The 144,179-nt window shown below is 44.1% G+C and overlaps 3 protein-coding genes across 8 annotated transcripts in view; 1 reads left to right on the plus strand and 2 right to left on the minus strand.

The window, feature by feature from the left end:
* DNAJB2 (DnaJ heat shock protein family (Hsp40) member B2) overlaps positions 1-5,074 on the plus strand; it is a 24,130-nt gene extending 19,056 nt beyond the window's left edge. Inside the window, exons 10-11 of one of the 3 annotated variants that reach the window (XR_013217856.1) lie at positions 2,618-3,365; positions 3,415-5,074. Coding sequence is in view for 1 of the 3 variants with exons in the window: in XM_077273127.1 (XP_077129242.1) it covers positions 2,618-2,836; positions 4,634-4,644 (230 nt within the window). In the remaining 2 variants the exon portion in view is untranslated. The remainder of the gene's footprint in view (positions 1-2,617; positions 3,366-3,414) is intronic. The other 2 variants (XR_013217857.1, XM_077273127.1) reach the window with 2 other exon arrangements.
* A 2,216-nt stretch (positions 5,075-7,290) lies between these two features.
* On the minus strand, positions 7,291-76,046 carry PTPRN (protein tyrosine phosphatase receptor type N). 3 transcript variants are annotated; one of them, XM_077273124.1, is made up of 23 exons: positions 75,820-76,046; positions 56,623-56,673; positions 54,219-54,332; positions 53,609-53,714; positions 53,115-53,358; positions 49,034-49,370; positions 47,494-47,682; positions 47,285-47,319; positions 45,741-46,084; positions 42,613-42,699; positions 37,401-37,480; positions 35,550-35,614; positions 23,043-23,261; positions 17,017-17,226; positions 16,780-16,927; positions 15,997-16,070; positions 14,449-14,526; positions 14,214-14,333; positions 12,928-13,094; positions 12,423-12,476; positions 9,583-9,647; positions 9,295-9,368; positions 7,291-9,098 (listed from the first exon to the last, which is right to left on the minus strand). In XM_077273124.1, the coding sequence occupies exons 1-23, from the start codon at positions 75,902-75,904 to the stop codon at positions 9,027-9,029; spliced, it is 3,018 nt and encodes a 1,005-aa protein (XP_077129239.1). In that variant the 5' UTR covers positions 75,905-76,046; the 3' UTR covers positions 7,291-9,026. The 3 variants fall into 3 exon arrangements, with proteins under 3 accessions (XP_077129239.1, XP_077129240.1, XP_077129241.1); XM_077273125.1 differs by lacking the exon at positions 42,613-42,699; XM_077273126.1 differs by lacking the exons at positions 56,623-56,673; positions 75,820-76,046 and adding an exon at positions 55,736-55,770.
* Positions 76,047-92,990: 16,944 nt separating this feature from the next.
* On the minus strand, positions 92,991-112,362 carry DNPEP (aspartyl aminopeptidase). 2 transcript variants are annotated; one of them, XM_077273128.1, is made up of 15 exons: positions 112,211-112,362; positions 106,839-106,929; positions 104,727-104,815; positions 104,534-104,647; positions 104,337-104,462; positions 103,443-103,567; positions 103,266-103,362; positions 102,960-103,067; positions 99,388-99,465; positions 97,652-97,735; positions 97,223-97,383; positions 96,746-96,785; positions 96,529-96,630; positions 96,282-96,449; positions 92,991-93,183 (listed from the first exon to the last, which is right to left on the minus strand). In XM_077273128.1, the coding sequence occupies exons 1-15, from the start codon at positions 112,286-112,288 to the stop codon at positions 93,133-93,135; spliced, it is 1,512 nt and encodes a 503-aa protein (XP_077129243.1). In that variant the 5' UTR covers positions 112,289-112,362; the 3' UTR covers positions 92,991-93,132. The 2 variants fall into 2 exon arrangements, with proteins under 2 accessions (XP_077129243.1, XP_077129244.1); XM_077273129.1 differs by lacking the exon at positions 112,211-112,362 and adding an exon at positions 108,397-108,523.
* Positions 112,363-144,179: the final 31,817 nt, after the last annotated feature.

Genomic DNA, 144,179 nt, shown 5'->3' on the forward strand with positions numbered 1-144,179 from the left:
GACAGACATGACGTCTGGCCATCCGTCGCGATCCGTTGCTAATACAAGTCTATGGGCAAAAACGCATCCTGCGGGCACATTTGCAGGATCCGGTTTTTGCCCAAAACAACGGATTGCGATGGAGTGCTAAAAACGCAAGTGTGAAAGTAGCCTTACTGGTAGTCGAGCAAGCTCCCTCTAGTGGTGGTTTTTGGTGGGTCGAGTTTTATTCTAACAACGATTTTCTGATTTTTGTTTTTCACTTTATTTATGAAGGATAATAAAACTCCAGAATTCCAACCCTTATAAAGATAAATTCTAATACTAAGCAACAAAGAATATTTGTCCTAACTGGAGAAAAGTGTAGACCATAGCGGATAATACCGTAGCATTAATCACCTGCAGCCTCGACCAGGAATATAAGATATTCACCTCTAATACGCTGAGACCTCTGGGGAAATTATATATTAACCTATAGCCAACCTAATTTACCAAAAATTTTATTGTGAACCCTTCGTCCACCATAATCTAAAAATATAAGGCATTAACCTCTTAATGACCGCTGATACACCTTTTAACAGCGTTGGTTAAGGGTACTTATTCCTCAGCGCCGAGGAATTAAAAAAAAAATATTTATTTCCATTATGGTTGGGGTTAGGGTTGCAGTTAGACCTAGGGTTAGGGTTGGGGCTAGGGTTGGGTTTGAGCCTAGAGCTAGGGCTAGGGTTGGGGCTATGGTTAGGGCGGTGTTGGGGTTTGGGTTGTGGTTAGTGCTGGGGTTAGGGTTGGGAATAGGGTTACGATTAGGGTTAGGGGTGTGTTGGGGTTAGGATTGGAGTTAGAATGGGGGGGTTCCACTGTTTAGGTACATCAAGGGGTCTCCAAACGCGACATGGCGCCGCCATTGATTCCAAACAAATTTGTGTTCAAAAAGTCAAATGGTGCTTGTGGTGAAATGTGTGTGTATGTATGTATGTATGTATGTATGTATGTATGTATGTATGTATGTATGTATACATATATGTGTGCAGTGGGCTATGTATAGATTTATTGTGTCACTGGCAATAATGTCACATCTGTCTTGAGGGGCTGCATGTCGCACCCAGGTGTTAATATGTATTTTCCTGGGACAAGTAGACTTCTGTCCCCAATCTCACCAGGGGGTCCTGCGGGAAGCCAAGAAGAAAGGTAACATTTGACACCTCCTAGCTCTTGGAAGAGAGATGTTAATTACGGCCTGATAGTATCTCTGTGACAGCAGTTACACAAAGGATCTCAATAGAAAATAATATATTCATTGGGGGCGCGGCCATGGTCCAATCAAAACAAGCAGTTATGATATTAACTTGAGGGGCTGGTCTAGAAACCTGACCTCCAGACCAAAGCTATAAAGTAGACCTGATACCTAAAAAACGTGTTCACATAATGGGGGCGGCCGAGCTGTTGTGATCCAATCTACTTTCATCCTACTCTCAGGGAGCAGAAAGCAAACTACCACTTAGTTGATTTCTGTAAGTTTCTCCTGTTTATTTTTATACTGTTTTGCATAAGATGGATGTCTTTTTATTATCATCTTTTTATACCTTTTTCTTACTGTAAGCACTGAGCCTTTTTGTATTAAAGTATAAAACTTTAACAAGTTGAACCTTGAATGTTCTAAAAGAATCCATAGCCTAAGGGGTTTTAGCCTTATGAATGGTAGACATTATTAGTACTAATATTTCCGGGACTCATCGCCCGTGTATTCGGTGAGTGGTGGCAGCGTGTATGAGCGGGTGTGTGGCCAGGGTCAGTGTGTGATTTATGCTCCCATTACAGCATAGAACAGAGGTTGAATGCTGGACTGAGAGAGGGGAGATAGCTTAACCCTTGCAGGCACAACCCAAGTCACGTGCTGAGAGCGGACACGTGACAAATTAGTTACACCACGGAGTAGGGATCCGTGACAGTGCTCCATCCCTTCTGATCCCTGCCATGCGCCCATACAGTGGTTTTCCCCCACATACGGGGTATTGGTGTGCTCAGGTCCATTTTCTCCTGATACCCTTGTGAAAATAAAAAAAAATTGGTTCCAAAGTAAATTTTTTGTGAAAAAAGTAAAATGTTAATTTTTTCCTTCCACATTGCTTTAGTTCTCGTGAAGTACCTGAAAGGTTAATAAACGTCTTGAATGTGGTTTTGAGCACCTTGATGGGTCACTTTTGGGTATTTTCTGTTATATTGACACCCCCCCCCCCTTCCCCCGCCCCCCCAAACTCACTTCAAATGTGGGGTGGTCCCTAAAAAAAAATGGTTTTGTAAATTTTGTTGGAAAAGTTAGAAATCGCTGGTCAACTTTTAAGCCTTATAACGCCCTGTGCATTTGCCGCTCCAGAAACGTGTAATTCTAGTGACCATCGGTGTAGTTCTATTTTATAGCAGCGACGATGTTGAGATTACGGCAGCAGAAGTTGGAAGCCTTTTAGCAATGGAGGTGAAGAAAGATTAGATATTACAGTGAGGAAGACCAGGGGTAACTACATGAGAAATGATATGGCCAGGTTGTGAGTGGTTTCCTGCAGCGTCTGCCCCATACATTCATATATATCATGTCGCAGCCAGCGCTGATCGCTGTCCCTTTTGTGCATTCATTTTGCAGGGGTAGAAGATGAACTCGCTCTTGCAATCGAGATAAGCAAAAGGGATCAGAAAAGTGAGCCAACTCCATCCAGAATCCAGACCAGGGATCCTCCACACAACGTGCAGAGAGCGCCCCCTACCTGCCTGGTGCTGGACAGCGACGATGAAGATGAGGATCTGCAGCTGGCAATGGCCTACAGCCTGTCCGAGATGGAAGCCGCAGGGCCGCACAGAGCAGGTGTGCGAAGTAAAGCGAGAGCAGAGAGACAGCAAAGGGGGCAGAGGAGTGAGGAGCCACCCAGTCACCAGCAGGGGGCAGAGCATCCAAATGAGCACAAAAGGCATCAGGCAAAAGTTATTAGACTGCAAAGAGATGAATCAGAGGAACAGGCGGGACACAAGGAGGAAGTCAAGGAGAGTGGAGGGGGAGAGGGGGACCCCAAAAACAATGAGGAGAAAAAGAAAAGAAGATGCTTCATTTTGTAGCTTTTTTGCTTGTCATTATTTCTCACATAAACTGCATTACTTTTTATGTTAGGCCAACACTCTGGGTGGTAAATCTGAATTTACCCTTACAGCGCCTTTTCTTCCAGCCGCCAGTGATTTTATGCTTGCAGAACATTATAATGCCTTCTCTTCCAGCAGCTATTGCTCCTGCACAGCATTACAATACCTTTTCTTCCAGCAGCTAGCGGGTTAATCCTGCAGAGCATTGCAGTGCCTTCTTTCTCTCAGCTGCTAAAGTGTTAATTCTTCAGAATATTGCAGTGCCTTCTATCCCAGCTGCTAGAGGGTTAATCCTGCAGAGCATTGCAGTGCCTTCTATCCCAGCTGCTAAAGGGTTAATCCTGCAGAGCATTGCAGTGCCTTCTATCCCAGCTGCTAGAGGGTTAATCCTGCAGAACATTGCAGTGCCTTCTATCCCAGCTGCTAGAGGGTTAATCTTGCAGAGCATTGCAGTGCCTTCTATCCCAGCTGCTAGATGGTTAATCCTGCAGAACATTGCAGTGCCTTCTCTCACTTCAAGCTGCTGGAGGGTTATGTTTGCAGAGCATTTGCAGTGCCTTTTGTTCCAGCAGCTAGAAGGCTAAAGTGGTTGTCCGGGCTTGGGGCAAAAGTTTGCAGTCAGACTGTAACTGTAGAATCATGACAGTGTGTTGTGTGCACACAGCACACTGTCACGATTTCCCAGCATTAGCTGTGCTCGCTCGGCGGTCTCATGACTGAAGGTGTGGGGTATGAATACTTTCTGACCCCGGACTCCCTCTCTAAGCTTCCACGCTCTGCGCTGCCTCCTGTGGTTGACCTCTGCCAATACTCCCCACTCTGGTCGGTTCCTGCCACTGCCATTCTGGGGTCGGTTTCTGTTTAAACTGCCAAATGTAAAGTTACATTGTAACAATATTTATTTATGTATCCGGAATCTGTAAAGGATGCCTTCTCAGCCTCTGGTGCCTTCGCTTTAGTTTTGTGCCATTGTTCTTGTTTTGAGCAAGTCCACCACCAATAGTGCTAGTCCTCGGCTTTGCCTTCTTTCCTTCCGCTTCTCACCCTCTGACGACTTGCAGAGTAGTTGAGATTTTCGCTGACATTGGTAGGATTTTGCCTTTGCAGTTGCACTTACATCTTCAGTAACTGTGAGCTATGCCTCCGCACCTGCACAATGCTCATGCACGCTTAATTCGACTGAGTGTGCATGTGTTTTCTGTAGGGAGAGGGGATGAAGCTGCTGTCTGACACCCCTGAGAATAAAAGGAGCAGGACAAGTGAAAGACATTGATAGACTGAATTCACTAATCCCCAGAAGATGAGCGGTACAGTGTAGGAGTGACAGCCGCTTCTCTCCTGTCTGCTCACATGGTCTGTAGTTATTGGGGGCATATGTCTGAGCAGCAGTAGTTATAGTCAGCCATGCCGCGTCTTGTTATCGGCGGTGTTCACACTGAGTTTTCGGTAGCGCCTCTCCCCATCCTGCCGATTATGATGACGTGCAGCCCCATGATTTGCCTACTGAATGTCTTGCTTTTCTCACTAGGTGTGTTCTGAGAATGGATGACTTGCAGGGCTCTTACCATCGCTGGCTGGGGGGTACGAGGGGAGCACAGACAAGCTTAACCCCCGACCGCTGCACCTTTCCTCTGCGCAGGTTTGGCATATGGGCTCTACCATCCTGACAGATTTGGGGACCCCTGTCTCCCGTCTTCCCATATTCTGCACTATACTGGAATGAACCATTCTTTTTTTGTTTTTATGGATGGAAGGTTTCGCGTACGGATGTAAAGAGGGGCTGGACCCAGGGACATTATGTGCTCGGGCTGCGTGTGATGCGTATTTATATTCCGGGCGAGATGGCGAGTGCCGTGTTATTTGCTTTAAGATTTAATATATTAATCACGGACTGAATTCATGTGATGGCGACTTATGAGGGACGAGGATGTGTATAATCGACCATCTCAATTAAACCTGACAACTTTTATTATCGGCTCATGTTTTGTTGATGAGTGTCGGGTGCAGGAACAGCAGCTGGATCCGATCCTTGGTGGCTATGGGAATCCTAAGCTTTCGTTCTTTCACACCGTGGAGACCTGGGATTACCCATGATGCCCCAGGGGATCACGGGATCTTTAGATCCGCTACATACATGGAGAGCTGCTCAGTACTGCCCTCTGGAGGGAGGTTTGATGAAGTTCCATAAAGTTCTGCAGAAATCACAAACCATTGAAAATAAGACTGGGCCTTAGTCCCCACTGAGAGTTCCTCCTCCAAATGTTAAAGAAGTTGTACCGAAATAGAAAGACATGGCTGCACCAAACATGTCTGCTGGTTGTGTTAGGTATTGCAGCTCTCCTCCATTAAAGTGAATTAGGAAGAGCTGCAATACCACACCTAGCCTGTGGTCAGGAGTGGCGCTGTTTCTTGATGAAAGTAGCCGTATACATCAATTGGTATGCAAACCTTTTAATGTACACTGTTTTGATCCTTACTGGAAGGAGATTCATATTGAGAATGAAGGTGGACAGCAGCGTGTCCAGTGCTCTGCTGTGTCCCCCTTCTGGGTTTTTTTTCTATATAGAGGCGACTGTCTTCATGCCATGGATGGAACCACCAGACCCATGCAGGAAAATAAAGTGAGATTACATTCATCCCATATGCCATGAGTTGGGACTACCCATTTAATGTAATAAAATATCTGTACTGAAGAGCCCTGTTTTTGGATTTTACAGTGAGCCACCACTAAGGGTATGTGTCCACGTTTAGCGGAAAACTCGCTCCGCCCAAAGTGCCGCCCCCTTCTGTAGATGCGATGATTCCGGATGTGTTCATTGCATACATCCGGAATCATCGCACCTCACACATAGGGCCCTATGTTTTACCTTGTGGCGGCGCAGTGTTGCCGCAAGGTAAACGGACAGGCTGCGTTCTAAAAAGAAATGCAGGGCCGCCGGGTGCGTGTTCGCACGCATAGTGGAGACAGGATTTCATAAAATCCCCTCCACTATGCTGTAACATCTGGACGCTGCGGGTTGAATGCTGCGGCTCTATCCGCAGCTATTCCGGATATAATACAGCCTGTGGACACAAACCCTAAGGGGAGCTCACTGCATATGGATTTATACAGCTAGTAATTAACTCAATGGCAGCAGTATAAATCCATATGCATCCAGCTCTCCCTATTGGTGGCTGTATAAATCTGTAGGTAATTAGCTCCCTCTAGTGGTTGCTGTATAAATCTGCATGTAGTGAACTCTATTATAAAAATACAGAACTTACAAATCAATAAATAGCAAAAATCAAAACCCCAGCAAAAGCAAACGTCCGAGTTCAACATTACCCCCCAGTCCAAAGCAAAGTCCGAGTCATCTGCATGTAGTGAGTTCCTCCTATTGGTGGTTGCATAAATCTGTATATAGTGAGCTCCCTCTAGTGGTGGTTCTATAAATCTGTATGCAGGAGCTCCCACTAGTAGTGATTGTATAAATGTGTATGTAGTCAGCTTCCCCTAGTGGTGGTTGTATAAATATGTATGTAGTCAGTGAGCTCATCCTAGTGGTGGCTGTATGAAGTGAGCTCCACCGAATGGTGGCTCCCTTGGTGATGGCTGTATAAATCTGTATGTAGTGATCTCCCCATAGTGGTGGCTGTATAAATCTGTATGTAGTGAGCTTCCTCTAGTGGTGGCTGTATTAATCTGTAAGTCGTACCCCCCCCCCCCCTAGTGGTGGCTGTAGACTCCTGTATGTAGTGAGCTCCTCCTAGAGGTGGCTGTATAAATCTGTATGTAGTGAGCTCCCTCTAGTGTTGGCTGTATTAATCTGTAAGTCGTACCCCCCCCTCCTAGTGGTGGCTGTAGACTCCTGTATGTAGTGAGCTCCTCCTAGAGGTGGCTGTATAAATCTGTATGTAGTGAGCTCCCTCTAGTGTTGGCTGTATTAATCTGTAAGTCGTACCCTCCCCCTAGTGGTGGCTGTAGACACCTGTATGTAGTGAGCTGCCTCTAGTGGTGGCTGTGTTTGTCTGTGTATGTCTGCTTTCAGCTCCCCCTAGTGGTAATTGCAGGTGACACTCTGGTGCTCTCATTCCGTAGTTCAGGAAGTTCACTTGTATAACAAGCTTCATGCTTGGTTGGTGCCCATCGATTCCTACAATCTAACCCATTTTTCGGACCAGGTGAAAATGAAGAAAGGCGACAGCTTTTGCATTTGCACAAACGAAACACAATTACTTTATTCACATCAATATACAAAATTAAAGTCTATTATATTTCTCTAGAAATGATTTTTCTTTTCTGTGGTGACGTACGATGCGATATGACATAGAAAACAGATTGAGAGGTGTAAGGCTGGGCAGAGAAAGGGCTACCTCGTCTCTACCGTGCCACCCCCATGCCAGTCCCCAGCAGAGAATGCAGCATATTCAGATACACAGAAGATAGGACGGGACAGAACTGGGGGGATTCGCTGATCACCGCTATGTGCCCCTCCATACACAACAGGGGCTCCTGCCTTCAATTCCTTTGTGTATTAATTCAATATCACTGCTTGCTGTTACGGAGTAGAAACGTTCCTTATTACTGAAGAATAGGCCTGAAACAATAACAGCAGAAATCTCTCTCCTGTCCTGATTGTTACAATGTATCAGGGCAGGTAAAATGTTTAATCTAGAAAACCAGATACTATTGTAACAAACCTTCAGCTGTGAGGAGAAATAAATGGGTTAATCAATTCAGGACAGCAATTAAATAAAAACTCACCTGGATCCTCGGCTCCTGCAGCGCTGCTGTTCCTGCAATGTTGACATTACTATTCCCAGACGTCTGCCCTGATGGAATATTGATGATCTGCGGCCACGTGACACAATAATGTCACCTCACCCGCCGTGAACAGCGGTGCTGACATTGCAGGAAGGGCACGACTGTAGGGGGGAAGATTCTTTGCTTTTCATTGGGGTCCTGAATTGATTAGTTGGGTTCTACCATTTTACCTGCACTGATACACTGTAGCAAACTATCAGCATGAAGGAGAGGTTTGGCTGCTCGTGTTTTTAGCTCCCAGAGATTATCTACACTGGATACAAATGTGAGAAGTATTGGGTCTGTACTGGAGATCGACCTCTGGATCTATAGAATATTTCCATTCACTGACAGCAAGCAGGGAGAGCAGCATATAAACAGAATGTTCATTAGAAAGCTTTCATTATACAATGATTCAGCTTTATGCTGAGAAATCTGGACCCCGCACAAGTATTGGACAATTCATCGGCCATATTTTCATCCGGTGCTAGGTACAATGATTTATTATGACAGCTATTTAGATGCCAATATTTTATTTCTAGTAGATGCCGGAAGTAGGTAGTGATAATGGGCACCTCTACCACCTATCTTACCTATCCCAACAGAATACATAGGCCGGGACCATAATGTGTGACTGTGGTGACCTGAATTTCCCGACACAACACTCATCCACATGTTTCCACCCTGCTTCCCCAAAACTCCATGGCATATGTGCAGAAGTATAGCTTTATAATAAGATCACGGATAACAGAAAGGTGGCTATGACGTGCGCTGGAACGTTGCATTACAGATATGATATAAGGGTTATTCGAGGATTTCACCCGTGGGAGCTTAGGAGACTAAGAACAGATTTGCTCTTGGGAAACGTGAACAGACATGACTACATAATAATGAGGTACTAGCAGCTTAGGAGTGAAGCATGGGGGACGAGGTAGCAATGGGCAAGAAATCTGGCAGTACTGGGATGAAAGCTTGGAAAGGCAGATAGGCAGTAGAGGCATGGAAGGGCAGCCTTGGCCCCCTGGCACGATGAGCAGAGAGAACACCAAATGGGTATTTTGAAGATGGATCAAACTGCCAATTCCAAAATGCAGGTCCAGGTCACGAGACGGGATAGGGAACCTCATTCACCACCTTCTCATTGCGGCAGAGCCTTCAGAATCGCGTTGACTTCCTCGGCCACCGCCGTCAGGGCAAATTCAAACTGATCCTGGAATGGGAGATAAAAGCATTTACATCGGGGATCACAAGCAAAAGCATCAAATGATTCCTGCTGGGAAGAGGCATGTCCTGCCCAATGTGCAGGGTGCCCCCATAGATCTTTACATTGGAGGGTGACTAAGCAGAGAGCACAGCTGATTCGTGCAGAAGTATCAGTCATTTAACCCCTAATAGTAAGTGTATACCTTGGTTCGCACCATCCCTGGCCTCTGGTCCCGGACATGTTCTAGTGATGCAGCGATATCGATCTCCTTAACTCCTGCAAGATGGAGACATGGTTATATCAAGCTCTGCAGCATCTTGGGTCCTGGAGGACTGTGGTTTATTATAGATATACTGCAATTCTAAGTTTTACCTTTAGGGGCGCTGTAGGGAAAACGTACAAGATAAATTGGAGCCAGGGTGCTAGCTACACTGAATATTAATGGGGATACTGGTGATTTCTAATGGAAATTGTGATTATATTTTCTCACCTTTAGCCATGCGATTCAGAACCATATCTACCAGGATGTAGGTTCCTGTCCTCCCAGCTCCGTCACTAGAAGAAAAATACGTATATTATCTATATCGGTGTATCATAGATAGATTGCACTGTAGTGTGTGCACCGGGTGTAGTATAGCGGAGCCGTGCACCTGCAGCATATAGTGTAGTATAGCGGAGCCATGCACCTGCAGCATATAGTGTAGTATAGCGGAGCCGTGCAGCATATAGTGTAGTATAGCGGAGCCGTGCACCTGCAGCATATAGTGTAGTATAGCGGAGCCGTGCACCTGCAGCATATAGTGTAGTATAGCGGAGCCGTGCACCTGCAGCATATACACATTGTAGTATAATGGAGCTGTGTACCTGCAGTGTGTGCACCAGGTGTAGTATAGCGGAGCTGTGCACATGAAGTAAATGTACTGTATGTAGTATAATGGAGCCGTGTACCTGCAGTGTGTGCACCAGGTGTAGTATAGCGGAGCTGTGCACATGAAGTAAATGTACTGTATGTAGTATAATGGAGCCGTGTACCTGCAGTGTGTGCACCAGGTGTAGTATAGCGGAGCGGTGCACTTGAAGTAAATGTACTGTATGTAGTATAATGGAGCTGTGTACCTGCAGTGTGTGCACCAGGTGTAGTATAGCGGAGATGTGCACATGAAGTAAATGTACTGTATGTAGTATAATGGAGCTGTGTACTGGAGCTGTGTACCTGCAGTGTGCACCAGGTGTAGTATAGCGGAGCCGTGAACCTGCAGCATATACAGAGTGTAGTATAATGGAGCTGTGTACCTGCAGTGTGTGCACCAGGTGTAGTATAGCGGAGCTGTGCACTTGAAGTAAATGTACTGTATGTAGTATAATGGAGCTGTGTACCTGCAGTGTGCACCAGGGGTAGTATAGCGGAGCCGTGAACCTGCAGCATATACAGAGTGTAGTATAATGGAGCTGTGTACCTGCAGTGTGTGCACCAGGTGTATAGCGGAGCCGTGAACCTGCAGCATATACAGAGTGTAGTATAATGGAGCCGTGTACCTGCAGTGTGTGCACCAGGTGTAGTATAGCGGAGATGTGCACATGAAGTAAATGTACTGTATGTAGTATAATGGAGCTGTGTACCTGCAGTGTGCACCAGGTGTAGTATAGCGGAGCCGTGCACCTGCAGCATATACAGAGTGTAGTATAATGGAGCTGTGTACCTGCAGTGTGTGCACCAGGTGTATAGCGGAGCCGTGAACCTGCAGCATATACAGAGTGTAGTATAATGGAGCCGTGTACCTGCAGTGTGTGCACCAGGTGTAGTATAGCGGAGATGTGCACATGAAGTAAATGTACTATATGTAGTATAATGGAGCCGTGTACCTGCAGTGTGCACCAGGTGTAGTATAGCGGAGCCGTGCACCTGCAGCATATACAGAGTGTAGTATAATGGAGCTGTGTACCTGCAGTGTGTGCACCAGGTGTAGTATAGCAGAGCCGTGCACCTGCAGCATATACAGAGTGTAGTATAATGGAGCCGTGTACCTGTAGTATATGCACCAGGTGTAGTATAGCAGAGCTGTGCACCTGCAGCATAGGTACTGAATGTAGTATGGCAGAGCTGTGCAATTGCAGTATATGTTCTGTGTGTAGTATAGCCGAGCTGTGCACTTGCAGTATATGTGCAAGCTGGGGTGTGGCCACCCTTTTCTGAGCTAGAGATTGTATATAAGGCTTCCCCAGGCTGGTGTTCTACTGGTTGGGCCCAGTCCTGTTGTCTGCCCTTATTCACACCAAGGTCAACATTGACACATGGTAAGATTTTAATATTAGACAGTGTAGGACCGTCCTGATCAGAGATACCGTGACGTGGTGGGATGGCTTTTATGCTATTTTTGATCAAAAACAGTTTTACTAAAAACTCTGTTATTTAGATGCACTTTTTGCTTTTTACTTATTTACAGCACGGTTTTTGCTCATTTTTTCTCTTGTAGGTTTTATAAGTATATGTACTGTGTGTAGTATAGCGAAGCTGTGCACTTGCAGTATATGTATTGTGTGTAGTATAGCAGAGCGTGTGCAACAGGTGTAGTATATGTACTATGTGTAGCATAGCGAAGCTGTGCACTTGCAGTATATGTACTATGTGTAGCATAGCGAAGCTGTGCACTTGCAGTATATGTACTATGTGTAGCATAGCGAAGCTGTGCACTTGCAGTATATGTACTATGTGTAGCATAGCGAAGCTGTGCACTTGCAGTATATGTACTATGTGTAGCATAGCGAAGCTGTGCACTTGCAGTATATGTACTATGTGTAGCATAGCGAAGCTGTGCACTTGCAGTATATGTACTATGTGTAGCATAGCGAAGCTGTGCACTTGCAGTATATGCACTGTGTGTAGTATAGCGAAGCAGTGCACTTGCAGTATATGTACTGTGTAGTATTGCGGAGCTGTGCACTTGCAGTATATGTACTATGTGTAGTATTGGGGAGCTGTGCACTTGCAGTATATGCACTGTGTGTAGTATAGCGGAGCTGTGCACTTGCAGTATATGCACTGTGTGTAGTATAGCGGAGCTGTGCACTTGCAGTATATGTACTGTGTGTAGTATAGCGGAGCTGTGCACTTGCAGTATATGTACTGTGTGTAGTATAGCGGAGCTGTGCACTTGCAGTATATGCACTGTGTGTAGTATAGCGAAGCTGTGCACTTGCAGTATATGCACTGTGTGTAGTATAGCGAAGCTGTGCACTTGCAATATATGCACTGTGTGTAGTATAGCGGAGCCTGTGCACGTGGTGTAGTATAGCACAGTTGTGTATGTCTTTGGGAGACTATACGGTTACCTGCAGTGCACAATAATGGGGCAGGATCGTCCTCGGAAAGACTTGTTCACCTTCCTGTAACACAGGAGAACACGATCACACCAATATAACCAGTATCACCGTATTACTGTCACCTACGGACCCTCTCCCCTCTCTCCCCTCCACTGTGTAGAGTCCATGCAGGGAATCCCCGAGAGGCCGACGTCCCTGTACTGTGTCACTGACTGCCTACATCCAGCAGTGATATAAGAGGACAGAATGCGCCCCCTGCTGGCGGAGGCACGTCTCATCTGCTCATGATCACTTTTGTGACTATGCAACTGAGACCAAAATTACAAGCTGCAAATCACAAAAATGACAAGGGCAGCCATGAGCTGAGACCTGGGGGGGAGGCTGAAAGCAAGAAATGCAGAACTGTGGATCTGCGAAGAAACAAACACGTGGCCGGACAACAAATGAAAGTTCATCATCTATTAGCCTGTAGGAGATAAATAAGTGAACCCCTTGTTGAGATTGGGAGATTCACCTGCGGAAGTCCAGCAAGGGGCGAGTGCTGCTGGGGATGCCCTCTGCTGGCCAGCTCAGGAAGTGGAACTGTGTAAGAGTTCGAGTCTCCTGGGTTTGGACGTTCTTCAGGTAAAAGCTGCGAACCAGGAAATCTTCACACCAGATATGTTCAGACACAAGATTAACCTGCAGGAGGAAAGCGAACATGCAAGACCTGGGTCAGGGAAATCCACACTGATTTCTAATAATAAGTATGCCTTAAAAGGAATCTCAAACTTTTAGCATTCTTCATTGTTAACAGCAGAATCCCTGACTGATTAATTTCTTAATATACCTTTACAGCGGTTGGAGCTTTTGTTTAATAACAAAGTCCCAAATCCTCTGCGGGGGCATTAAATGATTATCGCTTTCTTTAGTCACCACTAGGGGGAGCTCACTGCTTACTGTTTCATCATTGCTGTCACCACTAGGGGGAGCTCACTGCATATGTGGAAAAAAGGGAATCCAGCTTCAAGAGATAAAATCACTTAACTTTAATAGTATTCATTTAAAATAGAAATAGGCTATAAGACATACAAAAAACGGATATACCGGAGGGAGAGTGCCTGTATAAACTGTACGTGTTTCGAGCTCACTGCATGCTGTTTCATCATTGCAGTCACCACTAGGGGGAGCTCACTGCATACTGTTTCATCATTGCAGTCACCACTAGGGGTAGCTCACTGCATACTGTTTCATCATGGCAGTCACCACTAGGGGGAGCTCACTGCATACTGTTTCATCATGGCAGTCACCACTAGGGGGAGCTCACTGCATACTGTTTCATCATGGCAGTCACCACTAGGGGGAGCTCACTGCATACTGTTTCATCATGGCAGTCACCACTAGGGGGAGCTCACTGCATACTGTTTCATCATGGCAGTCACCACTAGGGGGAGCTCACTGCATACTGTTTCATCATGGCAGTCACCACTAGGGAGAGCTCACTGCATGCTGTTTCATCATGGCAGTCACCACTAGGGGGAGCTCACTGCACACTGACTATACATTGATCTGCATGCATTGAGCTCCTCAGTTACATACAGTGGTAGCATCAGGCAGCAATCTTATGCCCTCTATGTCTATGCGGGGGATTTGTTGCTATGTATCAGAAAAATGGAGCTCAGATGCTTACAAATATATATTATGAAATTGCTCAGTACACAATTTTAGTTAAAAAATAAAAAAGCAGTTTTTTTTTTAACAAAGATGTTCTGCAGCAGCTGATGAATGAGGAAACTGGAATCCACTTGCATCTTCACTAACCTCATAGATGTGGTAGAGAGAGGATCCCTCATCAGGCCAGTAGCGATCACACTGCTTAAGTCCGTCCTCCACCAGGGGGCTCAGCATCACTATCACCGTGCAGCCGTTTTCCCAAACCATCTACAGATAAAGAACCGGTGGGTCCGGCTGATATTACACATCCGCTATTGGGGCAGGGATATATTATAACCCAGGGACGTTCTATAATAATTGTCCCATCATTGTAAGAACTCACCTGCCAGAAATCAGCAATGGTGTGAGAGAGGGGCCCCTGGGTGGCGATGTAAGTGGGCATACGGGGGTCGTGCTCAATCTAATGGAGATTCAGAGTGTTATGGCAGAAATCAACATCTGTAATCATCTCATTCATCTCCAGCCCCTATGCATTTATCAAAAAAAAAAATCAAAGCCGCTCTCAATTGGGACTCAGCAAGACTTGAGAAAGGTTCTCATCAGAACGGAAACGTTACCGAGCCCTAATGAGCTGTTAATTTAGTTTTTACCTAAACTCTGGATGTAGTTCTGCTTTAATTTTGTTGGAGGTTTGGTAAATGCCTGAAAGATTTTGCCCCTTACTGACTTTATAATGCCAGCTAGTGCTGCTTCTTTTTTGCTATCTATCTAGAATAAAAATATCTGAACAGCAACAAATATGCCAATGAAGGGTGCAAGGCCTCCCTCACAACTAACCCGTTGTCCCACAGTCTGTCTTTATATTTATTTTCCTTTCTCTTTATTTCCTGTAGGAAAGCAGGAGGTAAACTCCTGAATGGGACGTATATGTCACCAAGTTGGCTAGCCTTGGTAATGCAAGTCCTGGAGGTGAAGGCTCCAGCAATAGAAGGTTGCTGAGAGGTTTTTATGGGACCAGATTTTTGGTCCGGGTTTTAGGAGCAACCAGAAGAGCTTGGGTGGGAATGGTCAATCCCAGTTAAGGCTACTTTCACACTAGCGTCGTACGACGCACGTTGCAATGCATTGTTTTGGAGAAAAAACGCACCCTGCAAAGTTGCCCGCAGGATGCGTTTTTTCTCCATAGGCTTGCATTAGCGACGCATTGCCACACGTCGCATCCATCGTGCGACAGATGCGTTGTGTTTTGGTGGACCATTGGCACAAAAAACCTTTACATGTAACTTTTTTTGTGCGTCGTGTCCGCCATTTCCGACCGCGCATGCGCGGCCAGAACTCCGCCCCCTCCTCCCCGGACATTACAATGGGGCAGCGGATGCGTTGAAAAACTGCATCCGCTGCCCCCGTTGTGCTTCTATTTCACAGTATGCGTCGGTACGTCGGCCCAACGCACTGCCACGGGCCGATGCTAGTGTGAACGCAGCCTTAGGCAGCTGAACTGTTTCAGCTGTCAGTGTATGGCATAGCCAGAGAACTGGATGGTTATCTGCGCATATTTGCTGTATGGACTGGTTTTTTAAATTTTATTATACCTTTATGTGGTGAAGATGCTGTTTTTAGTCCTCTGAAGTTTATGAGAACAATAAACATCGCATTGTTGGACAATAACCTATTGCTTGTGTGTACGCTAACTGCTGCCAAAGAGTGTGAATCCCCACAATCCATTTATCTCTATATTTATCCATCTCATTAGCTCCATTATCGATCCATCTACCTGCCTATCTACATATGTACAATAGTGAGTGCCATCTGTAAGTGCTTCCTGGGGAACATGACGTCCTGGCAGCCATCGGGGGCTGCCGTATCTGCAGCTGGATAACACCACGAGATGTATCTCTAATTTACGGAACAATCAGTGACTATTACGTACGATGGGGCTGGCGTTGATGTAATCGCTGCGGGACGTGTTGTTATCGCTCCTCAGCTTTATACGTGCATGGTCATCTGCAGGAGAGATACAGAGGTCACATAGACAACACGGAGAATGAATGCACAGAACATAGAGCCGCTGTATGTGATCATGCCCAGATTATAGCGGGAAAGAACGGCACCGCCATGTTTAGCCCACTTCCCACATCTAATCTGTGATGGTTTAGTAAACGATCAGTATTATGAAACCACTGTATTATTCTGATATTTGTTTAGTCTATATATGGTACAGTTATTTGTCACTATGGCACTATGTGGCAGTATTATTAATGGACTATATAATGTGATTATTTGGCACGGTACAGTGATATTATTTTAGCACAGGATGGTGCTTTTATTCCGGGTTACTATTTTCAGTATTTTGCAGGGAATTTATCTAAAGTTGGAAATTGTTGTAATTCTTACATATTGTCACATTTGCCTTAATAATCATGAATAATAAAACAGTCTCCAATCATAAAACTAGGAAATGAAGCCACATAATGTGTGTCCCAAGTACAGGACCTGAGGTGTAAGCTCCTGGCTCCCAGATCCTCTTAAGTAGTGACACAACTGGGCACTCTTAAAGGGATTGTCCACTACATTAAAACACATTCTAAATTGGCCTCGTCTGAAAGTGGCAACATTAAAATTTAATAACAAATAAATAATCCCTTTAAGGCTGACCCTAGCTGCAGTGCAAAGAATGAGGGACTTAGTGGGTAAATATAATGATGGCGCTCACAGGGTAGAAAATCTGGGTTCCTGTTCTTCTTCAGGTTGGTGTCATTCTTAGCAGTGGTGCAAGCGTTTGGCTCAGCCTGGTAAGCGCACAGAGCCTGCCACTCCTTGGCCAGACGGTCTCTATTTCTCAGATGATCTTCCATGTATGCCTGAGCAAGCACAAAACGTGAAGTACAGAACTCACAAAAGATGAGATTTGGAGGAGGTGGTAGAGTCCCTCCTTACACATTTCACTCACCAGGATCATGTGACCGGTGGAAATGTCCATGTTGGACTGCACGGGTTCCTCACACCAGGATGGAGTACTGCTGTGGGAACTGGGGCTTGGCTGTGGGACATCACTAAATTGGGACGACACGCTGCTGACGCGAGAGTTTTCTGCCGCTGCTCCGGTTGCCTCTGTGCGACTGAAAAGAGATTTTCCAGCCATGTGCTGCCTGCAAAGATCCTGAGGAAAGACATGAAGATGAAAATAATCTCAACATATGTGACTATATGGAGAGAAAATACTTCATCAGATTGAATAAGAGCTGTGAAACTTCCCAGGTAGAGCGCTCCCCCTAGTGCTGACTGTATAAATCTGTATGTAGTGATCTCCTCCTAGTGCTGACTGTATAAATCTGTATGTAGTGATCTCCTCCTAGTGCTGACTGTATAAATCTGTATGCAATGATCTCCTCCTAGTGCTGACTGTATAAATCTGTATGTAGTGAGCTCCTCCTAGTGGTGGCTGTATAATCTGTGTGTAGTGATCTCCCCTAGTGGTGACTGTATAAATCTGTATGTAGTGAGCTCCCCCTAGTGGTGGCTGTATAAATCTGTATGTAGTGAGCTCCTCCTAGTGGTGACTGTATAAATCTGTATGCAATGATCTCCCCCTAGTGGTGACTGTATAAATCTGTATGCAGTGAGCTCCCCCTAGTGGTGACTGTATAAATCTGTATGCAGTGAGCTCCCCCTAGTGGTGACTGTATAAATCTGTATGTAGTGAGCTCCCCCTAGTGGTGACTGTATAAATCTGTATACAGTGAGTTCCCTCTAATGGAGGCTTAATACAGCAAAAAATGGGCAGCAGTGTTCACCTGCCCAGGTATCAGAACTAATGCACTGTCAGGATGCAGCAAACCCATGTAGTAAAGATGGCGGCAACACAAGTGCAAAATACTGATGAGACAACCAATCAATTCATGGAGGAGGTGATTGCTTAGTATTAAATTGCACACAAATAAGGCGCTGGTCACACACCGCTATTGTACAGTGTACGGCTTACGGCCTATTAGTGACGCCCATACTATTAGATTAGGCGAGCTGCCAAATACTATCTGAGTGCATCCCATGAGAACAGACACCCTAGCTAACAAGACCAAAAAACACGGCCTGGCTGCACCCTGAAAAATGAAGTGCAAAAAAAATATATGTATAATATATGAGGTATTGGTCAATATCTTGGCCAAGATATGCAAGCTCACAACCTGCGACAAATGGTCCTCACATTTGTGAGTCCTAATACAAAATTATGTAGCAAAGCCACAAAAAGAGGAATAAAAATCCTCCAAAAATTCAAGAATTAGTACGCCAAAAAAAAAAAAGCACCAGAGCTCACCTGCCCAGGTCTCAGGACTTATGCACTGTCAGGATGCAGCAAACCTATGTAGTAAAGATGGCGGCAACACAGGTGCAAAATACTGATGAGACGACCACTCACAACCGACCAATTCATGGAGGGGGCGATTGCTTAGTATGAGCTTTCATATCTTGGCCAAAATATCAACCATTACCTCATATATGATGTATTTAGATCTTTTTGCACTTCATTTCTCAGAGTGCAGCCAGGCCCAGCAGTTTTGACCTTGTAAACTAATAGTATAGGCGTCACTAATAGGCTGTAAGCCACACACTGTACAATGTCTGTGTGTGACCAGCGCCCTATACAAGCCTCTTTTGTGCAATTTAATACTGAGCAATCGCCCCCTCCATGAATTGGTCGGTTGTGAGTGGTCGTCTCATCTGTATTTTGCACCTGTGTTGCCGTCATCTTTACTACATTGGTTTTGGTTTGGTGGCTGTCTGAGGCCATGTGCACACGCTGCGGATTCCATTGCGGATTTTTCCGCAGCGGATTTGCAAAATCCGCAGTGATAAACCGCTGCGGTTTTTCACTGCGGATTTATCGCGGTTTCTTTTGCGGTTTCCTCTGCGGGTTTTCACCTGCTGATTTCTATTGCAGCAGGTGCAAACCCGCAGCGGATTTCGCACAAAGAATTGACATGCTGCGGAAAAAAACCTGCAGCGTTTCCGCGCGTTTTTTTCCGCAGCATGTGCACAGCGTTTTTTGTTTTCCATAGGTTAACATTGTACTGTACACCACATGGAAAACTGCTGCGGATCCGCAGCGTCAAAAACGCTGCGGATCAGCAGCAAAACCCGCAACGTGTGCACATACCCTAAATCTGTATGTAGTGAGCTCCTCTAGTGGTGGCTGTAGAAATCTATGTAGTGAGCTCCTCTAGTGGTGGCTGTATAATTCTGTACATAGTGAGCTCCCTCTAGTGGTGACTGAATAAATTTGTATGTAGTGAGCTCCCTCTAGTGGTGGCTGTATAAATCTGTATACTGTGAGCTCCCTCTAGTGGTGGCTGTATAAATCTGTATGTAGTGAGCTCCTCCTAGTGATGGCTGTATAATCTGTATGTAGTGAGCTCCCTCTAGTGGTGACTGTATAAACCTGTATAAAACAGTTATGGCTCTCGGAAAGAGGGGAAGGAAAAACAAAAATGCAAAACCGAAAAAAGATCCAGGGGTTAAGGGGTTAACCTTTATCACTTGAGTGCCCCCAAAGATACTTAGTATTACCCACAGAACATCTCCTAAGAAATATCTGAAAAATATTACAGATACAATAATTAGCCCCTAAACCACTTGCATAAAAATGTGTAATGTAAACCATGTAAAAATCTGGTAAGTATCTGGTTTAAAAATGTCACTCAACATGGAATCTCAAAGGGAGAAAGATATACGAATTTGACAAAAATTATGGTATAAATCTATTGTGCACTAGTATGTGATATTGGGCACTTAGGATACAACTTCATTAGGTCAGTTTGTACCTAAGACTTGAAGACGGCAGAAAACTTGACACAATACCGATGGAAAAAATGATCTCATACATAATGTCATTTTATGATTCACAAATGACCCTAAAAGTGAATTTCCAGATAGAACTGAAATTGCAGAGAAATTTCAGCAGTTTTCTAATATACCGTATACAGATTACCTAACTAGAAAGAGTTTTTGTAATGTGAGAAAACAGGAGAAAGAAAATCACATTTTTGAAAGCTGCTCTCACTACTATCAATGTACAAAAATATAACTACTATAATACTGCTCCTATATACAAGAATATAACTACTATAATACTGCCCCTATGTACAAGAATATAACTGCTATAATACTGCCCCTATGTACAAGAATATAACTACTATAATACTGCCCCTATGTACAAGAATATAACTACTATAATACTGCTCCTATATACAAGAATATAACTACTATAATACTGCCCCTATGTACAAGAATATAACTGCTATAATACTGCCCCTATGTACAAGAATATAACTACTATAATACTGCCCCTATGTACAAGAATATAACTACTATAATACTGCTCCTATATACAAAATATAACTACTATAATACTGCCCCTATGTACAAGGATATAACTGCTATAATACTGCTCCTATGTACAAGAATATAACTACTATAATACTGCCCCTATGTACAAGAATATAACTACTATAATACTGTCCCATATGTACAAGAATATAACTACTATAATACTGCTCCTATGTACAAGAATATAACTACAATAATACTGCTCCTATGTACAAGAATATAACTACTATAATGCTGCCCCTATGTACAAGAGTATAACTACTATAATACTGCCCCTATGTACAAGAATATAACTACCATAACACTGTCCCCTATGTACAAGAATATAACTGCTATAATACTGCCCCTATGTACAGGAATATAACTACTATAATACTGCCCCTATATACAAGAATATAACTACTATAATACTGCTCCTATGTACAAGAATATAACTACTATAATACTGCTCCTATGTACAGGAATATAACTACTATAATACTGCCCCTATATACAAGAATATAACTACTATAATACTGTCTCCTATGTACAGGAATATAACTACTATAATACTGCTCCTATGTACAAGAATATAACTACTATAATACTGCCCCTATGTACAAGAATATAACTACTATAATAATGCCCCTATGTACAAGAATATAACTACTATAATACTGCTCCTATATACAAAATAGAACTACTATAATACTGCTCCTATGTACAAGAATATAACTACTATAATACTGCCCCTATGTACAAGAATATAACTACTATAATACTGCCCCTATGTACAAGAATATAACTACTATACTACTGCTCCTATGTACAAGAATATAACTACTATAATACTGCCCCTATGTACAAGAATATAACTACTATAATACTGCCCCTATGTACAAGAATATAACTACTATAATACTGCCTCTATGTACAAGAATATACAGTACAGACCAAAATTTTGGACACACCTTCTCATTTAAAGATTTTTGTGTATTTTCATGACTATGAAAATTGTCCATTCACACTGAAGGCATCAAAACTATGAATTAACACATGTGGAATTATATACTTAACAAAAAAGTGTGAAGCAACTGAAATTATGTCTTATATTCTAGGTTCTTCAAAGTAGCCAACTTTTGCTTTGATGACTGCTTTGCACACTCTTGGCATTCTCTTGATGAGCTTCAAGAGGCAGTCACCGGGAATGGTCTTCCAACAATCTTGAAGGAGTTCCCAGAGATGCTTAGCACTTGTTGGCCCTTTTGCCTTCACTCTGCGGTCCAGCTCACCTCAAACCATCTCGATTGGGTTCAGGTCTGGTGACTGTGGGGCCAGGTCATCTGGCGTAGCACCCCATCACTCTCCTTCTTGGTTAAATAGCCCTTACACAGCCTGGAGGTGTGTTTGGGGTCATTGTCCTGTTGAAAAATAAATGATGGTCCAACTAAATGCAAACCGGATGGAATAGCATGCCGCTGCAAGATGCTGTGGTAGCCATGCTGGTTCAGTACGCCTTAAATTTTTAATAAATCCCCAACAGTGTCACCAGCAATGCACCCCCACACCATCACACCTCCTCCTCCATGCTTCACGGTGGGAACCAGGCATGTAGAGTCCATCCGTTCACCTTTTCTGCGTCGCACAAAGACACGGTGGTTGGAACCAAAGATCTCAAATTTGGACTCATCAGACCAAAGCACAGATTTCCACTGGTCTAATGTCCATTCCTTGTGTTCTTTAGCCCAAACAAGTCTCTTCTGCTTGTTGCCTGTCCTTAGCAGTGGTTTTCTAGCAGCTATTTTACCATGAAGGCCTCCTGCCCAAAGTCTCCTCTTAACAGTTGTTGTAGAGATGTGTCTGCTGCTAGAACTCTGTGTGGCATTGACCTGGTCTCTAATCTGAGCTGCTGTTAACCTGCGATTTCTAAGGCTGGTGACTCGGATAAACTTATCCTCAGAAGCAGAGGTGACTCTTGGTCTTCCTTTCCTGGGGCGGTCCTCATGTGAGCCAGTTTCATTGTAGTGCTTAATGGTTTTTGCCACTGCACTTGGGGACACTTTCAAATTTTTCCCAATTTTTCAGACTGACTGATCTTCATTTCTTAAAGTAATGATGGCCACTCGTTTTTCTTTAGTTAGCTGCTTTTTTCTTGCCATAATAAAAATTCTAAGTCTATTCAGTAGGACTATCAGCTGTGTATCCACCAGACTTCTGCTCAACACATCTGATGGTCCCAACCCCATTTATAAGGCAAGAAATCCCACTTATTAAACCTGACAGGGCACACCTGTGAAGTGAAAACCATTCCCTGTGACCACCTCTTGAAGCTCATCAAGAGAATGCCAAGAGTGTGCAAAGCAGTCATCAAAGCAAAAGGTGGCTACTTTGAAGAACCTAGAATATAAGACATATTTTCAGTTGTTTCACACTTTTTTGTTAAGTATATAATTCCACATGTGTTATTTCATAGTTTTGATGCCTTCAGTGTGAATGTACAATTTTCATAGTCATGAAAATACAGAAAAATCTTTAAATGAGAAGGTGTGTCCAAACTTTTGGTCTGTACTGTAAGTGCTATATTACTTAACTGACAACAATAGATGTCTTTACCTGGTACTCAAAAGTGGAGTCTCCGGCTCCTTCAGGTCCAAGTCCTGCAAGTCTCTCTTTTTCCCGTTGCTTGGCATGTTGTCGTAGACAGAATATAACAGCTGAGGCGATGACGATTCCTGCTATACAGGCCAAGGCGATGAAGATAAGGAGAACAAACCGGAAAGTATCCCCAAAGTGAGAGGCGTGAGGGAAGGTTTTGGTGGTGGCATTGCTCCTCTGTGATTGAAGAAGAGCAGATATTAATCCAAATAAGTAAAATCATAAAATATATAATCTGATTACTGTGGCAGTAGGAGATAAAGCGCGATGTGCAGTGATTATTGCTGATACTCCTGATTTCTTCTGTACTCTAAGTAATAAGTGATAGACTGGCTGCGACTACGACTCTGGTGTCTGACAACTCTGACAATCCCGATGTCCTCTCCCATCCCGGCTGCAGTAGTTGTCAGATTTCTCAGGTTCTTTATATTGTGTTGAAAGCAAAACTGAGTATTGAAAAGCTGAATATCACGTCTTGCATTAATATCATTAAATGTTTACTAATTCCGGCTTCTTCCTTTCTATTATCATATTTATGTATGAAAATTAATTTTAGTATCTGAGCCCCGCCCATCATGGAGGATCATGGGCCGGAGTGTGTTGACCCCAGTCCTTTAGGTTGGAACAATCTGTAAAGTTGCACCTCCCAGCATTCAGACAGGTGGCAGGAGTGAGGCAGTTTACTCCCCTTTGGGATAGAGTTAATTTTCATATTTTTTTTCCCATGGAACTTTGCTAAACCCTTGTGGTCTCCATAATAAGAGCTGCTCCCCCCGTTCACAAACACAGTATGATTAGTAAAGCTCAGACCAAAGACTAAATATCCATCAGCTGAATATAAGAGGAGCTGATCCAGAGGAAGTTCCCGGGACAAAAATATCCAAAAACTAAAGAAACAGAAAGTTCTTTGGTAAAACACATTTAATTCTTTTTTTTATTATTATATTTAATTGAATCAGATCTGATCTAAATGAAATCGGACAATAGACAACAATCAAGAACCAATGTGATTGCCTGAAGATACAAAGCTGACACCAGATGGATTGGATACATTGGAGACATTCATCCTGCACCTTACACTATGTATCATAATATAAGTGCCGCCCTTCAGGCGCATACACATCCCATACCTGACCCTATAAACCTATATACATAGCACATCCCATACCTGACCCTATAGACCTATATATGTAGCACATCCCATAACTGACCCTGTACACCTACAGTATATGTATAATACATCCCATACCTGACCATTTAGCCCTACATATGTAATGCATGCCATACCTGACCCTATAAACCTACATATGTAGTACATCCCATATCTGACTCTATAGACTTGTACATGTCACACATTGCATATCTTACCCTATAGACCTGAATGTATAACACATCCCATAACTGACCCTATAGACCTATGTATGTAGCACATCCCATAACTGACCCTGTACACCTACAGTATATGTATAATACATCCCATACCTGACCATTTAGCCCTACATATGTAGTACATCCCATATCTGACTCTATAGACTTGTACATGTCACACATTCTATATCTTACCCTATAGACCTGAATGTATAACACATCCCATATCTTACCCTATAGACCTGATTGTATAACATCCTATATCAGACCCTATACACCTGTATGTATAACACAACCCATATCTTACCCTATAGACCTGTATGTATAATACATCCCATATCTGACCCTATACACCTGTATGTATAACACATCCCATATATGACCCTATAGACTTGTATGTATAGCACATCCCATATCTTACCCTATACACCTGTATGTATAACACATCCCATATCTGACACTATAGACCTGAATGTATAACACATCCCATATCGGACCCTATAGACCTGATTGTACAACATATCCCATATCTTACCCTATAGACCTGAATGTATAATACATCCCATATCTGACCCTATAGACCTGCATGTATAACACATCCCATATCTGACCGTATAGACCTGTATGTATAACACATCCCATATCTGACCCTATAGACCTGTATGTATAACACATCCCATATCTGACCGTATAGACCTGTATGTATAACACATCCCATATCTGACCCTATAGACCTGTATGTATAACACATCCCATATCTGACCATATAGACCTGTATGTACAACACATCCTATGTCGGACCCTATAGACCTGTATGTATAACATATCCCATATCTGACCCTATAGTCTGACCCTATAGACCTGTATGTATAACACATCCAATATCTGACCCTATAGACCTGAATATATAACACATCCCATATTGGACCCTATAGACCTGTATGTATAACACATCCCATATCGGACCCTATAGACCTATATGTATCACACATACCATATATGACCCTATAGACCTGAATGTATAACACATCCCATATCGGACCCTATACACCTGTATGTATAACACATCCCATATCTGACCGTATAGACCTGTATGTATAACACATCCCATATCTGACCCTATAGACCTGTATGTATAACACATCCCATATCTGACCCTATAGACCTGTATGTATAACACATCCCATATCTGACCGTATAGACCTGTATGTATAGCACATCCCATATCTGACCCTATAAACCTGTATGTATAGCACATCCCATATCTGACCGTATAGACCTGTATGTATAGCACATCCCATATCGGACCCTATAGACCTGTATGTATCACACATACCATATCTGACCCTATAGACCTGAATGTATAACACATCCCATATCGGACCCTATAGACCTGAATGTATAACACATCCCATATCGGACCCTATACACCTGTATGTATAACACATCCCATATCTGACCGTATAGACCTGTATGTATAACACATCCCATATCTGACCCTATAGACCTGTATGTATAACACATCCCATATCTGACCCTATAGACCTGTATGTATAACACATCCCATATCTGACCCTATAGACCTGTATGTATAACACATCCCATATCTTACCCTATAGACCTGTATGTATAGCACATCCCATATCTGACCCTATAAACCTGTATGTATAGCACATCCCATATCTGACCGTATAGACCTGTATGTATAACACATCCCATATCTGACCCTATAGACCTGTATGTATAGCACATCCCATATCTGACCCTATAGACCTGTATGTATAGCACATCCCATATCTGACCGTATTGACCTGTATGTATAACACATCCCATATCGGACCCTATACACCTGTATGTATAACACATCCCATATCTGACCGTATAGACCTGTATGTATAACACATCCCATATCTGACCCTATAGACCTGTATGTATAACACATCCCATATCTGACCGTATAGACCTGAATGTATAACACATCCCATATCTGACCGTATAGATCTGTATGTATAGCACATCCCATATCTGACCCTATAAACCTGTATGTATAGCACATCCCATATCTGACCGTATAGACCTGTATGTATAACACATCCCATATCGGACCCTATAGACCTGTATGTATCACACATACCATATATGACCCTATAGACCTGTATGTATAGCACATCCCATGTCTGACCGTATAGACCTGTATGTTTAACACATCCCATATCGGACCCTATAAACCTGTATGTATAACACATCCCATATCTGACCGTATAGACCTGTATGTTTAACACATCCCATATCTGACCCTATAGACCTGTATGTATAACACATCCCATATCTGACCCTATAGACCTGTATGTATAGCACATCCCATATCGGACCCTATAAACCTGTATGTATAGCACATCCCATATCGGACCGTATAGACCTGTATGTATAACACATCCCATATCTGACCCTATAGACCTGTACGTATAACACATCCCATATTTGACCCTATAGACCTGATTGTATAACATCTTATATCGAACCCTATAGACCTGTATGTATAACACATCCCATACCTGACCGTATAGACCTGTATGTATAACACATCCCATATCTGACCGTATAGACCTGTATGTATAACACATCCCATATCGGACCCTATAGACCTGTATGTATAGCACATCCCATATCTGACCCTATACACCTGTATGTATAACATATCCCATATCTGACCCTATAGTCTGACCCTATAGACCTGTATGTATAACACATCCCATATCGGACCCTATAGACCTGTATGTATAACACATCCCATATCTGACCCTATACACCTGTATGTATAACACATCCCATAACGGTCACTCCTCCCTTCCAGCATTTGCATTTCCGATTGCTACTTCTTTGCCACCAGAGCTTGCGATCCAGACCGGAGAATCTCTGGAGGTTGACCCGTCTTTTCAAGGTCAATGTGATCGCGGAGCCTAAGGTGCTTCCTATGTCCTAACCCCATCCCGGGCGAGGAGGCCCCGCGGTCCACTTTTTATTTTGCGTCTTTGTATAAATGTAAATAAAGCCGCCATTAATAAAAAACAAGATATAAAATGAAGCAAAAAATGCAAAAATGCTAATAAAAAATAACAATTCCGTCCACTTAGAGGCAACACCCTCCTGCACAGAGAGAAGAGAGGAGCCGAGAACTTACCTAATGGCAGCTGAGGACAGGACCACCTGAGCGCCTCCTCACTCAGTCCTCCGAGGGGGGTGTGGGCGAGGACAATTCTGGGATCCCGGGGCCCCGCACCTTACTCAGGGCCCCGCACCGTACTCAGGGCCCGGGGGGAGCCACACAGGGAGACAATGAAATGGGGCGAATGGAGATGGCATGAGGGGTGGGGGAGCGAGAGGGACAGGGGGTCCTGGAAAAAGTGAGAGAGGGGCGGCTGTGCAATGAATGAGAAGAAGGGGACGACGAGGGGGGACGGACAATACCGAGAGGGCACAAAAGATGGGCAAGCGAGGCACAGGGAGGGATGGAGAGCAGGGATGGCGGAGAGGATGGGAGCGGCAGGCAGGGTGGGATGGGGACCCTCGTACCCTCTCCGTGCCACCGCGAGCGCCCGACGACATCAGCGGCTCCGTCACAATCACAGCACTTGTCACATCAAAAGGGGTTGCCATGACAACAGCTCCATGTTACCGAGGAGAGGCGTGATCGCTGGCGTCCCCCCCCCCACCCAGAGGCCGACCGACACCACCCAGGATCACCCCCCTTTCTTGCAGCTGGACGACACCTTCCCCCCACAAGCCCCCACTAAGAGCCCATCCCCCACATTAACCTGTAATCAATAGGAAGAGAAGAGAACAGAAGATACAAAAAGATACAAAGTATCAGATCGAGACGACAGAGCCAGAGCTGTCACATAGAGAGAGCGACATCCAGAGCTGTCACATAGACAGACCGACATCCAGAGCTGTCACATAGACAGACCGACATCCAGAGCTGTCACACAGAGAGACCGACATCCAGAGCTGTCACATAGAGAGAGCGACATCCAGAGCTGTCACATAGAGACCGACATCCAGAGCTGTCACATAGAGACCGACATCCAGAGCTGTCACATAGAGACCGACATCCAGAGCTGTCACATAGACAGACCGACATCCAGAGCTGTCACATAGAGACCGACATCCAGAGCTGTCACATAGAGACCGACATCCAGAGCTGTCACATAGACAGACTGACATCCAGAGCTGTCACAAAGAGAGACCGACATCCAGAACTGTCACATAGAGACCGACATCAAGAGCTGTCACATAGAGAGACCGACATTCAGAGCTGTCACATAGAGACCGACATCCAGAACTGTCACATAGACAGACCGACATCCAGAGCTGTCACATAGAGACCGACATCCAGAGCTGTCACATAGAGACCGACATCCAGAGCTGTCACATAGAGAGACCGACATCCAGAGCTGTCACATAGAGACCGACATACAGAGCTGTCACATAGACAGATCGACATCCAGAACTGTCACATAGAGACCGACATCCAGAGCTGTCACATAGAGACCGACATCCAGAACTGTCACATAGACAGACCGACATCCAGAGCTGTCACATAGACAGACCGACATCCAGAGCTGTCACATAGAGACCGACATCCAGAACTGTCACATAGAGACCGACATCCAGAGCTGTCACATAGAGACCGACATCTAGAGCCGTCACATAGAAAGACCAACATCCAGAGCTGTCACATCGAGAGTCCGACATCCAGAGCTGTCACATAGAGACCGACATCCAGAGCTGTCACATAGAGACCGACATCCAGAGCTGTCACATAGAGACAGATATCCAGAGCTGTCACATCGAGACAGACCGACATCCAGAGCTGTCACATAGAAACCGACATCCGGAGCTATCACATAGAAACCGACATCCGGACCTGTCACATAGAGACCGATATCCGGAGCTGTCCAATAGAGACCGACATCCGGAGCTGTCACATAGAAACCGACATCCGGACCTGTCACATAGAGACCGATATCCGGAGCAGTCCAATAGAGACCGACATCCAGAGCTGTCACATAGAGACTGACATCCAGAGCTGTCACATAGACAGACCGACATCCAGAGCTGTCACATAGAAACCGACATCCGGAGCTATCACATAGAAACCGACATCCGGACCTGTCACATAGAGACCGACATCCGGAGCTGTCACATAGAAACCGACATCCGGACCTGTCACATAGAGACCGATATCCGGAGCAGTCCAATAGAGACCTACATCCGGAGCTGTCACATAGAGACCGACATCCAGAGCTGTCACATAGAGACCGACATCCAGAGCTGTCACATAGAGAGACCAACATGCAGAGCTGTCACATAGAAACCGACATCCAGAGCTGTCACATAGAGACCGACATCCAGAGCTGTCACATAGAGACCGACATCCAGAGCTGTCACATAGAGACCGACATCCAGAGCTGTCACATCGAGAGACCGACATCCAGAGCAGTCACATCGAGAGACCGACATCCAGAGCTGTCACATAGAGACCAACATCCGGAGCTGTCACATAGAGACCGGCATCCAGAGCTGTCACATAGAGACCGACATCTTGAGCTGTCACATAGAGACCGACATCTTGAGCTGTCACATACAGACCGACAACCAGAGCTGTCACATAGAGAGACCAACATGCAGAGCTGTCACATAGAAACCGACATCCAGAGCTGTCACATAGAGACCGACATCCGGACCTGTCACATAGAGACCGATATCCGGAGCTGTCCAATAGAGACCGACATCCGGAGCTGTCACATAGAGACCGACATCCAGAGCTGTCACATAGAGACCGACATCCAGAGCTGTCACATAGAGAGACCGACATGCAGAGCTGTCACATAGAAACCAACATCCGGAGCTGTCACATAGAGACCGACATCCAGAGCTGTCACATAGAGACCGACATCCAGAGCTGTCACATCGAGACCGACATCTTGAGCTGTCACATACAGACCGACAACCAGAGCTGTCACATAGAGAGACCAACATGCAGAGCTGTCACATAGAAACCAACATCCAGAGCTGTCACATAGAAACCGACATCCAGAGCTGTCACATAGAGACCGACATCCAGAGCTGTCACATAGAGACAGACATCCAGAGCTGTGACATAGAAACCGACATCCGGAGCTGTCACATAGAGAGACCGACATCCAGAGCTGTCACATAGAGATCGACAGACATTCGTAGCTGTCACATCAAGAGACCGACATACAGCATCATGAGCTGTCACACAGAGACACTGACATCTTTTCCAGGGCACATGACCATTTCTGATATTTGTCAGGAGATGCAGCGAGAGACTGATGTCCTGATCACCATTATATATTATGCAATCAGCCCAATACAGAAATGGGACTTCCAAATTGGGTTGTCATGGTAACCCAGTAATGATTTCTATCTGATCAGAGACATATCAAGCTTCCCTCTATCTGCTGCACATTAGTCTTTATAGTATCTGTTGCCCATCAGCCCAGCTACAACGACAAGTCATCATATGGATTTGAGAGACATGGGTAATTATGCATCTGACCAGGAGCACGCACACATCACCGAGCCCAATAACAAAATCCTTACGGAAGTGTTTTTTTCTGATACACAGCTCCAAATCCTCTACTGTCCCTAACACCACTACGGAAAGTGTATAAATCTGTATATAGTGAGTCCCCCTAGTGGTGGCTATATAAATCTGTATGTAGAGCGCTCCCCCTAGTGGTGGCTGTATAATCTGTATGTAGTGAGCTCCCCCTAGTGGTGGCTATATAAATCTGTATGTAGTGAGCTCCCTCTAGTGGTGCCTGTATAATCTGTATGTAGTGAGCTCCCCCTAGTGAAGGCTGTATAAGTCTTTATATAGTGAGCTCCCCTTAGTGGTGGTTATATAAATCTGTATGTAGAGCGCTCCCCCTAGTGAAGGCTGTATAAATCTGTATATAGTGAGCTCCCCCTAGTGGTGACTGCTTAAATCTGTATATAGTGAGCTCCCCCTAGTGGTGACTGCTTAAATCTGTATATAGTGAGCTCGCCCTAGAGGTGACTGTATAAATCTGTAGCTAGTTAGCTTCCTCTAGTGGTGGCTGTATAAATCTTTATGTAGTGAGCTCCCTCTAGTGGTGGTTGGGTAGATCTGTATGTAGTGAGCTCCCCCTAGTGGTGGCTGTATAAATCTGTATGTAGTGAGCTTCCTCTAGTGATGGCTGTATAAATCTGTATGTAGTGAGCTTCCTCTAGTGGTGACTGTATAAATCTGTATATAGTGAGTTCCCCCTAGTGGTGGCTGTATAAATCTGTATGTAGTGAGCTCCACTTAGTGCTAACAGCATAAATCTGTATGTATTGAGCTCCCTATAGTGTGGACTACATACAGTTACATGAAAAAGTTTGGGCACCCCTATTAGTCTTAAGCTTAATGTTTTATAAAAATTGGTTTTTTTTGCAACAGCTATTTCAGTTTCATATATCTAATAACTGTTGGACACAGTAATGTTTCTGCCTTGAAATGAGTTTTTTTGTACTAACAGAAAATGTGCAATCTGCATTCAAACAAAATTTGACAGGTGCATAAGTATGGGCACCCTTATCATTTTCTTGTTTTAAATACTCCTACCTACTTTTTACTGACTTACTAAAGCACTTTTTTGGTTTTGTAACCTCATTGAGCTTTGAACTTCATAGCCAGGTGTATGCAATCATGAGAAAAGCTACTTAAAGTGGCCACTTGCAAGTTGTTCTCCTGTTTGAATCTCCTCTGAAGAGTGGCATCATGGGCTCCTCAAAACAACTGTCAAATGATCTGAAAACAAAGATTATTCAACATAGTTGTTCAGGGGAAGGATACAAAAAGCTGTCTCAGAGATTTAACCTGTCAATTTCCACTGTGAGGAACATAGTAAGGAAATGGAAGAACACAGGTACAGTTCTTGTTAAGGCCAGAAGTGGCAGGCCAAGAAAAACATCAGAAAGGCAGAGAAGAAGAATGGTGAGATCAGTCAAGGACAATCCTCAGACCACCTCCAGAGAGCTGCAGCATCAACTTGCTGCAGATGGTGTCACTGTGCATCAGTCAACTATACAATGCACTTTGCACAAGGAGAAGCTGTATGGGAGAGTGATGCGAAAGAAGCCGTTTCTGCAAGCACGGCACAAACAGAGTCGGCTGAGGTATGCAAAAGCACATTTGGAGAAACCAATTTCTTTTTGGAAGAAGGTCCTGTGGACTGATGAAACCAAGATTGAGTTGTTTGGTCATACAAAAAGGGGTTATGCATGGCGGCAAAAAACACAGCATTCCAAGAAAAACACTTGCTACCCACAGTAAAATTTGGTGGAGGTTCCATCATGCTTTGGGGCTGTGTGGCCAATGCCGGCACCGGGAATCTTGTTAAAGTTGAGGGACGCATGGATTCCTCTCAGTATCAGCAGATTCTTGACAATAATGTTCATGAATCAGTGACAAAGTTGAAGTTACGCAGGGGATGGATCTTTCAGCAAGACAATGATCCAAAACACCGCTCCAAATCTACTCAAGCATTGATGCAGAGGAACAATTACGCTGTTCTGGAATGGCCATCCCAGTCCCCAGACCTGAATATCATTGAACATCTGTGGGATCATTTGAAGAGGGCTATCCATGCTCGGCGAGCATCAAACTTAACTGAACTGGAATTGTTTTGTAAAGAGGAATGGTCAAAAATACCTTCATCCAGGATCCAGGAACTCATTAAAAGCTACAGGAAGCGACTAGAGGCTGTTATTTTTGCAAAAGGAGGATCTACTAAATATTAATGTCACTTTTCTGGTGAGGTGCCCATACTTATGCACCTGTCAAATTTTGTTTGAATGCAGATTGCACATTTTCTGTTAGTACAATAAACCTCATTTCAAGGCAGAAACATTACTGTGTCCAACAGTTATTAGATATATGAAACTGAAATAGCTGTTGGAAAAAAAACAATTTTTATAAAACATTAAGCTTAAGATTAATAGGGGTGCCCAAATTTTTTCATATAACTGTATATATGTATTAGGAGCCCATATGGGCTACTAAACCACTACATTTTTTACTAAAAAGGAGTGCGGTCTTCATCTTTTTTGCTCCACATTGAGGATTAGACTATGTCTGGAAGGTCTGGCACCCATTTTTCACATGCTGCTTGCTAGTGCTGCTTTTCAATATATATATATATATATATATATATATATATATATATATATATATATATATATATACATATATACACTGCTCAACACCACATCCTAGATATCACTGAATGAAATATTCCAGTTACAAATCTATCATTACATGAATTGTTACATAATGGAATGCTTTGAGAACAATAAAGCATAAAAATGATCGCCATAAATCATAACTAATATCCCATGGGGGTCTGGATTTGGAATGATGCTCAAAATCAAAGTGGAAAATCAAATTACAGGCTGATCCAACTTCAGTGGAAATGCCTCATGACAAGGAAATGATGCTCAGTAGTGTGTGTGGCCTCCACGTGCCTGTATGATCTCCCTACAAAGCCTGGGCATGCTCCTGATGAAGTGGCGGATGGTCTCCTGAGAGATCTCCTCCCAGACCTGGACTAAAGCATCCGCCAACTCCTGGACAGTCTGTGGTGTAACGTGATGTTGGTGGATAGTGCGAGACATGATGTCCCAGATGTGCTCAATCGGATTTAGGTCTGGGGAACGGGCGGGCCAGTCCATAGCTTCAATGCCTTCATCCTGCAGGAACTGCTGACACACTCCAGCCACATGAGGTCTGGCATTGTCCTGCATTAGGAGGAACCCAGGGCCAACCGCACCAGCATATGGTCTCACAAGGGGTCTGAGGATCTCATCTCGGTACCTAATGGCAGTCAGGCTACCTCTGGCGAGCACATGGAGGGCTGTGCGGCCCTCCAAGGAAATGCCACCCCACACCATTACTGACCCACTGCCAAACCGGTCATGCTGAAGGATGTTGCAGGCAGCAGATCGCTCTCCACGGCGTCTCCAGACTCTGCCACGTCTGTCACATGTGCTCAGTGTGAACCTGCTTTCATCTGTGAAGAGCACAGGGCACCAGTGGCGAATTTGCCAATCCTGGTGTTCTGTGGCAAATGCCAAGCGTCCTGCACGGTGTTGGGCTGTGAGCACAACCTCCATCTATGGACGTCGGGCACTCAGACCATCCTCATGGAGTCAGTTTCTAACCATTTGTGCAGACACATGCACATTAGTGGCCTGCTGGAGGTCATTTTGCAGGGCTCTGGCAGTGCTCCTCCTGTTCCTCCTTGCACAAAGGCTGAGGTAGCGGTCCTGCTGCTGGGTTATTGCCCTCCTACGGCCCCCTCCACGTCTCCTGGTGTACTGGCCTGTCTCCTGGTATCTGCTCCATGCTCTGGACACTGTGCTGACAGACACAGCAAACCTTCTTGCAACAGCTCACATTGATGTACCATTCTGGATGAGTTGAAGTACCTGAGCAACTTCTGTGGGTTTTACACACCGCCTCATGCTACTGTACCTCTAGGGGTGAGAGCAATGGCAAAATGCAAAAGTGACCAAAACAACAGCCCAAAAGGATGAGAACAGAGAAATGGTCTGTGGTCACCCCCTGCAGAACCACTCTTTTATAGGTTTTGTCTTGGTAATTGCTGATCATTTCTACCTATTGTCTGTTCCATTTGCACAACAGCAGGAGAAATTGATTTTTACTAATTTAAACTAATTCTTTCTATTCAATCACTTCTGAGATTGTTGAGAATAGGTGCTGTGCATAGAAACAATCAGAGCTGCAGTGTATAGCATGGAGACACAAAGCAATAGAATGAGGCAGACAGTGGCTATCAGACTATATCAGACTCCAAAGGACAATGCAGCTGAGTTGGAGTCATTGATCCTAGCGACGTCCTAATAGCCAAGAGTGAAAAAGATGAACAGCAGGTAAGTAATTCCCAAAGATTGTGACTGATATATTGGGACTGAGACCACCGCAGCGCTGACATGACATGTACGCATCCACATGAAGGATAGGAGATCCGTCTTCCTCACCTGTCCGGTGCCCGTCTGCACAATCTTCACACCCGTCTCAGTTTGCAGGTCGGACTTCAAAGCCACTGAAAGATGAAGAAATGCAAATATTTATTTTATATTTCCTGTAAATATTTACAATGAGAAAAGATACATTTTGAAACAATATATTAAAGCAAATTCCACTGGGTTTTGTGCCTTCTTTCTATGCTGAGTATGTCATGCAAAAAGCTACAGGGGTGCAAATGTTGCAGATGGAAAGAGCGCCTGTAACCTAAGGGGGCGCTAAAGGTCTCTCTGCCACATATCAGCAGACAGTATTATGAATAGCGAAGGATAAAGTTAAAGGGGCTGTTCAGTGTTTCTCCTTTTTGCACCATGAAGCATGTCAGCTGCATAGCAGGTATTGTGCACGTATCTTATTATTAGGACTAGTGCTAATTATTACTATAATTATTAGGGCACCTCTTAACTCCCTATCAGAGATACCCCCTTTAAGAGAAACTGTCATTTACTATTAATATTTTTTTCCCCTGGTGTAAATGCCGCTGCTCTCCTGAATCCGGCAATGTTTCTCTTTTATTCCTGCGCCTCTCAATTGCTGAAATGTGGCCTGTTATTTTCTGTATATATATATATATATATATATATATATATATATATATATATATATATATATATATATATATATATATATATATATATATATATATTTTTAGCCAAAGGGGTGGGGTACTTGAGAGAAGAGTGATGACCATGCCCACTTGGCAAACAAGCCTATATTTATAGACAGGGATGAGGAGGCCATATCTCAGGAACGGAGAAGAGCAGGAACAAAAGAGAAACATTGCCGGATTCAGGAGAACAGCGGCGTTCATACCGGATTAAAAAAATATACATATTAATTGAAAAAGACAGGTCCATTTTAAGTCTCTGGCCGCTGCACTTACATTATTGCATCGTAACAAACTGCAGCTGTGATTTTCAACCTCTGAATGTAAAAAAGAAATCCCACATTCATTCTCCTTTTCCCAAAATCCTAGGGGTGCTCCAATAATGCCAGGATGGCACAGTCACACAACTGTTCTCACCTGCAGTGTAGTAAGAACAGGAAACCGCGCATGGGCAGCACAAAGTGAGCCAGCGCTAGGAGAAAAGGGAACCTCAACTGCACATGCTCGACCGCCGGGAGAGGACTACGGGAGGACATGTCCAAGAGCAATAAATAATTAATAGTGATTTGCCATGGGCTATTTTGGGGGACATGGGCAAATTCATACTCCTCCCTCAAAATTATTTAAGGCTTTACATGACACAAACTGAGCCATCAAAGATATTTTGTGATTACACCTTTAATCCTTTGTACATACGGCCATATTTCATTTCTTTTACTTTTATCTTAAACTCCCAGTTGTAGTTTTAACTGACACTATTCAATTATTCGTATGGGATTTTTTTTTTGTTCTGTTTTTTTTGTACTATATTTTATATATCATTTTTATTTTTAAATACTGTATTTGTAACAGTTTCTACATGTTTTATTAGTTCACTGGCAGTTCACACACGATTTAGATTAAATGTCCTTTAAGAGGACAACTTTGAAATTAGCAAGTTCATTAATGAGATGATATTGATATAATCACAGATCTCATTACTAGGCCAGTAATAAGCACCGCCTGAGCTGTCAGCTCTGTAGTGACACCATGTGGTTAGACGCGGTACTGGACCCTCTTAACTACGCCCTTTCAAATACAAAACTGCTGCAATTTTTTTTCCCAGATAACCTTAAATGTTAATTCTGCTTATTATTATTATTATTATTATTATATTTTTTACTTAAAATACATTGGAAATAAATCAGAATCTACTCACTTGCTTGGTTGGTGATATCTGATAGTGTCAAGTTTTGGCGATTTTTTCGGATCCGGAATGTCACAGCCGATCCAGCAATACTGTAGGGAAACCAGAGGAGTTTGAGTGCTATTTCACCAAAAATGAATCACATACAAAATACCAGGACTATTACATATTATTAATGAAGGGTAAAATAAAGATGCAGCAGACCTCAACATGTTTGATTTTTTTACTATTTTTTGGTGCACCACGAGTTAATCAAACTCCGTAGGTTTACATGCAGCTCTAAAGAAAACCATAAAATAATCACTGACATTAGTTGTGTCAAAGAACAAATTGAGCTCAGCTGTATCATCAAGGATTATGTAGTAATGATGGCAATCAGCTCTTATCCTAGAAAGCGCACGGGTAAGGGCTTTATTGCGAGTCCTGTCTTCCTTTTCCTGCTCCACACTATTTTTGTTCAACAAAATGCTTGTTTTTGTCTGCTACCTATCAGATAATAGAGAATCTGTCTGGTACTGACCACACGGACAAAGTAGTGACAAAATGTCTTGTCCTGAGTGTCAAAGACACCAAGAACCTGATATAGGCAGTATATGCCTCTACAATCATTATTTAGTTGTATGGCACTGTAAGGCACCGTAATGGGTGCCACGTGAGTCCCTGTTATTTGTTGGCTTGATATGATAGTTTTGCACTTTTGAAAATATATGCTACAGTAGTTTCCAGTACATACTGACAGCTGATTGGTCTGTCATATAACTTCAAGTTGACTGATAAGTAACAGTAAAAGTGATTGATGAAAATAGCTCAACTGAACTGGTCACTAAATTGTAAAACATTTACGGTAATTGAAAAGGGCTGTCGAGCATTTAAAAAACAAAACAGTATATCCATATTCAGTATATCCAAGCATATTCTTTATGATACCACTGACGTCAGTGATTGGATGCAGTTCTCACGTGCATGTACAGCAAAATAAACAAAGACTGGTGAAGACAACCAAAGAAGTGGTGCAGAGACTAGTTGTGTGAACTAGTAAGTATAGTTGTGTTTTTGTTTTTTTGCAAAATTTTTCTTAGATCTCACTCAGCCCTTTTGACTGAATCTACCCATGAAAATATATTGTAATATAAAATTAACTGTATCTCATAAAATAATATCTGATGTTCTTTATAAAATCTATATAACCACGATATGGAGCTGCATACATAATCTTCAATATTATCTGCATAACATTTTTTGGCTGTTCATCAACCTTAGACAGTATAATGAGTCAGATAAGAGATTATGATTAAACACATCTTAGAACTCATCAAATATGGAACCGCCATGGAGCTGAGTATCACCCCTACTTTAGGTTCCCTATGTTTCTTACTACAGTCTTTCTTCTAAACCTATGTACAATTATATTACATGGACATTAATATTAATCACAACAGCTTTAAAGGGGTTGGCCACTTTATTTAGCGCAGATTTCCTCACAAAGTGGACAGTACTTCTGTCTATAAAATGACTGCTAGTGGAGGAGCATGTGACTTGACCTCCTCCAGTAGAAAAGCAGCTTTTCCATATAAGGCGTTTTACAATTCAAGGAGGCTAATGGACTTTTCTGCTTAAATGCTCCTCCATTAGAAGCCATTTTAAGGACATTATTTTTAGGCAGTTTGTGAGTAAAGCTGCATATCAAGAGAAAGTGGATAATTCCTTTAACATTTTAATTGCTGATCATTTACCTTAGACAAAATAGTTAAATTAGATCAATATTTTGATAGCAAAATCTTCTAAGAAATTAGCAGATATGGAACCGCCATGGGTCTGAACTTCACCTCTACTTATAGACAATAGATTCCTTATAATCCTTTCTAAATATACTTTTCTCTATACCTACATATTTCCATTCATACTATATGGATGAGACAATTCATTATTGAAATGTATCCATTCACATTACATAGAAATCTGTTTTCTGGAACTTCATAAAAATAAGGAAATCCTCCAGGTTAGAAGTACACTGTTCACACTTATCTATTGGTATCTCCTGTTTCCAATATCTTTTATGACTAGACTGGTCATCAATATGGGATACTACATCATGGATGACTAATCTCTTGTTGAGACAAAACACCAATCGGTGTAGGTGTGAATTTGGGGAAATTTGCTTCTGAAACCTCTGCAGGAATAGAGAATTATGTACACAAAACAGGCCGCAGTACTGCTATGAGGACAGAGTGCATTACATGCCCCCCACTTCGGGTATTACATCTTCATCACTTATGTAGCTGTGACTTTCTTCCAAATGTATCTAATTTATTTGTCCTAAAGCTGCGTAATTGTTTGTGGTGTCTCTGAAAAGGACCTACATCAATTTTGTGCACTAAATCGTAAAGCAGGTGCAACTTCCAGTGACCATCTCACTGCATGTAGCTACTAGCGATGAGCGAACGTACTTGGATAAGGTGTTATCTGAGCATGCTCGGGTGCTGAGTGTCTTCAGCGTGCTCGAATAACATGTTTAAGTCCCCACGTCTGCATGTCTCGTGGCTGTTCGACAGCCGCAACAAATGTAGGGATTGCCTGTTTGGTAGTCAATCCCTGCATGTGTTGCGGCTGTACTTTCGAGCACACTGAGTTGGCACACAAGCATGCTCGGATAACACCTGATCAGAGCACATTCGTTCATCACTAGTAGCTACATAACATCAAATAGTAGCCATTCAGACAGGAAGACCGCTAAACTAAACTCAAGCACTGCAGGTCTGAAATACCAAGAGTAACAAGTTGGTCCGAAATACTGATTGTACTGTGTATACAGTTACTGCGGTGAAGTTTGGGGTTTGATGAGGAAGGAATGCGCGGCGATGCTCCAAGATTGGGTTATTAATAGAATTGTATCACTTAAAGGACAGGTCCACTTTTGCATGTTAATAGAAAATAGCAATTGAAGCAACTTTACAATTAGTTTTAATTAAAATGTTCTTGTTACTTACCTTGTCCAGTTCCAGTCATGGGTCCCGTCGAGCTTCAATGACCCCTACTGATGGCCGTATCCAGCTGGTTGCCAACCGGAGACTTTCTCCTTTGTTTTTGACTCCTCTCGCTGTGGCCATGCTCCCTTGGGCTGTGGATATCTTCCCCTAGTTGGATAGTGCATCAGGCTGCTAAGGCAACCAGTGCCCGAGGTTGACTTAGAGCCTTATGTTTTTTTTAGGGTCATACTGCCTTGTCTGTTGACTGCAGTTCATAACCTGTCCTGGCGCTTGTCTTCCGTGCGAACTCCACATTGACCCTGATTCTAAACTCGGCCTCGTTTTTTTATATTGTTTTTGTTTCGCCTTGCAGATTATTCATATGGTACCTGTTGTTCCGCACTCTTGCTATACTCCCATCTTCTCTCCTATCTGCTTTCCTGGGAATTCTGGGGTTCTTCCTGCAGTAAACTCCTTCTTTGTAAGGGTTAAGACTGAAGAACTCGGGGATCCTTTAAACTTTACACCCCAGTCTAGCCATTAGATAATCCACATCTATAGTAAGGAAGTTTTGCCCACGCCCCCCCTCTAGAAAATATGTGTATTAATGTGATGTGTAGTATGCTTAGTAATGGGTGTTGATAGTGGTAGAGTTGTGTTTTGCCCAGCACTAAGTGGTTGCTAGGGACAGTTAGGGTTAATGGTTGGGACTAGGCCAGAGTGGGAGTGGCCAAGGTGAAGGGACAGAGGGAGTTTCCTGTCTGGAGGCAGATAGGGGCTAGCGTACAGCCGAGGCAGACCTATGGTCTGACCAGTGAGCAGAGAGGCATGAAGTGGGTGTCCCTGAAGTGAGAGGAGACCGAGGCGATGGATAGCAAGATCCAGAGTAGAGGAAAAGTGATAGATGGATTGAGTGATTTACCAGAGACGGGATCTGGGGCAGGAGACCTAGCGGGACGGTCCCGAGTTCACAAGTCAGAGAGGTAACGGGACGCATCAGAGCAGAAAACGTGAGAGAGTGAGTGCCCGGGTGGTAGCTCCAAGGCGTTGGCAAGCAGAGAAGCTAAGTAACGGCCATAGTGGCATAAGTAGCTCTGCTCAGGGGAAAAGGATGCGGAGCCGCGAGTTGAAGTACAGGACTCTCGCTCACTGGACTGTAGTGCCGTTGTTGGGGCTAGGGAAGCTTCCGAAGTACTGTGCCGGGTTGTGGGGAAGGCAGGGGAACTACCCGAGGAAGAACTGAGTGAGTTCAGGAAGGAGAGAATGAATGTGGATAAAGATGTCCTATGTGTTAAGAGAAACATCCATGAAGATTTGCACCCGCCATTCCACTGACACCCTATGCTCTACGTTGTTGTTAGCGGTCTCCCTCATGGAACTTGACAACATCTGGTCTTGGCCAACCAAAGTCACCGGCATCATGCGGCCTGCAAGGGCGTAGCGCCCCCATAGACAAAGTCCACGCAACCAGCTAGAACCCCCAGTTTCATGTAGTGCACCTCGCCCACGACTACTGCCTGCGCCACGTGAAAAGTATGTAACTGTAAAAAGAATTCTACTGTTTTGTGTACACCGCTCATTTGCAGACCTATGTGTTTCCATGGTTACAGACTACAAACAAACCTTGTGTAGTCTGATCTTGCAGTCCCAAGTTACTCTTCTTTCTTGTTTTACCATCTGTGGGTTATTAACAAGAGGGGACAGACGAGACGGCTGCAACACTCGACTGCCGGAGCAGACTACGCCCAGGGTTTGTTTGTAGTCTGTAACCATGGAGATGCATGGGAGCTGCATACGCAAAACAATAATAGATTTTTTTAATCAAGACTATTTGCAAACTTGCTTCATTTTTGATGGACTGTAGCAATAAAAAAAATGCAAAAGTATACACGCCCAATATAGTCATATCAAATGCATCCAGAGATGAGCAAATCTATGAAAATTTGTTTCGCCACACTTTAAAGTGGATTCCCATAAGGAAGATTATCATCTATCCACAGAATAGGGGAGAAATGTCTGATGGGTGGGACCGCAACCCATCGGGGGACCGCCGAGAATCCCACAGTAGTGCACGTGCGTGACCATCGCACCATTCCCACAGGATAATCAGACTCCCATTGTTGTCATTAGTCGGGGGTCCCATCGGGTCACATCTGCACCATTAAAATTTTCATTATGGCGAACCCCCTTTGATACTAACTCCCTTTTATTGCCCCGTTGTATTACTGTATATGGTGGGATGGATCATTCTTCCTCACCTGATGTTGATGAAGCTGGAAGTGGACATGTGGACACGTCGGGCCAGGATATCCAAGAGACGAAAACCATTAAACAGGCTCAGAGGCCTACGGAGAAAGGCAGAGGGGTGGAGGTGAGCCCACGGCTGTGGCCCTTCCCTTGGTAAAGTGACCTTCCCACCCCCATAGGTGTTAATGGAGGCAAATATCCTCACTGCATGCATCTGTCCTATTACTTCAGGTTTAGAACCATTTGCAACATTTGCTATTATCTGACAGACTGCAGGTTCGTGTCTTGTATAAGTGTTGCCTTTTGTATCACTAAAGGGGTTGTCTGGTTGGAAAACCCATTTTTTTAATAGTCAGAGTCAAAAAATAGGAAAGTCCCTTATTCCGTATCATCCACCTTGTGGAGGACTCAGCAAAGTTGATTTCAATGGGAACGTTGTAATACTTCACTTCCCCTGCGGGAGCGCTGTGGGAACATTAAACAGTAATTGTGAGTTCCATTAAAGGTTTCAAGAGAACGCAGGGAGAGTTCCACAAAACGGAAAATTAGAAATGGAAAAGTATCTGAATTTGCACTAGCAGAGGTTTTCCTTGAGGGTCCTTCCTAGATCTGGAGGTAGTAATTTATTGTATATTGTATTGCTACCCCCGAAGAGCTGGAGCAGAACAAAGAAATTTTACCCTGAATAAAACTTCAGGTCTTGTTTCATAATTTATTTTTTATTTTTTTAATTATTTCTCTTTTTTTTACTATGTGGTATGCAGTTGATGAATTTTATGCCAAATGAAAAATGCTCTTTATTTTTGTCTCCAACCTTTTTTGCGATTTTGTAGCACAAAGCAGTATATTCCGCTACAAGGCTGCAAAATTTGTAGTTAAAAAAATTCAAATATACATAAAATAATTACGGTGGCGGAAAACATCTAGAAAACATAAACCCTGTGCACAATGACAAACATAAAAAACCAGGTGAACACATATAAAGTAGGCATAAAAAAGGTACAGTTTAAAGGAATAACGTGCAAATAAAAAACAGGTGACAAACACCAAAAACTAGACAAAAATAGGTGCAAATTTCAATAATGAATTGGATTTATTGTGTCTATTATAGTCATTTCTGCGGGGAGAGCAATATATATGTCAAAAAGGCACAATCTTAGTACAAGGATAATATGAAGGTATTGATTTCCCCTCTATCTGCCATTGCAAAGAGGGTCTTCATCTCTGGAGGACTCAGCCCAGCTAGGCATTACATGGTCTGGCATTCATTTTTATTAGGGAAATGTAATACTACAATTGACCTGTAGTGGCCGCTCTACCTTTCGCTAATGACATGAGGATTGGTGATCGATCGATCACGGATCATCTGTTAGTGTTCGGTATGTGACGGGTCTCATCGTGCGGTATTACTATTAGAAGTGGACGTACAAATGAAATAATTCCTAGTATGGCGGATTGTTGTAACGGAATAAACATCCTACTGTCACAACACATAAATATTTATCAGCTAAACTGGAATCGTAGTGACCCTGAACGGATATATATATATATATATATATATATCTATATACACATACATAAGTATAATATATCTCACTTAAAGTGGGGTAATCCAATATACAACCTAGGGCACACGACACCATAAATATCAGACCCACGGGGCAATATTCCACCAATCCTTTATTTTTGGATGCTAATTATTACCCCCGCTCATCCTCCCCGTGTTCCCGGGCTTAGTTAGTGCACTCATTGATGCTGCTCGGGAATAATTGCATAAAATTACAGCAATTACACTTATTGACTCTCATCATCTGCCTCTGCTGTGCCTGGCAGCTCACAACCTGGACAATATGAACCACTTGTTCAAGGCTGGGATGAGGCGAAAGTGACGATCTGAGGGCATAAACTATCCCCCCATCATCCATTAAGATGTCAAACAGATTCCTCCCACTTTCATGGGTTCACCAGAAAAAAAGCAAATGAGGGAATGCATCAATGCAAATTGCTACAGTGACATTTTGGGGACAAAAAAAGAACCCTTAAGCCACAAACTGACCAGCCATAGGTGAGAGCTTTTTTTTTTTTTTTTATTAATCTGCATGTAGTGAGCTCCCCCTAGTGGTGACTGTGTAAATCTGTATGTAGTGAGCTCCACCTTGGGATGGCTGTATAAATCTGTATGTAGTGAGCTCCCCCTAGTGGTGACTGTATAAATCTGTATGTAGTGAGCTCCCCCTAGTGGTGACTGTATAAATCTGTATGTAGTGAGCTCCCCCTAGTGGTGACTGTATAAATCTGTATGTAGTGAGCTCCCTCTAGTGGTGGCTGTATAATTCTGTATGTAGTGATTTCCCTCTAGTGGTGGCTGTATAAATCTGTATGTAGTGAGCTCCCTCTAGTGGTGACTGTATAATTCTGTATGTAGTGAGCTCCCCCTAGTGGTGGCTGTATAAATCTGTATGTAGTGAGCTCCTCTAGTGGTGGCTGTATAAATCTGTATGTAGTGAGCTCCTCTAGTGGTGGCTGTATAAATCTGTATGTAGTGAGCTCCCCCTAGTGGTGGCTGTAGAAATCTGTATGTAGTGAGCTCCCTCTAGTGGTGACTGTATAAATCTGTATGTAGTGAGCTTCCCCTAGTGGTGGCTGTATAAATCTGTATGTAGTGAGCTCCTCCTAGTGGTGGCTGTATAAATCTGTATGTAGTGAGCTCCTCTAGTGGTGGCTGTATAAATCTGTATGTAGTGAGCTCCCCCTAGTGGTGGCTGTATAAATCTGTATGTAGTGAGCTCCTCCTAGTGGTGGCTGTAGAAATCTGTATGTAGTGAGCTCCCTCTAGTGGTGGCTGTAGAAATCTGTATGTAGTAAGCTCTCTCTAGTGGTGGCTGTAGAAATCTATATATAGTGATCTCCGCTGAGTTGTGGTCTATGGGCTACCTAGTGCCCAAATGGTCAGTGTACCCAAGTGGGCAAAAAAAAAAAGCCAAATAGGAAACATTTTTTAGATGCAAGGAATCTATTGAATATTTTTAATTCAGATGAACTTGCTCTCTGTCTTTTTGAGGCTTAGTGAGCGTCTCCTTCTTCATCGCCTCTTTCCCTTCCCCCAGCCTCGATGCTGTGTGACATCACAGGAACTTACTTCTCATCGGTGAGGATGTATCCATAGTCTTCAGTGGCTACTTGCGGTTTCAGTTCGGAATGATCCAGGATCCCTGCAATTTCCTGGTAACTTTTTTTCTCGAGGGTCCCCATCTTTGACCCCTGATTGATGGCAGCCAGCAGATGAGCTTGTTGTTCTCCCATTGTTTGAGCGTCAGGAGCCAGATGGGTGGTGATAGAGGCGGGGGTGGCGCTCCTGACATTGTCCCCATCCCGCTCAGCATTAAGTGCCGCAGGGGCCGGAGAGGTGTCCCTCTGGATAATGTCTGGAGGGGGGTAGGGGGGCTGAGCCCCAGAAGAATGCTGCATCTCGCCTTCCGAGATCTGAAAGTAACACACCATTTCTTAGAAACAAAGGTATCAAGGTTCCTTGCTGCATTCTGTCATATTAAAAAGGATGTCACCCAACTTTCCGAGGCTCCGGAAGAGCAGATCTGTCTAGTAAATGTAAAGATGACCCTCTGCCCATGTTACTTTCTGGGTGATATCTCTGCAGGAGTTGTATTGGCAGAAATCAGGGTTTCCAGGACCAGAAGAAAGTTAATTTTATGGCACAAGTGAATGGGACCTTTCCGCTCAGAAACGTCCGCAGTAGAAAATCTGCAGCTAAATCTGCTGTGTCCAAAACGGCACAAACTGTTTGGTTAAGATTTTGTGAAAATTGCAACATTATTAGAAATAACTGTGTATAATGCCTAATTTACAGCTCCCGGGTCCCTGCAAAGGCTCCTATATACCATGGGCGATTTAGGGCATAGTCACACTGATTTTTTTCTATATATTTTTAGGATCAGATTTTACTCCAAAGTCCACATCAAAAACTGCTCGAATTCTCTTCCTATTGATTTCAATGTTCATTCAGTTATTTTCAGAGGAGGTTTTAAAAACCACCCAGTTAAAAAAAAGGAAAATCCACACCAGACTTTACACTGAAGTCAAAGGGATTTTTTTTTACAAGGATTCTAAAGTGGATCCGCTCCAAAATCCATGAAATAAAAAAAAACACCTCAAATTCTCATCCTAATAGTTTCAGTGTGAAATCGAGATCGCTGTTCATACAATGACTTTTTCACAAGTTTTCTTGCAGCGAGGTTTAATAAAAAAGCAATGTCAGTTGTTTGATGCAGATTCCTCATGGAATCCACTGGAAATGTTACGATTATCGAGTCGAAAGGTTGCAAAAAAAAAAAAAAAGCAAAAAAAGTTTCAAAACTGTGTCAGAAAACTCTTCAAAAGCTGCATCAGAACAGGCAAGCTTATAAAAAACTACCTGTATTATATATCTCCGCCTCAAAAAAAACTCTACGGGATGAAATCCAAAAAGCTGAGAAAAAAAATTGGAAATCTGGGAGGAAAAATCCTCATGATTTCTGACATGGATTTCTCGTGTAAGCCACCTTGGATTTTTGCACCTGTAAAAGCTGCTTGTGAACATTCCCTTATAATCCTGGTGTCTTGTGACTTTTGGGCACCCCTGCACCCCTTATTGCTATACCCATGATCCCATGATAAACCTGCACTCACGCGTTTCGGCGTGCTTCTGTCTCCACTTCTTGTTCCTGCAAAAACAATGACATAATATTAATTTCTAAGAAAAAAGTTGTCACCAACTTTGTGTAACTTTTGGATAAGCATCGTGGTCATCGTCTGCCGCTTCTCTGACCGTGCCGGTGTCAGTCTTTACTGCATTGCTGCCATTATATTCATGACTGACGAGATCGGTGACGTCTCACCCTGGTTCTGCGGAGCGTCAGTCTGGAGCATTTGTAGAAGCACGGAGAGCTGCTCCAGCTGAGCGTCACTGAGCTGCTTCAGGTCCACGCCGTAATTCTCCAGCACGCCGGCCAAGCTCTGCACGTCTAACAATCCGGCCATCTCTGGCGCTGACTGAGCCTCCGCCGCATTCTGAATCCCAATAGAACCTGTGACACAGAAGATGGATCACATAGGATCTGGTCCCAGCCACCGCCATGAGTAATGGATTGTGTACAGAGTAATGTATGCGCGGTCCCACCACAGGGGGCTACGGTATCTTCCCGGACCCTTCACCTCGCGTCGGATTACTCACTGGATGATAAGATGGAGAACCAAAGAGTCTGGCCTCATGGACACCATCATGTTATGGATCTGTATGTGGAGGTCTGTAATCTCCGTGCACGCGGTTTGTGTGCGGGGCCGGGTGTTTGCAGTGAAGGAGGCTGAATGCTCCGTGTGGAGGCAGATTCACCCCCATAGTGTATATACGCAGCGGATTGTCCATCCGGAGATTAAAGGTGCGGCAAATGAGCAGCATTTAACAATGAAATCTGCCTTTGGTGAAAATTTTGCCCCAGATGCACAAACCCACAGAAATCAACATAGCGCCCATCTTATAAACACCGTACTGATACATAACGCCAAAATATAACGGCGCCTGAGGCTTCAGAGGTTCGGTTCAGGAGGATACAGTGGACCTGGGGCTCATGCGCCATTATGGGCACAGTCTGGATATCTGATGCTGCAGAGTTTGCATCGAGGAGCACAAAGGGTTAATTGTGGCAGATTCCATGGAGTATTAGAATGGGGAACACATTACTTTATGGATGCGCTGTACAGACACATAAAGACGCGGAATAAGGACCGGTAAAGACTGCGTCTGCCGCTGTGCATGCTGTGCAGGGGAACTGACCCCCACATGTGCAATGTACGCCGACCGGAACTTTTGTGCTCACACCTGCGGAGGCTCGGGCAGAACAAAACATATCATAAGTCAGCGGCCGTCAGATGTTACCAGTGTCCATCGTATAATACTATATCATTACAGCTCTGCATTATTATTACAGTTTTGCTACATCATTACAGCTGTGCTACATCATTACAGCTCTGCATTATTATTACAGTTTTGCTACATCATTACAGTTCTGCTACATCTTTATGGCTCTGCTGCATCATTACAGCTCTGCTACATTATTACAACTCCGCTTTATCACAACAGCTGTGCTTTAGCATTACTGTTCTACTTTGTTACAGCTCTGCTACATCATTACAGCTCTGCTACATCATTACAGCTCTGCTACATCATTATGGCTCTGCTGTTCCATTACAGTTCTACTCTCTTAGACTCCAGAACATTAAGTCTCCTCAGTTAGGGGGTGAAATATCCTCGCCACCCTGCCTGCTTAATCAAGAAGGATGTAATGGTGGGTATAATAACTGCCCCCCAATTTTGCCAACAGCAGACACATTAACAGAACACTTAGCCGACGCTTTGTCATCCCCCAATCAGCCACCGACCTCTGAATATCCGTCCTCCTTCCTCTCGACTTTCCGACTGCCGGATCTGGTTGCCTTCCGCCACGCGGTTCATCTGGCTCATCCTCTCGATCCGCTCAGAACTTTCTGCTACATCATCTGCGAGGCCGGTGTCCGAGCTCCCACGGGGAAGTTTCCTCCTCAGTTCTGACCAAGAATGGTGGCTATCGCTGGGCACCTGTAGGGGCAGCGCCGGGGGGTCCCGGCCTCCTTCGTACCTCCCATAGATAAGCCTGCGGGCTCCGTCTGGCCAGGTGTGGGTAGCAGTGAAGACGTGTTGCGATGGGTTCCTCGCACGGGTCAGGTCCTGATAGCTCGGCTGAGCAGAGGCATAAAGAGATTCACGTGAGAATTTTGGGGATGTGATATTTCGATCCCAATGACGACACCTTTACTGGAGTCACATGCGGAGGATCCGATGAGGATTTTACCTGCGGATTTGCAGAAGTAAAATCCACAGAGGATGGCAGCACAGGGCAAGATGATGAAATCTCACCCACGCTGCAGAAATCCACAGTTTTCCCATAGATTTCCAGCCATGGAGATGTAATCCACGGGAACTGAGCAGCACAATCCACAGCAAATTAACAAAAGCAGATTTTGCTATGGATTTGCCACGGCACAAATGGACCAAACGGTGAGTTTGCACTGCAGAAAACAGAGGTTGGAAAATCCACATAGCGGGAATTCTGCAACAGAAATCCGAGCGTTTACCTGGGGATTTTGGACGCGACTTTCCTGAACATGGGCTACATAGACACGGGAGAGCAGGAATCCCTTATATGTGTGTGTGCTGTGTACATCATAGCAGATAGTCTCTACCCACCAGCTCAGAGACAACTGAACATTAGAAACTAAGCCTGCCGAGGGAAGAACTGGTCAACAATGCAGCATACAAGTCATGTAATGGCCAGAAATAGTGTTATTCCTCATGTACACACAGGACAGCTTATTCTGAGCAGTCACCTGAAATGACAGGTACACATTAACTCATCATAGCTTTACAATGTGCTCTAAAATATTACTAAAATATCCCATAGGTCTTGTACAAAAATACAATCTCCTGCATAGCCAAAGAGTTAAATGATACACATCCTGAGTAGTCACCACTAGAGGGAGCTCACAGGCTATACAGTATGCAGTAAGCTCCTGAGCTCCCCCTAGTGGTGACCACCCCGGCAATTTCACCATTTATCTCTACAGCTTTCCGCCGGGATTAGAGTTTATCAGAAAAAAGGAAAAGTAATTCCTATAAAAATATATAACGGAATTAATTAGAACCAAATAATGGACCGGAATACGAGAGAATCTCTATTAATGCAGCTACGCAGTCTTATTTATAATGCTATTATGCTAACGAGAGCCTGCGAGACCTTTAGAAGGATCCAGACTGCTGTGATTATAGACACATTTACTAGTTTTCCAATGAAATATTTCAGTATGAAGTAGACGGCGTATGTGACATGTATTGTAAATGTTCCCCATTGTGTTTTTCCATGATGGCGCGTCTCAGCAGAAAGCGATGCAGTGGCAATGACTCATCCGGAGATTATCTGACTCCTGTCTGCACATTGGAAGCCTCAGATCTCCCCGGAGTCACTTCACAACAATATGTTCTGTAATCTGCAGACACTCCGCCATTACTGTGCATCTACTAACTGCGCTCGGTTGGTTTTTAATTTGAGTGATGGAGGAAAGATACCGAAAATCAGAAGAAGATGGGAAATGGTGAGCAGTATATAGAAAGAGTGTTCTGTTACTCCATAGCGGGAGCACTCGGAAATTAAAAGACCTGACAATGAGATTTCTTTAAGATTGGCAAAATTTCAAAGGCCCCCTATGTAATCTAACAGAATAGTGAGTGCAGCTCTGGGGTATAATACAGGATGTAACTCAGGATCAGTAATGTAATGTATGTACACAGTGACTGCACCAGCAGAATAGTGAGTGCAGCTCTGGAGTATAATACAGGATGTAACTCAGGATCAGTAATGTATGTACACAGTGACTGCACCAGCAGAATAGTGAGTGCAGCTCTGGGGTATAATACAGGAGGTAACTCAGGATCAGTAATGTAATGTATGTACACAGTGACTGCACCAGCAGAATAGTGAGTGCAGCTCTGGAGTATAATACAGGATGTAACTCAGGATCAGTAATGTATGTACACAGTGACTGCACCAGCAGAATAGTGAGTGCAGCTCTGGGGTATAATACAGGAGGTAACTCAGGATCAGTAATGCAATGTATGTACACAGTGACTGCACCAGCAGAATAGTGAGTGCAGCTCTGAGGTATAATACAGGAGGTAACTCAGGATCAGTAATGTAATGTATGTACACAGTGACTGCACCAGCAGAATAGTGAGTGCAGCTCTGGAGTATAATACAGGATGTAACACAGGATCAGTAATGTAATGAATGTACACAGTGATTGTACCAGCAGAATAGTGAGTGCAGCTCTGGGGTATAATACAGTATGTAACTCAGAATCAGTAATGTATGTACACAGTGACTGCACCAGCAGAATAGTGAGTGCAGCTCTAAGGTATAATACAGGAGGTAACTCAGGATCAGTAATGCAATGTATGTACACAGTGACTGCACCAGCAGAATAGTGAGTGCAGCTCTGAGGTATAATACAGGAGGTAACTCAGGATCAGTAATGTAATGTATGTACACAGTGACTGCACCAGCAGAATAGTGAGTGCAGCTCTGAGGTATAATACAGGAGGTAACTCAGGATCAGTAATGCAATGTATGTACACAGTGACTGCACCAGCAGAATAGTGAGTGCAGCTCTGAGGTATAATACAGGAGGTAACTCAGGATCAGTAATGTAATGTATGTACACAGTGACTGCACCAGCAGAATAGTGAGTGCAGCTCTGGAGTATAATACAGGATGTAACACAGGATCAGTAATGTAATGAATGTACACAGTGATTGTACCAGCAGAATAGTGAGTGCAGCTCTGGGGTATAATACAGGATGTAAGTCAGGATCAGTAATGTAATGTATGTACACAGTGACTGCACCAGCAGAATAGTGAGTGCAGCTCTGGGGTATAATACAGGAGGTAACTCAGGATCAGTAATGTAATGTATGTACACAGTGACTGCACCAGCAGAATAGTGAGTGCAGCTCTGGGGTATAATACAGGAGGTAACTTAGGATCAGTAATATAATGTATGTACACAGTGACTGCACCAGCAGAATAGTGAGTGCAGCTCTGGAGTATAATACAGGAGGTAACTCAGGATCAGTAATGTAATGTATGTACACAGTGACTGCACCAGCAGAATAGTGAGTGCAGCTCTGGGGTATAATACAGGATGTAACTCAGGAACAGTAATGTAATGTATGTACACAGTGACTGCACCAGCAGAATAGTGAGTGCAGCTCTGGAGTATAATACAGGATGTAACTCAGGATCAGTAATGTAATGTATGTACACAGTGACTGCACCAGCAGAATAGTGAGTGCAGCTCTGGAGTATAATACAGGATGTAACTCAGGATCAGTAATGTAATGTATGTACACAGTGACTGCACCAGCAGAATAGTGCGCGCAGCTCTGGAGTATAATACAGGATGTAACTCATGATAAGTAGACAGTATCAGAGTAAATATAGGATGTTACCTGTTTTAGACAACCCTACATTAGCCAAAAGGGAGTGCTGCCATGATGCACATTGATGTAATACTTTCATGTTCAAAACTGCTGACAGACCCCCTTTTATATGATAGACTTCCACCTGCAGCCACCACTAGATGGAGCTCACTGCACAGTCTAGTAGTAATGGGATTGCTGTATAATCAGTATTCAGTAAGCTCATGAGCTCCCCCTAGTGGTGGCAGCAGATTGTTATAATCTGCAGCACATTGAAGCAGAGGATTTACAGCTCTATGTCAGAAAATGGAGCCGTTTATATCACTCTAAAGACATATTAGGAAACCAATCAGAGCAGACTACTGAATCCATGTGAGCCCTCTCTCTTACTCATCCCACCATATAACCACTATGTACAATACCAGCGCCTTCGTTTCCATAGTCCGTGCTCACCTGAGAATTGGCTGACGGTAGAGTCAGCAGGAAGTACGCCAAGTAGCGATCCAACAGAGGAGACGTGTTCTGCTTGAAGTTCCCAGGAAGCCTTTGTGGCAGCGGAGAAGAATCTGATGAAGAGACCCGGGGTCTGAAGTAGTGCAGGGCATCAGCCTGATTGCTCCATCTCTGCAGTGGAATTGGACCGGCCCCCGTAAGGTGCTGAATGGCGGACCGCCCAGGAGAAACGGGCAAAGAAGACCTGACATGGAAGGGATCATACATACATTCAATAACAGGTAGCCGGCATGGATCTAAAATGTGGCTGTCGGCAATTGGCAGCCCAGAGGGCCCCGAAGGCTCGTAATCCTTGTGTGAGAGGGTCATGAAGGACCCCAATGCATGCGAGTATTGTCTGTATGACTAATATCGACCCATAAGAGATAATCCTGGAGCTTCCATGCACAACAATATTGCACTAGCTTTAGCAGCAGCTGCCTGGCCCGGCTTACCTGTCCTCATCCAGGAGGTCAAGCGGCTCCAAGGACTTGTGCTGGGGGATACGTCCCATCTCATGAGCCATGACACGCTGCGTGACATCATCCTTCCAGGACAACCCTGCAGCCACAGGCACAAGGAGACAGCAAAATGCACATCCATTACCCAGATCACTCCTTCATTGGAAGAGCAGGGTCACCTAACGGACACGTCACCATATACATACATTATAGGTAATGCATCTTCTGCATATGGATCTGCAAGACATCTGTGATAATGAATATGAATAGGTGCAATCAGAGGCTGCTGAAGAACTACAACTCCCAGCATGTCCTGAGCTTATCTGAGCCATAACGTAAAGCTTCTGGGCACCAAAGTAAAGTCTATACCTGACCCCCAGCTCCCATGCGAGGCGCACAATGCTACTGCCTTATTATGGGGCAATTATAAAGCCCCAAAATGATACAAAATGTATCCTGTAATGAGAGAGATGCTGTCACCACAGGAAAGCGAGACCGAGGGGTAAGAAAGTGAATAACTGAGGCAGCCGTGACTCCGGCGTCAGGTCCAATGTAACCGCAGTCACTTCACTCACTTTTATTAAGAGTTTTCATTATCACCGACCTTTCGCTGTGAGTCGCCGAAGCATCGCCTGCAGCTGCTGCAGCGTCGCCGGCGTCACCTGGAACTGGCCCACGTCCCTTTCGGACCGATCACGGCACTGACCGAACAAACCATCTGGAATAAAGAAGTAGAATCTTAGACGAGCAAAGAATTCGATGTCTAAGGAAAATGACTACAAATCATAAACTGTATACATGGAATACATATGTATCGATTTATGTATATAACGGCTATATGAGGGATCTATCTGTCCGTCCATCTGTCTATGTATATATTAGGGGTATATAAATGGTTTTAGATCGTTAGATCTCTTTTTTTTATGACTTATAAAAATAAAAAGGGCCAATTTTCTGTACATATATAACACAAAAACTTATATGAGCATTTAACCTCTTTCCGTTGCGGCCAATGTTTTTTTTTGTGCTTTTGTTTTTTCCTCTCTTTACTCTAAGAGCCATCTTTTTTTTTTTATCTATCGCTTGACATACCCACATCAGGATTTGTTTTTTTTGAAGGAAGACTTGTTAGTTTTCATTGACATAATTCACTTTACCATATAAAGTGCTGGAAAACGGGTGAAAAATTGCAGTGAAATGGTGGAAGAAAATCACAATGCCGCCATTTATTTTTTTTTTCATTTCATTTTCATGTTGTTTAGCGTGCATTAAGACTGACCTGGCAACACGAGTCTCCAGTTCAATACAATTACTGCGATACCAAAGGTCCATCTTTTTTTTTTTCCTATTATTTTAGTTTTGAAAAGAAATTCAGTCATTTGTAAAAGTTACAAAAAAAAACCATTTGATTTGTGTCTTATTATTAGTATTCATTTTTGTGTCAGGGCCTGTTTATGTGCTGAAATGACATTTTACTGATATCGTTTTGAGCTACATATTTCATTTTGAGCATTATTCTTATTGCATTTTTTGAGGGTAAGTGCAACAAAACAAATACAACAATTCTGACATTTTTTAGCTTTGAAATGTTTAATGTATTGGTTAAGTGTTTTTATACTTTGATAGATTTTACTTATATGGACACTATAATACCGAATATGTTTACTTTATTTATTTTTAAATTAAGGAAATGGGGCATCCAAACTTTTACTATATATATATATATATATATACATATATATATATATATATATGTGTGTGTATATATATATTTTTTAATATATATATTGCCCCTTAATGGACTTGAACCTGTAATCATTTGCCAATACCAGGGTATTGCAGCGGATAGGAATAATTATGGGGTACTATGAAACCCAGTCCATGGCTGGGCTTACCAGGAGTATCAAGGTGGCAGACACAGTGGCTATGGTGACCCATCAGCCATAAATTTACAGTGGTCTTTAATGGGTTAACAGTTATAGTCAGAAGCTAGATTTATAACACAGCCAACAACTGCCCTGCGTGGAGCGGGCTCAGCTCCTAAACCAGCTACAGGATGTAATGGTACGTCATATAGAGGGAAGGGGTTAATAATGTGAAAACCTTTTTGTAGTATCTTACTCCTATGCTGAGATATCATGCTTTAAAGTTACACGTCCCGCCCCCGAGGCTGCACTACTGAGAGATTCTGATGGCAGCATTGTTTTCTGTTCAGCGTTGTCATGGAGACCTTGTAGAATTCAAATCAAAAGATACATCAATATGTGCACTCCACCTGGCATGAGAAGCGGCAGTTATGTTATATGTTGGTGTTTCCATGACAACAAATCAGAATCTTGTTGTCACCTCACCAGTGCAGCCTCGGGCTTTGGGCCGGTGACTTCAAGTGTTCATATCTCAGCAGAGAAGTAAGATATTAATATGTGGCTTTCACATTATTAATGTTCATTGCTTGGCCGCTCTTCTGCTTAATGAAGATTTCTACATCTTTAATGAACACAAGTCACTGGTGTGCGGACAAATTAGTTTGTGACATCATTTGCCTGTGTCCAATATCTAGCAGATACCAGAAGAGTTTCCTTTTCTCACTCCATGATACAAAGTATGGAGACACCAGAAAATGTAAAATATGATATCCTCTGGGTGGATCAACAGGTGAGGCCCCTTTCTCCTCTATGGGGGTTGGTTTTATTTAGGCACTGTCTGGCACTTCTATTTGGACACTTTATGGCAATAGGATGTGAGCACTGCATTGTGTTATTATCTGGTCACGTCACAGCGGCAATCCTACGGTTCTGCGATCCGGCCGCTGCGTGTCAGTACAATGTGTGCACTATGCAGCAGTTTCGCGGGATTGTTTATTAACTTTCTGGCTGGGGTGAAAACTGCAGAAAAACTTCTAAATATAATGTAGCACAAAGTTCTCGGCTAAATGATTTCAATTTTAGGTGGCGTTGTACATTCGCTCATTTTGTATCGATTTTCACGCTTGTGTCCAGGACACTTACCTTGTACACAAACCTCCTCCTTGGTACAAAGCCGCAGATCAAAGAGACAGCCTGGAGAAAAGGAGCAAGAAGAAACCGTGAGTGATAAAATCCGCACAATTGGAAGATATCATCGTTGTTTTGGATCTGTAGCTTCATCATAAGATAAGGTCAGCAAGTCCTGCTTCTCCCACCCAGTCAGAGTCCTGCTCCCTACATCCCAGAGCCGGACTGGGACTAAAATTCAGCCCTGGCATTTGAAGTTACACAGGCCCACTTGTCACATGGTGACTGTATAATATCTTTGTACACTTGTAGGCAGGGCCGGTTTTAGGCAAAGTGGGGCCCTAGGCAAAGTTTAAAATGGGTCCCCAAATGCTAACATATTGCACATCACACAGAAGCCTTTCTGTTGTATTTACGTGCGCTGAGTTCAGGCCGCTAAACGAGTTTGATCGACAATACTGAAGTTGTTCAACGCTTGTTTCCCGGCCTCTTTCCACCAGCTGAGGAATAATGATGAGACAGAACGATCACTAATAGATCACCATACAGTATCATGTTTTCAGCAGCACATCTACAGTTTACACTGGCAATGTGCTGCTGACAACAAGGCTTTTTGTTCCAGCAAAAACAATCCGAATATGCAGCATTTTACTTGTTTAGTAAAATACACCCCATAGTCCTCCATATATTATAATGTGCTCCATAGTCCTCCATATAGTATAATACACTCCCTATAGTCCTCCATATATTAAAATACACTGCTCAGTCCTCCACATAGTATAATACACTCCTCATAGTCCTCCATATAGCATAATACAATCCTCATAGTCCTCCATATAGCATAATACAATCCTCATAGTGCTCCATATAGTATAATGCACCGCCACAGTCATCCATGTAGTACAATTCACTTCCCATAGTATAATGCACCCCATAGTTCTTCATATAGTATAACGTATTCCCCATAGTCCTCGATACAGTATAATGCAGCCCACATATAGTATAATGCAGCCACCCCAGAGTATAATGCAGCCACCCCAGAGTATAATGCAGCCACCCCACAGAGTATAATGCAGCCACCCCAGAGTATGTAACCCCCATAGAATATAATACAGCCCACCTCCCCATAATATATAATGTAGCCCCCCATAGAATATAATGCAGCCCTCCATAGTATATAACGCAGCCTCCCCCATAGAATATAATATACCCCCACAATAGTATATAACACAGCCACATAGTACATAACATGGCCTCCCCCATAGAATATAATATACTCCCCATAGTATATAGCAAAGCCCGCATATTATATAGCACAAACCGCATAGTATACAGCACAGCCTGCATACTATAGCACAGCTCGCGTAGTAGATAACACAGCCCACACAGCAGTATTCAGCACAGACCACACAGTAGTATACAGCACAGACCACACAGTAGTATACAGCACAGCCCACGTAGAAGTATACAGCACAGTCCACACAGTAGTATACAGCACAGCCCACAGAGTAATATATACAGCACAGCCCACAAAGTAATATATACAGCACAGCCCACAAAGTAATATATACAGCACAGCCCACAGAGAACTATATACAGCACAGCCCACAGAGAACTATATACAGCACAGCCCACAGAGAACTATATAAAGCACAGCCCAGAGTACTATATACAGCACAGGCCAGAGTACTATATACAGCACAGCCCAGAGTACTATATAAAGCACAGCCCAGAGTACTATATACAGCACAGCCCAGAGAGTACTATATACAGCACAGCCCAGAGTACTATATAAAGCACAGCCCAGAGAGTACTATATACAGCACAGCCCAGAGAGTACTATATACAGCACAGCCCAGAGAGTACTATATACAGCACAGCCCACAGAGTACTATACACAGCACAGCCCACAGAGTACTATATACAGCACAGAGCACAGCCCACAGAGAACTATATACAGCCCACAGTAGCATACAGCACAGAGCACAGCCCACAGATAACTATATACAGCCCACAGTAGTATACAGCACAGAGCACAGCCCACAGAGAGCTATATACAGCCCACAGTAGTATACAGCACAGAGCACAGCCCACAGCAGTATACAGCACAGAGCACAGCCCACAGAGAACTATATATAGCACAGAGCACACAGTAGTATACAGCACAGAGCACAGCCCACAGATAACTATATACAGCCCACAGTAGTATACAGCACAGAGCACAGCCCACAGAGAACTATATACAGCACAGAGCACAGCCCACAGAGAACTATATACAGCCCACAGTAGCATACAGCACAGAGCACAGCCCACAGAGAACTATATACAGCCCACAGTAGCATACAGCACAGAGCACAGCCCACAGAGAGCTATATACAGCCCACAGTAGTATACAGCACAGAGCACAGCCCACAGAGAACTATATACAGCCCACAGCAGTATACAGCACAGAGCACAGCCCACAGAGAACTATATACAGCCCACAGCAGTATACAGCACAGAGCACAGCCCACAGAGAACTATATATAGCACAGAGCACACAGTAGTATACAGCACAGAGCACAGCCCACAGAGAGCTATATACAGCCCACAGCAGTATACAGCACAGAACACAGCCCACAGAGTACTATATACAACCCACAGTAGTATACAGCACAGAGCACAGCCCACAGAGTACTATATATAGCACACAGCCCACGGTAGTATACAGCACAGAGCACAGCCCACAGAGTACTATATATAGCACAGAGCACACAGTAGTATACAGCACAGAGCACAGCCCACAGAGAGCTATATACAGCCCACAGTAGTATACAGCACAGAGCACAGCCCACAGAGAACTATATACAGCCCACAGCAGTATACAGCACAGAGCACAGCCCACAGAGAACTATATACAGCCCACAGCAGTATACAGCACAGAGCACAGCCCACAGAGAGCTATATACAGCCCACAGCAGTATACAGCACAGAGCACAGCCCACAGAGAGCTATATACAGCCCACAGCAGTATACAGCACAGAGCACAGCCCACAGAGAACTATATACAGCCCACAGCAGTATACAGCAGAGCACAGCCCACAGAGAACTATATACAGCCCACAGTAGTATACAGCACAGAGCACAGCCCACAGAGAACTATATACAGCCCACAGCAGTATACAGCAGAGCACAGCCCACAGAGAACTATATACAGCCCACAGCAGTATACAGCACAGAGCACAGCCCACAGAGAGCTATATACAGCCCACAGCAGTATACAGCACAGAGCACAGCCCACAGAGAGCTATATACAGCCCACAGCAGTATACAGCACAGAGCACAGCCCACAGAGAACTATATACAGCCCACAGTAGTATACAGCACAGAGCACAGCCCACAGAGAACTATATACAGCCCACAGCAGTATACAGCACAGAGCACAGCCCACAGAGAACTATATACAGCCCACAGCAGTATACAGCACAGAGCACAGCCCACAGAGAACTATATATAGCCCACAGCAGTATACAGCACAGAGCACAGCCCACAGAGAACTATATACAGCCCACATCTCTTCTCTTCCTCCCCTCACCTCCTCCGAGAATGGCCCCACAGTCCAGAAAAAAAAACAACTCTCCTCACCTCTCCTCGTGCCCAGCGTTGCTTCCTGGTTCCTGCTCCTGTCTCAGCAGCTGCAGTCTGCCCGGGACACAGCAGGTGCGCGATGATATGACATCATCGCGCACCCGCAGTGTCAGAGGCAGAGCGGGGAATGATGGGAGAGGAGCGTCTGTAGACGCTCTCTCCTCCATCATTGCATTCAACTGTACCGGCGTCTATACGCCGGTATAGTTGAATGCGACGGCGGGGGCGGCGGATTGAGCGGCCCACCACTGGCACCGGCCCTTCTGGCATTTGCCAGAAGTGCCCTATGGCCAGTCCGGCCCTGCTACATCCAGTTGTAGAAAAAGCCTGTGAGTCCTGCGGACCTTATCCACTATAATAATAATCTTTATTTTTATATAGCGCTAACATATTCCGCGCTTTACAGTTTGCACACATTATCATCACTGTCCCCAATGGGGCTCACAATCTACATTCCCTATCACATGTGATTGTCCTGAGGAAGGAGTCGGATTTGACAGAGCAAACACACAACACTTGAGCAGAGCTACAATTTATTTATTTTTCTTTATTTTACTCATCTATAATATAAAATGCAATTAATTCCACAGCGCTTTACAGACATCAACATCGCTGTCTCCATCGGGGCTCACAATCTACATTCCCAATCAGTATGTTTTTGGAATGTGGGGAGAAACTGGAGAACCCAGAGGAAACCCATGCAAACACGGGGAGAACATACAAACTCCTTGCATATGTTGTCCTTGGTGGGATCCAGGACTCCAGGCTGCAGTGCTACCCACTGAGCCACCGTGCTGCCCTAAAGTGATTGATGACATTTTCATGATGAGTTTGTACTGTACGTAGAAAGATCTCAAAATAATTCAGAGTGGGAGAGGGACGCAGGATTCACAGACTTTCTGTTACGCTAGTCACTACTCGATGTGACGCTAGTCTCTACTCATGACTTACCGTGAGGCAGGATAGTCAAAAAGTCCGGGGTCAGTACCAAGAGGGCTCATAACAAAGGGAGAAGACAAAAGTACAGTCAGGTCACAGTCCGAGGTCAGAGTATCAGGAAGGTAGTGGATCAAGACAAAGGAGTAAGTGAAACGGAGGGTCAAAACGTAAATTCAAGGTTGGCAACGGAGATCAGGATAGAACTCAGAGCACAGAGCAAACACACACCACTTGAGCAAAGCTACAATTGGCAATGGTCTGACTATTGTCTGAGTGCTAAGTAGTCCTGTAATCACCTGGAATGGATGACACCTGGAGGAGATTCTGCAGACCCAGTCAGACTGGATAGCTGAGCCGCAAAGAAACACCTTAAAATTTGTTCCAACCACTGGTTTGTCCTTTCTGCCTGACTGCTGGTTTCAGGGTGGAAGGCAGAAAAAATGTCAATTCCATCCCCAATTTCCTACAAAAAATACTTCAGAACCTGGAGACAAACTGCACCCTGCTATCAGATACAGTGTTCAGAGGGGTCCCATGCAATCTCAGCACCTGATTAATAAATTACCTGGAAAGTGTTTCAGCTTCCAGTAACCCAGATAACGAAACAAACTGAGCTCGTTTACTGACTCAGCCAACCACCACCCAAAACAGAGTCTTCTCTCCAGACAGAGGTAAATGCGTGATGAAACCCATGGACAGATGAGTCCATGGCCTTTCTGGAATTGGCAATGGAACCAGTTCCCAAGCAGGCTGGTTATGACTTTAGCATGTGTGCAGACTTCACAAGCGGATACAAAATCTTTAATATTATTAAGCATGGATGGCCACCAATAACCCCAGGAAAACCACTAAAGACGGAATCAAGAAACTCCTATAACAGACATAATCAAATACACAGGTACAAATAATTTGGACCCTGGAGCAGCAGAAGGAGCCAACAAATTTAGGGATCTCAGCCTTCAACTCAGAGAATACCACAGAAACCACAATGCCCTTAGAGATGGTGGATGGAGGTTCTGAAGGAGAAACCTGAATCAAGGTTGCATGATAAGTCATCAGCCCTCACATTCTTGAACCCAGGTATGAATGGGATGCCTCCATTCTTCAAAAGCAAGTTGGTCAGAGTTTGGTTACCTTAAGCCAAGACTGCCCCTATCCCAACCTCTTCCATGTCTCACGATGGAATGGGTTCTGGAGATTTGCTTGGATTAAAACTGGAGCGGACTTGAAACACTATTTCAAGTCACTAGAGGCTCAAATAGCATCCCACGACCAAACTTTAAGATTCACCCTCTTACGTATAAGATCAGTAAGAGGTTTAACGATCTGTGAAAAACCCCTAAGACATTTTCTATAGTAATTGGTGAATCCTAGACAAATGTTGCAAAGCTTTTGGGTCACGAGGTTGAACCGGATCAATAATAGCCTGCACCTTTCCAGGATCCATCTTAAACCCTTCAGCCGATACAATGAAACCCAGAAACATTATTTCTTGAACAGAGAAAACACATTTTTCCAATTTAGCAAACAAAGGTTTCCTAAGCTTTTGGAAAACAAAACGGACATGTTCATAGTTAAAATCCAAATAAAGGAAAAATTTAGAATGTCATCAAGGTAAACCGCAATAAACCTTCCAATACAGAAAATATATTGTTCATAAAGTTTTCAAAGACTTCTGGCGCACTGGTTAACCCAAACTGAGTGACAACATTTTTAAAAAGACCCTCAGATGTTAAAGATCCCATTTTCCACTCACCACCCTTCTGCATACATATCAATTTATAAGCCCCTCTAAGGTCCAGCTTAGAAAACCATTTAGCCCCTGTAAGCTGATTATAAAGGTCGGGGAAGTGGGGAAATATTCTCAACTGTAATTTTGTTTAATTAATGGAAATCGAAGCAAACGTGGAGATCACCATCTTTATTTTTAACAACAAAAACCCAGCAGCTACAAGAGAGGAGGAAGGACGAATATGACCTTTCCGTAAACTTTCGTTGACATATTCTTTCATGACCTGATAAATTACACAGGCGCGCTTTAGGCAACTTGGCATCAGAGATAAGATTAATAGTGCAATCATAAGGATGATGGGGAGGTAATATCTGACTCTTTTTTTTTTGAGAGCACATCTTTGAGGTTTTTCAGGTTCCCGGCAGACCCTCCAGACTAGAGGAGCAAATTTGTACAGAACTAAGACGTTTCTTATAAAAGTCCACTGAACAAAATCCTTCTGACACCAATCGATAACCTACTGCTCTCCCTGAACTGATCTTTCTCCCCTGAAAATGTATCAGGGAGATCAACTACTAATTCTGGAAAGACCAACTGTACATCAAAAGGTACCGCCGTCATAGCTACTGCCGGCAGCGGAGGGATGTGAGTAGCATCCATCACAATGGAAAACTGACCACTGACCATGCCGCTCAGACTGTGACGGTTATTATTTCTGGTGCTCTCTGGACAGATCCTGAGCCATCTGGGGCAGATTCGTCACCGGATCGCAAAGTTTACAAATTGGTTCCATACTGATGGGAAACAGAAAACTAAAAGTATTTGGGCCAATTGTAATGTGACGCTAGTCACTACTCAATGTGAAACTGCTCACGGAGTTACCATGAGGAAGGATAGTCAAGAGGTCGGGAGTCAGTACCAGGAGGGCTCATAATAGACAAAGGGGAAAGACAAAAGTGTAGTCAGGTCAGAGTCCGAAGCCAGAGAATCAGGAAGGTAGCGGATCAAGACAAACGGATAGTCAAAGGTTGGCAGCGAAAGTCAGGATACAACTCAGTAACAGGATAAAAAAGTGCAATATGGTCTTATCTGGGTATTATGGGTAGAGATTTACATTTAGTTGAAAGTTGCTCATCTGTGGGGGTTGTGTGTGACACAACCACTACCATAGCCCACTTGTCAGCCGATACAACGTCCACAGAGTTGTATATAATAGAGAGTCAGAATAAGTGGACTTCGAGGGCGCCGCCGATTCAGGACTGGATCATAAACAGTTTAGTTGAAGGTGGTTTATTTGTCAACGGCGCGCGTTTCAGAATCAAATCCGACTGCCCTCGAAGTCCACTTATTCTGACTCTCTATTAAATACAACTCAGAGCACAGAGCAAACACACACCACTTCAGCAAAGCTACAATTTATTTATTTATTTTCTTTATTTTACTCACCTATAAAATGCAATTAATTCTGCAGCACTTTACAGACATCAACATCGCTGTCCCCATTGGGGCTCACAATCTACATTCCCTATCAGTATCAGTCTTTGGAATGTGGGAGGAAACCGGAGAAATCAGAGGAAACCCACGCAAACACGGGGAGAACATACAAACTCCTTGCAGATGTTGTCCTTGGTGAGATATGAACCCCGGACCCCAGCACTAACCACTGAGCCATCATGCTGCGTATAATTGGCAATGGTCTGACTATTGTCAGAGTGCTATATAGCCCTGTAATCACCCCGAATAGATGTCACCTGGAGGAGATCCCACAGACCCAGCCAGGTAGGATGGCTGAGCTGCCACTCACAATACTCACACCTCAGCCAGCCCTCTATCCCATAGGGCAGCAGAGCTGTCATTCACAGCGTCCCTGGGAAACCATGAGTGGTGGACCGTGACACTTTCTCTGTGAATGGGAGCAGAGTGCAACATATACAGGTTTTCATGGGGAATTAAGGTCTCACAGGCTTTCCCTATAAATGAGAGGAAGAGCAAGACTCATGGACTTTCTGTATTTCTAAATGGAAGATTCAGGGCATATAGGGTCTCTCTACGAATGGGTGACAGGAACAGGACTCAGAGGCTTTCTCTATGAGTGGGTGAGAGAAGCAGGACTCACAGGCTTTCTCTATGAGTGGGTGGGAGGAGCAGGACTCACAGGCTTTCTCTATGAGTGGGTGGGAGCAGCAGGACTCACAGGCTTTCCCTATGAGTGGGTGAGAGAAGCAGGACTGACGGGCTTTCTCTATGAGTGGGTGGGAGGAGCAGGACTCACAGGCTTTCTCTATGAGTGGGTGAGAGAAGCAGGACTCACAGGCTTTCTCTATGAGTGTGTGGGAGGAGCAGGACTCAGGCTTTCTCTATGAGTGTGTGGGAGGAGCAGGACTCAGGCTTTCTCTATGAGTGGGTGGGAGGAGCAGGACTCACAGGCTTTCTCTATGAGTGGGTGGGAGCAGCAGGACTCACAGGCTTTCCCTATGAGTGGGTGAGAGAAGCAGGACTGACGGGCTTTCTCTATGAGTGGGTGGGAGGAGCAGGACTCACAGGCTTTCTCTATGAGTGGGTGAGAGAAGCAGGACTCACAGGCTTTCTCTATGAGTGTGTGGGAGGAGCAGGACTCAGGCTTTCTCTATGAGTGGGTGGGAGGAGCAGGAGTCACAGGCTTTCTCTATCTGTGGGAGGAGCAGGACTCACAGGCTTTCTCTATGAATTAGTAGGAGGAGCAGGATATATCTGTGAGTGGGTGGGAGGAGCAGGACTCACAGGCTTTATCTATGAATTAGTGGGAAGAGAAGGACTCACAGGCTTTCTCTGAGTGGGTGGGAGGAGCAGGACTCACAGGCTTTCTGTATGAGTGGTTGGGAGGAGCAGTAGGCTTTCATTATGACTTTGTGAGAGAAGCAGGACTGACAGGCTTTCTCTATCAATTAGTAGGAGCAGGATTTATCTATGAGTGGGTGGGAGGAGCAGGACTCACAGGCTTTCTCTATGAATTAGTAGGAGCAGGATTTATCTATGAGTGGGTGGGAGGAGCAGGACTCACAGGCTTTCTCTATGAATTAGTGAGAGAAGGAGGACTCACGGGCTTTCTCTATGACTTGGTGGGAGGAGCATGACTCACAGACTTTCATTAAGACTTGGCGAGAGAAGCAGGACTCACAGGCTTTCTCTATGACTTGGTGGGAGGAGCAGGACTCACAGACTTTCTCTATGACTTGGCGGGAGGAGCAGGACTCACAAGCTTTCATTAAGACTTGGTGAGAGAAGCTGGACTCAGGCTTTCTCTATGACTTGGTGAGAGAAGCAGGACTCACAGGCTTTCTCTATGACTTGGTTGGAGGAGCAGGACTCACAGGCTTTCTCTATGACTTGGTGAGAGGAGCAGGACTCACAGACTTTCTCTATGACTTGGCGGGAGGAGCAGGACTCACAAGCTTTCATTAAGACTTGGTGAGAGAAGCAGGACTCACAGGCTTTCTCTATGACTTGGTGGGAGGAGCAGGACTCACAGACTTTCTCTATGACTTGGCTGGAGGAGCAGGACTCACAAGCTTTCATTAAGACTTGGTGAGAGAAGCTGGACTCAGGCTTTCTCTATGACTTGGTGAGAGAAGCAGGACTCACAGGCTTTCTCTATGACTTGGTTAGAGGAGCAGGACTCACAGGCTTTCTCTATGACTTGGTGAGAGGAGCAGGACTCACAGACTTTCTCTATGACTTGGCGGGAGGAGCAGGACTCACAAGCTTTCATTAAGACTTGGTGAGAGAAGCAGGACTCACAGGCTTTCTCTATGATGTGGTGGGAGGAGCAGGACTCACAGGCTTTCTCTATGACTTGGTGGGAGGAGCAGGACTCACAGACTTTCTCTATGACTTGGCGGGAGGAGCAGGACTCACAAGCTTTCATTAAGACTTAGTGAGAGAAGCTGGACTCACAGGCTTCCTCTATGACTTGGTGAGAGAAGCAGGACTCACAGGCTTTCTCTATGACTTGGTTGGAGGTGCAGGACTCACAGGCTTTCTCTATGACTTGGTGAGAGGAGCAGGACTCACAGACTTTCTCTATGACTTGGCGGGAGGAGCAGGACTCACAAGCTTTCATTAAGACTTGGTCAGAGAAGCAGGACTCACAGGCTTTCTCTATGACTTGGTGGGAGGAGCAGGACTCACAGACTTTCTCTATGACTTGGCGGGAGGAGCAGGACTCACAAGCTTTCATTAAGACTTGGTGAGAGAAGCAGGACTCACAGGCTTTCTCTATGACTTGGTGGGAGGAGCAGGACTCACAGGCTTTCTCTATGACTTGGTGGGAGGAGCAGGACTCACAGACTTTCTCTGACTTGGTGGGAGGAGCAGGACTCACAAGCTTTCATTAAGACTTGGTGAGAGAAGCTGGACTCACAGGCTTTCTCTATGACTTGGTGAGAGAAGCAGGACTCACAGGCTTTCTCTATGACTTGGTTGGAGGAGCAGGACTGACAGACTTTCTCTATGACTTGGCGGGAGGAGCAGGACTCACAAGCTTTCATTAAGACTTAGTGAGAGAAGCTGGACTCACAGGCTTCCTCTATGACTTGGTGAGAGAAGCAGGACTCACAGGCTTTCTCTATGGCTTGGTTGGAGGTGCAGGACTCACAGGCTTTCTCTATGACTTGGTGAGAGGAGCAGGACTCAGACTTTCTCTATGACTTGGCGGGAGGAGCAGGACTCACAAGCTTTCATTAAGACTCGGTCAGAGAAGCAGGACTCACAGGCTTTCTCTATGACTTGGTGGGAGAAGCAGGACTCACAGACTTTCTCTATGACTTGGCGGGAGGAGCAGGACTCACAAGCTTTCATTAAGACTTGGTGAGAGAAGCAGGACTCACAGGCTTTCTCTATGACTTGGTGGGAGGAGCAGGACTCACAGGCTTTCTCTATGACTTGGTGGGAGGAGCAGGACTCACAGACTTTCTCTATGACTTGGTGGGAGGAGCAGGACTCACAAGCTTTCATTAAGACTTGGTGAGAGAAGCTGGACTCACAGGCTTTCTCTATGACTTGGTGAGAGATGCAGGACTCACAGGCTTTCTCTATGACTTGGTTGGAGGAGCAGGACTCACAGACTTTCTCTATGACTTGGCGGGAGGAGCAGGACTCACAAGCTTTCATTAAGACTTGGTGAGAGAAGTGTTATGGACCTGGTTATTAGGTGCACCTGGAATGACCTGATGGTTAAACTAGAAGACAGGACAAGCTCTGGGAAGTGGGAACTCTGCTGACCACAAATCCTAATCCTATAACACACACACTAGAAATAGCTGTGGAGCGTACCTACAGTTAGGTCCATATATATTTGGACAGAGACAACATTTTTCTAATTTTGGTTACAGACATTACCACAATGAATTTTAAACAAAACAATTCAGATGCAGTTGAAGTTCAGACTTTCAGCTTTCATTTGAGGGTATCCACATTAAAATTGGATGAAGGGTTTAGGAGTTTCAGCTCCTTAACATGTGCCACCCTGTTTTTAAAGGGACCAAAAGTAATTGGACAGATTCAATAATTGTAACTAAAATGTTCATTTTTAGTACTTGGTTGAAAACCCATTGTTGGCAATGACTGCCTGAAGTCTTGAACTCATGTACATCACCAGACGCTGTGTTTCCTCCTTTTTGATGCTCTGCCAGGTCTTCACTGCGGTGGTTTTCAGTTGCTGTTTGTTTGTGGCCTTTCTGTCTGAAGTTTAGTTTTTAACAAGTGAAATGCTGCTCAATTGGGTTGAGATCAGGTGACTGACTTGGCCATTCAAGAATATTCCACTTCTTTGCTTTAATAAACTCCTGGGTTGCTTTGGCTTCATGTTTTGGGTCATTGTCCATCTGTAGTATGAAACGACGACCAATCAGTTTGGCTGCATTTGGCTGGATCTGAGCACACAGTATGGCGGCTCTGAAGACCTCAGAATTCATTCCTGTGTCACATCATCCATAAACACTAGTGACCCAGTGCCACTGGCAGCCATGCATGCCCAAGCCATCACACTGCCTCCGCCGTGGTTTACAGATGATGTGGTATGCTTTGGATCATGAGCTGTACCACGCCTTCACCATACTTTTCTCTTTCCATCATTCTGGTAGAGGTTGATCTTGGTTTCATCTGTCCAAAGAATGTTCTTCCAGAACTGTGCTAGCTTTTTTAGATGTTTTTTAGCAAAGTCCAGTTTAGTCTTTTTATTCTTGATGCTTATGAGTGGCTGCACCGTGCAGTGAACCCTCTGTATTTACTTTCATGCAGTCTTCTCTTTATGGTAGATTTGGATATTGATGCGCCGACCTCCGGGAGAGTGTTGGTCACTTGGTTGGCTGTTGTGAAGGGGTTTCTCTTCACCATGGAGATTATTCTGCGATCACCCACCACTGTTGTCTTCCGTGGGCGCCCAGGTCTTTTTGCATTGATGAGTTCACCAGTGCTTTCTTTCTTTATCAGGATGTACCAAACTGTAGATTTTGCCACTCCTAATATTGTAGCAATTTCTCGGATGGGTTTTTTCTGTTTTCGCAGCTTAAGGATGGCTTGTTTCACCTGCATGGAGAGCTCCTTTGACCGCATGTTTACTTCACAACAAAACCTTCCAAATGCAAGCAACACAACTCAAATCAACTCCAGGCCTTTTATCTGCTTAATTGAGAATTACATAACGAAGGGATTGCCCACACCTGTCCATGAAATAGCCTTGGAGTCATTTGTCCAATTACTTTTGGTCCCTTTAAAAGCAGGGTGGCACATGTTAAGGAGCTGAAACTCCTAAACCCTTCATCCAATTTTAATGTGGATACCCTCAAATGAAAGCTGAAAGTCTGAACTTCAACTGCATCTGAATTGTTTTGTTTAAAATTCATTGTGGTAATTTCTATAACCAAAATTAGAAAAATGTTGTATCTGTCCAAATATATATGGACCTAACTGTAACTCTCCCTAGACGCCTCTTCACAGCCTAAGAGCTAACTACCCCTAAAGATAGGAAATAAAGCCTTACCTTGCCTCAGAGAAATTCCCCAAAGGTAAAGGCAGCCCCCCACATATATTAACTGTGAGTTAAGAGGAAAGTCACAAACACAGGGATGAAACAGGTTTCAGCAAAGGAGGCCAGACTTACTAAATAGACTGAGGATAGGAAAGGGATCTATGCGGTCAGCACAAAAAAACTACAAAAAGCCACGCAGAGTTTGCAAAAAGACCCCCGCACCGACTCACGGTGCGGAGGTGCCACTCTGCACCCCAGAGCTTACAGCTAGCAAGGCAATATCATGTTAGCAAGCTGGACTAGAACTTAGCAAGTACTAAGAAATATATTAAGTACACAATGAACAACAAATGAACTAGCAGGGACTTAGCTTCTGCTGGAGTAGACAGGTCATCAGAAAGATCCGAGAGAGATCTGAACCAGTACTGATACATTGACAGCTGGCATGAAGTAACGATCTGAGTGGAGTTAAATAGAGAAGCAGCCTAGCCGCAAACGAGGGCAGCTGAGGAGGCAACCTCAGAACCAGCAGTTCCACTCACAGCCACCAGAGGGAGTCCACGGACAGAACTCGCCGAAATACCATTCATGACCACAGGAGGGAGTTCGAGAACAGAATTCACAACAGAGAAGCAGGACTCACAGGCTTTCTCTATGACTTGGTGGGAGGAGCAGGACTCACAGGCTTTCTCTATGACTTGGTGGAAGGAGCAGGACTCACAGGCTTTCTCTATGACTTGGTGGGAGGAGCAGGACTCACAGGCTTTCTCTATGACTTGGTGAGAGAAGCAGGACTCACAGGCTTTCTCTGTGACTTGGTGGGAGTAGCAGGACTCACATGCTTTCTCTATGACTTGGTTGGAGGAGCAGGGCTCACAGGCTTTCTCTATGACTTGGTTGGAGGAGCAGGACTCACAGGCTTTCTCTATGACTTGGTGAGAGAAGCAGGACTCACAGGCTTTCTCTATGACTTGGTGGGAGGAGCAGGACTCACAGGCTTTCTCTATGACTTGGTGGGAGGAGCAGGACTCACAGACTTTCTCTATGACTTGGTGAGAGAGGCAGGACTCACAGGCTTTCTCTATGACTTGGTGGGAGGAGCAGGACTCACAGGCTTTCTCTATGACTTGGTGGGAGGAGCAGGACTCACAGGCTTTCTCTATGAATCCTGGCAGCAGTTTTGTATGAAAACACTGAATGAACCCATAGAAAACGATATTGATATCTCTGAATTCAGCCCCTCTTGCTGTATCCTGTGCTGCCCTCTCAGAAGGACCTGACAAACACATCTCCTCCTACCTGTATTCTACAACCTGCTATCCTCTCCTATCTTTACACGAACCACCCTGCTTTACTTCTCAGTTTCTTCACTACATTATTGTCACATTACTGATCTTTGACTCCACTTTCCATCCTTCCTTCGCATTTCCTTCCCTTTGTTCATATAGATACTCCAGATTTGTTCCCGTCCTTGTACATCGATGCTTTTCGTCCCTTATCGATACATTATCCACAAATATACCTCTGCCCATTAATGTTCAGTGCCACATTAGTCTATGCACTGCTGTCCACCATACTTTACACTTCTTAGTGTCTCTTATGTACTATACACTGCTTGTCCTCTCTCCGCACCTCTCCTTCTCACTCCATCACAAGCTCTCATCTATGGCTGAAGATCCCCTTCTTATCTACAACAAACCACAAAATACCAGAACGCTTCTTCAATTCCATCATAATTACATGAATCCAGATCAACAAGGCAGAGAAACCAGAACCTGATGGGAAGAGAACGGCTAAAATCCTCCGAGACCATCCAGCTGAATTACCAGAGCTTCTTCATATGTCAGTAAATTCCCATCTCCACTTGACGTAGCAGATGATTGCCCTTACTGACGTCAGCGTGGGCTCTCAGATAATTGTGAGGCGGGCAGAGGAAGATCCAGGAGAACAGGATACAATATTTCCCTGGTCTATGATCCATCAGTGCATGATATAGTACTACAGGACGCAGATTCAGCTCTGCTACATCTTCTACCAACCATAACCATACAAACCCGAGCTCACACCCTACAGGCTGTACAATAACCTGCACTAGGTTCTACTATGGAACGTTGCTGTACAATAACTCGCTACATCTCCTCATAGATTTGGCACCAAGTCCCCCATGTAGGACTTCGGGGGATAATTCATGGTGGTTATTATCACCCACACAAACCAAAATACAAGCGATTGTAAAGGCCATCTTCAATATTTGACGTGGGATGAGTCACAGGAGGAAGAGGGGGTGGAGAACCAGGCATGAGTAACGTCAGTGCCTGAATCAGCGTGCGATACATGCTCATGAGATACATATATATAATATCTGTAGACGTATTACATAGAACCAATCCAGATACAGCATATACTGTGCTGTAGGAAGGGCAGGGGGCGAGGGACCGCAATGTGCTTGGAGGAGATGTTTTTCATGGAAAATTCATATTTTATATTAATAATGTCATCAACAAAGCAGATCAGAGATGATGGGGTGAGTAGTAATATATGCAAGATGCAGCTATTTAAAACCTGAGTTGGTGCACAGATCCAGTGCCTGTCCTGGACATATAACTGTGGAAGGATTACAGCCAGATTTTAGAATTCTGGTCTTACAGCGGCAAAGGACAAGGGATGGGTGGTCTACTGGTGTCCAAACCCAAGGAAAGTAACTGCAAATAAATATATAGATATATAGATAATGCAACAACTCACTGGGTTCTATAGCAATAAACCTCTGCAACTTTCTAATTTACCTTAATTCCCCTCTAGTCCCAAGATCACTGCTTGCTGTCAGTGAATACAGATATTATTATTTAAAGATACTGAAACCTGTACAGATCTAAGGCTTAGCACAGTTGAGGGTTTTGTTAAACCTATATCCAGTCGTCTAGACTTTCCTTTCAGAACTAAACACACACTCTCTTCTGGCCTGATAGTTTGCAACAATGTATCAGTGCAGGTGAAATGTGTCAGCCTGGACAGCAGTAGCAATGCCAAGGCAGGACACAACTGCAGTGAATTCAGTGTTGAACCTGCACAGATGTATTTTCAGCCTATGATATTGAACTAGACTGCTTCCATTCACTGAAAACAAACAAAGGTCTTAAAATGATGGGGCATATCGTGGAATCTCAGCCAAGATTCAGCTTTTCACTTTTTTTTTTCCAAACTACAGGTCAGATGTCATTGCCGCTCTAGGCAGTGATTTATCAAAACTGCAGGATTCATGATTTACAGGGAATTTCCAGTATAACAAAATCATCATCCTCACTATCCCGGGGCAGAGGAAGATTCCTCTTTCCTATACTAATCACTATTGAGTTATTCTATATTTGCTTTTTGGAGGTTACTGGTAGTGATGACAGTCTGTGTGGCCCATGATAAGATGGACCAATCATTTACAAGAGGAACCATAAATGTGGACCATAGATTTACAATTGGGCAAATGTACCAATTCTGGACTCAACCTTTAGAGGACTGCGCTGCAAGCGATCTCAAAAGCCCTTTAGCATAAAGCTATAATCTCTTGCTTTTGTTTTTTGTTGGTCCTGATTTTAAATCTTTAAGAATTTTTCCATCTCATAATGTGATAGGGTATTGTTACGATATGTGATTACTTCATGATTGGTGCTAGTCTGACCTCTGTTGAACTCTAGTATAGCTGTATCCTCCTCTCACCACCTCAGTCCAAATAACCACACAACATTGTTGCATCCCCTTTATTGTCAGGAATGATTGGAGTCCCTTCTGGATCAAAAACGTCATAATATATCCTAGCAATAAGCCATTACTTTATGGAAACCCCTTTAAGGAGTGTGAAATGACAAACAGGCTACAAGCCCCCTCTGGCCTTGGGTCTTCAGTCTCTGCCCTAATGCCCAAATCATTAGTGTGCCCCTGACCCTTTATTTTGATTAGACACTGTACTTTTACATAGGACTGCAATGAAACCTATGCTCTTATCTGACCTCATTGAGTTATCCTGAGGAACAAAGAAATAATTATATGGCAATTTCAGCTCTGCTACAATGTATAATACAAACAGCATTCAGATAGCTAAGCATTAATTGTCCCATTAATTGACCTAGCAGGGGAGGACATATCACTGGTGCAACCTGTGCAGACGCACAGGGGTCCAAGAGGTCAAGGGGCCACTGCCACCTCCAAAGTCAGTGGAAATGTGTATTATAATGAGCTAGTTGGCTGCAAAGGGACCATAAATATATGCACAGGGGCCCTTTTCAGTATGTGTCTGCCAGTGTATCTGTATTGTATCCCTTATAAAAAAAAAACAAAAACAAAAAAGATCATTTGAGACAAAGGAAGCTTTTTGTGGTGCTCATAGCATAAATATTGCCTAAAGAATACCAGTCACCAAAATAAGCATCACCTGGTGCCCACCACTGTGCCCACTAACTCAAAAAGTGCTAGGGGGCCGACTGTGGAAAAAACCCTGCTATCTAGTCAATCAAAGCGACCAACAAATGCAATTCTCTGCAACTCTGAATCACCATAAAAAAGGAAGAACCTGCTCTAAGGTATTGGGGGCTCCTGATAGCTCATCCTCCTCATCCTCCTCACATATTGGGTGGTCTGACACAGGGCGGCGTCTTATTACATTTAACGTCAGACCTGAGTTTTAGATGATTAAAGCTGATTATAGACATAAGGGTTTTAATAATATTCTCCATTGTGGCAGCTGAACTCTCCCCTAATATCACCAGTTGGATTTTTCCTCTTTGCTTTGATATAAGGGGCATCAGAGGGGTCTGGGGTCCACGTATGTCCTTACTTTATGCTAATAGTGGAGGGGGCAGGGAGGCTGGCAGGGGCTGAATGACATGTGACAACAGCTGGAAGGTATACGCTATATATCCATCTCATACTGAGAACACTAGTTACCTGTCCTCAGTATATCCAGGAATAATCCCACTTCCTGCATTCGATACTTTGTTTATCATTTTCTATTTTGTATTTACTCTATTTAAATTCACAAAGAAAAACATCAACAATTGTTACATTTTTGAAACAGAAAAAAAAGGTAATTAAAACCAACCTGCAAAAAAATATATGACAGACAGACAGCGCACACCGAGACCTTACTCACAACCCCATCACCTTCTCGTCCCCAACCTTTGACCTGGGGGGTGCAACAAGTAACTGGGGGTCCGCACTCTAACAGCAAAGGAGCTCAGTAGTAAATCAGAGGACCCCCATAACATTTCCTCTCCAGGAAGATAAATCTGTGCTCTTACAGTAGAGAAGCCTTCCCCATAACTATCACCCTCATCATCCTATTGATAATAAACGAAAAAGTAGGAAAAAAACGAAAAAGTTGGAGGAAGTGTAAGGAGCCCCCCTCCCCCATTAATAATCAGCCCTGCCCTGGGGGTCTGTGTTTGAGCCCTACATACTTTCAGACACATTGTAACAGTGGGGGGTAGTGAAGTTCTGCAGCAGCTGGGGAGGTATAGAGAATATTGTGCCCCAATGTTTGCTAAGCACTAGGGTCCTCAGGTATCTGTTGTGACTGCAAGGAGGAGAAGATACAGGATGAAGAGGTTCTGCAGCAGCCGTGCCCATACAGGTGCCCAGGGAGGGAGGGAGGCTGATTAATCATCACTAAGACTTCGGGCTGTGAGGCCCCCAGCAGCTCACCGTCACCCCCTCCCCTGTGATAATGACCCCCTCTACAGGGGTCTGCCCGCTCTATAGGGGGCGCCATTTATTTCCTAGACCCCCATATAACAGCTCTGTGAATACCGCTCATAAACACCTCTGTGGGAGGATCCTGAAGAGGTTCTGCGGCGGCCGGGAGGGTACTGAGGAGAGAAGTGCGCGGGGAGGAGATGAGACCCTCGTTCCCGGTACTCACCGTGGCTCCGGGCCCCCAGGCCCCTGTGATGGCAGCAGCAGGTGAGGAGCAGCAGGCAGAGCGCGGGCCCTGCAGAGAGCCTCATCCTGATGTACGAGGGGCCCCGGCACCAGAGCAGCCTCACAGCGCGGCGAGCATCGCGGCTCCCCCGGAGATCAGCACCAGCGCGGCCGCTCCAGCACCACGGACAGCGGCGGACGGAGAGTGAGCGGCAGCAGCAGAGCCCCGCCCAGAGACCGCCCCCAGATGCAAAGCCCCGCCCTACAACAGTACAACACCGCCCTCCAGCCGCACAGCCCCGCCTAGAGACCAGCCCCCAGCTGCAAAGCCCCGCCCTACAACAGTACAACACCGCCCTCCAGCCGCACAGCCCCGCCTAGAGACCAGCCCCCAGCTGCAAAGTCCCGCCCTTAATCATTACTACCCCGCCCAGAGAGCGCCTCCAGCTGCACAGCCACGCCCAGAGCTAACCCTCTGCCACCCAACCCCGCCCTAGACCGTCACCTGATCCGCCCACATCAATAGAAGCCCTGAACACACATCTGAGTTACTATCTATTATCTATGTATTATCTATTGCTCTATTATCTATCATCTATCTATTATCAATTTATTATCTATCATCTATTACCTATCTATCTATCTATCTATCTATTATCTATCATCCATGTATTATCTATTATCTATTATCTATCTATTTATTATCTATCATCTATTACCTATCTATCATCTATTATCTATTTATTATCTATCATCCATCTATTATCTATTTTTCTGTCTATTATCTATCTATTATCTATCTATCTATCATCTATGTATTATCTATCGCTCTATTATCTATCATCTATCTAGTATCTATCTATCTATCTATCTATCTATCTATTATCTATCTATTGTTTACTATCTATTATCTATTATCTGTCTATTATCTAATCTATATATTATTTATTATCTATCTACACTCACTGGCCACTTTATTAGGTACACCTGTCCAACTTCTTGTTAACACTTAATTTCTAATCAGCCAATCACATGGCGGCAACTCAGTGCATTTAGGCATGTAGACATGGTCAAGACAATCTCCTGCAGTTCAAACCGAGCATCAGTATGGGGAAGAAAGGTGATTTGAGTGCCTTTGAACGTGGCATGGTTGTTGGTGCCAGAAGGGCTGGTCTGAGTATTTCAGAAACTGCTGATCTACTGGGATTTTCACGCACAACCATCTCTAGGGTTTACAGAGAATGGTCCGAAAAAGAAAAAAAATCCAGTGAGCGGCAGTTCTGTGGGCGGAAATGCCTTGTTGATGCCAGAGGTCAGAGGAGAATGGGCAGACTGGTTCGAGCTGATAGAAAGGCAACAGTGACTCAAATCACCACCCGTTACAACCAAGGTAGGCCTAAGAGCATCTCTGAATGCACAGTGCGTCGAACTTTGAGGCAGATGGGCTACAGCAGCAGAAGACCACACCGGGTACCACTCCTTTCAGCTAAGAACAGGAAACTGAGGCTACAATTTGTACAAGCTCATCGAAATTGGACAGTAGAAGATTGGAAAAACGTTGCTTGGTCTGATGAGTCTCGATTTCTGCTGCGACATTCGGATGGTAGGGTCAGAATTTGGCGTAAACAACATGAAAGCATGGATCCATCCTGCCTTGTATGGAGCATCTTTGGGATGTGCAGCCGACAAATCTGCGGCAACTGTGTGATGCCATCATGTCAATATGGACCAAAATCTCTGAGGAATGCTTCCAGCACCTTGTTGAATCTATGCCACGAAGAATTGAGGCAGTTCTGAAGGCAAAAGGGGTCCAACCCGTTACTAGCATGGTGTACCTAATAAAGTGGCCGGTGAGTGTATATTTTATCTATTATCTATCACTCTAATCCATTTTTCCATTATCTATCTATCTCTGTACATCTGTATCTTCCCTTATTATTAGGACCATATTTGATCCCTTCTCACACATCACATACTCGGACCTCTCACATCATTTTCAGGGTGATTATTTTGCCATAAATGATTGATCACTGGCGCTATGAGTCATATGACGTTTAGGACCCCACGGATGGTGACAATTCCCTGGCAGAGGAGTGGTCCTGCGCTGTGGGGTGACTGGAAGCTCATGCCCCCCTAATCTCCAAGGCTCTGGGGTATTGCACCCCTGATCTTATGATAATTATGCCAGGCCCATATGAGTGAGACAAGGATCCGCCACTTTTCCACTGACATCAAAGACACAGAAGTTCTCAGGATGGTGAAGATCCCAGCATTAGGACCCCCAGCGCTTATGGCAAAAGCAATAACATGTAATGGCTATGATGGGAAGCCCCCACTGAAGGTTCCCCTGCACTCAGGACCCTCCAGGCCTCACACTCTGTGTATTTGCACATCTGCACATGTCTCTTCTGTCTCCTGTGTATAATGTGACCTGTGGATTTCCAGGAAGAGATCAGCAAGAAGCGGTCGGTTGTTCAGTGCATCCAGGTAACAGAGGTGTCAGTCTGTTCCTGCAGCGGGGGCCACAGCCGAGAGGAGGCCCCTGAGAAAAAGACGTATCATCAGCCTCCAACCAAGGCAGGTAACGGGGGTCTCCCACCATAATAACCCCTGCCTGTATGAAGCTATGACTGCCTACAAAGACCCGTCTTTATGTCATTATCAATTCCTGGGTAAAATCTGTCTTAATTGACTACAGAGATAGGAGATGAAGATTGATTTTTATAAGCTTCTATTTAAAAGGGAGGGACTGACTCTTGTCCCTCCCTCATCTGCCTCTAGTCCCACCCTCTTCTGCCTCTAGTCCCTCCCTCATCTGCCTCCAGTCCCTCCCTCATCTGCCTCCAGTCCCTCCCTCATCTGCCTCTAGTCCCTCCCTCATCTGCCTCTAGTCCCTTCCTCATCTTCATCTAGTCCTTCCCTCTTCTGCCTCTAGTCCCTCTTCTGCCTCTAGTCCCTCCCTCATCTGCCTCTAGTCCCTCCCTCATCTGCCTCCAATCCCTTCCTCAACTGCCTCCAGTCCCTCCCTCATCTGCCTCTAGTCCCTTCCTCATCTGCCTCTAGTCCCTCCCTCATCTGCCTCTAGTCCCACCCTCTTCTGCCTCTAGTCCCTCCCTCTTCTGCCTCTAGTCCCTCCCTCTTCTGCCTCTAGTCCCTCCCTCTTCTGCCTCTAGTCCCTTCATCTGCCTCTAGTCCCTCCCTCATCTGCCTCTAGTCCTTCTCTCATCTGCCTCTAGTCCCTTCATCTTCCTCTAGTCCCTCCCTCTTCTGCCTCTTGTCCCTCCTTCATCTGCCTCTAGTCCCTTCCTCATCTGCCTCTAGTCCCTCCCTCATCTGCCTCTAGTCCCTCCCTCATCTGCCTCCAATCCCTTCCTCATCTGCCTTCAGTCCCTCCCTCATCTGCCTCTAGTCCCTTCCTCATCTGCCTCTAGTCCCTCCCTCATCTGCCTCTAGTCCCTCCCTCATCTGCCTCCAATCCCTTCATCTGCCTTCAGTCCCTCCCTCATCTGCCTCCAGTCCCTTCCTCATCTGCCTCTAGTCCCTCCCTCATCTGCCTCTAGTCCCACCCTCTTCTGCCTCTAGTCCCTCCCTCATCTGCCTCTAGTCCCTCCCTCTTCTGCCTCTAGTCCCTTCCTCATCTTCCTCTAGTCCCTCCCTCTTCTGCCTCTAGTCCCTCTTCTGCCTCTAGTCCCTCTTCTACCTCCAGTCCCTCCCTCATCTGCCTCCAGTCCCCTCCCTCTTCTGCCTCTAGTCCCTCCCTCATCTGCCTCTAGTCCCTCCCTCATCTGCCTCCAGTCCCTCCCTCATCTGCCTCCAGTCCCTCCCTCATCTGCCTCCAGTCCCTCCCTCATCTGCCTCCAGTCCCTGCCTCTTCTGCCTCCAGTCCCTCCCTCATCTGCCTCCAGTCCCTGCCTCTTCTGCCTCCAGTCCCTGCCTCTTCTGCCTCTAGTCCCTCCCTCTTCTGCCTCCAGTCTCTGCCTTTTCTGCCTCTAATCCGTGGCTCTAGTCCCTCCCTCATCTGCCTCTAGTCCCTTCCTCATCTGCCTCTAGTCCCTTCTTCATCTGCCTCTAGTCCCTTCCTCATCTGCCTCTAGTCCCTCCCTCTTCTGCCTCTAGTCCCTCCCTCATCTGCCTCTAGTCCCTCCCTCATCTGCCTCTAGTCCCTTCTTCATCTGCCTCTAGTCCCTCCCTCTTCTGCCTCTAGTCCCTCCCTCTTCTGCCTCTAGTCCCTCCCTCTTCTGCCTCTAGTCCCTCCTTCATCTGCCTCCAGTCTCTGCCTTTTCTGCCTCTAATCCGTGGCTCTAGTCCCTCCCTCTTCAGCCTCTAGTCCCTCCCTCTTCTGCCTCTAATCCCTGCCTCTAGTCCCTCCCTCTTCTGCCTCTAGTCCCTCCCTCTTCTGCCTCCAGTCCCTGCCTCTTCTGCCTCTAGTCCCTCCCTCTTCTGCCTCTAGTCCCTCCCTCTTCTGCCTCTAGTCCCTCCCTCTTCTGCCTCTAGTCCCTCCCTCTTCTGCCTCCAGTCCCTCCCTCTCCTATACATAGACTCTTGGGCTTTCCATACCCGGCATCTCTGGAATCTTCTCGGGCACCGTTGGAAATTAGAAGCCTCAACCTGATTGGTTGCAATGGGAAATTTCTACACTTTTCCATTACACCAGTTTTGCTATATCTGCCGGATTCATTTCATTTATTGCAACCCTGAGAACGCGTTTAACTCCACAAATTCCAGCGGACCCTCTTGCACCCGTGGACGCGCTGCAATAAGCTTGCGGCCGCCCCACAGCTGAGCTCCGGTAATGACGGATTTATTAATGAGTTTCATTTGTTTTTCTGGATGTTGACGGGGCTCCTCCAATAACACAATGTAACCGTCCCATGGATATTGCATTGTAATTACTGCTTAGCTTGGGGCTGGGCCTCAGCTGGTGATGGAGACGGGTGGCGAGGCTTTCGCTGGCTATGACAGCTCTGCCTCCGGGTGACATTTCATCTATAGTAATAGGAATTGCGGGAGATCATAGCGGCTGCCGGGGGCTGCGCAAAACAGATGTTCATGATCTTTACCTTTTGCATCGCTACCCATCCCTTAGATTTTGCAGGAACCTGGGGAGTCGCTACAGGAAAGGGGGCAAAGTTTACAGTCGCACCTGGACCCTGGGGGCCGATGCAGCCCCTCGACCACATAGGATGACACCAGCTGTGAACAGTCTATAAGAATTGAGGGGTTCTGGTAACGTTTTGGATTGGTATCCAGAAGCCTAAACTTACTTCTTCAGATGTAGCAGAGCGGAGTCATTCTGTTACCATCATAACCGATCCTTGTCAATGTATCTTAATTAGTGATGAGCGAATATGCTCGTTACTCGAGATTTCTCGAGCACGCTCGGGGGTCCTCCGAGTATTTTTTAGTGTTCGGAGATTTAGTTTTCATCGCCGCAGCTGAATGATTTACATCTGTTAGCCAGCATAAGTACATGTGGGGGTTGCCTGGTTGCTAGACAATCCCCACATGTACTTATACTGGCTAACAGATGTAAATCATTCAGCTGCGGCGATGAAAACGAAATCTCCGAGCACTAAAAAATACTCGGAGGACCCCCGAGCCTGCTCGAGAAATCTCGAGTAACGAGCATATTCGCTCATCACTAATCTTAATCAATAATGTCTTGTGAAAGTCTAGACAGTAAGACACCCGTCACCAGAGGATAGATGATACATATATGATCACGTAGAGTCCAGGTGCTGAGACCACCACTGATCACGAGACTGGGGGTCCTTAACTCCTGTATAGTGAGAATGTGCAAAAATGGAGAATCTATAGGAGTGGTGGTCTTACATGCTTACGTAGGGAACAAAGGACCCCCCAACCTTGTGATTGGTAGGGTTCTTTGCAGCTGGACCCCTACTGATCACATATATTTACCTGTCCAGTGGATAAGTGATAAATATTCTGTATGGGACCCCCCTATCATTATAGTTGTGCCATATAAAGTCAGCTCTGCTACATCTGAAATACAGAGCCGGGAGCGTAACTGCAATAGGTGCAGAGGTTGCAATTGAACCTGGGACCTCGGGGGCCCCAGAAGTCCTTTATAAAATACCAATGCTATTAAAGCCTTGCAATAAATGGGGCCCCGTTGGAGCTTTTGTACTGGGGCCCTTCTGAGCAGTAGTATCCCGCACTGGGGGACAAACATTAATCTGTAGCTTCCCCTATAGTCGGGTATTTGGGCGATGGATCGGTGAGTCAGGGCCGCTCCGCACCGGGCTGGACACCAGCAGGATGTTCGCTCCGGAGCAGGAATCTAATTGTGCAGCCTGGATGGAATTATTCTTCTCTCTCTGTAGCGACATTATTGGCTGCGCTATGTGGCTCCACAGAGGTTATCGGCTTTGGTTATTGGAGTCAATCGTCGTTTATCTTCCGCCTTCACTTCCTTCTTCTACATAGAACACAACCATGTATTTCTCATTATTCTACATTTTTCTCACTGTTGGTTTCGTTGCTGGTAGTTTATAGTCCTACGGCAATCAGTTCTTCAGGTTCTGGTGAGGTTACAAACAGTAAGGGTATGTTTCCACGTTCAGGAAACGCTGCGTTTTTGACGCTGCGTTTTTCCGCAGCGTCAAAAACGCAGCGTCCAGATGTTACAGCATAGTGGAGGGGATTTCATGAAATCCAGACTCCACTATGCGTTAAAAAACGCATGCGTTTTTGCCGCGAAAACGCATGCGTTGTGCGTTTTTCCTAAACGCAGCATGTTGCTACTATGAGCAAAACACGCAGGTACACCGCAGGTGACCTACCAGTGACCTCAGGTGCAGTTTTGGTCAGGATGTTACCTGCATAAAATCCTGACCAAAGCCTGAAGCAAAACTGAACGTGGAAACATACCCTAACTGACCTGACCAGGAAGAGCTGCAGTGTAAGGCCGGGGTCACACTAGACCGTAATACGGACGAGTGCTATGCGATAAAAAATCGCATAGCACTCGGCCCAATGTTAATCTATGGTGCAGCTCCCATCATCCGATATTTTCTCCACCGTATTTCGGATCCGAGGGAACTCGCAGCAGGCTGCGATTGTCAGCGTATCTCGTCCAAGACTCGCCAATGCAAGTCTATGGGTGCGAGAAAAAATCGGATTACACACGGACCATGCGTGTGCATTGCGAGAAATACGCAGCGGTGTTCTATAGAAAAGCCGTTAATTCAATTGCCGGCTTTGCATCTCTCCTTCACAAACCCGACAGGATGTGAGACATGATTACATACAGTAAACCATCTCATATCCCTTTTTTTTGCATATTCCACACTACTAATGTTAGTAGTGTGTATGTGCAAAATTTCAGCGCTGTAGCTGCTAAAATAAAGGGTTAAATGGCGGAAAAAATTGGCGTGGGCTCCCGCGCAATTTTCTCCGCCAGAGTGGTAAAGCCAGTGACTGAGGGCAGATATTAATAGCCAGGAGAGGGTCCATGGTTATTGGCCCCCCCCGTGGCTAAAAACATCTGCCCCCAACCCCAGAAAAGGCACATCTGGAAGATGCGCCTATTCTGGCACTTGGCCACTCTCTTCCCACTCCCTGTAGCGGTGGGATATGGGGTAATGAAGGGTTAATGCCACCTTGCTATTGTAAGGTGACATTAAGCCAGATTAATAATGGAGAGGCGTCAATTATGTCACCTATCCATTATTAATCCAATTGTATGAAAGGGTTAAAAAACACACACACATGCTTTAAAAGTATTTTACTGAAATAAACACAGTGGTTGTTTTAATAATTTATTGCTCTCTCAATCCATCCGGAACACCCTCGCTTGGAAAAATAATAAACGCACAAGATACATACCTTCTGATGTCAGATCACGTCCCACGATGTAATCCATCTGAAGGGGTTAACTAATATTACAGGCACGAGCTGCGATAAACCACTCGCTCGTGTCTGTAATCCCCGGGTGCTGAAAGGAAAGCTGGATCTGTACTTACATTGAGTCGCGGTGATGCGCCCCTGCTGGATGTTCTCATGAACTGCAGCCTGGGAACTTTTTCCCACGCTCCAGGTCATATGAGGACATCCACCAGGGGGCGCATCACCGCGACTGAAGGAAATGTAGGTCAATGACCTACATTTCATTCATTCGCCGGGGAATTACAAGCACACAGCTGCATTAGCAGGGCTCCTGCCTGTAAAATAATTAACCCCTTCAGATCATGGATTACCTCGTGGGATGTGACGGTTCAGCTGAGGGTATGTATCTTGTGCGTTTATTATTTTTCCAAGCGAGGGTGTTGCTGATGGATTGAGAGAGGAATAAAATACTGAAACAACCGCTGTGTTTATTTCATTAAAATAATTTTAAATCATGTGTGTGTGTGTTTTTTAACCCTTTCAGACAATTGGATTAATAATGGATAGGTGTCATAATTGACGCTTCTCCATTATTAATCTGGCTTAATGTCACCTTACAATAGCAAGGTGACATTAACCCTTCATTACCCCATATCCCACCGCTACAGGGAGTGGGAAGAGAGTGGCCAAGTGCCAGAATAGGCGCATCTTCCAGATGTGCCTTTTCTGGGGTGGCTGGGGGCAGATGTTTGTAGCCGGGGGGGCCAATAACCATGGACCCTCTCCTGGCTATTAATATCTGCCCTCAGTCACTGGCTTTACCATTCTGGCGGAGAAAATTGCGCGGGAGCCCACGCCAATTTTTTCCGCCATTTAACCCTTTATTTTAGCAGCTACAGCGCCCACATTTTGCACATACACACTACTAACATTAGTAATGTGGAATATGCAAAAAAAAAGGGGATATGAGATGGTTTACTGTATGTAATCATGTCTCATATCATGTCGGGTTTGTGCAGGAGAAATGAAAAGCCGGCAATTGAATTACCGACTGTTCACAGATATCGCGCTGAATGAAATCTAAATACAGAATATATATATATGTCTCAATGACATATATATATATATATATATATATATATATATACATACTGTATACATGTTTTCCCGAACATTTGAGCACATAAATCCATTAGATGTCGGTTTTGCAAGCCTGCGAGAAAATCTCGGCATACGGATGCCATACGGATGTCACACGGATCATTTGATGCGAGGAAATCGCATCCTCGCACTGCACACGGATCACTGTTTTTGAAACATTTGTGCGATTCTCGGCCGTGAAAAACGGACCTTTTTTTATACGTTAAGTGTGTCCCCGGCCTAAAGCACAGAGGACGCAGAGAGACACTGCTAAACTTGGAGGTGGATTTCTGACCGTTGTCTTACAGAGCGGCTACGATGGAATCCCTGATCATAGCTGTAGAGAGCGGATGGAACACAAAAAACTGAAATTGAGCAAAAAGATTTGCAGAACCCTGGAGCGGCGCCACGTGAATCTCCTACTACCTGCCGAAGTTCTGTGCCACACCACAGCGTAAGTACAGCGCAGCGCCAGAAGAGGGGACAGCGAGGCTGGCAGGGCGCTGATGCGGTGGGCATGCACGAGAGACGTGCCCGCTGCGACTGGACCGAGGTCTTGCAATCTTTTTAATTAACTCTAGTCAAAATTGAATAAATCAGGCGGAGACTTATACAGAATAAACACCAAAACTGGAGATTAGTGATGAGCGACCGGCCCGGATAAGGTGTTATCTGAGCATGCTCAGGTCCTGAGTGACTTCGGTGTGCTCGAGTTCTACGTTCCAGCAGACGAGAAGCTCGTTGTAATGTGACTGTAAGTATGAAAATCGCATATGAGTGAAGCGGCCAAGTGAGGACTGCTGGAACCTGCAGAGCTGAATCCAGACAGTGAGGATATTACACACTGTTAGGATTGGCTGCAGGGCTCATTTTATAGTTAAAGGGCTCGTCCAGGGTTCAGATGAAAGTCTGCAGTCATTATGTGACTGCAGCTTCTGAAATCTCACAGCGCATGCACTGCACACTTTTAGGATTCTCCCTTGCACGTGATTTGGATACTTCTGGCCACGTTCCGACTAGACGTTCCCGGCCTCGCTCAACTCATTTTCATTAAGTGAGGCCACGCATGTCTAGTCAGCATGTGACCGCATGTCTGCAAATCACCGGCACCAGAGAATCTTGACAGCGTGCAGGGCGCACTGTGAGAACTGAGAAATCTGCAGTCACATAGAATGACTGCAGACTCAGCACAAACATGGACAACCCCTTTAATGCTCCTAACAAATAAAAATATGAGAATTAGTATCACAAAAAAAACATTTACATCCAGGTACCTTATAGAATATAGATCATGTCTCTGGAGTTATTCTCTTTCTTTTCTTCATCTTGTCCAGACGCCATGACGACTTTTCTCATCCACAACTCGTCTCTGCAGACTTCCATCTTCTCCGGTCTCCTGCAGAACATGACGCCCTTAACCCCTTTCTGCCATTGGACGTACTATTCCGTCCATGTGGGGTGGGCCCTAATTCCCAAGGACGGAATAGTACGTCCAGCACGATCGGCTGCGCTCACGGGGGGAGCGCGGCCGATCGCGGCCGGGTGTCAGCTGCCTATCGCAGCTGACATCCGGCACTATGTGCCAGGAGCGGTCACGGACCACCCCCGGCACATTAACCCCCGGCACACCGCGATCAAACATGATCGCGGTGTGCCGGCGGTACAGGGAAGCATCGCGCAGGGAGGGGGCTCCCTGCGTGCTTCCCTGAGACCCCCGAAGCAGCGCGATGTGATCGCGCTGCTCCGAGGGTCTCCTACCTCCTATCCCTGCAGGCCCCGGATCCAAAATGGCCGCGGGGCTGCATCCGGGTCCTGCAGGGATTACTTCCGGGTGCCGTGCAGGCTGCAGATGAAAGCTGCAGCCTGCACGGCTGTAAGTGAGATCGGAGATCTCACAGAGTGCTGTGCACACTGTGAGATCAGCGATCTGTAATGTCCCCCCCTAGGACAAAGTAAAAAAGTAAAAAAAAAAATTTCCACATGTGTAAAAAAAAAATAAAAAAAATAATTCCTAAATAAAGAAAATATATATATATATTATTCCCATAAATACATTCCTTTATCTAAATAAAAAAATCAAACAATAAAAGTACACATATTTAGTATTGCCGCGTCCGTAACGACCCCACCTATAAAACTATATCACTAGTTAACCCCTTCAGTGAACACCGTAAAAAAAAAAAAAAAAAAAAAGGCAAAAAACAAAGCTTTATTCTCACACCGCCAAACAAAAAGTGCAATAACACGCGATCAAAAAGACGGATATAAATAACCATGGTACCACTGCAAACGTCATCTTGTCCCGCAAAAAACGAGCTGCCACATGGCATCATCAGCAAAAAAATAAAAAAGTTATAGTCCTCAGAATAAAGCGATGGCAAAATAATTATTTTTTCTATAAAATAGTTTTTATCGTATAAAAGCGCCAAAACATAAAAAAATGATAGAAATGAGATATCGCTGTAATCGTACTGACCCGAAGAATAAAACTGCTTTATCAATTTTACCAAACGCGGAACGGTATAAACGCCTCCCCCAAAAGAAATTCATGAATAGCTGGTTTTTGGTCATTCTGCCTCACAAAAATCGGAATAAAAAGCGATCAAAAAATCTCCCGTGCCCGAACATGTTACCAATAAAAACGTCAACTCGTTCCGCAAAAAACAAGACCTCATATGACTCTGTGGACTCAAATATGGAAAAATTATAGCTCTCAAAATGTGGTAACACAAAAAATATTTTTTGCAATAAAAAGCTTCTTTCAGTGTGTGACAGCTGCCAATCATAAAAATCCGCTAAAAAACCCGCTATAAAAGTAAATCAAACCCCCCTTCATCACCCCCTTAGTTAGGGAAAAATAAAAAAATTTAAAAAATGTATTTATTTCCATTTTACCATTAGGGTTAGGGCTAGGGTTAGGGCTAGGGTTAGGGCTAGGGTTAGGGTTGGGGCTAGGGTTAGGGTTGGGGCTAGGGTTGGGGCTAGGGTTAGGGTTGGGGCTAGGGTTAGGGTTGGGGCTAGGGTTGGGGCTAAAGTTAGGGTTAGGGCTAAAGTTAGGGTTAGGGTTGGGGCTAAAGTTAGGGTTAGGGTTGGGGCTAAAGTTAGGGTTAGGGTTGGGGCTAAAGTTAGGGTTAGGGTTTGGATTACATCTACGGTTGGGAATAGGGTTGGGATTAGGGGTGTGTCTGGGTTAGAGGTGTGGTTAGGGTTACCGTTGAGATTAGGGTTAGGGGTGTGTTTGGATTAGGGTTTCAGTTATAATTGGGGGGTTTCCACTGTTTCGGCACATCAGGGGCTCTCCAAACGCGACATGGCGTCCGATCTCAATTCCAGCCAATTCTGCGTTGAAAAAGTAAAACAGTGCTCCTTCCCTTCCGAGCTCTCCCGTGCGCCCAAACAGGGGTTTATCCCAACATATGGGGTATCAGCGTACTCGGAACACATTGGAGAACAACTTTTGGGGTCCAATTTCTCCTGTTACCCTTGGGAAAATACAAAACTGGGGGCTAAAAAATAATTTTTGTGGAAAAAAAATATTTTTTTATTTGCATGGCTCTGCGTTATAAACTGTAGTGAAACAATTGGATGAGTTCATTAGGGGGTCTACTTTCCAATTTGGGGTCACTTGTGGGGGGTTTCTACTGTTTAGGTACATTAGGGCCTCTGCAAACGCAATGTGATGCCTGCAGACCATTCCATGTAAGTCTGCATTCCAAATGGCGCTCCTTCCCTTCCGAGCCCTCCCATGCGCCCAAACGGTGGTTCCCCCCCACATATGGGGTATCAGCGTACTCAAGACAAATTGGACAACAACTTTTGGGGTCCAATTTCTCCTGTTACCCTTGGGAAAATACAAAACTGGGGGCTAAAAAATAATTTTGGAGGGAAATTTTTATTTTTTTATTTTCACGGCTATGCGTTATAAACTGTAGTGAAACACTTGAGGGTTCAAAGCTCTCACAACACATCTAGATGAGTTCCTTAGGGGGTCTACTTTCCAAAATGGTGTAACTTGTGTTTTTTTTTTTACTGTTTAGGTACATTAGGGCTCTGCAAACGCAATGTGACGCCTGCAGACCATTCCATCTAAGTCTGCATTCAAAACGGCGCTCCATCCCTTCTGAGCCCTCCCATGCGCCCAAACAGTGGTTCCCCCCACATATGGGGTACCAGCATACTCAGGACAAATTGCAGAACAACTTTTGGGGTCCAATTTCTCCTGCTACCCTCGGGAAAATGCAAAACTGGGGGCTAAAAAATAATTTTTGTGGGAAAAAAATGTTTGTTTTATTTTTACGGCTCTGCATTATAAACTTCTGTGAAGCAGTTGGTGGGTCAAAGTGCTCACCACACCTCTAGATAAGTTCCTTAGGGGGTCTACTTTCCAAAATGGTGTCACTTGTGGGGGGTTTCAATGTTTAGGCACATTAGTGGCTCTCCAAATGCAACATGGCGTCCCACCTCAATTCCTGTCAATTTTGCATTGAAAAGTCAAACGGCGCTCCTTCCCTTCCGAGCTCTCCCATGCGCCCAAACAGTGGTTTACCCCCACATATGGGGTATCGGCGTACTCAGGACAAATTGTACAACAACTTTTGGGGTCCAATTTCTTCTCTTACCCTTGGGAAAATAAAAAATTCGGGGCGAAAAGATCATTTTTGTGAAAAAATATGATTTTTTATTTTTACGGTTCTGCATTATAAACTTCTGTGAAGCACCTGGTGAGTCAAAGTGCTCACCACACCTCTAGATAAGCTCCTTAGGGGGTCTACTTTCCAAAATGGTGTCACTTGTGGGGGGTTTCAATGTTTAGGCATATCAGGGGCTCTCCAAACGCAACATGGCGTCCCATCTGAATTCCAGTCAATTTTGCATTGAAAAGTCAAATGACGCTCCTTCGCTTCCGAGCTCTGTCATGCGCCCAAACAATGGTTTACACCCACATATGGGGTATCGTCGTACTCAGGACAAATTGTACAACATCTTTTGGGGTCCATTTTCTCCTGTTACCCTTGGTAAAATAAAACAAATTGGAGCTGAAGTAAATTTTGTGTGAAAAAAAAGTTAAATGCTCATTTTTATTTAAACATTCCAAAAATTCCTGTGAAACACCTGAAGGGTTAATAAACTTCTTGAATGTGGTTTTGAGCACCTTGAGGGGTGCAGATTTTAGAATGGTGTCACACTTGGGTATTTTCTATCATATAGACCCCTCAAAATTACTTCAAATGAGATGTGGTCCCTAAAAAAAAAATGGTGTTGTGAAAATGAGAAATTGCTGGTCAAATTTTAACCCTTATAACTCCCTAACAAAAAAAAAATGTTGGTTCCAAAATTGTGCTGATGTAAAGTAGACATGTGGGAAATGTTACTTATTAAGTATTTTGTGTGACATATCACTGTGATTTATTTGCATAAAAATTCAAAGTTTTCAAAATTTTCGCCAAATTTCCATTTTTTTCACAAATAAACGCAGGTAATATCAAATAAATTTTACCACTATCATGAAGTACAATATGTCACGAGAAAACAATGTCAGAATCACCAGGATCCGTTGAAGCGTTCCAGAGTTATAACCTCATAAAGGGACAGTGGTCAGAATTGTAAAAATTGGCCCGGTCCATAACGTGCAAACCACCCTTGGGGGTGAAGGGGTTAAAGACAGAAGTGTCATTATAATGCTCCTGAATAAAAATATCTGCCCTACGCTGAGCCCCTGAATAAATAATTGCCCCTCACTATAATCTCTGCACAAAATTTGACCTCCACACTGTCCCTCTTATGGTACATGCTCTCGACAATCACACTCGCTCCCCAGAGTCCGCATACATTTTTCCCCTTGCTACTCCCTGTGTCCACACCCATCCCCTCACTCATCATGCTGAGTCTGCACCCATCCCCTCACTCACTCCCATACTGTCAGCATACATTTCCCCTTTGCTCCTCATACTGTGTTTGCACCCATCTCCCTCACTCACCCTACTGTCTGCACCTATCCCACTCATACATTCTCACTCGCTCATCATACTGTGTCCACACCCACCCAAACTCATCATACTGTGATAGCACCATTCCCCACTCACCATATTGTGTCCGCACACCCATCCCCCCACTCACCATACTGTATCTGCTCATCCTGTAACCTCAAATTCCTCCTGCTCCCCATATTGTGTCTGCACCTGTCCCTTCCTTGCTCCCCAAACTTGTGTCCTCAAATCTTCTCCCGTTACACTAAATTTCCCCCAAATCAAATATTCCCCAACTCTCCTTCCACACTAGATCCCCCCACACGCAGTAAGTACCCTCTCCCCCTCTCCCATTACATTTAATCTTTGGTGTCTTCAGCTCCACTGGAGCACTTATCACCAGACGTCCTTCATCGTGATATCTCACCGGACACCATCGCTATAGTGTCAGCGACATACCGTACATTGTGCTGCCATCATCTTATCTGATATTTAATTTGCAGATGATTCTAGAATAAAACCCAGAATTAATACATCGACACAGGTTTCCAGGAAACGTCTTGCTCGGCTTTAATTGGTGCGAGTTAATCCTGTCTTGTCATAATCCTCAGCGCAGGTCTGAGCGCTCGGCCATCAGGGCTCTGGCTTCTGTCAAAGGCTCATTAACAGCTGGAAATACTTGTGAAAAAAAGAGCAAAGAGAGATGGGCGCAACCAATGGCCACCACCACAGCTCCACCGGAGGTTGTCATCAACGTTATGACCCTGTAGTAAATGTCTCCTATTCTTTCATAATTGGACCAAAATTCTCTGCTGATTAATTTCTTGATATTTCTGTATAGCAAACACAGATCTATTTTTCTGATACAAAACTCCAATTCCCCGGCATTGTCATAAAGCATAAAATGTTGCTACCACTAGGGGGAGCTCATTACATACTGCTCATGCATTAAACGCAATGATAAAACTGTATGCAATAAGCTCCCCCTAGTGGTCGCAGCAGGTACACAGAATGTTAGCATTTAAAGCGTACCTGCCATTATAGGTGACTAATGATAATCCACTGTGTGTACAAAACACTATTTCTGGCCTCTGAATTATCCTGGATTTTCTATCAGTTTTCCCCTAAGCATGCTTTCTCGATCTCTGACCTAGTGGGTGCAGACTAGCTGCTATGAAGTTAATCCAGCTCCGCAGTGAGATAAACATTTACTAGAAAGCAGCAGCAACATGGAGTACATTATACAACAGTATTGAGCTGTGTAGCTGTGACTTCAACTCTGGGGGGTGAGATAAACACTTACTAGAAAGCAGCAGCAGCATGGAGTACATTATACAACAGTACTGAAATAATCCAGCTCTGGGGGGTGACAAACAGTTACTAGAAAAAAGCAAAATGAAGGATATTATACAACAGTACGGAGCTGTGTAACTGAGAATCCAACCCTGGGGGGTGAGAAACGTTTACTAGAAAGCAGCAGCCCCATTTCTCTGCCCCTATCTCACTATGCTCCTCTATTCTCCATAGACCTCAATAGGCAGCTGTAATCTGGTCTCTCAATGAACTGGAAATCCTTCTCGTCTGGATTTGAATTGTTTTTTTGTTTTTTTTTTCAGAATGAATGAGGAGTTTGGGAAGTGGGGAGGGGGGAGAGAAGGCTCATAAGTGGAGATTGAAATATATCTTATTGGAGAAATCTGCTTCTAAGTTTTTATATTCTCTTTTACTATTGATTTATGTAAAGTTTATTGAAAGTACAGCGACCATTTATGTTCATGTAGAGGATTTGGTGCAGTGTGTCAGGTGAGAAATCTGCTTAATTAAGAAGTGAAATATGCAAATCTCTACAAATCTCGTAACTATGGGAAAAATCAGCCAACCATGTGGCCTCCATATTGTATCACTCAGCTTTCCCACAAACAGATAGAACTAAAACTAGAGATCTACAGAAAAGGAGTCCTGGATGTCCCGTTTAGATAGGGAGCAGGAACGCAAAGGAGGTGGGATTTAGTAAAGCCCCGCCCCAAACTGGGTGTTCCTGGTTACTTGGGAGACGGAATCCTGCATTCCGGGGGGCGGGGCTTAAATGTAACAATTTTACTTATTAGAATGTTGGTAAATCTGGGGATTGTGGACGCTCGCGGGGCCCCAAGTGACATTTGGAGGAAGAATATAATTTATTTCATATCGTGAGTGCACAAAGTATCCACACGGTGCCTGAATGTACAGAAAATGTGTTTATTTCCACAAATACGGGGCAGTTCTTGATTATTCTTCCACAAACACCACATCCATCACTTGTGATACGGGGGTCCGGGCAGATAGGGAACACGTGCTCTGTCCGCAGGAGGAAAGACTCTTCAATCCACCACAAGACTGTTGTTCACAGTTGGATACTGCTCGAAGAAGCCCTGAGAAGAGAGCGGAGGATGGGCCGGTCACACGTGGCGGCACAGGACCCACAGGCCGGCATCCAGGAGGACAGAACAGGGCAATAGAGTTATATCTTGGCTAAAATTTTTGCATTTTGAGACCTTTTATTTTTTCCGGCGGGTGACAGAGTGGACGGCGGCACTTGCCCAGGCTCGCCAGTAGGTGGCGCCGGCCCCAGGGTAGTCAGGGGGATCTGTTACAGACTGCGGCACTACAGGATCTAGAACAGGCCACAGTCAGATCAGTAAAATTAGAAGCCGCCGTCGCCACTTATTAAGGAGACAGAGCTCGGGGCGAGGACCAGAGAAGCGAATGCCCACGAGACGGAGCTGGGTGGGCTCCGGTTGCCATGGTTTCCATTATATCATGTCATAGGCTAATACATGCTATTGCTCATTAGCGATGTCCTGGTGTTGCCGTAGCAACCACTTGACTAACCCACTGATGTCGGCAGTTGCTACGGCAACCGCCCATTGACTTCAAGGCCAGTGTAGGTTGCCACGGCAGCAGCCAATGGGAGAGGAGCGCACACACAATTAGAATTACAATTTGCTGGGAAACGCGGAGACGCAAATGTACACAAACACGCTGACGTCTCCGATACGAAGTGTCACCGCGCCCGCCGCCAGGACACAGCGGCAGAGATAATCCATATCAGGGGCTGTGGGAGGGAGGCTGGCACGCCGCACCAGGAGGACAGCACTATAATACAAGTGTACAGCACAGTGCGAGCAGCTGTATCCAGGGCCTTACATAGGACTGCAGGGACACCTACTGCAGCCACAACCCAGCTCTGCTACATCCGCAGCCAGAAAACACAAAGCGTATGTGCACACGTTGCGGAAAGGTGTGCGGATATACTGCGGAATTACCGCGGTTTTTGTGCGGATTCCACCTGCGGTTTTACACCGGATTCCTATTATGGAGCAGGTTTAATCTGCTGCGGAATCCACACAAAGAATTGACATGCTGTGGAATAAACAACGCTACGTTTCCGCGCGTTTTTTTCCGCACTATGTGCACTGCGGATTTTGTTTTCCATAGGTTTACATGGTACTGTACAACACATGGAAAACTGCTGCAGATAAGCAGCGGCCAATCCGCAGCAAAATCCGCAGCGTGTGCACATACCCAAAAAATACACAGGACTGCCACAAAACATCAGAAAAGGTGACTATAGCACCACCCCATCATACACTACCACCCCCAACATACTCACATATACAGCAGTACAACACCTGATCATTACACTCCTATATAGAGCACTACAACCCCCAATATAACATACAAAATCCCAGCTTACCTGACCATTACTCATATATAGAGCACTACAACCCCCAGCATACCTGACCATTACTCATATATAGAGTACTACAACCCCCAACATACCTGACCATTACACTCCTATATAGAGCACTACAACTCCCAACATACCCAACCATTACACTCCTATATAGAGCACTACAACTCCCAACATACCCAACCATTACACTCCTATATAGAGCACTACAACTCCCAACATACCCAACCATTACACTCCTATATAGAGCACTACAACTCCCAACATACCTGACCATTACACTCCTATATAGAGCACTACAACCCCCAACATGCCCGACCATTACACTCCTATATAGAGCACTACAACCCCCAACATGCCCAACCATTACACTCCTATATAAAGCACTACAACCCCCAACATGCCCGACTATTACACTCCTATATAGAGCACTACAACTCCCAACATACATGACCATTACACTCCTATATAGAGCACTACAACCCTCAACATGCCCAACCATTACACTCCTATATAAAGCACTACAACTCCCAACATGCCCGATCATTACACTCCTATATAGAGCACTACAACCCCCAACATGCCCAACCATTACACTCCTATATAAAGCACTACAACTCCCAACATGCCCGATCATTACACTCCTATATAGAGCACTACAACCCCCAACATGCCCAACCATTACACTCCTATATAAAGCACTACAACTCCCAACATACCTGACCATTACACTCCTATATAGAGAACTACAACCCCCAACATACCTGACCATTACACTCCTATATAAAGCACTACAACTCCCAACATGCCCGACCATTACACTCCTATATAGAGCATTACAACCCCCAACATGCCCAACCATTACACTCCTATATAAAGCACTACAACTCCCAACATACCTGACCATTACACTCCTATATAGAGCACTACAACCCCCAACATGCCCAACCATTACACTCCTATATAAAGCACTACAACCCCCAACATGCCCAACCATTACACTCCTATATAAAGCACTACAACCCCCAACATACCCGACCATTATACTGCTATAGAGAGCACTACAACCCCCAGCATACCCGACCATTACTCATATATAGAGCAGTACAACTCCCAGCATACCCGACCATTACTCATATATAGAGCACTACAACCCCCAGCATACCTGACCATTATACTCATTTTCACACCACTTTCAAGATCCCCGTTTGCTGTCAGTGAATGTGAATATTCTTCTTTCCATCCAGAGGCTAAACCTTCTCACAGAGGAGAGTTTGCTACAGTTGCATCCCGTCTGCACGCTCCTGTGTGGGATACACCCGGCTCCACAGTTCTGGCTCCTGCTTGTTACAATGTATCAGCCCCGAGAGCACAGTTCTGTCCACAGAGAATTGTCTCAACTGGATACAACTGTAGCAAAGCCTCAGCTCTGGATGTAAACCGGAATGTTCCAAATTACTGACAACAAGCAGAGGTTTACAAAATGGTGAGAAATGGAGACAATGTGTATAGGAAACTTTCATTATCATATAACGATTAAGCTCCATTTCACTTCTTTTTGGCTGTGTCGGTGTCAATTCTGCTCTGCTACATCTCCATCTTTATTATATACAGTTTAGCTATATACTTTCTGCTGCGCTCACATTTATTCTCCATTTCCCCACTGTCCCATAATCACTATATTACCTTCTCGCTATTACACATCATCCGCTGCTTATTAGCGCTGCCTTGTGCGCCCTCTGGTGGCCACTCACAGACATCACACACAATAATTACCTGGAAGAGAGTGCAGGTCTGCAGGACCCCGGACGTGCAGCACATCTCCCTCACCGAGTGCATCGCCAGCTGCGGGGATCCTAAATCCAGAACTTTCAGACCCAACTTACTGGCCAGGATGGGGCCAATAGTGGTGCCACATGGCACATCATTCCGCACCATGAATTCCTGCAGATATAAATCCCAGTTATCATAACACACAAGGGATGGAAATGGTAGGAGGAGGAGGTTTTATGGAGGTGCTCACCTGCAGCGGGACACCCACACGTCCTGCAATCTCCCGCAGGACGGCCTCGGTCACAGCAGTGGAGGCGTAGCGCTGGTTGCTGTTCACTTTGATAACCGGCCCCTGATTAAAAATGACCAATATATGGGAAGTTTTATATGTGATGCCGATGTGCGCCCTACCGAAAACTGGTGAAGACACGACTAAGAGGGGGCAAGATGTAATATCGGGGACTGACCTTGTGGAAGAGGGGCCTGTGATTCTCTTCATGTTTGTCCCTGTGGAAGACACAGAATCAGGAGTGATCGGGGGGACTCGTACATCCCACCTTTGATACTAACTTTCTAATGTAATTTTTGCATCAATTCCTCATTATTTTCAGGATCTCTGCTTGCTGTCACTGAATAGCAACATCCAGGCACAAACTGTTCACGTTCCAGTTGGACACAAGGTTTCCGGTCTCTTTTGTAACAAGCCGCCCCCCTGTGTGAGCAGGACCCTCTGGATGGAGGCAGCAAGCATAAATTCTGGAAATGGTGAAGAATTAGATCACAAACGCTGCAGGTTCTCCCCAGTGGGGGTCTAGACCAACCCAGAATAGGCCCCCTTTCTCTGCAGGGGATTGGTCATGCAGCATCATATTTTGGTTGCTCACTTCAGTGGTGGACTACAAGAACAAGCATGCTTTGTAGGATCCATAGGGTGTCGCTCTTACATGTAGTTGGGGTGCACGGCGTGGGCCATGTCAGCGCTGATCATGAACGATTTGGGCACAGACTCCTCAAAGGCGGTGAGATTCTGCGGAGTGCAGGAGATTCGGCGCAGGATCAGCTCCGTCAGAAGCGACTCGGCACCGTGGGCGCTCTCCGACCCGACCTGGAAGACAAGAGATGGATACGGTGTCAGGGGTCTGGCTGAGCGCTCACCCAGCTTTTCTGGCCTCATCAGACATCTCCCCATAATGTTTTCTCCTAGGCCGATGGAAAGCCGACAACCCCAGAGAGAACGGTAACTCAGCCATCGTGGTCGTCACCCAGCTTTCCCGTTTACTGCACGACTACATACAGCGCAGCATATCCGAGCTTCTAGTCCCCGAGTCACCCCACACCGAGCAGATACTGGCCTCGCTCCCAGAACGTCTCACCTCCTCATTGTCGTACAGGGTGATCATCCGGACGTTGGACTCGTTGGCGAGAGAGTTTGGAGACTCACAGGAGCCAAGAAGAGCCTGCGGGGGAAGAGAAAACAATCAGTATATCCGATCCTGGGAAAGTAGGGTGACAACCAATATGGCAGCTATTTCCATTTTCAAGGGCACTGCCAATCAGACTGCGGATCCCCCACATCACCAGGTAACCAGACAGATTTGCCATTCAGGAGTGTCGGAAAGCTGGGTGGCGCAGTAATGGAGGCCTGATTGGTTATCATTAAGCTATTCCAGTAATGAATATGGAAAAAAAGTGATAATATTTTACAAGTTGACCAAATAGGAAGATTTAAAAAAGGATAAAATATACGATTTTCCCAAAATATTTTGCCACAATTTTTGGAAAACACAAAAAATGTGCACAGTGCGGACGCAGAACCAACAGCCGAGAGATTGGCAGCAAAGAGCGTCCTCTCCTCCGGAGGACCCGGCCATGACAGGACCCATTGATATCACTATAACTGTGTAATGCTTCCTATGTCCAGTGGGGGCGCTGCAGCTGAACTGACCACTCGCCGACAGGTTCTTCTGCGGATTCCAGACGATTACCGGGGATCCCAGAAGCAGGAGGACGCCCTGTAGTGAACTTGGAAAATCCTTCCAACAAAAAAGGGGACTGTGAAAAGGGGATTGTGAAAAGCAGACTTCCCCTTTAAGACCAAAAGGCCATGACGTCTGCACAAAGAGTAAAGCAAAAGAAATTCCAGAGCCCACGGTCCGGCAGGAATTGGAAGTCTTAACTACTGAGCCAGCTTGCTACAATGAAAAGAGATAAAGATGCAGAAATGAAGAATACTTAAAGGGACAGTAAGCCGAAAGTTGGAGCCCTCCACACCAACAGATGTAAAGGCTTCAGCGCGGGAGACAAAGCAGTGACCACCCCACTGCCAAGCACAGCCAGCCTGAAATGGCTGATAACAGCGAACAACAGCTCAGTAGTGAAGATGAATATTAGCTGAAATGTTCCTTTAATTTGGATTTGATGCCATTGAGTTTATGAGTCACAAGAATCCCATCAGTCTTCATGAAGCCGCGGAGAGGACAGCGCTATTCTTAGAAGGAAGAGGCCGCGATCGTCACGTACTGGCTATGTGGTCGGAGCTGAACTTTACTTCATCGCTCGGGGAGATTGATGAAGGCGGCAGAGACGGATGATGCAAATGTCGGCTCCATCTCCTCTCTGGCCTCATACACCTGCTGTCAGCAGCCAGTCCACCATCACCGGGGGCAGGCAGTGTAGGCATCCGCCTAGGGCGCTACCTCCTGCCTCCCCTTGAGGGGGGCGCATTTTTTTTGAAAAAAAAAAAATAACACTGCTGACTGCCTGCAGCCATATGGCACCTTCCTCCGGCTGCAGGCATTCAGCACAGTGATAGCCGGGCTGAGGGCACACGGGGAGCAGTATTAGTCACTGACACGGCTCACCTCTCTCTCTGCATGCGCCCCGACCGTCACTCCCTCCTAGTACTAAATGTGTGTGTGTCAGACATAAACACAATGCTGAGAGCATTGAGAGATTTTTATTAGCTTCCTATCAATGTCACTGAAGGAAACCGTCAGCAGCCTGTCAAACCAAACCTGCAATTTAAAAGGATCTCCTGCAATAACCTACGGATTCATGTAAAGGACAGAATTAAAAATCCCACTGATTCCGAGGACCACCTTTCACCCACCTGAAGGGCACAATAGCAGCTGTGCAGATTATCCAGGCGGGGACCAAAGATGAACTCCTCATGGGCGCCCCCTAGAGTCTGAAAGAGAAGAAGCAATGAGTACAAGTGGCTGACGCACACGATCCTACGTGATACAACGTAACAAAGTCTCTTTCTTCTGCACGGAATTCCCATTGTGTAAAAAAACCTCAAAATCTTCTGAAAATCTGTTTATACGTCTACAAGCCAAAACGTCACCAACTGAGCGCCCTATAATAACCCCTTCCCAACCAGAAAATTCTTTGTTTTTACACCTTTGCTTTATTCCTCTCCTCTGAAGAGCCAGAACTTCTTATTCCATTGACAGGTGTAAAAAAGTCTTATTTTGGGGACGAATTGTAGTTTTAAATGGCAGCATACATTTTACTATATTCTGATTATATTAGAAAATTCAATTCTGCCATTGTATTTTTTTTTTTTTTTTAGTAGTTAAAATTAAAAAAAAAAAAAAAAACTTGGTTCCGTCGTCATTTTCTAAGACCTGTAACCTTTTTTTTCCCATTGATGGAGCTGTACTTTTTTTTTTTTTTTTATATGTAGCAAGCTGTAGTTTTTATATGTAGCAAGCTGTAGTTTTTATTATTGCCATTTTGGTGTACACAGCTTGTTTTTATTTTTAGGATGAGATGTGACACGATTAAAAAAACACTCAGTTTTTTTTTATGCTTTTCATCACTTACCATAAAAATTTATTAGTTTTAGATTTTCATGGATCGCATTAACAATACACAAACTATTTAAAAAAAATATTTTAACATTGGGAAATTAGGTGGATTCAAACGGTCATGTGGTCACTTAAATTTTCATATTTTTTTTTTTCTTCACTTTGTTCTTTACTTTTATTTTTACTCCCTTTTTTTAGTTCTAATATTTATTATATTTATATGTTTGGGTATATACTCTTGCTGTGCCATTTGTTTCTTTACTATTCATCCATTATATACAATATACAGTGGGGCAAAAAAGTATTTAGTCAGTCAGCAATAGTGCAAGTTCCACCACTTAAAAAGATGAGAGGCGTCTGTAATTTACATCATAGGTAGACCTCAACTATGGGAGACAAACTGAGAAAAAAAAATCCAGAAAATCACATTGTCTGTTTTTTTATCATTTTATTTGCATATTATGGTGGAAAATAAGTATTTGGTCAGAAACAAAATGTCATCTCAATACTTTGTAATATATCCTTTGTTGGCAATGACAGAGGTCAAACGTTTTCTGTAAGTCTTCACAAGGTTGCCACACACTGTTGTTGGTATGTTGGCCCATTCCTCCATGCAGATCTCCTCTAGAGCAGTGATGTTTTTGGCTTTTCGCTCGGCAACACGGACTTTCAACTCCCTCCAAAGGTTTTCTATAGGGTTGAGATCTGGAGACTGGCTAGGCCACTCCAGGACCTTGAAATGCTTCTTACGAAGCCACTCCTTCGTTGCCCTGGCGGTGTGCTTTGGATCATTGTCATGTTGAAAGACCCAGCCACGTTTCATCTTCAATGCCCTTGCTGATGGAAGGAGGTTTGCACTCAAAATCTCACGATACATGGCCCCATTCATTCTTTCATGTACCCGGATCAGTCGTCCTGGCCCCTCTGCAGAGAAACAGCCCCAAAGCATGATGTTTCCACCACCATGCTTTACAGTAGGTATGGTGTTTGATGGATGCAACTCAGTATTCTTTTTCCTCCAAACACGACAAGTTGTGTTTCTACCAAACAGTTCCAGTTTGGTTTCATCAGACCATAGGACATTCTCCCAAAACTCCTCTGGATCATCCAAATGCTCTCTAGCAAACTTCAGACGGGCCAGGACATGTACTGGCTTAAGCAGTGGGACACGTCTGGCACTGCAGGATCTGAGTCCATGGTGGCGTAGTGTGTTACTTATGGTAGGCCTTGTTACATTGGTCCCAGCTCTCTGCAGTTCATTCACTAAGTCCCCCCGCGTGGTTCTGGGATTTTTGCTCACCGTTCTTGTGATCATTCTGACCCCACGGGGTGGGATTTTGCGTGGAGCCCCAGATCGAGGGAGATTATCAGTGGTCTTGAATGTCTTCCATTTTCTAATTATTGCTCCCACTGTTGATTTCTTCACTCCAAGCTGGTTGGCTATTGCAGATTCAGTCTTCCCAGCCTGGTGCAGGGATACAATTTTGTTTCTGGTGTCCTTTGACAGCTCTTTGGTCTTCACCATAGTGGAGTTTGGAGTCAGACTGTTTGAGGGTGTGCACAGGTGTCTTTTTATACTGATAACAAGTTTAAACAGGTGCCATTACTACAGGTAATGAGTGGAGGAAAGAGGAGACTCTTAAAGAAGAAGTTACAGGTCTGTGAGAGCCAGAAATCTGGATTGTTTGTTTCTGACCAAATACTTATTTTCCACCATAATATGCAAATAAAATGATAAAAAAACAGACAATGTGATTTTCTGGATTTTTTTTTCTCAGTTTGTCTCCCATAGTTGAGGTCTACCTATGATGTAAATTACAGACGCCTCTCATCTTTTTAAGTGGTGGAACTTGCACTATTTCTGACTGACTAAATACTTTTTTGCCCCACTGTATATATATATACACACACACACACACATACAGAGAGAGAGAGAGAGAGAGAGAGAGAGAAAACTGGATCAGCACCAAATACTACTTTAATATCGTGCAAAGCTTCCCCAACCAGTAATCAAATGGTTATCAAAATAGAAGTAAAAAAATGGAAAACAGCACAAAAAAATGATTCAGGTAGGACACGTCCCTTTCTCCCCTCCTGTCTTTTTTTTTTTTTTTTTAATCATGTCTGTTGTTCTAATCTTTCTGTCCTTCTATAATTACTAATAAAACTATTTATTTGCAAATTGATTTTTTTTAATACTTTTTTTTGGGGGGGTTTATATATTTTGGTATTTGTAGGTGTCATATACTTACTTTTGTTATATATGGAATTTCGTTCTTTTATAGCTTTTCTCCTAAGGGCCCTGAACCTGCGATCATTTGATCACTATTTACTACAATACTTCAGTTTTGTAGAGCAGAATTGTCGATCTACTATGCAGCCGGGCAAATACCTGGGCTTCATGGAAATGCAAAGCCGACAGCGACGAGACTTTCATAGGACCCCAAACAGTCATGGTAGCCCATCGGCACCCCGGGATCTTTTCTTATTCCTGAGCGCTGGCCATACGACCACACATTGTTCTGCAGCGCCACCACAGGCTGAATTGAGTATTACATAGTGCCTATTCATATTAATGGAGTGTGTGTAATGCAGGACAGGGCAGGTCGTCCAAAGCGAGAGACGCTCTTTGTAACTGGTCTAATCTTTGGTCAAGCGATGAGGACCCCCGGAAATAACTCAGAATTCCCTATGGGTGTATGAAAATGGGTTTCCTAATCTAGACCCCTCACTTTTAGTAAATTTTGGCCAAGCTATGACTTCCCGTGTCATATCGCCTGGAGTAGACTGTCCACCCTCCTTTACACTTCCTGGAAGTGAACCATCTGCCTGAACCGCGAGGACACTGGTGCGTCAGGACAGGACCTACCGCCGGTTGTGTGTCAGTCAGGCAAAGCTCCAGTTCTAGAATCTGCTCCGGTTTCACCCCCAGCCGGTCGCAGAGCAGGCTGAGCAGAAGAGGGTGATGCCTCTCGGTCTGAGAAAAAAGAAAGGTGGACATCAGATCAGACCCTAAAGTCTATGGCGCCATCACTGGACCGTTATTACCCGACCTCCGGAGAAGTCACCGCTGCAGCCAGTCACTCCGATCATCACACGTGGGTGATACGAGCACCCAGCCAGGTTGGTGACCACAGTGGCCAAACCCTCCTCTATGGACGGACTTAGACCTCACCTGGTTTTTGCCTCCAGCAGAGGAATGACAGGAAGATCCCGAATCCATGGGCTCCTTCTCCAAACCTTCTTGTATAGAGGAAGCGAGAATGGGCAGGCTGTCACGAGAAGGGAGACTGTGAGAAGGACGAACCTGGCAGGTGCCGGCCGGCGGCTCGCACGTCGCTCGCACACTCACAGATGCTGCTCCGTGTTGGGTCCGAAGCTCTCGTTGATGTTCCTCTGCAGGTGGATGGCCAGGTGCGGGATGCGGAGGATCGGGCGCTCCACATAGACCAGGCGGTGCTGCAGGCGGTGCCCCTCCTGAGGGCGGAGCGGGGGGTAAGAGAAGAATCAGTTCTATTCCGTGCTACAATTATATCTAGAAGGTTACATTCACCACGTCTTGTTCCATTGGTAAATGGAAACCGTCAGCAGTCGGGATCCTATTGATGGATCTTAATCTGGTTTTATTTTTATTGTAATTAGGTCGGTGAACGTAAGCATGGTACATGGGGGTACGCGGAGCGCCTACGGCTCCCAAATATGGAATTTTAGGGACTTCATCTGGCGCTCTAGTGGAAACTGTCAGCAAGCTGCTGTTGTTGGATCCATTGTTCCTGTGTGTATAGGTTCAGTGCTTGGAGTGCGGCTAACTCATACACGAGGAGTATGGCGCCATGTATACACTATTCTCGGCTCGACCACGGATCTCATGACCCATCAGGGAATAAAACGTCCGGTTGGGCTGAGGATTGGGGACATAATATGAGCTCTTGAATGCGGCCACATTACAGATGTCGGAATAAGCCATTAAACACACAATCAGAACACTAACTATGGACACAAGGAAATAATGGCGCCATTAACACCAACTTACTGACAGTTTCCAGTGGAACTTTTTTTTTTTTCAAAGTAAAAACAAACAAAAAAATAAAACATTAATTTATATTATGATGTAAAAAAGGTGAAGCTTCAGGTTATAAGACGATGATCAATTAGTCTTCCAAGAAAAATATCAATCCTTAATAGGTCAGATGTGGCTGATTACACTGTGACTTAATTACCGGTTATGTATCAAAGGATTCATCACCTTAATGATCACTCGGCCGGCAACAGTCAGATCCCGGTCAAACCAAGTGCTCCAGATGCCTCCACCATAGCACTCGACCCCGACCTGCAGGTATCCGGCCTGACCGCGACAAGACCGGCGCTTTACCTGCGGACACAGGACGCACGAGTCAGAGAAAACTAAGGGGACGTGTTACTTCTGCCATCATTCATCCTTACCCTGAGGCACGGGCTGTCCGTATGGGCGCCGACGATTGTAAATCCGTTGCCTTGCTTGTAATGGCCGCCCACTGCAAACGCCACCAAGGTCGAGTAGTTGCGAGTCACGAAGTACTAGACAGAGAGAGAAATCGGTAAGTAAGTGACCCCCAGCTCCTCCGCACGGGGGAAGGATCAGGAGGAGTTTTCTTACCTTGTGGTTGGGTTTGATATCCCAGTGATCGGCCTCCTTCAGCTCCTGGAATCCTGCTTGTAAGAGGCGGCTCTTACACTCCTCCACCACTAGGGGCAGTAAGAAGAAGACTTTGGTGGTACAACATGGCTGCTTTCTTCCAAAAACAGTGCCCCTCCTGTCTGTGAGCTGATTGTGGTAATGCAGCTCAGCTCCTCTAGTTGAGCTGCACTTCCATACCATATGGTGGCTCATATAAAGCGCCTACAGGCCTGTAATGCAGACCCATGGGGCATGATGGGATGTACTGGTAACATAGGGGGCCACCAGCATAAAATCCCCTAAATAGCGGTGGCCCAATAACAGATATAGTTGTTATCAAACATGGCGTCCCTGGCTGTTTTGGGGTGTTTTAACGGTGTTTCTATTAGCATCGTTTCTGCGGTTCCTAAAAGTCTTAAGTGCATCATTAAATGCCCTACAGACAGAACATTTAAAGGGGATTTAAAGGGAATGTCCCGGACTTATATACTCAAGATTTTAGGACAGGTCATCCATATCCAGGTCAGTGGGGATCTGACACTCAGCAGTGTCAGTACCCCACCGATCGACTCCGGGGGTGATCAGATGAGCAGAGATGGAACAGCACAGTGCCATACACCATGTAGTGGCCGTTCTCAGTACTGCAGCTCAGCTTCTATTAAAGGGAATCTGGCAGCAGGTTTTTCCTCTTTAATCCGAGAGTAGCATAATGTAGGGGCAGAGAGACTGATTCCAGGGATGTGTCACTTAGCAGGCTGTGTGCCGCAGTTTCAATACAACCAGTGTTTTATCAACAGGAACTTATCACTGCAGGACTAGGTGTGATATGCCAGGTAGTCCAGCTAATCTATTTAACCCTATCTATGTAATCTTATAGGACCACCACTGATCCGATGTTGATAACCTATCCTAAAAGGTCATCAGTACATAATCCTGGAAAATCCCTTTAAATCCATTGTTTTGGGGGGGTTTTCAAAATATTTTCTGGTGTTTTTTTCATGGGAGTTCTTTATAGACCTTAATATTTAATACCAGAAAAAAACCTTAAACCCACAAATTACATCACACACTGTATCTGTACAATCTCTTGCACCTTCTTTCTGTTTCTTTGCTACTTTCACTGACTTTTTGAACAGTGCGCCGGGCGCAGCGGGAGGTGGTGGCGTCTGCCGCTGGCAAAGTTTTATGATTTGCACCATAAATTCCCTCTTGGCACAAGAACAGCCCAATATGCAGCAATTACTTTAAGAAACTTGTGCCTATTAGTAAAATTAGGGGTGTCTTACGTTGCTAACTTTAAGTTAAGACTGACATATGAAACGCTGGTCTTACTAAATCCCCCCATGTGTGAGGGCATACAGACCAACGTGCCCAATTGCCCCCTCTATCGGGTGGGATCTGCACCCACTGGTGGAATTCAGGTGCACAGAAAATCCCAGGCTCAACACTTTCTTATCATCGCTCATTTCCCCAAGCGATACAGTGCAAAGTGCGGGAGCCGATATTCTGTACGATCGCTGCCACCAAGGAGCAGAGTCTGGACTTTAGTGCTGACACACTATGCTTATAATGATTGATGTGCCACACATGGTGCCCCTGGTATACTCACAAGGGCCTGTATGAATACAGAGAACAAGTGCTTATAAGTAATGTGAGCAATGCAGGCAGATAGCCACAGAAAGGTAACAATCTGCATATGTCATTTGCAAACATTGTCCAGAATCAATATGCAATGGTCCAAAGACAGAGCAGCAATCAGTCGTGACTGCTATTGTGCAGGTGCCATGACACTTTACTAGCAGCTACCACTAGGGGGAGCTCTCTGGACACGAATGCATACACAATTCAGTGAGCTCCCCTAGTGGTGGGTTCAGGAAGCCAGAATTCTATCATTTTTCAGGTTGTTGCCGTTGTATCATGATATAGGGTGGACATTCCCTTTTATAAAGAAGTAGAGTATTTGGCAGAAATCTTAAAAAGTCTGTTTCTCCCTATAATATCTGTACATGCCCCTCCTCCTCTGAGCTCTGCCTCAGCTACTGGTGTCTCTCATAAATCGCTACTATGTAACACAATGTCAGATTCTCTTACCATGATATGGAGAAACTCCACGATTCAGAAACTTCAGCAACTCCTTGGCTGCCGCCTGAGCAGCTTCCCGTGTTCCCTTCATGGCTGCAACCTGAAAAGGAATATTAAGATAACTGATGTTTGAGATCAAGACCACACGTAAAACGCTCAGGCATGGATGTGACTGCTGCCGGGCACCCAGGATCCCTCAGCAGATATGCAGACAGGAGAAATACACAATACTATGTGTATAAAAAATGGCTATGTGATCAGTGCCATAAACTGAAGTCTATGGGCCCCAAAGCAAAAGCTCCAACAGGACGACAATTACTGCAAGTCTTTAATATTAATGGTCTTTTCATATGAGCCAAAGAGACCTTTTGGGGCCCCTTAGGCTTCAGGGCTCGGGTGCGATTGCAGCCCTTGTACTTATTATCACTACACCCCTGTCTATGAGATTAGAAATCATGGCTGATTCATTCAGCTCCACTCTTGACAATGTGCCTTCTGTAATACGACTTACCTGAATAGGACTGGGCTGCAATACCAGCCAGGGCCTCTGGGGAACAGTGGCGCTCTTACTGTAGCTCAGATTCTGTATGTACCCCAACCTACTGTCTCCTTCCCCATTATCCTGTAGACAGTAAGCCCAGAAGGGCAGAGCTCGCTCATTTCTGTACCAGTCTGTCATTGTTAGCTTGTTCACTCTAATTTAAATTTGTATTTTTTTTTTCTTATTATCCCCATGGAATTAATTGTGCTCTAAAAGTAAATAAAAATATTATGCCTTACTCACACACTGCAATTTTTGCGATTTTTTTTTTTTTTTTTTCAGAATTTTTGGTACAGTTTTTAGTGTTTTTGTTTTCCCAAAATGATTTTCTATAGTAATGACAAAAAAAATGGCATAAAAATAATGATTACAATAAAAACAAAAAATGGGCTTGTAGAAAGGCTGGTAGACGATGTATCAAGGCTTTATCACAATTTTTTTTTTTACTTTATACAAAAATTGCCACAAGTGATATTTGTGACTTTTTGCTATTTTATACCATCTGTGCGCAGCAGACATGACTTTTTATATAGATAGAAGAACAGTAACTTTTTACAAAAAGTAATTCTTAATCCATTAGGGGAGGCAGGATAAAACATTTCTAGACAGAAGCGATGGCTAAAAAAAAAAATAATAAAGCCAACACAGCGTCAACTGACAACTGACAAAAAATCCCCTTCATAACTCCCTCCAAAGACTGCAGAATGATGATCCCCTTCCCCCAAGGAAGCAAGTTCTGCTCTGAAATTGTCCCCTCAGCCGCCTCCCTTCTTACACAAAATCTAATGCGAAAAGTATATAAACTGCAAAAGTAATAAATGAGGGAAAACTTGGCAGTGGAACTACAACTCCCAGCATGTTCTCCCTGCACCACAATCACTGTATAAAGTCACAATATTAGGAAAGTGTAAACAATGGAACTGCCAGACTTGTCACTGGATACAATGTTGCAATGTTTGTAAACAACACCCTGCAGCGCGTCTGATGCTCCCCCAGCCCGTGTGTGTGCGGATCCGCAGCGCTCACCTGCATAGTGTGAAGTGTGTGCTGTCACTGAGCTGCCAGGAGGCTTCCTACAACTCTACACTCCAGAAGGGCAGCCGCACACTGCACATCCCAGTGAGAGCGACCTCTAGGGCCTGGGAGGCTGCACTGCACACTGCGCACAACAGACTAGAAACTGAAAGGGAAACTTCATGACACTGGTTACACTGTAACGACACTGCAGCTAGGCATAGTAGTAAAGATACAGACCCATGTAAAATAATAAAAGCTGATGACTTAGTAAATTTTGAAAGTACCTGAGCACAGATGCCTGGGAAACCAGGCAGAAAACTGAGCACAGATGCCATTGATTATAAAGTGTATTTCCATTAAATAAATCATAGTAAATATAAATCTGTGAGTCTCATAATACATTTTTTTTTTCTAACTATATTTTTTTTTTGTAGGAAGCTGATAAAGCCCCCATGAGAAATCACAGCACTTTCCCACAATCCTGAATGGCGCTTGCTGGATTTTGTACAATTGAAACTAAATAGGATTTAAAAAATGTGGAATAATAATATAAATATCAATGATTTCATAATTTTTCTTTTCAGCCTGGGAGCTCCAGTTTTCTGACTTGAAGGTCAAAGTCCCCTGCATATACATAAGGGCTCATTCAGACGTTCGGTTTTCGTGTAGAAATGCTATCCGTGATTTTCATGATATGTCCAATTTTGAACCGAGGGATCAAAATTGGAAATGCAAGTCTATGGATTTGTGAAAAAATTGTACTGTACTTGCATGACATCCCATTTTCTCGGATTGTCAGAATGGAGAAGGTGGAGAAACTCTTTTTTTTTATTTTAAATTTCTCCACGTATGAGAAAAATTAATGGCACTCAGACCACACCCTAATCAGACCCTGATCAAAGTGTGATCACAATAATCAGTCTGTTTTTCTCATACATGGAAAAATCGGACTTCTGAATGAGTCCTAAAGAATGAAATTCTGTTGCCTGCAGAAGCCACTAGAAGGCGCTCACTGCATGTGGATTTACTGTGTACGTAGAACGCAATAATAAATCTGTCCTTGTTAGGCTCCCCCTAGTGGTGGCTTTAGACATACAGAATATGGTAATGTACAGGTGCATCTCACAAAATTAGAATATCATCCAAAAGTTAATTTATTTCAGTTCTTCAATATGAAAAGTGAATCTCCTATATTCTATAGAGTCATTACAAACAGAGTGATCTATTTCACGTGTTTATTTCTGTTAATGTTGATGATTATGGCTTACAGCTAATGAAAAAACACAAAAGTCGTTATCTCAATAAATTAGAATACTTTATAACACCAGCTTGAAAAAATGATTTTAAAATGCGAAATGTTGTCCTACTGAAATGTATGTTCAGTAAATGCACTCAATACTTGGTCGGGCTCCTTTTGCATCAATTACTGCATCAATGTGGCGTGGCATGGAGGCGATCAGCCTGTGGCACTGCTGAGGGGTTATGGAAGCCCAGGTTGCTTTGATAGCAGGCTTCAGCTCATCTGCATTGTTGGGTCTGGTGTCTCTCATCTTCCTCTTGACAATACTCCATAGATTCCACTAGACATTGGAAATCAAGGTCCTGGAGTCTGGAGGAAGAGTGGAGAGGCCACAGTCCAAGCTGCTGGAGGTCTAGTGTGAAGTGTCCACAATCAGTGATGGTTTGGGGAGCCATGTCATCTGCTGGTGTAGGTCCACTGTGCTATCAAGACCAAAGTCAGCGCAGCCGTCTACCAGGACATTTTAGAGCACTTCATGCTTCCCTCTTCTGACAAGCTTTTTGGGGATGGAAATGTCATTCTCCAGCAGGACTTGGCCCCTGTCCACACTGCCAAAAGTACCAATACCTGGTGTAAAAACAACAGTATCACTGGCCAGCAAACTCGCCTGACCTTAACCCTATAGAGAATCTATGGAGTATTGTCAAGAGGAAGATGAGAGACACCGGACCCAACAATGCAGACGAGCTGAAGGCTCCATAACATCTCATAACATCGGGGCTTCCATAACCCCTCAGCAGTGCCACAGGCTGATCGCCTCCATGCCACGCCGCATTGATGCAGTAATTGGTGCCAAAAGAGTCCAACCAAGTATTGAGTGCAATTACTGAACACACATTTCAGTAGGACAATTCAGATTTTGAAATCATTTTTTCAAGCTGGTGTTATAAAGTATTCTAATTTACTGAGATAACAACTTTTGGGTTTTCATTGGCTGTAAGCCATAATCATCAACATTAACAGAAATAAATACGTGAAATAGATCACTCTGTTTATAATGACTCTGTATAATATATGAGTTTCACTTTATGTATTGAAGAACTGAAATAAATTCACTTTTTGATGATATTCTAATTTTGTGAGATGCACCTGTATGTATGGCTATATAAAGAGAATATACACAGTCCAGCGATTCCTGCTCTGTGAAGCGAGGTGTTCTAGCCTCGATGTCATCTGTGCTCCGAACTTGCCCTGATTGCCATTGGTTGTGATCATGGGGCACCAGTGGGGTTATCAATGGAGCCCTCTACAGCACTGTCAATGTTGATAGTGCATATAATGGGTTAAATAACCATTACAGCAGGAACCGAGCCGTCTAATCACAGTCTATTGTATAATGGTAGAGATTGCTTTGTTTTTTTAATTATTTTATTTTTAAATTATTGAGCAAAATTTCCAGTGTTAAGAAAAAGATAATTTGTGCAGAAACTGCGACGCCATTATTAATACATAAATATATAAATGAGCAAAAATGATGCAGATCCATCTTGTAAGGATTCTTATGGGATGCTGAAGGGATTCGATGCGTTTTGTGCCCTTTTATTCCTCCACCCACCAATCGCGCTCCCCGCCATCTTCTTCTACATCTTCATCCTTACCTTGGCTTCTGCCAGTGGAGCGCCACCTCTCCTCCCCTCCCCCATTTTGAGGCTACAGCGCTGTGCCAGCCAATAGATGGCGCGTATACATATTTTATCATGCCCGATCCTCCAGCTCAGCGTACGTCCATTATTTATATAACGCCTCGCTCCTGCCATAGTAACTTCTTATTCTGCTTAGTCCTGACCTACATATCTCAGAGAGTGACGTGTGGCACGGTCACAGCCTTAGCCTAGCCGGCTGAAGTGCCTCCCACGCCTCCATGTTCTGTGCCACAAATAGTATTCTTGATGGGCATCCTTTTTATTCAACTTGGCAGCATTCTGCGCCCCCAACTCCCAATCCATCCCGCATGCCCACCACCTCTCACCATTGCACAATTCCCTACACCCCTAAAATTTTGCAATCTCCCAGACGCAACCAATCTATTCTGCACCCCAAAACCATCTTGCATCCTCCCAGTCCCTAAATTTCCCAAATAATCTCTTCCGCTGCAGAAATAAAAACTGTCATCGCTCGCTAAGAATAAAAATGGCTCCCGTTGCGGATAATTGCTGGATGATTTCAATTAGTTAATTTGAGGCAACAGCCCGGTAGCTGTGACCGCTGGGCTTCATGATGCCTCAACTGACCCAAAATAAATGGGGGGTCATTGGCCACGATATAATATGTTCCAATTTAATATGTAATATGTTTCCTAAGTTCCAATTTGGATGTAGAGATGTAGCAGAGCTGATTATGTCATTTAATGATTATGGTGGCGGTGGGTTCGCCGCACCTCATACAAGGGGTTATCGCCACGGGTGGTGCCAAGCGGACTCAGCTCTGCTACATCCGTCTCCAGAAAAGCATTATAGACTATTATAGAGGATAACGGTCCAGTTTTTGGCACAGGGGACAGGATGAGTGGGGGGGTACCTGTACCTGCATGTCCGTATAGCAGCCCTCTTCCCATTCTCTCTTGCCCAGGCGAAGCAGTTTGAAGTTGCCACCAGCTGCCATCTCCGCTCCGTGCTCACCCTCTCGCAGGCTGCGCAGAATGTGTGCTGGGTTATGTGCGTGTTACAGTGTGTGCATGCATGCATGTGTAAATGTGTGCGCCACATAGAGGCGGGGGGCTGTACACGGGGAGAAAGGGGGGCCAGCGAGGATTAGTGAGGTGCGGCCAGTGACAAATGAGAACGAGCTGAGGCAAGCAGTCCTGGGCAAAGTTTTAATCTAATGTATAAGGGAAAGCAGCCAATGCAAATACCTATAGGCGAGGTTAATGCCGCTGGTCACACGCGCTGGCTCAGCAGCCTCATGAATAGGCTCATCCTGTCCCGTTAATAGGAAGAATTGTGTGACGAGCCGTGTCCATCACCACATCTGTAACATGTGGGATACGAGAGCCACTAGTGTCTGTAACACACAACATTCAGCCTGGTGGAAAGTGGCTCCCACTGAAGCCTCTGTGGCCCCAGGGGATTCACAAGTGCATTGGTGCCTACAACAGGAACAGGCACATTTTCCCAAAGTTTTATATACACTGCTCAAAAAAAATAAAGAGAACACTAAAATCCCACATCCTAGATATCACTGAATGAAATATTCAAGTTGTAAATCTTTATTCATTACATAGTGGAATGTGATGAGAACAATAAAACCTAAAAATTATCAACGTAAATCACAACTAATATCCCACGGAGGTCTGGAGTTGGAATGGTGCTCAAAATCAAAGTGGAAAATCAAATTACAGGCTGATCCAACTTCAGGGAAATGCCTCAAGACAAGGAAATGATGCTCAGTAGTGTGTGTGGCCTCCACGTGCCTGTATGATCTACCTACAACGCCTGGGCATGCTCCTGATGAGGCGGCGGATGGTCTCCTGAGGGGTCTCCTCCCAGACTTGGACTAAAGCATCCGCCAACTTCTGGGCAGTCTGTGATGCAACGTGACGTTGGTGGATGGAGCGAGACATGATGTCCCAGATGTGCTCAATTGGATTCAGGTCTGGGGAACGGGCGGGCCAGTCCATAGCTTCAATGCCTTCATCTTGCAGGAACTGCTGACACACTCCAGCCACATGTGGTCTGGCATTGTCTTGCATTAGGAGGAACCCGGGGCCAACCGCACCAGCATATGGTCTCACAAGGAGTCTGAGGATCTCATCTCGGTGCCTAATGGCAGTCAGGCTACCTCTGGCGAGCACATGGAGGGCTGTGCGGCCCTCCATAGAAATGCCACCCCACACCATTACTGACCCACTGCCAAAGCGGTCATGCTGAAGGATCTTTCAGGCAGCAGATCGCTCTCCACGGCATCTCCAGACTCTGTCACGTCTGTCACATGTGCTCAGTGTGAACCTGCTTTCATCTGTGAAGAGCACAGGGTGCCAGTGGCGAATTTGCCTATCCTGGTGATCTGTGGCAAATGCCAAGTGTCCTGCCTGGTGTTGGGCTGTGAGCACAACCCCCATCTGTGGACATCGGGCACTCAGACCATCCCATGGAGTCGGTTTCTAACCGTTTGTGCAGACACATGTACATGTGTGGCCTGCTAGAGGTCATTTTGCAGGGCTCTGGCAGTTCTCCACCTGATCCTCCTTGCACAAAGGCTGAGGTAGCAGTCCTGCTGCTGGGTTGTTGCCCTCCTACGACCCCCTCCACGTCTCCTGGTGTACTGGCCTGTCTCCTGTAGCGCCTCCAGCCTCTGGATACTACACTGATAGACACAGCAAACCTTCTTGCCACAGCTCGCATTGATGTGCCATCCTGGATGAGCTGCACTACCTGAGCCACTTGTGTGGGTTGTAGAGTCCGTCTCATGCTACCACGAGTGTGAAAGCACAACCCAACATTCAAAAGTGACCAAAACATCAACCAGAAAGCATTGGTACTGAGATGTGGTCTGTGGTCTCCACCTGCAGAACCGCTCCTTTATGGAGGGTGTCTTGATAATTGCCAATAATTTCCATCTGTTGTCTATTCCATTTGCACAACAGCAAACAGAAATTGATTGTCAATCAGTGTTGCTTCCTAAGTGGACAGTTTGAGTTCACAGAAGTTTGATTTACTTGGAGTTATAGTCTGTTGTTTAAGGCTATGTGCACACGTTGTGGATTTGGCCCTGCGGATCCGCAGCAGTTTTCCATGCGTTGTACAGTACCATGTAAACCTATGGAAAACCAAATCCGCAGTGCACATGCTGCAGAAAATTCCACGCAGAAATGCTGCAGATTATTTTCCACAGCATGTAAATTCTTTGTGCGGATTCCGCAGCGTTTTACACTTGTTCCATTAATGGTATCCGCAGGTGTAAAAACGCAGGTGAAATCCGCACAAAATTCACAGTAAATCCGCAGGTAAAACACAGGGCGTTTCACCTGCGGATTTTTCAGAATCCGCACAGAAAAATCTGAAATGGAATCTGCAACATGTGCACATACCTTAAGTGTTCCCTTTATTTTTTTGAGCAGTGTACTTTACATCACACATTCAGAAATACGTTAGTTATTGTATCCCTGATATAGTCCAGGTGGTCTAGAGTGGCTCTATGGGTATTTAATACTTAAATTATTCCCAAAAAACTCCTCCATGGATAGGTGATCTATATCCATATTCCTCCATCCGTCCAACTGTAGGGGCTCCGAGCGATCCCAAGATCAGGGATCTGGATGACCATGAATAGCACAGTCCTGAATGGAGCATTGGTGCGCGTGCTCGGCTTCCGCTCCATTCACTGTCTATGGGACTGTAGGAGAAAGCACAGCGCTGTAGTCTGCAGTGCCATAGACAATGGAGCCGAGGCGGCGCATGCACAACTCTACCGTTTATGAAGGGCTGCAGTGCCCGATTTCTAGTCCCATCAGTGGAATGTCCAGTAATCAACAATTTATCTCCTATCTTATGAATAGGGAATAACCTTTTAATATCCCTGGTGGTCTGAGGTGATGAAAGGGTTACTGTCCCTTTTTCTCAATTTCTCATGAGTTATTTTAAAGAAAAATAAATCTGAAATGTTACAATTTTCACGCCGATCACAAAACCTAATATTAGACTCCTACTTTGTGCTCTTTTCAGCAAGCACATGGACATCAGCAGCAATAGACAGACTCTGACCCATTGGCTACTAGAGAAAAGCTTTCTAGGTATGCTCTTATCAGGGAAAAGGGCATTGTACAGGAGGAGGAGGTGAGCTGTGACATCATTTATTGTGAATGCTGGATCCTGTGTTATCTACTGTATATAGAAGTGTTATCAGTCATTGTACAGGAGGAGGAGGTGAGCTGTGACATCACCTATTGTGAATGGTGGATCCTGTCTGATCTACTGTATATAGAGGTATTATCAGTCATTGTACAGGAGGAGGAGGTGAGCTGTGACATCACCTATTGTGAATGGTGGATCCTGTGTTATCTACTGTATATAGAGGTGTTATCAGTCATTGTACAGGAGGAGGAGGTGAGCTGTGACATCATTTATTGTGAATGCTGGATCCTGTGTTATCTACTGTATATAGAAGTGTTATCAGTCATTGTACAGGAGGAGGAGGTGAGCTGTGACATCACCTATTGTGAATGGTGGATCCTGTGTTATCTACTGTATATAGAAGTGTTATCAGTCATTGTACAGGAGGAGGAGGTGAGCTGTGACATCACCTATTGTGAATGGTGGATCCTGTGTTATCTACTGTATATAGAAGTGTTATCAGTCATTGTACAGGAGGAGGAGGTGAGCTGTGACATCACCTATTGTGAATGGTGGATACTGTGTTATCTACTGTATATAGAGCTGTTATCAGTCATTGTACAGGAAGAGGAGGTGAGCTGTGACATCACCTATTGTGAATGGTGGATCCTGTGTTATCTACTGTATATAGAGGTATCAGTCATTATACAGGAGGAGGAGGTGAGCTGTGACATCATCTATTGTGAATGCTGGATCCTGTGTTATCTACTGTATATAGAGGTATCAGTCATTATACAGGAGGAGGAGGTGAGCTGTGACATCACCTATTGTAAATGGTGGATCCTGTGTGATCTACTGTATATAGAGGTGTTATCAGTCATTGTACAGGAGGAGGAGGTGAGCTGTGACATCACCTATTGTGAATGGTGGAGCCTGTGTTATCTACTGTATATAGAGGTGTTATCAGTCATTGTACAGGAGGAGGAGGGGAGCTGTGATATCACCTATTGTGAATGGTGGATCTTGTGTTATCTACTGTATATAGAGGTGTTATCAGTCATTGTACAGGAGGAGGAGGTGAGCTGTGACATCACCTATTGTGAAAGGTGGATCCTGTGTTATCTACTGTATATAGAGGTGTTATCAGTCATTGTACAGGAGGAGGAGGTGAGCTGTGACATCACCTATTGTGAATGGTGGATCCTGTGTTATCTCCTGTATATAGAGGTGTTATCAGTCATTGTGCAGGAGGAGGAGGTGAGCTGTGACATCACCTATTGTGAAAGGTGGATCCTGTGTTATCTACTGTATATAGAGATGTTATCAGTCATTGTACAGGAGGAGGAGGTGAGCTGTGACATCACCTATTGTGAATGGTGGATCCTGTGTTATCTCCTGTATATAGAGGTGTTATCAGTCATTGTGCAGGAGGAGGAGGTGAGCTGTGACATCACCTATTGTGAAAGGTGGATTCTGTGTTATCTACTGTATATAGATGTGTTATCAGTCATTGTACAGGAGGAGGAGGTGAGCTGTGACATCACCTATTGTGAAAGGTGGATCCTGTGTTATCTACTGTATATAGAGGTGTTATCAGTCATTGTGCAGGAGGAGGAGGTGAGCTGTGACATCACCTATTGTGAAAGGTGGATCCTGTGTTATCTACTGTATATAGATGTGTTATCAGTCATTGTACAGGAGGAGGAGGTGAGCTGTGACATCACCTATTGTGAATGGTGGATCCTGTGTTATCTCCTGTATATAGAGGTGTTATCAGTCATTGTGCAGGAGGAGGAGGTGAGCTGTGACATCACCTATTGTGAAAGGTGGATCCTGTGTTATCTACTGTATATAGATGTGTTATCAGTGATTGTACAGGAGGAGGAGGTGAGCTGTGACATCACCTATTGTGAATGGTGGATCCTGTGTTATCTCCTGTATATAGAGGTGTTATCAGTCATTGTGCAGGAGGAGGAGGTGAGCTGTGACATCACCTATTGTGAAAGGTGGATCCTGTGTTATCTACTGTATATAGAGATGTTATCAGTCATTGTACAGGAGGAGGAGGTGAGCTGTGACATCACCTATTGTGAATGGTGGATCCTGTGTTATCTCCTGTATATAGAGGTGTTATCAGTCATTGTGCAGGAGGAGGAGGTGAGCTGTGACATCACCTATTGTGAAAGGTGGATCCTGTGTTATCTACTGTATATAGATGTGTTATCAGTCATTGTACAGGAGGAGGAGGTGAGCTGTGACATCACCTATTGTGAAAGGTGGATCCTGTGTTATCTACTGTATATAGAGGTGTTATCAGTCATTGTACAGGAGGAGGAGGTGAGCTGTGACATCACCTATTGTGAATGGTGGATCCTGTGTTATCTACTGTATATAGAGGTGTTACCAGTCATTGTACAGGAGGAGGAGGTGAGCTGTGACATCACTTATTGTGAATGGTGGATCCTGTGCTGTCTACTGTATATAGAGGTGAAGGATCCTTCAGAGGCTGTAGTTGGGCATAAACCTACTATTCGGCTGTCCCCTATACAACGCTCACAAGCAGAAACTGTTGCACTGGTCCAGACAGACATGGAGACTAATTGTTAGGGTATGTTTCCACGTTCAGGAAACGCTGCGTTTTTGACGCTGCGTTTTTCTGCTGCGTCAAAAACGCAGCGTCCAGATGTTACAGCATAGTGGATGGGATTTTATGAAATCCAGACTCCACTATGCGTTTAAAAACGCATGCGTTTTTGCCGCGAAAACGCATGCGTTGTGCGTTTTTTCAAAACGCTGCATGTTGCTACTATGAGCAAAACACACAGGTACACCGCAGGTGACCTGCCAGTGACCTCAGGTGCAGTTTTGGTCAGGATTTTACTTGCATAAAATCCTGACCAAAGACTGATGCAATCCTGAACGTGGAGACATACCCTAAAACAGTCTTGTGCACTGATGATGCTGTGCCACCCTGGATGGTCCAGATGGATGGAGTAGTGGATGGACACCATGTCCCAAGAAGCTTGCAACATCAGCAAGGAGGTGGTGGAGTCATGTTTAGGGGAGAAAGCTGGTAGTCCCTTTAGGGTCCCAGAAGGTGTGAAAATGACCTTGACAAAGTATATAGAGTTTCTGATTAATCACTTTCTTCCATGGTACAAAAAGAAGAACTGTGCCATCTGTAGCAAAGTCATCTTCATACTGACAATGCCCCGTCTCATGCTGCAAGGAAGACCTGAGTCATTGGCTGCTATGGGCATAAAAGAGGAAACTCATGGTGCGGCCACCACCCTCCCCTGACCTCAGCACTATTGGGAACCTTTGGAGTATCCTCTAGAAGAAGATCTATGAGGGTGGGGGGCCAATCACATCAGAACAGCAGCTCTGGGGGCGATTCTGATCCTGCAAAGAAATTCAAGAAGAAACTCTCCAAATACCCACAAGTTCTATGGAGGCAGAATGGTGGCGCTGACATCACAGACGCTCCGATGTAACGTGGATGGTTTCGATTGAGAAGCTTCTGATCTCAGTAATGTGACGTCTTAATGCTGCAGATCCCACAAATGTCCATTCTCAGTCCTTTACAATGTTTGGAATCTGTTGTGCAGAATAATTTGCTGCATTGTGAGTTTTTTTTAGTGCACTTTACATTGATAGATAGAAGAGCTGCTTATTAATTATTTCTTTTCTACAGAATGTATTTTCATGTGGAAGAAAGCAAATGAATGTAAACTATGACATTCAGTCCAAAAATAGCGCAGGCAGTCTAAACCTAAGGCTAAAATACCCGGCTGTCAGATCACAGAGCGGATCCGAGTGAAGAAGTGACGTGTCTGAGCGTCCTGCTGCATAATGTAAGGGGGTATAATGCTCTCCTGTGCAGTATATAACATACGTAGTCATGCACAAATCATTAGTAATTGCCACTCAGTCAGTTCTGGCTTTTGTTGGCCACATGACCTGCATTTCTGTAGAATTTCCCATTTTCCTGGCTTTTTGGGTTAGAGATTCATCCCCCTTATAAACAATAGGAAGTGCTGAAGTCTGGCTGCCTGCAGTCACGACTAGAGGGAGCTCATGAGTCACTGTCCTATAACTAGAAGCCATTAATGGCCGTCATGAGCCGGTGGTGCCTACAAGCAGCGCTGCCTTCACTGCGCCTCACGAGACCAGAGTCTTTATGATAACACTGGACAACATGGACGTCTTCTCTACTCTGTGCAGAAATTAACCCCTAGGACAACCAGGACTTTACACTTTATTACCTGACCTGACTTTATTATTGACCAAATGCAGAGTGAGCATTAACTCCTTCACCCCCCTAGACAACAAGAGATGTTATTAACCCCATCAGTTACCTGGTCACTGAAGAGTGCACTTCTAAATACTTCACCCTAGACCACCAGGGATGTTGTAATGAAGCCTTCACTGTACTAAACCACTAAAAGAGTTGACATTAATTCCTTAGACCACATACAAAACTGTTACCAAACCCTTCCAGGATCCTGGCAGCCAGAGACTTCACTTTCCATTATTCTAGACCACCAGGGATCTTGACATTATATAAGGTAGCCAAAAAAGTTGTCATCAACTCATTAATTAGGACAAGAGGTGTTGTCAGTAACCCTTCACTGCCCTAGCGACAAGAGATTTCAATACAAAATACATCACTACTCTGGACCACCAGGGATGGTAACATGAATCCTTTCATTATGTTAAACCACCAAATAAGTTGACATGGATTCCTCATTACAATAGACTGTAAGTATGAAGGATGTTATTAGCCCATTCACTGTCTTAGAAACCAAGGATTACATTACTCTAGACCACCAGGGATGTTACTATTAAATAATGCTCCAAACCAACAAGGAATTCACTACTAAGTATTACTGTAGATAACCAGGAATTTAACAACTTAGTACTACTCTATATAAACATAAGCGTCAGTTAAATACAAGGTGACTCTATAGCGAATGACTAATCTTGGAGAATAAGGAGTCAAAAACTGGTCTAAAGAGTAACATTACAACAATATTTATTGAAAATTCAACCTACATATAAAACATACATAGTACAAATAGCAAAACCATGTTACAAATAGTACATAGTGATTGTATCCACAAGTGCAACCAGTGCACCAGGTTCACAGAACGGGACAATAGTATAATAATATATATGTCAGATTGCGGTAAATGATAATTATGATCACTGCGCTTGTGCAAATGGGTCTGATATGTGATCACCTAAACTAGTACCTACCGTAGCGCAATGCTACTGGCCTAATCCCGCTACACACAAAGATACCCCGCAATGTGACATTGTTAATGAAAAGGTAGAAAAACTAATTACCCATGGATGTCCACAAAGGGCCCATCTGGATCCTGGTTAAATACCCCAACGCGCGTTTCGCGTTATGTGTAACCGCTTCCTCAGGGGGCGCCCTACTACTCTAGACCACCAGGGATCACTACTACATTAATCTAGACCACCAGGGATTTCACTACTATATACAACTGTAGACCACGAGGGTTTTCGCTACTAAATACTACTCTAGACCACCAGGGATCACTACTACATTAATCTAGACCACCAGGGATTTCACTACTATATACAACTGTAGACCACGAGGGTTTTTACTACTAAATACTACTCTAGACCACCAGGGATGTTACTATTACATAATACTCCAAACCACAAAGGGATTTTACAGCTAAATATTACTCTCTAGACCAACAGGGATGATAACATAAATTCTTCCAGCACCTTAGGACACCAGATAAGTATTAACCCCTTTACATTTGAGGGGTGTTACCATGAAACTCTTCACCACTATCAAGGACCAGAGCTATTGTATAGACATCAGGCAGGAAACGTTTTGTCTAGTCGGGGGTCTGGGCTGGGCTGTCAGACCCTTGGAATCATTTTTGTCTTTTGGCAGATCAGTACACAATGAAGCATTTTGTGGACCCTTTTCTAACCTTGCGTGTTGATTACTGTGCCGCACCCTTGGTCAGGTCACACCAGCACATATATATGTGTTCTGCATGCGTGTGATCGGCGCACCTAGAATGGGAAAGGTTGTGGACTGGTGAGAGGTGTGCAGCAGCTGTTCCGGGCCCGGCCGCAGAATGCTGAGCTTTCACAAAAACTTAAGTCTGCTTGGCTGCAGATGGCCTGAGAATCCTCCCGTTGTGCCCGGGGCGCCCGCCTCTTCTGCCATCCCAGGTGCAATGTGATGTGATTCGGTGAACTTACGCCTTGTTAGCTGCCTGGAACGGGGAACGCAGATCCTCCCTGATCGCTGCCTTGTCCAGAAGTCAACACACCCTAATCCCCCCCAACATTCTTCTGATTCTCGGCCTTTTCCCACAATGTCACCGAGTTCCCGTATCTGCTGCATTTATGGTCCCAATGCAAAATATCAAACAATTCTATGAAATTGTTACAATGTATTTATGCGATTGTCCCAGCATTTAGGTTACAACTGTAGCTCGATGGCAACTTTAGGTAGTAGAACAGCCGTAAGTTTAAAGAGCTTGTCCACTAGGTCACCGAAGAACATCATGGTCGGAAGAATAGAAGGATCAAAGTGAAGAGGAAGATCAGCAATCCGATGGCTTGATACAACCAACATAATGGCGGAGAAGACCCTAGCGGACCTATCTAGGCTTCCACAATATCGATCTTCCTACAGAGCGTTCATCCATCAAGTCACCAAGACTCGAGATCAAGCCGGAGGCCGTTAGAGAAAAAAAACACAACTTTATGATGGGTCACTAATATCAGGTTGGTGGGGGTTCAACCCACGGCACTGCCACTAATCAGCTGCTATATGTTCCAATGGCAGCCGAATATATACATATGACTGATCGGAAGCACTGCCGCTCCGTACACCATGTAGTGGCCGTTCTCGTGTAATGCAGCTCAGATCATATTCACTTCAATAGGAGCAGAGAACGGCCACTACATAGTGTATGGAGCGGAGCTGCTCTGGCTTAATATACAGTAAACATCCATCCACTGTAGGAAATGCAAATGGTTAATGGGTGGAATTGGTGGAAGTGCCGGTTGTCTGACCCCCAAATCTAATATTGATGACTTATGCTAAGGAAAGGTTATCAGTATTAGTATACGTTCATATTAAACATGTCAATATTAGTATAAGTCCTGGACAATCCCTTTAAGGAGAGAAAGTCTCCAAATATCCTCAGGTTTGCAATGAAGAATGTATCAATTCAACGACAGTAAACAAAGATATTGAAAATAATGAAGAATTTAAACAGAAATGGTGGAATTTATCATAGGTGTAATCTTTGAGGTGAGTTTTGCTTGTGGCCGCTTTGCCGTTATTTGTTCCACATTTATCAGTGTCCCACAATGTTTGATAAATACGGTGCACCTTACATGATTATTACACTTCTGCCCAGAGCTGATTTTCACTTTTTCACATCACCTCTACAAGAGAAGGATTATGACTCTTTTGTAACTTTTTAAAAATTCCCACATCAGAAATCTGGCTTTAGTCTTATCTGTATAGTCGAGCCCACGAGGATTACAATTACTGTTAAAAAGCGATGAGAATGGATTTAAAAAAAAAAAAAAAAAAAGTCCAAAAGTGTTTTGCCAAAAACAAAATTTGAGGAAAAGTCCCTAAAATATTTTAAAAAGTTGCAGAACTTTTCTAATACAATGATAAATCTTATTTACAGAAAAACACCTTTAAAGACGTGCTGTCACCAGGTCAAAAGTCTTAGGTTTCTGCTCTTATTTTATTCCCGTTGATGCCCTTAGTGTTCTGGTTTGTTTGTTTTCTTTTTCTTTTCTTTGATTTGCCGCCTGGTTTTAGAGAAATGGGCCTTTTTATTTGGTGCTAATGTTATGGTCTTTACCAGGCAGGAAGAATGAGTTGCATATACTTCCGTTTTCCTTGCATCCAGTATAAGGCTACAATTCTGAACTCATTAAGTAAAATAAATTACTTACATTTTTTTGAAAATACGCAGCGTAGAAAACTCACCAAATATTCATTGTGGGAACACAGCCTAAGGACACACACACTGTTAGCATGCAATATTCTAGTAGCCGCATTGTGAATGTGATTTTACAAAATCTCACTCGCACAATGTAGTGAATATCTGGGCTGGGAATTGTCCGGTCATCGCAGATTTGACATCAACAAGCATGTACATTTTTTTCTGCAGGTTGGAAAACAAGAGCTGGATGTAGACATAGCCTAGTGTTGTGATGAATTCTGGGCAGTAGATGGCGATGTGGTACAGAGTCTGCACAAGATCTGAGTGCAGCGAACTGTCCACAGATGTATCACACATTGCACATTATACACTATATATGGACAAAAGTATTGGGACACCTACAGCGGCTTTCCTGACCTCCCTTTTTACATCCATAGACATTAATGGGAATTTGTCAGTAGGATCAACTCTCCTAATTCGACTACATGAGCATGCAAGTCATAGAAAGTTGAATAAAATGATGCCTTGATATCTGCAATCTGATGTCTTATTTCAGAGAAATCCACATTTTTCTTATGTGTAAATGAGCTAGTAAGATCTATGAGCCGGACATAGATCTCCAATGAGAATGTGCTTCCAGAGCTTATTTTAAAGGGGGTGTTACAAGTTTGAGACATGTAGAAAATCTTTGGAGGAGCTGAAACACAATGTTTCCCAGTGACTGCCCCCAAACCATAAGGGTATGTTTCCACGTTCAGGAAACGCTGCGTTTTTGACGCTGCGTTTTTCTGCAGCGTCAAAAACGCAGCGTCCAGATGTTACAGCATAGTGGAGGGGATTTCATTAAATCCCGTCTCCACTGTGCATTAAAAAATGCATGCGTGGTGCGTTTTTTTCAGAACACAGCATGTTGCTACAATGAGCAAAACACGCAGGAACACCGCAGGTGACCTGCCAGTGACCTCAGGGGCATTTTTGGTCAGGATTTTACCTGCATAAAATCCTGACCAAAGCCTGAAGCAAACCTGAACGTGGACACATACCCTAAAGGTCTGGAGAAGATCTGTATGGAGGAGGAGGCCAAAATCCCTGCTGCACTGTGTGCAAACTTGGCCAAGAACCACAGGAAACGTCTGACCTCTGTAATTGCAAAGGTTTCTGTACCAAATGTTAAGTTCTGTTTTTCTATTATATCAAATATTTATTTCATGCAATAAAATGCAAATCATGTAAAAATTATACAATGTGATTTTCTGGATTTTTTTTTTAAAAATTTGTCTCTCGCAGGTGACGTGTACCTACGATAAAAGTAACAGACTTCTCCATTCTTTGTAGGTTGGCAAACTTGCAAAATCAGCAGAATATCAAATACTTATTTTTTCCACTTTATTTGGATTAAGAGGGTTGATCCTACAGACAGATTCTCTTTAACCCCTTTCTGACATTGGACGTACTATCCTGTCGAGGTGGGGTGGGCCCGTATGACCACCGACGGGATAGTACGTCCAGCGAGATCGGCCGCGCTCACGGGGGGAGCGCGGCCAATTGCGGCCGGGTGTCAGCTGCCTATCGTAGCTGACATCTGGCACTATGTGCCAGGAGTGGTCACGGACCGCCCCCGGCACATTAACCTCCGGCACACCGCGATCAAACATGATCGCGGTGTGCCGGCGGTATAGGGAAGCATCGCGCAGGGAGGGGGCTCCCTGCGGGCTTCCCTGAGACCCCCGGAGCAACGCGATGTGATCGCGTTGCTGCGAGGGTCTCTTACCTCCTCCTCCTCCTTGCAGGCCCGGATCCAAGATGGCCGCGGCATCCGGGTCCCGCAGGGAGGTGGCTTCACTGCGCCTGCTAAGAGCAGGCGCCGGGAAGCATAGAAAAAGTGCACGTCAGATCGGTGATCTGACACCGTGCACAGCAGTGTCAGATCACCGATCTTACACTATAACACCATGCCCCCCCGGGGCAATGTTATAGTGTAAAAAAAAAATATTCCAATGTGTAAAAAAAATAAAATAAAATAAAAATTCCCCCCCCAAAAAAAATAAAAATATATTGTTCCTATAAATACATTTCTTAATATAAATAAAAAACAAACAAACAATAAAAGTACACATATTTAGTATCGCTGCATCCGTAACAACCCCACCTATAAAACTATATCACTAGTTAACCCCTTCAGTGAACACCGTAAAAAAAAAAAAAAGAGACAAAAAACATCGCTTTCTTCTCATACCGCGAAACAAAAAGTGGAATAACACACGATCAAAAAGACGAATATAAATAACCATGGTACCGCTGAAAACGTCATCTTGTGCCGCAAAAAACGAGCCACCATACAGCATCATCAGCAAAAAAATAAAAAAGTTATAGTCCTCAGAATAAAGCGATGCAAAAATAATTATTTTTTCTATAAAATAGTTTTTATCGTATAAAAGCGCCAAAACATAAAAAAAATACAAATGAGGTATCGCTGTAATTGTACTGACCCGAAGAATAAAACTGCTTTATCAATTTTACCAAACGCGGAACGGTATAAACGCCTCCCCCAAAAGAAATTCATGAATAGCTGGTTTTTGGTCATTCTGCCTTACAAAAATTGGAATAAAAAGCGATCATAAAATGTCACGTCCCCGAAAATGTTAACAATAAAAATGTCAACTCGTCCCACAAAAAACAAGACCTCACATGACTCTGTGGACTCAAATATGGAAAAATTATAGCTCTCAAAATGTAGTAATGCAAAAAATATTTTTTGCAATAAAAAGCGTCTTTCAGTGTGTGACGGCTGCCAATCATAAAAATCCGCTAAAAAAAACCCGCTATAAAAGTAAATCAAACCCCCCTTCATCACCCCCTTAGTTAGGGAAAAATTTAAAAAAATGTATTTATTTCCATTTTCCTATTAGGATTAGGGTTAGGGTTAGGGCTAGGGTTAGGGCTAGGGTTAGGGCTAGGGTTAGGGCTAGGGTTAGGGCTAGGGATAGGGTTAGGGCTAGGGTTAGGGCTAGGGCTAGGGTTAGGGCTAGGGTTAGGGTTGGGGCTAGGGTTAAGCTACAGTTAGGGTTGGGGCTAAAGTTAGGGTTAGGGTTGGGGCTAAAGTTAGGGTTAGGGTTGGGGCTAAAGTTAGGGTTAGGGTTTGGATTACATTTACGGTTGGGAATAGGGTTGGGATTAGGGTTAGGGGTGTGTCTGGGTTAGAGGTGTGGTTAGGGTTACCATTGGGATTAGGGTTAGGGATGTGTTTGGATTAGGGTTTCAGTTATAATTGGGGGGTTTCCACTGTTTCAGCACATCAGGGGCTCTCCAAACGCGACATGGCGTCCGATCTCAATTCCAGCCAATTCTGCGTTGAAAAAGTAAAACAGTGCTCCCTCCTTTCCGAGCTCTCTCGTGTGCCCAAACAGGGGTTTTCCCCAACATATGGGGTATCAGCGTACTCAGGACAAATTGGACAACAGCTTTTGGGGTCCAATTTCTCCTGTTACCCTTGAAAAAATACAAAACTGGGGGCTAAAAAATAAAAAATCCTTTTTTTTCCCACAAAAATTATTCTCACGGCTCTGTGTTATAAACTGTAGCGAAACACTTGGGGGTTCAAAGTTCTCACAACACATCTAGATAAGTTCCTTGGGGGGTCTAGTTTCCAATATGGGGTCACTTGTCGGGGGTTTCTACTGTTTACGTACATTAGGGGCTCTGCAAACGCAATGTGATGCCTGCAGACCATTCCATCTAAGTCTGCATTCCAAATGATGCTCCTTCCCTTCCGAGCTCTGCCATGCGCTCAAATGGTGGTTCACCCCACATATCGGGTATCAGCGTACTCAGGACAAATTGGACAACAACATTTAGGGTCCAATTTCTCCTGTTACCCTTGGAAAAATACAAAACTGGGGGCTAAAAAATAATTTTTGTGGAAAAAATTTTTTTTTTTATTTGCATGGCTCTGCATTATAAACTGTAGTAAAACACTTGGGGGTTCAAAGCTCTCACAGCACATCTAGATGAGTTCCTTAGGGAGTTTACATTCCAAAATGGTGTCACTTGTGGGGGGTTTCTACTGTTTAGGTACATTAGGGGCTCTGCAAACGCAGTGTGACTCCTGCAGACCATTCCATCTACACTGTGTTCCAAATTATTATGCAAATTGGATTTAAGTGTCATAAAGATTTAATTGTTTTGTTTTTCAAATAAACTCGTGGATGGTATTGTGTCTCAGGGCTCAATGGATCACTGAAATCAATCTTAAACACATGTGATAATTGGTTTTCCAGGTGATTCTATTTAAAGGAAAACTACTTAAAAATGATGTTCCACATTATTAACCCCTTCACCCCCAAGGGTGGTTTGCACGTTATGGACCGGGCCAATTTTTACAATTCTGACCACTGTCCCTTTATGAGGTTATAACTCTGGAACGCTTCAACGGATCCTGGTGATTCTGACACTGTTTTCTCGTGACATATTGTACTTCATGATAGTGGTAAAATTTCTTTGATATTACCTGTGTTTATTTGTGAAAAAAATGGAAATTTGGTGAAAATTTTGAAAATTTTGCAATTTTCCAAATTTGAATTTTTATGCAATTAAATCACAGTGATATGTCACACAAAATACTTAATAAGTAACATTTCCCACATGTCTACTTTACATCAGCATCATTTTGGAACCAAAATTTTTTTTTGTTAGGGAGTTATAAGGGTTAAAAGTTGACCAGCAATTTCTCATTTTTACAACACCATTTTTTTTTAGGGACCACATCTCATTTGAAGTCATTTTGAGGGGTCTATATGATAGAAAATACCCAAGTGTGACACCATTCTAAAAACTGCACCCCTCAAGGTGCTCAAAACCACATTCAAAAAGTTTATTAACCCTTCAGGTGTTTCACAGGAATTTTTGGAATGTTAAAATAAAAATGAACATTTAACTTTTTTTCACACAAAATTTAATTCAGCTCCAATTTGTTTTATTTTACCAAGGGTAACAGGAGAAAATGGACCCCAAAAGATGTTATACAATTTGTCCTGAGTACGCTGATACCCCATATGTGGGGGTAAACCATTGTTTGGGCGCATGGCAGAGCTTGGAAGGGAAGGAGCGTCATTTGACTTTTCAATGCAAAATTGACTGGAATTGAGATGGGACGCCATGTTGCGTTTGGAGAGCCACTGATGTGCCTAAACATTGAAACCCCCCACAAGTGACACCATTTTGGAAAGTAGACCCCCTAAGGAACTTATCTAGAGGTGTGGTGAGCACTTTGACCCACCAAGTGCTTCACAGAAGTTTATAATGCAGAACCGTAAAAATAAAAAATCATATTTTTTCACAAAAATGATCCTTTCGCCCCCAATTTTTTATTTTCCCAAGGGTAAGAGAAGAAATTGGACCGCAAAAGTTGTTGTACAATTTGTCCTGAGTACGCTGATACCCCATATGTGGGGGTAAACCACTGTTTGGGCGCATGGGAGAGCTCGGAAGGGAAGGAGCGCCGTTTGACTTTTCACTGCAAAATTGACAGGAATGGAGATGGGACGCCATGTTGCGTTTGGAGAGCCACTGATGTGCCTAAACATTGAAACCCCCCACAAGTGACACCATTTTGGAAAGTAGACCCCCTAAGGAACTTATCTAGATGTGTGGTGAGCACTTTGACCCACCAAGTGCTTCACAGGAGTTTATAATGCAGGACCGTAAAAATAAAAAATCATATTTTTTCACAAAAATGATCTTTTCACCCCCAATTTTTTATTTTCCCAAGGGTAAGAGAAGAAATTGGACCACAAAAGTTGTTGTGCAATTTGTCCTGAGTACGCTGATACCCCATATGTGGGGGTAAACCACTGTTTGGGCACATGGGAGAGCTCGGAAGGGAAGGAGTGCCGTTTGACTTTTCACTGCAAAATTAACAGGAATTTAGATGGGACGCCATGTTGCGTTTGGAGAGCCACTGATGTGCCTAAACATTGAAACCCCCCACAAGTGACACCATTTTGGAAAGTAGACCCCCTAAGGAACTTATCTAGAGGTGTGGTGAGCACTTTGACCCACCAAGTGCTTCACAGAAGTTTATAATGCAGGACCGTAAAAATAAAAAATCATATTTTTTCACAAAAATGATCTTTTCGCCCCCAATTTTTTATTTTCCCAAGGGTAAGAGAAGAAATTGGACCCCAAAAGTTGTTGTCCAATTTGTCTTGAGTACGCTGATACCCCATATGTGGGGGCGAACCACCGTTTGGGCGCATGGGAGGGCTTGGAAGGGAAGGAGCGCCATTTGGAATGCAGACTTAGATGGAATGGTCTGCAGGCGTGACATTGCGTTTGCAGAGCCCCTAATGTACCTAAACAGTAGAAACCCCCCACAAGTTACACCATTTTGGAAAGTAGACCCCCTAAGGAACTCATCTAGGTGTGTTGTGAGAGCTTTGAACCCCCTAGTGTTTCACTACAGTTTATAACGCAGAGCCATGCAAATAAAAAAATTTTTTTTTTTCCACAAAAATTATTTTTTAGCCCCAGTTTTGTATTTTCCCAAGGGTAACAGGAGAAATTGGACCCCAAAAGTTGTTCTCCAATGTGTTCCGAGTACGCTGATACCCCATATGTTGGGGTAAACCCCTGTTTGGGCGCACGGGAGAGCTTGGAAGGGAAGGAGCACTGTTTTACTTTTTCAACGCAGAATTGGCTGGAATTGAAAAGGGACGCCATGTTGCGTTTGGAGAGCCACTGATGTGCCTAAACATTGAAACCCCCCACAAGTGACACCATTTTGGAAAGTAGACCCCCTAAGGAACTTATCTAGAGGTGTGGTGAGCACTTTGACCCACCAAGTGCTTCACAGAAGTTTATAATGCAGAGCCGTAAAAATAAAACAAAAATGTTTTCCCACAAAAATTATATTTTAGCCCCCAGTTTTGTATTTTCCCGAGGGTAACAGGAGAAATTGGACCCCAAAAGTTGTTGTGCAATTTGTCCTGAGTACGCTGATACCCCATATGTGGGGGGGAACCACCGTTTGGGCGCATGGGAGGGCTCGGAAGGGATGGAGCGCCATTTGGAATGCAGACATAGATGGAATGGTCTGCAGGAGTCACATTGCGTTTGCAGAGCCCCTAATGTACCTAAACAGTAAAAAAAAAAACACAATACCTGATATCTGGGGGGAACCACCGTTTGAGCGCATGGCAGAGCTCAGAAGGGAAGGAGCATCATTTGCAATGCAGACTTAGATGGATTGGTCTGCAGGCGTCACATTGCGTTTGCAGAGCCCCTAATGTACCTAAACAGTAGAAACCCCCACAAGTGACCCAATATTGGAAACTAGACCCCCCAAGGAACTTATCTAGTTGTGTTGTGAGAACTTTGAACCCCCAAGTGTTTCACTACAGTTTATAACGCAGAGCCGTGAAAATAAAAAAAATAAAAAATTCCCCCCAAAATTATTTTTTAACCCCCAGTTTTGTATTTTTCCAATGGTAACAGGAGAAATTGGACCCCAAAAGTTGTTGTCCAATTTGTCTTGAGTACGCTGATACCCCATATGTGGGGGCGAACCACCGTTTGGGCGCATGGGAGGGCTTGGAAGGGAAGGAGCGCCATTTGGAATGCAGACTTAGATGGAATGGTCTGCAGGCGTGACATTGCGTTTGCAGAGCCCCTAATGTACCTAAACAGTAGAAACCCCCCACAAGTTACACCATTTTGGAAAGTAGACCCCCTAAGGAACTCATCTAGATGTGTTGTGAGAGCTTTGAACCCCCTAGTGTTTCACTACAGTTTATAACGCAGAGCCATGCAAATAAAAAATATTTTTTTTTTCCACAAAAATTATTTTTTAGCCCCAGTTTTGTATTTTCCCAAGGGTAACAGGAGAAATTGGACCCCAAAAGTTGTTCTCCAATGTGTTCCGAGTACACTGATACCCCATATGTTGGGGTAAACCCCTGTTTGGGCGCACGGGAGAGCTTGGAAGGGAAGGAGCACTGTTTTACTTTTTCAACGCAGAATTGGCTGGAATTGAAAAGGGACGCCATGTCACGTTTGGAGAGCCCCTGATGTGCCTAAACAGTGGAAACCCCCCAATTATAACTGAAACCCTAATCCACACACACCACTAACCCTAATCCCAACGGTAACCCTAACCACACCTCTAACCCAGACACACCCCTAACCCTAATCCCAACCCTATTCCCAACCGTAAATGTAATCCAAACCCTAACCCTAACTTTAGCCCCAACCCTAAATGTAGCCCTAACCCTAGCCCTAGCCCTAACCCTAGCCCTAACCCTAATGGGAAAATGGAAATAAATACATTTTTTAAATTTTTTTAATTTTTCCCTAACTAAGGCTACGTTCACATTAGCGTTCTGCGCCGCAGCGTCGGGCGCCACAGCGTCGCCGCATGCGTCATGCGCCCCTATATTTAACATGGGGGCGCATGGACATGCGTTGCACTTGCGTTTTGCGACGCATGCGTCACTGCGGTGCACGCGTCATGGCGCAGAGGACGCAGCAAGTTGCATTTTTTGTGCGTACAAAATCAAGCAAAAAAAGGACGCATGCGTCGCAAAACGCAGCGTTGTGCATGCGTTGTGTATGCGGTGTTCCTGCGTTGTGCGTTGCGTCGCCGACGCTGCGGCGCACAACGCAAATGTGAACGTAGCCTAAGCGGGTGATGAAGGGGGGTTTGATTTACTTTTATAGCGGGTTATTTAGTGGATTTTTATGATTGGCAGCCGTCACACACTGAAAGACGCTTTTTATTGCAAAAAATATTTTTTGCGTTACCACATTTTGAGAGCTATAATTTTTCCATATTTGAGTCCACAGAGTCATGTGAGGTCTTGTTTTTTGCGGGACGAGTTGACGTTTTTATTGGTAACATGTTCGGGCACGGGAGATTTTTTGATCGCTTTTTATTCCGATTTTTGTGAGGCAGAATGACCAAAAACCAGCTATTCATTAATTTCTTTTGGGGGAGGCGTTTATACCGTTCCGCGTTTGGTAAAATTGATAAAGCAGTTTTATTCTTCGGCTCAGTACGATTACAGCGATATCTCATTTACATCATTTTTTATGTTTTGGCGCTTTTATACGATAAAAGCTATTTTATAGAAAAAATAATTATTTTGGCATCGCTTTATTCTGAGGACTATAACTTTTTTATTTTTTCGCTGATGATGGTGTATGGTGCCTCGTTTTTTGCGGGACAAGATGACGTTTTCAGCGGTACCATGGTTATTTATATCTGTCTTTTTGATCGCGTGTTATTCCACTTTTTGATTGGCGGTATGAGAATAAAGCGTTGTTTTTTGCCTCGTTTTTTTTTTTTTTTTTCTACGGTGTTCACTGAAGGGGTTAACTAGTTATGTAGTTTTATAGGTGGGGTCGTTACGGACGCGGCGATACTAAATATGTGTACTTTTATTGTTTGATTTTTTTTTTTTTATTTAGATAAAGAAATGTATTTATGGGAATATTTTTTTTTTTTTAATTTATTTAGGAATTTTTTTTTTATTTTTTTTTTACACATGTGGACATTTTTTTTTTAACTTTTTTACTTTGTCCCAGGGGGGGACATTACAGATCGGTGATTTGACAGTGTGCACAGCACTCTGTCATATCACCGATCTCACTGACAGGGCTGCAGGCTTACCAGCGTCTGCTCTGAGCAGGCACTCGGTAAGCCACCTCCTTCCCTGCAGGACCCGGATGCCGCGGCCATCTTGGATCCGGGACCTGCAGCAAGGAAGGAGGTAGGAGACCCTCGGAGCAACGCGATCACATCGCGTTGCTCCGGGGGTCTCAGGGAAGCACGCAGGGAGCCCCCTCCCTGCGCGATGCTTCCCTATACCGCCGGTACACTGCGATCATGTTTGATCGCGGTGTGCCGGGGGTTAATGTGCCGGGGGCGGTCCGTGACCGCTCCTGGCACATAGTGCCGGATGTCAGCTGCGATAGTCAGCTGACACTCGGCCGCGATCGGCCGCGCTCCCCCCCGTGAGCGCGGCCGATCGTGCTGGACGTACTATTCCGTCCTTGGGAAGTAGGGCCCACCCCACATGGACGGAATAGTACGTCCAATGACAGAAAGGGGTTAAGCAGGTCACAGTTTTCAAGTAACATGGGAAAGAAAAAGGATCTCTCTGCTGCTGAAAAGCATCAAATAGTGCAATGCCTTGGTGAAGGGATGAAAACATTAGAAATTTTCCAAAAACATAAGCGTGATCATCATACTGTTAAGAGATTTGTGGCTGTATCTGAGCACAAATGTGTTTGTGCTGATAAAGGCATAATGAGGAAGATTTCTGCCAGGCAAGTTCATCGGATTAAGAGAGCAGATGCTAAAAAGCCATTACAAAGCAGCAAACAGATATTTGAAGCTGCTGGTGCCTCTGGAGTCCCTCGAACCTCAAGGTGTAGGCTCCTTCAAAGGCTTGCTGTGGTGCATAAACCTACTATTCGGCCAACCTTAAACAGTGTTCACAAGCAGAAATGGTTGTATTGGGCCCACACATACATGAAGACTAATTTCCAAACAGTCTTGTTTACTGATAAGTGTTGAGCAACCCTGGATGGTCCAGATGGATGGAGTAGAGGATGGTTGGTGGATGGCCACTATGTCCCAACAAGGCTGCAACATCAGCAAGGAGGTGGAGGAGTCATGTTTTGGGCCAGAATCATGGGAAACAGCTGGTAAGGCCCTTTAAGGTTCCTGAAGGTGTGAAAATGACCTCTGCAAAGTATATAGAGTTTTTGACTGACAACTTTCTTCTATGGTCTAAAAAGCAGAAACGTGCCATCAGGAGCAAAATCATCTTCATGCTGACAATGCCCCATCTTCATGCATGACAATGAATACCTCTGAGTCATTGGCTGCTATGGGCATAAAAGGAGATAAACTCATGGTGTGGCCACCATCTTCCCCTGTCCTCAACCCTATAGAGAACCTTTAGAGGATCATCAAGCAAAAGATCTATGAGGGTGGGAGGCAGTTCACATCAAAACAGCAGCTCTGGGAGGCTATTCCAACTTCAAGCAAAGAAATACAAGCAGAAACTCTCCAAAAACTCACAAGTTCAATGGATGCAAGATTTGTGAAGGTGACATCAAAGAAGGGGTCCTGTGTTAACATGTAACTTGGCCTGTTGGGATGTTTTGGCGTTAAATAGCTTTTTTGTTCAGTGAATGTGACCTCCTAATGCTGAAAATTCCACAAATGAGCATTTTCAGTTCTTTAAAACATATCAAATGTTTAGAAATTCTACTGTGCATGATAATTTGGAACAGTGCATTTTGAGTTTTTATTCATTTTGGAGATTATACTGTTATCATTGGGAGGTTTCTTCAATAAAATTCGATGTATAATCTAAAGGGTGATGACTTTAATTAGACTGACTGTCATTTGCACCAACCATTTAGGAAAATCTGATAAAAATGTAATTTGCATAATAATTTGGAACATAGTGTAAGTCTGCATTCCAAATATCGCTCCTTCCCTTCCGAGCCCTCCCATGCGCCCAAACGGTGGTTCCCCCCCCACATATGGGGTATCAAAGTACTCAGGACAAATTGGACAACAACTTTTGGGGTCCAATTTCTCCTGTTACCCTTGGGAAAATACAAAACTGGGGGGCTAAAAAATAATTTTTGTGGGAAAAAAGTTTTGTTTTATTTTTATGGCTCTGCATTATAAACTTCTGTGAAGCCCGTGGTGGGTCAAAGTGCTCACCACACCTCTAGATAAGTTCCTTAGGGGGTCTACTTTCCAAAATGGTGTCACTTGTGGGGGGTTTCAATGTTTAGGCACACCAGTGGCTCTCCAAACGCAACATGGCGTCCCTTCTCAATTCCTGTCAATTTTGCATTGAAAAGTCAAACGGCGCTCCTTCCCTTCCGAGCTCTCCCATGCGCCCAAACAGTGGTTTACCCCCACATATGGGGTATCAGCGTACTCAAGAAGGAATTGGACCCCAAAAGATGTTGTACAATTTGTCCTCTTACCCTTGGGAAAATAAAAAATTGGGGGCGAAAAGATAATTTTTGTGAAAAAATATGATTTTTTATTTTTACGGTTCTGCATTATAAACTTCTGTGAAGCACTTGGTAGGTCAAAGTGGTCACCACACCTCTAGATAAGTTCCTTAGGGGGTCTACTTTCCAAAATGGTGTCACTTGTGGGGGGTTTCAATGTTTAGGCACATCAGTGGCTCTCCAAACGCAACATGGCGTCCCATCTGAATTCCAGTCAATTTTGCATTGAAAAGTCAAACGGCGCTCCTTCCCTTCCGAGCTCTGCCATGCGCCCAAACAGTGGTTTACCACCACATATGGGGTATCGGCGTACTCAGGACAAATTGTACAACAACTTTTGGGGTCCATTTTCTCCTGTTACCCTTGGTAAAATAAAACAAATTGGAGCTGAAGTAAATTTTTTGTGAAAAAAAGTTAAATGTTCATTTTTATTTAAACATTCCAAAAATTCCTGTGAAACACCTGAAGGGTTAATAAACTTTTTGAATGTGGTTTTGAGCACCTTGAGGGGTGCAGTTTTTAGAATGGTGTCACACTTGGGTATTTTCTATCATATCGACCCCTCAAAATTACTTCAAATGAGATGTGGTCCCTAAACAAAAATGGTGTTGTAAAAATGAGAAATTGCTGGTCAACTTTTAACCCTTATAACTCCCTAACAAAAAAAAATGTTGGTTCCAAAATTGTGCTGATGTAAAGTAGACATGTGGGAAATGTTACTTATTAAGTATTTTGTGTGACATATCTCTGTGATTTAATTGCATAAAAATACAAAGTTGGAAAATTGCGAAATTTTCAAAATTTTCACCAAATATACATTTTTTCACAAATAAACGCAGGTAATATCAAAGAAATTTTACCACAATCATGAAGTACAATATGTCACGAGAAAACAATGTCAGAATCGCCAAGATCCGTTGAAGCGTTCCAGAGTTATAACCTCATAAAGGGACAGTGGTCAGAATTGTAAAAATTGGTGCAGTCATTAACGTGCAAACCACCCTTGGGGGTGAAGGGGTTAATATGGAGTTTGTCCGTCTGAAGATATAATGGCTCCTGGTCTTCTGAGAAGGTTTTCTGCAAGATTTTGGAGGTGTCTATGGGAATTTTTCCCCATCATCCAGATGTTTGGGAAGATCGGGTTCACAATCTCCTTTATAGATGTTGGAGGGGGTTGGGGTCCGGGATCTGGGCACAGTCATGGGAGGCAGATAAGGGTCTTCCCCAACTGTTCCCACAAAACTGAAGCTACAATTGTCCACAATGTCTTGTGCTGAAAATTAAGATTTTCCTAAAATGGAAAAAAGGGTCCGAGGCCGCCCCCTGATAACAGCACATAGCATTATCCTCCTCCACCCTCTGTACAGGGGGCACAATGCAGTCAGGGGGGAACGTCCTCCTGGTATCACCAAACCCAGACTCCTCCATCAGATAGAGAAGTGTGATCCGTCACTGCACAGAACACGTCTCCTCCAGAGTCCAGTGGTGGCGGCTTTACACCGCTCCATCCGATGCTCGGCATTGTGCTTGGTGATGTACGGCTGCATGCAGCTGCTCGGCCATGAAGCTCCCGGTGGGGGCGCTGTGTATGTGCTGATGTTACACCACAGAAGGTCTGGACAGCAGATGGGTGGTGACTTTTCTGTCCTCTGCTCCTCAGCACTCGGTCCCCCTCTCTGTAATGTTACGGGGTCTCTGAGTTGCTGCGGTTCCTTCAACTTCTCAATATTATCACTCACAGGTGATGGGGTAGATTCAAGAGGAAGAAATGTGATGAGCGGACTTGTTAGGCTGCTGACGTCCTATTACAGTGCCGCGCTCTGTGCCTGTTTTGGTGACACAAAACTCTGCGCCAATAATGACAAATGGTCAAACTCGAGTCCCTTTATGAAAAAAAAAGTAAGACTTGAGATTTGCTCTATTCCAGGGCATCGGAGTCACTTAATTCTTAGGGGGTAATGTCCAGGACTCAGCGCCGTGGTTAGTCATCCCTGTCTCGGGTGTCTTACACATGTACCAAGTATCATGAACGTTCAGCTGAGGGCATCAGGTTTAGTCATGGCTACCACACCTTAATGACCAAAGCCCAATGCCTAGACAGATGGACTTCCCCTTTAAGAATAAGTATGTTAGAATCTTAACGCTCAATGCACAATCTGCTCCAGGGCCCCCATCTTCCATATGGCAGTTATTGGACCCCAGTGACAAGTGGCATCTCAAAAACATTTCCAGAATTCGCCCTTTTCTTACTTTTGACTCTGCAAAAACTCTTACTGTCTCACTTATTCATTCTCGTCTGGACTATTGTAACTCTCTACTAATTGGCCTACCTTTTACCAGACTCTCCCCGCTCCAATCTGTCCTGAATGCTGCTGCCAGGATCATATTCCTCGCCAACCGTTACACCGATGCCTCTACCTTGTGCCAGTCATTACACTGGCTACCCATCCAATCCAGAATCCAGTACAAAACTACTACCCTCATCCACAAAGCACTCCATGGCTCAGCACCACCCTACATCTCCTCTCTGGTCTCAGTCTACCAACCTACCCGTGCCCTCCGCTCTGCTAATGACCTCAGGTTAGCATCCTCAATAATCAGAACCTCCCACTCCCGTCTCCAAGACTTTACACGTGCGGCGCCGATTCTTTGGAATGCACTACCTAGGTTAATACAATTAATCCCCAATCCCCACAGTTTTAAGCGTGCCCTAAAAACTCATTTGTTCAGATTGGCCTACCGCCTCAACGCATTAACCTAATTATCCCTGTGTGGCCTATTAATAAAAAAACAACAACATAATCACGTTCCTCCATCTTCTCATACACTTTATGCAGTTAATAGCCTCTGTGTCTGTACTGTTACATACTTAGGCAGTTAACTGGTTCATGCAGCTTTACATGAACACCCGAGCCTTACACTATGGCTGGTCCAAATAACTAAAGCAATTGTTACCATCCACCTCTCGTGTCTCCCCTTTTCCTCATAGATTGTAAGCTTGCGAGCAGGGCCCTCATTCCTACTGGTATCTGTTTTGAACTGTGATTTCTGTTATGCTGTAATGTCTATTGTCTGTATAAGTCCCCTCTATAAGTTGTAAAGCGCTGCGGAATATGTTGGCGCTATATAAATAAAATTATTATTATTATTATTATTAAGGCACCACTGTTATCTCTGGATATCCTCTGGCCATTAACGCCCCTATAAACCAGAAGCCTGTAGAGCCCCCCGGTACCTAAGCGTCAGTGCATGTCCTGTCATTCATTCCAATGCTGTGACTGCATCTATCAGGCGAGATGCCCGGGCGCTGAGGTCACATCACACTGCGCGGTAAGACGTGTTATTCTGGGGTTTCCCCGACTTATGAAAATAATCCAGCAAAGACACTTGTCACTGTGAACTTCAAAATCCTACATCGCAGCTAAAAATTGGAGCAGACGTGGCGGCAGCTGATAGGGTGACGAGCGCCGGGAACATTCTACTACCTGACGCCGGGGCCTGTTTGTTTGTTAGAGGTTGCTGGGTTTTTTAGGAGGACTTTCTGGGCAGAGAGCCAGGCTGGTACACTGAGCGGACAGGCATCTGGAATAAATGTCTGTATATGGAGAGACACCAAAGAGAAAGGAGAAAGTGAGAAAAGTGAGAAGCAGATAACAAGAGGAAGATACAATGTATCAGCCGTGAAAGAAAGGAGCAAATCATCAGTCACAAGGAATTTCTCCATTCAACTGTTTTGTGTCGAAAACTTTTCTCCCAAAGTCTAAAGAAAAGACAACATAAAAATAAAAAGTAACATAGAGAAGTCACAGAGGGCAGTATTATAGCAGTTATATTCCTGTATATAAGAACAGTATTATAGTAGTTATATTCTTGTACATAGGGGCAGTATTATAGCAGTTATATTCTTGTACATAGGGGCAGTATTATAGTAGTTATATTCTTGTACATAGGAGCAGTATTATAGTAGTTATATTCTTGTACATAGGAGCAGTATTATAGTAGTTATATTCTTGTACATAGGGACAGTATTATAGTAGTTATATTCTTGTACATAGGGGCAGTATTATAGTAGTTATATTCTTGTACATAGGGGCAGTATTATAGTAGTTATATTCTTGTACATAGGGGCAGTATTATAGTAGTTATATTCATGTACATAGGAGCAGTATTATAGTAGTTATATTCTTGTACATAGGAGCAGTATTATAGCAGTTATATTCCTGTATATAAGAACAGTATTATAGTAGTTATACTCTTGTACATAGGAGCAGTATTATAGTAGTTATATTCTTGTACATAGGGGCAGTATTATAGTAGTTATATTCTTGTACATAGGGGCAGTATTATAGTAGTTATATTCTTGTACATAGGGGGCAGTATTATAGTAGTTATATTCTTTTACATAGGGGCAGTATTATAGTAGTTATATTCTTGTACATAGGGGCAGTATTATAGTAGTTATATTCTTGTACATAGGGGCAGTATTATAGTAGTTATATTCTTGTACATAGGGGCAGTATTATAGTAGTTATATTCATGTACATAGGAGCAGTATTATAGTAGTTATATTCTTGTACATAGGAGCAGTATTATAGTAGTTATATTCTTGCACATAGGGGCAGTATTATAGTAGTTATATTCTTTTACATAGGAGCAGTATTATAGTAGTTATATTGTTGTACATAGGGGCAGTATTATAGTAGTTATATTCTTGTACATAGGGGCAGTATTATAGTAGTTATATTCTTGTACATAGAGGCAGTATTATAGTAGTTATATTCTTTTACATAGGGGCAGTATTATAGTAGTTATATTCTTGTACATAGGGGCAGTATTATAGTAGTTATATTCTTGTACATAGGGGCAGTATTATAGTAGTTATATTCTTGTACATAGGGGCAGTATTATAGTAGTTATATTCTTGTACATAGGAGCAGTATTATAGTAGTTATATTCTTGTACATAGGGGCAGTATTATAGTAGTTATATTCTTGTACATAGGGGCAGTATTATAGTAGTTATATTCATGTACATAGGGGCAGTATTATAGTAGTTATATTCTTTTACATAGGGGCAGTATTATAGTAGTTATATTCTTGTACATAGGAGCAGTATTATAGTAGTTATATTCTTTTACATAGGGGCAGTATTATAGTAGTTATATTCTTGTACATAGGAGCAGTATTATAGTAGTTATATTCTTGTACATAGGGGCAGTATTATAGTAGTTATACTCTTGTACATAGGAGCAGTATTATAGTAGTTATATTCTTGTACATAGGAGCAGTATTATAGTAGTTATATTCTTGTACATAGGAGCAGTATTATAGTAGTTATATTCTTGTACATAGGGGCAGTATTATAGTAGTTATATTCTTGTACATAGGAGCAGTATTATAGTAGTTATATTCTTGTACATAGGGGCAGTATTATAGTAGTTATATTCTTGTACATAGGAGCAGTATTATAGTAGTTATATTCTTGTACATAGGGGCAGTATTATAGTAGTTATATTCTTTTACATAGGGGCAGTATTATAGTAGTTATATTCTTGTACATAGGAGCAGTATTATAGTAGTTATATTCTTGTACATAGGGGGCAGTATTATAGTAGTTATATTCTTGTACATAGGGAGCAGTATTATAGTAGTTATATTCTTGTACATAGGGGCAGTATTATACTAGTTATATTCTTGTACATAGGAGCAGTATTATAGTAGTTATATTCTTCTACATAGGGGCAGTATTATAGTAGTTATATTCTTTTACATAGGGGCAGTATTATAGTAGTTATATTCTTGTACATAGGAGCAGTATTATAGTAGTTATATTCTTGTACATAGGGGGCAGTATTATAGTAGTTATATTCTTGTACATAGGAGCAGTATTATAGTAGTTATATTCCTGTATATAGGGGCAGTATTATAGTAGTTATATTCTTGTACATAGGAGCAGTATTATAGTAGTTATATTCTTGTACATAGGGGCAGTATTATAGTAGTTATATTATCGTACATAGGGGCAGTATTATAGTAGTTATATTCTTGTACATAGTAGCAGTATTATAGTAGTTATATTCTTGTACATAGGAGCAGTATTATAGTAGTTATATTCTTGTACATAGAAGCAGTATTATAGTAGTTATATTCTTGTACATAGGGGCAGTATTATAGTAGTTATATTCTTGTACATAGGGGCAGTATTATAGTAGTTATATTCTTGTACATAGGGGCAGTATTATAGTAGTTATATTCTTGTACATAGGACCAGTATTATAGTAGTTATGTTCTTGTACATAGGGGCGGTATTATAGTATATTTATTGCTTTGTATAAGAGAAAGTATTAATGTAGTTTTGGAAATACTGAGAGAGTAATTGGAATTAGCTCTTTCATATACGTTCTTTTAACTATGTCTTAGATGTAAACTATAGTTTTCCTCCCAAATTTATGTCTCTTATGTCTTATATATGAGATTACTCTTCTATAATAAACATATCACATTACATATTGGATCTTCTATGATCCAAAGACCGCACACAATGAGTTTGGGTAAAATCTTTTATAGGAGATTCAGCACAGTGACATCTATTAGCTAACGTCCTTGGTATGTTTACATCTTGTATAATAAAATATCCTCTGCTCTGTAAATCTATATCTTCTCCTCTAAAACTTCTTGACAGGACATTCCTTCCCATGTAAAGTCATATGAACTCCCTATCCAACCTATGTAATAGGGGCGTGAAAATATATACGGTAGATTTAATACTTCGGATATGTGCAAGTCTCAGGAAAAATATGACGCCATCAGAAGAGTATTCCTCCTAAGGTATTAACTGATCGTAATTCACAGACATATGTACAGCAAATGTATCACACAAAATATAGATGTGACTGTGACTCAACAGGAACGTGCAGAACAGACACCGAGAAGGGTAACAGATACAGAGAGATGAGCTCACTGAGGGATAAATGGGAGATCGACCTTAACGCAACGAAAATGACAGACAGACATAGATCAATGTAAGAGATAGATAGATAATAGATAGATAGATAGATAGATAGATAATAGATAGATAATAGATAGATAATAGATAGATAGATAGATAGATAGATAGATAATAGATAGATAGATAGATAATAGATAAATAGATGAATTCAATTTGACTTGAATTGCAATTACTCCAACTGCCCTGAACAGATGTGTGTAACACCCTGAGGTCTCCTAGGACTGTGTTGAAGCCTTTTCAAGCTCTTTGAAGCAAGCACAGTCTCAGTAATGCCAAGTTGATCTCAACAGATATGGCAATGGGTAATAGACAGTAACCAACAGCCTGTCCCTCACACACTAATCTTCCTCACTGCTCTGCTGTCACACACTCTCTGTACAGTTTATTCAGAGTTTTAGTGCTTTCTCTCCCTCTCTCTATTGCTGAGCTGTGACGTCCTCTCACCATCCAGAATCATCCTATAATGGCTGCTGCATTCCCTGCCTCTGCTTTTATACAGGCTATGATAATTCCTCCTGATTGGCTGTGCTGTACCACATGATGCCATAGCTGGAATGGATTATAGGGGAGCCTCCCCTGCCGCCTTTGGGTTCCTGTGAGCCTTCTTTGGCTGATGTAATATTTTTCAATTTGTAAAATGGCAGCCGGCATTTTAGGGGCATTTTTCAGTCATTCGTGTGGAATGTTAGATTTTCAGCAACTTTATAAAATCCAACAACAATGTGATTCACATCCCATCGGTACGCTCATGTCTAAGTTTGGTAGATAGGTCTTAATGGGAGATTCATCGAAACCGGCGCAACCAATCAAATTCTAGTTCCTTTAGAAAATGTTAAGGAGGGAACGCAGGATTCGATTCTCCTTCACCTCCCTCGCTCTAGTAGAGATAATTCTCTCCACATTTTTGTTTGACGTCCCTGCCCATCCTATAGATATTTCGACCTCCCCCCTCCAAAGACATATGACCAGCATGACAGGCGTTTTGGGATAACATGTTGCAGGCTATTTTCTGTCTTGTGGAACATAAGAGTCTTCGTGTTCCATCGAGTCGTCATATATTGGTTGTCAGTGCAGCTTCTACAGGAGTTGTCAGGCCACTTTTTCGAGTAACTCTGCCTAGTTATGCCAGGATACTTTCTTTAGGTCGATTGGTGCCATGCAGTACCCAAATTACAGTACCAATTCCATAAATCTGAGCGTCCTCCTGTACAGGCCCCTTTTTATAGGCTGGGGTTCAGGGATGTAAGCGCTGGGACCAGTAGTGCCCCCTTCTGTCTTACTTTCCCCCAAACTAGATTTTGCCTCATATATGGGAATTCTGAGAAAGATGAATACGAACACTTACTGAGCTGAAATAGCAGCGACGTTGGTTGCCATCAGTTTTCCCAAAAACAAATACTTGGAAATTGAGAATTTATTTTTTTTCATAATTTTCCAGAAAAATTCTCTTTAACTGATGGTGTAATGTGTGAATGAAGTAGGTGACTTATGTGGAGACATTTGCCCTTTTTACCTCCAGGACTCCCAAAGACCCACCCATCCCCTAATTCGGCTCCGGCTGAATCCTGTAAATAACTGGAGAACCAAACACCCGGGACTGGAATATAAACATATTGTAATCCAGTATAACAGCGGAGAGCAGCCGGCTGACACCAGAGACATGTAACCTCTTCACTGCTGGGGACAAGGAACTCCATGGGG

This window comes from Ranitomeya variabilis, chromosome 7 (genome assembly GCF_051348905.1).
Source record: "Ranitomeya variabilis isolate aRanVar5 chromosome 7, aRanVar5.hap1, whole genome shotgun sequence".
Taxonomy (NCBI): domain Eukaryota; kingdom Metazoa; phylum Chordata; class Amphibia; order Anura; family Dendrobatidae; genus Ranitomeya; species Ranitomeya variabilis.

Excerpts from the sequence above, each read along its gene's own strand:
- DNPEP (XM_077273128.1), bottom strand. The coding sequence starts at position 112,288 with ATGGCAGCTGGTGGCAACTTCAAACTGCTTCGCCTGGGCAAGAGAGAA. Across the intron at positions 104,463-104,533 it reads CGGACAGCCCGTGCCTCAGG|GTAAAGCGCCGGTCTTGTCG; the intron begins GTAAGGATGAAT and ends CTGTGTCCGCAG. Across the intron at positions 97,736-99,387 it reads GCTGCTATTGTGCCCTTCAG|GCTCTTCTTGGCTCCTGTGA; the intron begins GTGGGTGAAAGG and ends CTTCCCCCGCAG.
- PTPRN (XM_077273124.1), bottom strand. The coding sequence starts at position 75,904 with ATGAGGCTCTCTGCAGGGCCCGCGCTCTGCCTGCTGCTCCTCACCTGC. Across the intron at positions 17,227-23,042 it reads ACTCCACTTTTGAGTACCAG|GATCTTTGCAGGCAGCACAT; the intron begins GTAAAGACATCT and ends GTCTTTCCTCAG. Across the intron at positions 12,477-12,927 it reads CCCTTGCTGGACTTCCGCAG|GAAGGTGAACAAGTCTTTCC; the intron begins GTGAATCTCCCA and ends CCTGTGTTACAG.